At 40.2% G+C, this 144179-nt stretch overlaps 9 protein-coding genes and 1 long non-coding RNA gene across 18 annotated transcripts; 4 read left to right on the top strand and 6 right to left on the bottom strand.

Moving 5' to 3' along the window:
• Positions 1-36: 36 nt before the first annotated feature.
• On the bottom strand, positions 37-820 carry LOC116649846 (uncharacterized). Its single transcript, XR_004302748.2, has 3 exons — positions 553-820; positions 250-470; positions 37-168 (listed from the first exon to the last, which is right to left on the bottom strand). It is a non-coding gene; the product is annotated as an uncharacterized lncRNA (long non-coding RNA).
• A 6042-nt stretch (positions 821-6862) lies between these two features.
• On the bottom strand, positions 6863-16993 carry Dr (muscle segmentation homeobox protein Drop). The gene is made up of 2 exons (XM_002055800.4): positions 15596-16993; positions 6863-7339 (listed from the first exon to the last, which is right to left on the bottom strand). The coding sequence occupies exons 1-2, from the start codon at positions 16854-16856 to the stop codon at positions 7002-7004; spliced, it is 1599 nt and encodes a 532-aa protein (XP_002055836.2). The 5' UTR covers positions 16857-16993; the 3' UTR covers positions 6863-7001.
• A 62209-nt stretch (positions 16994-79202) lies between these two features.
• Positions 79203-84953, top strand: Trc8 (TRC8 ring finger protein). Of its 2 annotated transcripts, none has more exons than XM_015170451.3 (7): positions 79203-80369; positions 80445-81015; positions 82509-83049; positions 83117-83291; positions 83500-83696; positions 83771-83971; positions 84126-84953. In XM_015170451.3, exons 1-7 carry the CDS (start codon positions 79940-79942, stop codon positions 84456-84458), a joined length of 2448 nt encoding a protein of 815 aa, XP_015025937.1. In that variant the 5' UTR covers positions 79203-79939; the 3' UTR covers positions 84459-84953. The 2 variants fall into 2 exon arrangements, with proteins under 2 accessions (XP_015025937.1, XP_002055833.1); XM_002055797.4 differs by having other exon boundaries at positions 79204-80369; positions 83515-83696.
• A 231-nt stretch (positions 84954-85184) lies between these two features.
• FipoQ (F-box/LRR-repeat protein FipoQ) lies at positions 85185-91293 on the bottom strand. 4 transcript variants are annotated; one of them, XM_032433065.2, is made up of 7 exons: positions 91202-91293; positions 87990-88208; positions 86945-87269; positions 86265-86883; positions 86033-86200; positions 85766-85969; positions 85185-85704 (listed from the first exon to the last, which is right to left on the bottom strand). In XM_032433065.2, the coding sequence occupies exons 2-7, from the start codon at positions 88074-88076 to the stop codon at positions 85569-85571; spliced, it is 1539 nt and encodes a 512-aa protein (XP_032288956.1). In that variant the 5' UTR covers positions 88077-88208; positions 91202-91293; the 3' UTR covers positions 85185-85568. The 4 variants fall into 4 exon arrangements, with proteins under 4 accessions (XP_032288956.1, XP_015025973.1, XP_002055832.2 ...); XM_015170487.3 differs by lacking the exon at positions 91202-91293 and adding an exon at positions 89412-89730; XM_002055796.4 differs by lacking the exon at positions 91202-91293 and adding an exon at positions 89139-89157 and having other exon boundaries at positions 87990-88051.
• Positions 90128-91904, top strand: LOC6632720 (uncharacterized). 3 transcript variants are annotated; one of them, XM_015170452.3, is made up of 4 exons: positions 90128-90245; positions 90663-91020; positions 91240-91307; positions 91366-91904. In XM_015170452.3, the coding sequence occupies exons 2-4, from the start codon at positions 90695-90697 to the stop codon at positions 91725-91727; spliced, it is 756 nt and encodes a 251-aa protein (XP_015025938.1). In that variant the 5' UTR covers positions 90128-90245; positions 90663-90694; the 3' UTR covers positions 91728-91904. The 3 variants fall into 3 exon arrangements, with proteins under 3 accessions (XP_015025938.1, XP_002055831.1, XP_015025939.2); XM_002055795.3 differs by having other exon boundaries at positions 90155-90251; XM_015170453.3 differs by having other exon boundaries at positions 90162-90222.
• A 245-nt stretch (positions 91905-92149) lies between these two features.
• Spase12 (Signal peptidase complex subunit Spase12) lies at positions 92150-92765 on the top strand. The gene is made up of 3 exons (XM_002055794.4): positions 92150-92306; positions 92369-92515; positions 92576-92765. Exons 1-3 carry the CDS (start codon positions 92283-92285, stop codon positions 92696-92698), a joined length of 294 nt encoding a protein of 97 aa, XP_002055830.1. The 5' UTR covers positions 92150-92282; the 3' UTR covers positions 92699-92765.
• On the bottom strand, positions 92730-93969 carry LOC6632706 (tRNA-uridine aminocarboxypropyltransferase 1). The gene is made up of 2 exons (XM_002055793.4): positions 93855-93969; positions 92730-93754 (listed from the first exon to the last, which is right to left on the bottom strand). The coding sequence occupies exon 2, from the start codon at positions 93735-93737 to the stop codon at positions 92772-92774; it is 966 nt and encodes a 321-aa protein (XP_002055829.1). The 5' UTR covers positions 93738-93754; positions 93855-93969; the 3' UTR covers positions 92730-92771.
• A 166-nt stretch (positions 93970-94135) lies between these two features.
• LOC6632549 (F-box/WD repeat-containing protein 11) lies at positions 94136-95271 on the bottom strand. Its single transcript, XM_002055792.4, has 3 exons — positions 95123-95271; positions 94504-95052; positions 94136-94443 (listed from the first exon to the last, which is right to left on the bottom strand). The coding sequence occupies exons 1-3, from the start codon at positions 95234-95236 to the stop codon at positions 94216-94218; spliced, it is 891 nt and encodes a 296-aa protein (XP_002055828.1). The 5' UTR covers positions 95237-95271; the 3' UTR covers positions 94136-94215.
• A 138-nt stretch (positions 95272-95409) lies between these two features.
• Positions 95410-143369, bottom strand: LOC6632548 (octopamine receptor beta-3R). Of its 3 annotated transcripts, XM_070207680.1 has the most exons (10): positions 143247-143256; positions 137772-142653; positions 108670-109663; positions 106722-106922; positions 104904-105179; positions 104649-104826; positions 101732-103520; positions 99632-100087; positions 96956-97064; positions 95410-96864 (listed from the first exon to the last, which is right to left on the bottom strand). In XM_070207680.1, the coding sequence occupies exons 3-10, from the start codon at positions 109302-109304 to the stop codon at positions 96654-96656; spliced, it is 3855 nt and encodes a 1284-aa protein (XP_070063781.1). In that variant the 5' UTR covers positions 109305-109663; positions 137772-142653; positions 143247-143256; the 3' UTR covers positions 95410-96653. The 3 variants fall into 3 exon arrangements, with proteins under 3 accessions (XP_070063781.1, XP_002055827.3, XP_070063782.1); XM_002055791.4 differs by having other exon boundaries at positions 142272-143369; XM_070207681.1 differs by lacking the exons at positions 99632-100087; positions 143247-143256 and having other exon boundaries at positions 95411-96864; positions 137772-139981.
• Hug (protein hugin) lies at positions 114965-118026 on the top strand. The gene is made up of 3 exons (XM_002055790.4): positions 114965-115212; positions 116908-117166; positions 117564-118026. Exons 1-3 carry the CDS (start codon positions 115129-115131, stop codon positions 117761-117763), a joined length of 543 nt encoding a protein of 180 aa, XP_002055826.1. The 5' UTR covers positions 114965-115128; the 3' UTR covers positions 117764-118026.
• Positions 143370-144179: the final 810 nt, after the last annotated feature.

Here is a 144179-nt window from a genome sequence, read left to right as displayed (position 1 = left end):
ATGCCTGTCTGCCATAATGAGGTGAAAACATTATTTTTATTACCTAATTACCCCAATTTATTCGCGGTAATTGTGAATATTTCCCATACAAGTGCTCCGCCATGCCGTCTGCCAGAGTCTTGAGTGCCTTTGCCTGCCCCAGCAGACATCCAAAGATAAATACAATGTCTATAATGAGCGGGCCAAAGTACTCTTAAGTTTATCACTCCGCCGAAGCAGGTTAAAAAAACGGATTTCCAATTCGCTTACGTTTATGAATGAATTTTCCGTTGTATTTTAGTTTCCATTTAGTATTTTATGAGCAATTTTCGTGTGTCGAACTTGCTGTGGACGTTGCAGTTGCGTTGCTTTTAGCCTGTGTGTAGCATATTTATGTGCCTATGTCTATGTATTTTTTTGCCTGGGGACGCAGTTGAAATGATCAATGCATTACATAATCAGCTCATAATGAGCACATTTGCATGTGCGGACTAGGGACGGCAAGTTTTGTGGCGTTAATTAAAAATACTTTGGCTGACAAAGTGGTTTCCTCGTTACGAAGGCGTTACTTACCCGTTTGTTAGTTAGTTGCTTGAGAGTCGAGAAACTTAGATCCTTGTTGTTCATTAATAAGCTACTTAATATTTAATATTCATGTGACTGCGAGCAGAGAATCAAATATCGAATGCTTTGAAATGCATTTTATGTAGATTCTTGTATAATATACGCTGATTAAAAGTAGATCGACTTAGACACGACAAAAAACATTTTCGTACGTATAAAAACATTTGGGTGTCATATTTAAGACTTGAAAATTTTATAAATATCAGACAAAGCTATTGAAAGTATCATTGAAAAATAAAGTTCTCATAAAATCTCTGTCACTCACCTACTTCAATCTCCAATAGCAGACTCATTCAATATCCCGTCCGCTGAACGCGGCGCACTCATTGATAACTTTGGACACAAATATTATCATTGTAAATGCGCCGCCTCACGGTGGGGCGTTAGTGGCATGCTGTGCCGCCGTCTTAGTATAGGGAGACGCAGCGACCGGGTGGAACAGCTTCATGTTTGATTGGGTGCAGAGCGAGCGAGCGTCGACGAAGCTAAACAAATGCGCGCAATCAGCGCAGGCGGCGCTTGGTCCATTAGGCCAGATATAAAGCTTAATTGCCGGGCCCGACAACGCCCAGCGGGCGACCAATGTGACCAGGCTGTGATTATAATGTTTGTTGTTGTTGGAACGGTTTGGCTTCGCTTGCTCGACCCTTGCCAAATGATTTGATTACGTTTTGATTAACGCGTTGCACTTTCCGCTGCGGCGCGTTTTGCATGCAGCACCACCTGTGGCTACCTGCAGGCGCATCAGGGCTAATTAATAAAGAGACGAGGGCGCCACAGCATTGGCGTCAGCGTCGGCGTCGGCGTGGGCCGCACTGTAATTATATACGCGTAATTAATTGCAGAGACAATCGATTTGACATTTAAGATAAAATACATGGCTGCTGTAGAAATTTGCATTCATATGGCAATGCATTTATCAATGCGAACATATATTCACATGCATGTAATTAATGTGTTTACAATATAATAATGTATTTCATCTGCAGAGCTAATAAAATGTCATCAAAGCTTGTTTAAATTCCTTAATAATGTTGACTTTAGTGTTGAATAAAATTCTAGTTTGCCAAGAGCTGACTCCTTATGATGTTACGAATTTTAGTTTCAATAGTCTATTATAGTCGGAAATGCCCACTTTGTTAAAATTTAAAATTAATGACAGTCTTATTAAATGGAATTACTGTAAAAAATATGAACGCATTTTGCTTATCAGCGCCAAAATGGCAAATAATATTGAAATTTATTTATTGAGCTCATGCGACTACACAAACAAATACGTAAACATATACATACATATTTACGTACGTATATGTATGCATTCGTTGGCCTGCATCTGGTAACGAATGGCAAAATAAAATAAATCAAAATAACAAAATTTTGACAAGCTTCGAGTTGAACGATGCTTCGAACGGCGCGTTATTTCCATTTGTAATTAAATTAATTGGGGTTTAATTCAGTGCGATAAGAACAGAAGTAAAAACAACAACAACCACAACAACAATTAACGCTCACACATTGTCAACAAGAAATAAATAAATAAATAAATCTATAGCAGGTTGCTAGCCGAGTCTGTTCTTGAACCCGTCTGACACTCGACAAATAGCATAGAAATAAAAATTACAATTTGATAATCACTCAATTCCCTACTGCTACATCTGCTAATGACGATCTGAATGATGATCATTGTGGTGCTGATGCCTGTGCTTAACCTCCATATAAGTAAGTAGTAGTTGCGAATGATTGACGGCAATAGTCCGGGTAAACAAGAGTACGCATACGCCATGTGCGCTGGCCGAAGCGTTCCCTCCACAGGCCCTCGCCTGATTAATTAAATATTAATTGATCGCCGATAAGCACGCGCTGGCGCTTTTGCATTTCGCACTTGACTGACGGATTGTGATTGTGAAATTTGAGCGATTGATTAAAAGCATTTAAGCAGCAGCAACAGCGACAAACAAAATAAACATCTAGGAATTATATAGATTCTGTAGCAAGGTTCATGCAACTAAGCTAAAGGCAAGAGCATGACCCGATTATATCATTGTCTAATAACTAAGAATTATCTCGTATATAGTATATAATGTTTTTCTTTCATAAGGCAATGCATGCGCTTTACATAATTAAATCTCAATAATTGAATGAAAAATGTGAATCATTTATTAATTATTATGCATTCTCTTACCAATGCTTACTCTGTTTTATTTTTAATATTTCGAAACTGTCCTGAATTGACCTGTTTATTACCTGTTTATTAAGAATTACTCATAGATGTGCGGAAAGCATAAAAAGCCCTTTTGGAGATTTTACTTAGGAGATTTAATGCAGCTTATCTTGCACTGTTTGTTCTTTAAATACATACGTATGCAAAAGTAAATGACATATTGGCATTTAATTAGAGCTACAGTATCTCATATATGACGTTCCAAAACGACATATCTCCGCGCGGAGATATGACGTTCCAAAATGACAGAACTCCGCGCGGCCTTCCAAATCATCACGATTTTTTTCAAAATCGAGGTCGATGCGAAAATCGAAACTTTTTCGATGATTTTTTTTAATATCTCGGGTAAATAATGTCCGATTTTAAAATGTTATACCTTTTTGAATGCGTACGACAATTGGCATTCAAACAAATTAATCATCGATTGGTTCAAAAATGTTTTAGACAAAAAACGGATTCGTTCGTAAAGTCAACCTTTTTGATGTTTTTTCTTGGAATATTTCCGTTAAATAATGTCCGATTTTGGAATTTCATACAATTTTTGACTCGTAAGGATCAGTTCTATCGATTGGCATAAAAAAAAAGAAATCCAAAATTTGGACCCAAATCGACAAAATGGCAAGGGGTTACATCACGCTTGTTTTCAAAATAGAGGTCGGTGCGAAAATCGAATCTTTTCCGATGATTTTTTTCTAATATCTCGGCTATAATAGCTCCGCGCGGAGATATGACGTTCCAAAACGACATATCTCCGCGCGGAAATATGACGTTCCAAAACGACAGAACTCCGCGCGGAGATATGACGTTCCAAAACGACATATCTCCGCGCGGAGATATGACGTTCCAAAACGACAGAACTCCGCGCGGCCTTCCAAATCATCACGATTTCTTTCAAAATCGAGGTCGGTGCGAAAATCGAAACTTTTTCGAAGATTTTTTTTTTTAATATCTTGGGTAAATAATGTCCGATTTTAAAATGTTATACCTTTTTGAATGCGTACGGATCCCTACCATCAATTGGCATTCAAACAAATTTATCATCGATGGGTTCAAAAATCTTGTAGACAAAAAACGCATTCCTTCGTAAGGTCAACCTTTTTGATGTTTTTTCTTGGAATATTTCCGTCAAACAATGTCCGATTTTGGAATTTCATACCATTTTTGACTCGTAAGGATCAGTTCTATCGATTGGCATCAAAAAAAAAGAAATCCAAAATTTGGACCCAAATCGACAAAATGGCAAGGGGTTACATCACGCTTGTTTTCAAAATAGAGGTCGGTGCGATAATCGAATCTTTTCCGATGATTTTGTAATATCTCGGCTAATAGCTCTGCGCGGAGATATGACGTTCCAAAACGACATATCTCCGCGCGGAAATATGACGTTCCAAAACGACAGAACTCCGCGCGGAGATATGACGTTCCTAAACGACAGAACTCCGCGTGGCCTTCCAAATCATCACAATTTTTTTCAAAATCGAGGTCGGTGCGAAAATCGAAACTTTTTCGATGATTTTTTTTTAATATCTCGGGTAAATAATGTCCGATTTTAAAATGTTATACCTTTTTGAATGCGTACGGATCCCTACCATCAATTGGCATTCAAACAAATTAACCATCGATGGGTTGAAAAATGTTGTTGACAAAAAACCGATTCGTTCGTAAATTCAACCTTTTTGATGATTTTTTGAAATATTTCCGTCAAATAATGTCCGATTTTAGAATTTCACACCATTTTTGACTCGTAAGGATCAGTTCTATCGATTGGCATCAAAAAAAAGAAATCCAAAATTTGGACCCAAATCGACAAAATGGCAAGGGGTTACATCACGCTTGTTTTCAAAATAGAGGTCGGTGCGAAAATCGAATCTTTTCCGATGATTTTTTTAATATCTCGGCTAATAGCTCTGCGAGGAGATATGACGTTCCAAAACGACAGACCTCCGCGCGGAGATATGACGTTCCAAAACGACATATCCCCGCGCGGAGATATGACGTTCCAAAACGACATATCTCCGCGCGGAGATATGACGTTCCAAAATGACAGAACTCCGCGCGGCCTTCCAAATCATTACGATTTCTTTCAAAATCGAGGTCGGTGCGAAAATCGAAACTTTTTCGATGATTTTTTTTTAATAATATAATAATATAATAATATAATGTCCGATTTTAAAATGTTATACCTTTTTGAATGCGTACGGATCCCTACCATCAATTGGCATTCAAACAAATTTATCATCGATGGGTTCAAAAATCTTGTAGACAAAAAACGCATTCCTTCGTAAGGTCAACCTTTTTGATGTTTTTTCTTGGAATATTTCCGTCAAACAATGTCCGATTTTGGAATTTCATACCATTTTTGACTCGTAAGGATCAGTTCTATCGATTGGCATAAAAAAAGGAAATCCTTATCTCACATAAGCTGGTAGTTAATCAGTGTCAATCATTGTGGCCAATAATCCACAAAGCGAAAGCGATCAAGGCTGGCAAGATTGAGTTTAGCTAACTGACTTATCTTATGCCTTCAACTGAGCCTCAGAGTTACAACTTTGGCAAACTTCTATTTATTAAAACGTTATGCTATAATTATGCTTGGGTATTTATGCTGTTGTATCCAGTAGAAATTTATAATTTTATTTATAAAAAAGTTGGTAAAATCGTTTTATATATGGTTGACTCCTGAAGTATTTAGAAGGCGATGTAATTAAGTAAAAAGTAAATTTATTTATATACAAGACACGTCTGTAAAGTAATTTAGAGAGACCGAGTTAAAATATGAATTGTTGACAAATAAAATATATGGCAGGATATGACAGCGATTCGTCCAATATTAATATTTTTCAGTTTTTCTTAAAAAACGTATTTTCCATACTCAGTTGTAGGGTATTGCCACGGTTACCAATGGTTCTGACATATATATGATCCCATTTTAAGCTAGTTCAATAAAATTCATAATTTGTCCTTCATAAGTTGAATGTCGTGCATCTATATCTGCACCGAAACCAGTCAAATCGATTGCGTAAAGAAGCTTTAGAAAATAATGATCAGATATAGCTGATTCTAAGATGATTTGATTTTTGAGGTGAATTCATTGATTGCATTGTTAACTGAGATCACATAAGCTGCAGATAAGTAACATGATGAACTTGACCCAATCAACTTGTCTGATCGTGAAAATAAAAAAACTAGAATAACCTCTGAAAGGGCAGATTTCGGCATAAACAAACTATAGGAAAATTTAATTTGCCATGTTGCGTGCTGGGAAATCCAAAATTGAAAACAAATTCTCATTAAATTTTTCGTATAATTATATATTTTTCCACTGATTTTTGTTGATTTTTTTTTTGTTTTGCTTTCTTTTTTTGTGTTTTTTTTTCTTTGTGGGAATTTTGTTTTATGATTTAAGTGTTAACAACTACAGAGAATGTAACACTATATGGTAGTATTTTATATGAATGTATGAGCTATATATAGGGTTGCGTATTATATTATATTTAATGTATAATTAACGGCATAGTTATAGCTGTTTAGTTAAGTTCCTTATAAGTATTTTTTAAATACATGCGTTCGTTTAACTAGACTTATAATGCAAATTACAATACAATCAAATATAATTTACGGCTTAAGCTTCCGTCGTTTTGTTTGTATATTTATTGACTTGAGTTTTACAAATAAATTATTCAAATTTTTTTTTATTGTTTTTATTTTGTTTCTTTTTATATATATATATATATTGTTAAAAGTCTATGTTACAATTTAGATTTAACAAACAGCAAATACTTTTAAACGCAAATTGGCTCTTCATTATTATTGATTGGGTTACTTGCTAGATTTATGTACAATTAGGAAACATTCTCGCTTGCTTTTGTTTAGATATATACAGAGTTCGGTATCGGATCTATCGAGAACCGGCTATTTCTCTCTCTCTCTCTTTCTCCCTCTCAGCTTTCTTTCTCTATGCTTACAGTATTTACAGAGTGCATTTTACAAAAACATTTGGAAGTATCGTAAATAAAATGCGCTAACATCACAGCAAAATTTTGGGGGTTTTGAAGCGAGCACAACATTTGTGGGCGTGCTGGCGGCTGGGCGTGGCTCAGTTATTTGGTTGTCATTCTGGCTGCTCGTGCGGCTGGTGCATCAGCTATTTATTAGCGCACACCAACTTGGCCGCGACTTATCCCAGATGCATCAGGCTCGGGTGAAAGTAGCCGGCCATGGCCCATTGTGCCCCGGGGGCACCGCGGCCCAGCGCCGCCATTTTGATCTTCTCGATTTCCGCTTCCTGCAGACGCTTGGCCTTGGCGCGCCGATTTTGAAACCAAATCTTCACTTGCGTCTCGGTGAGCCGCAGCGACGATGAGAACTCGGCACGTTCCGCTATGCTCAGATACTGCTTCTCTCGGAACTTCTTCTCCAGCGAGAGCAGCTGCTGTGTGGTGAAGGGCGTACGCGGCTTACGGTTGGGTTTATGTTTGCGCAGATTGCATTTGATACGAGGCGGCTCATTGGCATCTAAAAGAAGAAGACAGAGGAGAGAGAGTGTTGATTAGTTGTCTGTAGGCATAAGTTAATTTAACTGATTGCTTAGTTAAGAGGGAAGTGTTGATTAGCCTGTTCCGCGATCTGTGGCCAATTAAAAGCAACGAAATCCGCAACATTTGCATACAATTGAAGCACTGAATGAGATGCTGTCAACAGGCGTCGTCTGTCGGCTGCTGCTGTCCTTGGCCTTGTCATGGCTAAAAGCGGCAGCAACAACAAACCGACAACGGCAACGTCTACAGCAAACGGTAATTACTCCTTTAAGTGGCCAATAAATTTGCTGTCTAAACTATTTGTCAGACAAAGCAGCAGCAGCAGCAGCAGCCGCAGCCGCAGCCGCTGAGTCGCAGCAGTCGCAGTTGCAGCAGCAGCGACGGGAAATGCAATGTCCCCAGTTCGATTCTCTGTTGGCTGCAAAACAATTTTAATTTGGGCATTTTGTTTTGGCAAACAAAGACCGCAGCAGCGACGACGAGGATGAGGACGCGGCTGGGCAGCAGGCAAAAAACCAACAGAAAAAAAATTCAAAAAAGCGTGCATGCCTTATAAAGAAACCGCATGGAGTTGACGCTGTGCGGGGCAGGGTTAGGGCAGCCGCTGATGCAGCTGCTCCACCATCGTGCGCCTGTGGCATTCACTTGGAGTGTTGTTAATGAAAGTAATGAGCCTGCCATTGGGGCTGCCAGCGCCAAGCCACAAAGATGCAAATGGCATTTTAAAGATGCATCCCCGGGTCAGCTTTAGCAGGGAGTATACTCTCAATAGTATCAAGTACTATATAGCCATATGTCGTATCTTTTGTGCCAGAGTCGTCCAGTTGCCAGTCGCCAGTCTCAAGTCTCAAGTCGCCAGTCTGCAGGCGCAAGCACGCGTAATTTATGGAGCATTTCGTATTGCGGGCCAGGAATCAAAATAAAGGACCATGCAAATGATATGCAACGCTTTAATTTTATGCATAATTACACAAATTGAAATTGTTGAGTGACAAACCGAAAATTGTTGTCATCTTCTTCTTCAACTCATTCTCGTTGCTTTGTAATTGCTTTTTATGCTTTGATGGCAGCCAGCGCAAATGAGGCATTAAACAACAACAAGAAATGAGTAGCCAGGCTAAGACCAGATGGGCTATGCGTACAGAAACTCAACAAATGATCATCATACGAGCTGCTGCAACTAGCATTTGCTCAGCCGACAACAAGTCTGCCACATACCACAACTTGATGCCTATGTTCACACACATTCATTCTGTGTCACGTTATGTTATCAATAAACAAATAAATGTCAAAGTTGCCTGTCCATAAAAAACTCAAATGTCTGGCACACTCGTTCGGTAGTAGTGCTTCGATCGGCTCTGGCTGCCATACGAAAACTAATAATGCCAGCAAAGTCTCGCAACAAACAGCATCTGCATCTGCATCTGCAACAGCATCTGAATCTGGATCTGTATCTGCATTGGGCTGATCAGCTCATTAAGTAATTAGTGTGACATGTCAAAGTTATGTTAATGTGCCAAGCTCGATCGTTCAGATTGCGGGCCTTATCTGCCTACTGCCTGATCCCTGCTGCTTCGGGCATAATAAGTATATGCATATTATTTCATTTATTTGTGTGTGCCTTGCGCTGAATGCAGTCTCGTAAAAGCGTTTTGTATGGCCTAACAAGGTGAAACGAAATGTGAAAAGCCCCGATAATATTGATAATCATTATAATAACGATCATGATGATGTTGCTGTTGCTGTTCCTGTTACTGTGGTTGCGCCTCAGCAGCAGCAAGAAATTTGTTACAGACTACAAGACGCGGCCGCATGCATCTATAAATATACATATAAATATATTGTATATTTTGAATGTATTTTGTTCGTTTTTTCTTTCGTGCATTTCTGTTTCTGTTTTGTACATAGTTAATTTTATTATTATTTTCTTTTGTTTTTTATTGTTGTCGCTCTTGTTGTGATGGCCATAAATTAGTTGCCAAATTAGCATATAAACGATGCGGTCAAGTTTTACAGCTTTGGCTGCCTTTGTCACATGCCTTTTGGCTCGTATCATAATTTTCTATAATATCTGGCTCTTGGCGTATACTTGGGCATAATTATTTAGACAGTCGGCAATGTTTCTATTTGACAGCAATGTGACCACAAAATGAATCGTAAATATGTAGAAGAGTATGCTCTGTACACATCGGGGCACACTTTTAATTATACTTTTCTAAAGCAGTTTTGCGCTTTGCATTTATTTCAAAATTAATTGCTCATTTGTCGCTAAATTGCTGGAATGGGGTTTCGGTTTCCAATGCAGGCCAAAGCAAAAACTGTAGCAAGTGGAATAGCTGCGACCTCCCATACACCCCGCACCGTACACGGATCAACTGAACCAATGGCTTGGCCCGCCGCCTGTTGCACAAATAACCTGCAACAGATCCAATTCAGACAGACTGAACTGATCGGAGACGGAGACGCAAGGGAACAGGCTGGAGACGAAGACAGCCACGCACGTCCAAACCAGAGTGCGAGACTTGTTTTCGCCTTTTTGTGTTTTTATAGGCATTGTTTTTGCCATTGTTGTTGCTGTTGCTGTTGCTGCTAGCTGGTTGCTGGCTGTTGCTGGGGCAATACGTCGCCAACGTCGCCATCGCCAATGCCAGAGCAAATACATGCCACAAACGCCAATTGTGACATTTAGCCTATGTTTGTAATGGATTTTCAATTAATTTGAGTTCTCCGGTGTATTGTAGACGACGACATATAAGACTCGATCAGCAACAACAACAACAACAACAACAACAACAACAGCAATAACAGCAGCAACACAAACAAGCAGCAATTGTGAAATTTACGCGTATCGATCGCATAGGCAATCGCCCATAGAGGCCTCTACGGCAGTTCGTATGCCCAGGCCTAGGCCTATGGGCCGGAGCGATACAACACGACACGACAACGCTGACAACGGTGGATTGATTTGCGCTGCAAATTGCTGGCAATTAATTCTTCATTAAAGCGTTTTCGCATAGCCAAATAGGCAGCAGGTACGACCAAGGGGGGCTCCGGTGGTTCAATGAGCGTTTTTGTAGTGAAAAGCATTTTGCAATCGATTGGAGCAAAAGCGAATCGAACGTTTGGCTAATGCAATTACACGCTTACGGTCAAACGAGCACTGCTTCGGGGACCCCATGCCAATCCTGGTGTTGCCGCTGCCGCTGTTGCTGCTGATTGGGGCAGCTGATTTCATAATGAAGGATTTTAATTAGCACCAAATATGTAGGTGAGTGAGGTGCGCAAAGTACCAAATTAGATTCAACTGAAAAATGCGTGTGGGGGAGAATTATGCACAGCAACAGGCGATGAGCATTTCAGATTAGTTCAACGAATGACTAAAACCATATATGAAATATGACCTGGATGGCAAATCGATAGATAGATTGAGGCAGCATGAATTTATAACCTGTAAAGTGGACAGTTAGATAAAGCCGTTTATTACTAAGAAGAATGTATAAGCCGGGCTAGAAACGGCCTTAAGTGAGTTTAATCAAAGTAATTCTGGATGAGTCGTGGGGTATAGTAAGAATGAGTTTATATTGCTGAAAAATCACAAACAGTGCATTATGCATTTAAACAAATTGAATATGGTGTAGCAGTTGAACAGACTCAGTGACAGCAACTGTGGGAAATGAATGAAAGCGAATAAGAAAATGTCATAACCCAGTCAAGTACAAATTAACCATGGAGGACATATAGCAGCAGTTAAGTTGTCGGTTGCATTAGCAAATGATAAAAATGAATGGAAATGGGCCAAGAAAAATATAACATTTTGAATGCAGAGGACCATGGAGGACAACCAGTTGGGGTATTATTAAGAGGCTGAGTATAGCTCGTTATTTTTAAGTTTTAATACCTTCTGATGCGTATTTGCAATATGTAAACCTGATTGCGTTCGAGGAGTTCATGAGAACCGGCCCATTAGAGCCTATTAATTAGCAAAGAGCGTGTTAAAACCGGCTGCCATAGATAAGTTAGCACCAGCAACTGGGCGCGATCAGTGGACAAATCTTGTCGCATTGCATGTTGTCCAGTTGCCCGGTTCGCCTGCTGGCAATTGGAATGTGTTGTTGCTGCTGGCTCAGTGGCAATGAAGTGCATATTTTAATCACCAATGGCTGCCTCTGTGCAAGATAAGCAACGATAACGAGGCCAGTAGCTGAAGGGTTAAGGGGGCCAGAGCAGCGGGCAAGCTGAAGCAGCCCACGTGGGTTGGGCCTGCATCTTCAGGCAGGCTGCTGCCCACCTGCTGGCAAGTTCAAGTACTTGAGCTCTCTTTTAATTACTCAGCTGTACACACACGCACACACTCACTCCCAAATACACGCGCGCACACTCTGAAAGGCGTGCACAAAGACATACAGTGACTCAAATTAGTTGAACTACCAATTGTCTACAAACATTTAGCAAATGTTTGCCGTTGTCTCAATGTACTTTCATACATATACCCAAATGTCTACGGTAGCAACACCTTGTGGCACATATGCAAGTCATTGGCAATAACACAGACCCCCCACCCATGTCACCCCCTCGCTGCTGCTCCCCTTTTGTGTGGTGCTGCTGTTGCTTTTGTCTGCCTGGTAATTTAATGCAAATAAATTTTATTTACCAAAACATACATCAAAATGTCTGCGCCAGCACACCTCACACAGCCGGCCCCCTCCACCCCATGCCCCTTGGATTGCATGCAACTACAAGTATCTGTATGTGTGAGTGTATTTAGTACAGCTTATGCACGTTAGATGGCGTGCAGAATGCAAATATTATTTTAGCTTTTGGCTTTTGGCGTCTTCGTTGGGGCCTTCTGCGAATGGTGTTAAAACGCATGCAAGTGGTAACCGACCTGCGTCCCGTGTACCTTCACCCCCCCTCCTGACTCTCTTACCCGCTCCTTTGGCACCATACCATCCGCACCACCTCCTCGTTGCACGCCCAGCAGCCGTTGGCCGCCGGCTGTCGCCGTCTGTCAACGTTTAAATTGCTGCTTGGCTGCAAATAAAAATTGCGTGCTTAGGTGGGCGTAGCTGACATGCCACACCTACCAAGTTTGCCAGTTGCTCTGCCTCTATCTCGCTCACACACACACACACACACAGTCTTTCACAGTATGTGCGTGTGTGTATTTGCTGCTTCTGTTGTTTGTATTTATGCAATGACTCCCAAGTTGTTGCTCGTTTGTTCAGCTTGAAAATTAATTTCTATAATGGCTGCCAAGAATTGCAGCTGCATTAGTTGCCCCCACCTGTCCACCCCTTTTGCGAGTTGGTTATACCATAAGGTACGTGACGTGCCTGCGCTTTGCAATTAGTTAAATTATAGAGCCCCGTCGCTGGAATTTTAACGCATGTGAATGTAAATCAATTGCAAGGCTCTCCAAAGCATAAGGCCATGACGAAAATCGACTAAGCTGAGCCGAGAAGAGATGCGGGCCACAGAAACTCCAATTCCACCTGTGTATTCACTGTGTTCCTGTGTGTTCCCTAATCGCAGCCCATTTAAGATGCCAGTCTGTGGTATTTCATTTAATTGAATGGGCCATGAAACAAACATGAAACTAGCGCCGCTGATAAAGCCCGGCTCAGAACAAATGCACGGCTACCGTTTGCCTGGCCGACACACAGATACAAATACAGATACACAGATACAGATGCATTGCCCAAAGGCACTAAGTACCTAACACTTGACATAATGCGGCCAGATAGCGGCACAGGTCACACGAATATAGGCAGAGCGAGAGAGCAAGGGAGAAAGAGAGAGGACGCACAAAGGCAGCAACCTGCTGCGCTAATGAGACCTGCTGAGGATGGGTCCAAGCCAGGAAAAAAAAACAGCTGCCGAAATGAAATGAAATAAAGTTGTATATGAAGTAGTATAAAGTTGCTATGTATGCGTGTGTCAACGTATATATATATATATATATATGTGTGTGTGTGTGTAGAGCTGCAGTTGACAGCAAATGACAAAATAAGCGGCAAATGTTTGAAATATTTTTTTGTTATTCGTATTGTTGTTGTTCTTATTGCTGTTGTCGCTTGTCAGTTTGAAAATAATTAGAATTGGCTCTTTAAAAGAGCTGATCAAGTGCGGATAGCCGGATGACTGAAGCATGATTGTAAATATATATTAAAATGAACTATTAAAGAATTTTAAATGCGACTATTAATAAGAAATAATAATTGTTTTTCCTTAAAATCTTTAAAAAACTTTCAACAAGCTCATTATTATTATTATTATAATTATTTATAATTATTATTAAATATTACTGTTGCTTTTTATAATATTAGAAGAGTAAGATTTTATAATATATATTTTTATATTCATTATTACAGAGCTTGCAGCCGCAATTCAAATTAACTCTTTAACACTTTAAATAAACTGTCTGTGACTGAAGAATTCACATTGCCAAGAGTTGCGCAATAAGAAAACATTTTTTTTTTAAATTCTTATAACTCTCAGTTTATGAACTCTTAGTTAATTGTTAATGTTTGCAAAACAGCTGTCGAGCTCGTAAAGTACTTTTAATTTTTTGGTTAATTTACTCAAATGATTTCTAATTTTTAGCTTCATAGCTTAAAATGATTATTTAACGGGCATTTTGAGACATTTCATACGTTAATTGTTATAGGAGTAATTTGTGTATTGGGTCTCATATGCGTATGAAGAAAAAACCAATATAAAAACTGTATGCGGCGCCTCTCATGGGCGTCTGCCCCTTGACAGCTTTATAAAACAATGCAGCAGCAGCAACAACAACAACAGCAACCACAACAACAGAATGAAGAAAAACAAGCCCGTGTTATTGTTATTGCGGGACGGAAATGCAAAGTTCGCGATAGGTTTTTTGCCCCAATGTGTAAAGTTCACATGTCTGTCAGCCGTCGGAGTTTTTGTCCTGGAACTGGTACAGTGCGGACTGCAGCAAGGTGTGACCAACGGCGTTGCAAGTGTTGCAAGTGCCTGGTCACTTTTTGTCCGATGCCGGAAAATGCAAGAAAAGTGTGAACTGTGCATGCAGATACAAATCGGCCAGAGCTGCCAGACTCGCTTCAATTAGTCTGGTCAGTCAGTTCAGTTCAGTTCAGATATATATATATATGCACGTGGTTTACTTGTGCTGGGGGGCTGACATAGACCGGAAAACACCAAAAAAAAAAAAAAAATTGAAAACAAAAAAAAAAAGAAAATGAAACGAAATGCAATGAATAAGCAGACGCGCCAATTGACTTAAATCAAAACCGACGCGACACCAACAGCAGCAACAACAAGAACAACAACAACAACAAATGATAATAATAATGTTGTGGATGATACGAGTAAATGGTCAGCGCAATCGAGAACATTTCATTGTTTTATTTAAAGCGACGGAATAATTGCCACGCACTTTGACTACACCACCAGACAGTGGTGTGGGGAGGGGCAGAAACAGAGAGGGACTGCAGCGCCCGCAGCTTCGATGGCCGTTGGCAGCCATTGTCGCATTGTCGTCGGTGCCAATTAGGGCGCGGGTCAGTTTAATTCAATTAAACTATGTACACACACACACACACACACGCACACAGGCATACGCAAAAACACAAAATGGAGCTAGGCCTTGAATGCGATCAATTAATAACTAATACTAAATTGGATAGTAAATTATTATAAAATTACAATATGCAAAATATATCTATATTATTTGGTTTAACTACAGCAAATTGCTGAATTTTCCTTTTAAATTAGGACATATAAATATCTTCACATCATTGTTAAGATTACAAAGCTACTTTGACTTTCTTTGAAGGTAAATCAATAATACGTCAAGCAAATAGCAGAAAGTCATAAGCAAATTCACCAAGGAGTCCAAAATAATAATTATTCATGGATTTCGGGAGCTTTGTGTATTATTTTGCATAAGTTCAATTGGCACATGCTAAGCAATGTCACGTGCCACGTTTCAAAATATTTTGTTTATCATTTCTAGGGAGTTTCTTAAAAATCTTTTAAGTAATTATACAAATGTTTTGCAATGTCAGTATTTTTTTTTAGTATGTGTGAGCTCAGCCTAATTGTGTCTTTTTTATAGATTACTTTTGAATACTCCATTATTATCTCTTATATCTCTATCAAATAAAGACGGAACATTTTCCGCTTACCCAAACTGAATGAAATATTTAAGAGTATTTTTTATAGTTCAGATTTAGTTGACACTCACCTCCACCAAATCCTTGTCCCGGGAACAAGCCCGGCGGTCCAAAGGGTGGCATTTGACGTGCGCCCGGCCATGGCACTCCGCCGCCCATGCCGCCCCAGGCAACCGCTGCGGCAGCCAGAGCGCTGAATGGCGTTGGTCGTATGGGCACATGTCCGCTGGCGGCCAAAGCCGCTGGCGAGAGAAGTGTGGTTGGCATTTGGCCGGAGCCGGGTCCAGAGCCTGGTGGACCGCCGTGGGAGCCTTCCAGCGATTTGCTGCTGCTGTCGAGGCCATCGGGCGTGGAGCGTGGCGAGTCGTCGGGATTCATGTCTTCGATGTCCACAATGGAGTCCTCCTCCTCATCGTGCTCCCCATCGTGTTCATGCAGCATATCGTCGTCGTATTCCAACTCGGAGTCCGTGTGGCTGCTGCCGCCCAGCGGCGAGTGTCTTTCGATTTTGGCAGGTATGGAGCTGGCGCCGGCCGCATGCGTCACTGGTGTTGAGCTGGGCGTGGAGCTGGCGGAGGCCGAAGCGGGTGGAGAGCTGGCGCGCGCATCTGCCTGAGCCTGACGCAGTTGCGCAATGGCCAGATGCTGCTGTTGATGTTGCTGCTGCTGTTGCTGGGCGTGCGCTGCTGCCGCCACATGGGCGGCATGCAGCAAGTGGGCGTGATGAGCAACGGTCGCGGGATGAAATGCATGCGTTGGCGGCACAGCTGGTGGCGCTGCTGGCGGAGGCGTGCCCGCGGCGCTGCTCTGCGAGATGGGCGATGTGGCTGCGGAGCTTGACAGATTCGTGGGTCCATCGCTGGTGTTGGGTGTACGCGGCCTTGTGTCCGCCAGCAGCGAAGCAACACTAAAGTTGCTCAGCCTGGAGCTGCTCTTGTGCAGATGATGAGGCGCCGGGTGCACTGCAGCCAACTGCAGTGCCTGCTGCTGTTGCTGCTGCTGTTGCTGTTGATGTTGCTGCTGTTGCTGTTGATGCTGCGCCAGCAGATGCTGCTGGTGTGCCAGCAGCAATGCCGACGGCGATGTTGGGCTACCCAGCGGATGCAGTGCACCAGTGCTGGCGGCGGCAACGGCAACGGCGGAGGTCAGCGTGCTGCTCAGGCTGCTGTTGCTGCTGCCGGAGCTGCTGAGCGATGTAGTTGGCGGCACCGTCGGGCTGGTCATCGTTTGGCGCAGGCCAGTCACTGTCATACTCCTGTTCCTATTCGGTTTCCTGGTCGTTGCTGCGCTCGTTGCGTTCACGTTAACGGTGTTGTTGGAAAGCTTTAACATAAAGCCAGCAGATTCGCAGTTGCTAATAGATTCACTGTGCTATCTCTTTTGGATTTGATTAAATGTTGATTATTGTTGCTGTTGGTTTTTATTGAAACATTGCACTGGCGAGAGAAGTGCGCGCGAGTTCAAATTGGCACTTGACGGGTCGCTCAGTAGAAAATATATGTGTCGTTAATTTGTTTTGATTATCTTTTAATTAATTCGCTCGTTCATCACATACACTCACTAATACACACGCACCCACACACATGCACACGCACGAACGCGGCCTGCTCATTTGCTGTAGTATGTGGCGTTTAATTTACGTTGCGACTCTGTTCGGCGGCTCTGAGACTCGAGAGAAACACGTCCTCCTGAGATCACGTCTGTTCTACAACTGAACGCAGACGGCGGCGCAGCTACAGCTCTGCTGCTGCTGGTGCTGCTGCTAGGCACACTCATACAAACGCTCGCACACACACGCATATGTGAAACCTGCACGTTGCTGGCAGTGGTGTTGGTGCTGGTGGTGGTGGTGGTGGTGGTGGTGGTGGCTGATAAACCGGCCTGGCGCAGCTCTGGCGCTCTCTCACTTGCACACACTGCTCAAGCGAATGCAGCGACACCATTTTTATTGGCCTAACTGTTTCGGTTATGCTCTCTCGCACAGCATTTTATTTTATTTTTCTTATTTACCTTTTGTTGTGTTTCTTGCGCCGCCTTCTTTTCTACTGCTGTTCAATTCCAGTGTGGTGAGTTTTGTGTTCGCCACGCAAGCGAGACGGCACCATTGTTAATAGGTGCTGTCTTTGGCTGTCCCGCTCGCACGCCTAATTATTATTGAATAATTCAATCTTCAAAGCGTTTTTGCTGCGCGTATTAGCATTTTATAACAAGCAGCCGCCGCCGCCGCCGCCACCGCCGCTGCCGCAACCACCGCAGCCGTCGCTTCGTCCGTTTCCACTTTGGACTTTTTGTTGCTCTCTCCCCCGTTAAGCGCCGTCTCGCTCTGACACGTCACAGCTTCCACATTCATGACTTCATTTGCCTGCTGCCTGCTGCCTGCTGCCTGCCGCTTTGCCGCTTCTTATTAAATTCTGCTGTCAACGTAATTGGCGGCCGCGTCGTCGCGCTGTCTGCTTATGTTTTGGAGTCTCGGTTTTTCCGTCTTTGGAGCTAAGGGAAAATTTAATTGGTGCTCCAAACGAGCGCACTCGGCGTATGGGCAATATTTTCATAAATGTCGCACCGCCGCCCGAACATCAGTTTACATACACTCCTACAAACATCATATAAATAATAAACAATGAGCCCATCATTATGATGAAAGGCGAAATCATTGACGACGGCATCTTATCACAAAGCTGCAATCTCTGCCAGGAAATTATGTTTTTTATGCCTCTTCTGCTCGAAAAGAATCTTATGTTGCCAGCCCAAAAAAAAAAAAATAATAAATAAAAAATAAACAAAATTTATGTCTATGGCGCACACCTCAAAGATAAACCATAAAATTCTTATCGTTACGCATAAATCGAGTAGCCAGCATGGCAAATCAATCACACGTAAATCTGAAATATGCAGCATCCCGAAAAAAAAAACAGCAATTCTTCTTCCCCCTGGCCCAGCACTCCAGTAAGCGACAACAAAAGGTTTCCCAGGATAAGCCAAACTTTGGGGTTTATTATATATACTTTATGGATGGCACAAAAGGCAGCTCTCTTCCTGTTCTGTTCGCTCACTTTACTTTTCTTGTTCCATCTCGCTTACGCACTTATTGGATTTGTGTCTTCCTCTTTCTCCCCTTCTCTCTCCCTCTCTCTCTCTCCCTCTCTCTCTCTCTCTCTCTCACTCCATAGCTATAATTTTACTTTACAAATTAAACTCATTTTAAGGATTATTATGTGAAAATTGTTGGCTCCAAAGTTTTGCCAGCCATTGTTGCGGCGCTTTCATGTTGGGGCCAAGTAGGATTGTCTCTGAGGCGCTGCTTGGGGTTAATGATGGGCGAACATTCCTGCAGGAGGTTTTTTGGGCTTGGAAGTATATATTTAATGAAGCTGCTTTTCGGGAATTATAAACTCAATTAGAGCAGCTTAATAAATCAATTAAGCCGACAACTATTTTATTTCGCAATATAGATGCATACATATATGTTTTATTGTCAATATCGAAGTTTTTCTATTTCAAGCTATTTAATATGTGGGTTGACCTCGTTTTTTCCACTATTTATAAATAAATATTATAAATTCATAGCATTCCTGTGCGATATATAACCAAAAGAAATTCACACGCTTCTCAATAGATAGCTTTGTATATATATTTTATTCAAGACTACAAACACAAAAATGCCTTTCATACATAACTCATATATAAAATAGAAGATAGCAAACAAATTTGAAAGAAAAATTCCAAAATTTGCCAACTAATTGAAATGTGAAATTTTATTATTAAATTTGTCATACCAGGCTAAAATAAAATAAAATATTTGCTAACGTTAGACACGTGCTACGCAAACTAATTAAGAAAGCAAATTAACATATATTTATATTTATATTATTTAAAACAACTAAGAAAAAAGTTATACTCTAAAACATTCCAATATATCTAATCATATTCTTGTACATATTTTGGAGCACCGTCATTCTCATTGAAACTCCTTCCGTTCCGAAACAAGTGACTGATTAAAACATTTTGATGCTGTCAGTAAAGCGCTTCATTAAAACCCAACAAGGCCGCTTTCTTTTCAATTAAAAATATTGAAATAACAAAAGGCGAGTGCGAGGCCTCATTAATATGGTTTTCTATACAATCAACTATATGTAGTTGGCCGTTGGCCGTTGGCACGAACAATTATAGCCAATTACAAATATTAATTTCTCAGACGAAACGCGTCAAGAGTTTTTATAATCTTCATCATTATTCATTGCGCTTTGAAATACGCAAATGAGACCCGCAGCCAAAACGAGGCGCAAATTAATTTTTCAATAAACATCATAATCATATACTACTTATGAGCCGAGCGCTCTATGGTATGGACCGGCTGCCTTTCTACACCCCCGCCAATGGGTACGCCTTTAACCGCATTCAACACCGTTCAAAGCTTTTTCTTTGCCGGCCAAAGATGAAACGACGCCGGCAGCGCAGAACGACTGCCAGCCAGCCAGACAACAACAACAACAACGTTCGACGGTCTGGGAAGTTGGTCAGTTGATAAATGACCGTCGCGTTGGCCGCGCGGAGCCGCCGCATGTAAATGTTTTGATAGTTTTTCATAATTTTTTCAATTTTTTTTCTTCGATTTTGTAGCTTGTTTGGTTGGCTGATATTTGTGCTTGATTTTGTTTGCCGCGCGCCCACTTAGCCAAAGGCTCATCGTTGCGGAGGGGCGGGCGGCCGTTTTCTCGTCAGGAGGTGGAGATCCAATTGCCATATGCTGTGCGTGTGTATGTGTGCGCGTGTATGGGTTTGTGTGGGTGTTGCACATTTATGTGGGCAGTTAGCTTTTCAAATAGCCGCGGCCGTCATCAATTAAACAAGATTTTTTTAATGGCGCAATTAATTCATAATTAAATTGCGTAATTGCCTGATTAACAGTTGATTTTGATTGGCAACACGCAATATTTTAGCATTTTAAATAAACAGAACTGCAGAATGCTTATTGGGTTTTTTAAACTCAGATAGAAACGCCGAAATAATTTAAAAACAAATATTCTATAGATTATTTATATATTATCATAAAAAGTGAATTACTATTTTCATAAGCTGATTAATACTGCATTTTATAAATTAATGAACTGCGCCTAGTCGTATTTTTACAATTTTACCAAAATTAGTATGTACGCGGCAAAAATTATTTTTTAATATTATTAAGAAAGTTGAATAAAGAAAACCAATTTTTTTGAGATAACGGAAACCGCATTGAATACAATCGATTGAATGGATGTGAATATGAAAGAAAATAAGCGAGCATAAGTGTGAGAAAGATGAAAATGTAAAAATAATCAAGGCTACACAAATTTCACTTGTTTTTATTGGGATGACAGAAAACTCGTAGTATGAAAATATCATAGAAACTTTTATAGTATTTACCCGCTAGTATACTACTTATAAACCGGCCTTGCCCGTGGCACGTATGCTTTAAAATAAATTTCCTCAAAAAGCTTTGAAAATGTTTTTGGACCCGATCGGACGGTAAAGTTGAAAGTAAATAAGTTGCACCGTCTTAACGTGCACCTACAGTGAAAATATCAGCTCCTAGCTCTTACGGCTTGGGCTGTGCGTAGATCAGCAATCAGTCAGTCAATAAGTCAGTCAGGACAAACAGTTTTATATATAGAGATACATTTAAAATGTAGCTTATGGTATATGATAAAGCGGTTAAATTATTTATTTATTTAACATGTAGATTTAAGTTGCGCCATGACAAAACATATCTGAGCTGCTCGTTATTTTCATATGCCTATTTGTAGTCGCTTATTTCACATTCACAAGCGTCACAGCTCAGAAATTTACAGCTTTTAGGTGTTCAATTCGTTTGGTTACATATCTCGGACCTTAACACATCATCGCAAATATTCAATAGTTTTTTATAAGAATTCGCATACATATGTTAGGCAAACACTTATTCATATTAAGGTCTTTAATAAGACAAGTTAATTAGCAGCTGACAAAGGCAAATCCCTCACGAGCTGAGGGCATTCAAATTGAATTACATACACACACTTGACACTCGCAGCGATAAATGCGCTTCGTTTTGGCTAACAGATCCAGCCAAGCGGTACATAATCAAAATTTCATTATCCCTGCGATGCGTTAAATCGCTTAAACATGCTAAAAACGTGGCCACCCCCTTTGTCCGCCCAAAAACGAAACCCTGGCTGATGATGCCCCATTTGACGTGTTGACAGTTCTGATTTTGGCGCGGGGTATGCAGCACGATGAAGCTGGTGCGAAATTTCAGTCAATAAACGTTATTGAGCCAAGGCATGTGAACAGCGAAGGGTCCATGAGGCGGTTATAAGTTTTGCTGTGGGGTGGTTTTCCACGCCAAGTAAATAAACCAACCCCCGCAGCACACACACACACACATACACACACATACACATACGAACACAAATAGAATGCGGTTGTCAGTCAGTCATTTAGTCTCAGCGGCTGTTGTGGCAATTGCGGCTGCTTCTCGTATACGAGTCGACGAGTCGTATATAGCCAGCTAAACGGTTGGGTGTTGATGGCTAAATGCTGCCAAAGACAGGGATAGCAGGAGCAAAGAGAGAGAGAGAGAGAGAGAGAGTGTGTGTGTGTGAGAGAAGGAGAGGAAGAGGGGCCAGGGTTACCACTCTGATGATGGCGAGCTCGTTTATTGAATTACATCCGCATGACTGCGCATTTAACGAGCTCTTGGGTGTCGTTTTGCTGATGGCGTAAATGTTTGCCAAACAACAAACAAATAAATAAACTTCTGATTTGGCGCTGATTGCTTTACGGGCTGTTTGGGTTGTGCCGGGTGGGGGTGGTGGCCAGTGCAAGGTCGCCCGCTAGCTTGGTTGGTTGGATGTTTGGCCAAAAACCCTGTCAATCATGGCTTGTATTGAAATTGACATTCGCCTGGCGTTTATCCTCAGGCCACTCCCCGCTCGCCCCATTTCTCAGTTTTCTCTGCCACTTTGCTCACATAATTGCCTACACGGCGCACTGCGCCCGACGCACGTCCAAGCTCGTTATGATTTCTTTTCACGCGGCCATTTTATTAATTTATTTTGTATTTATTCTATGCTCGTTTACTTGGCTCCATGCTAGACAAGTTCTTATCTTCCTTGCCAGCATTTAATGCGATAAGCGCAGGACGTCGACGAGGACGACGTTGGCAAACAACAGGCCATCCCATTCCTTTTCCTCCGATTCCATTCCGTTCTACTCCAAACAACCCTATAAAAATGTAAATCAAATAAATTTACCTAATATCAAATTTCCCCTGTGCTGCAGCTCTGTGGCCCACCCTAAGCCAGAGTCCAGCCCGTTTCACGTTCCGGCAGCCCCCTCGTGCGCCATCATCATCATCATCATTCACGCTCATCCTTTATCCGCTCGTTTAACAATCGTTTAATAATTTAGCCTGGTAAATAACACTAACACTCAGGCAGAAGCGCGCCAGGGGGAGCTCAGCTTTGTTGGTTTGCGGGCATTCGGGCTTTGACTGTGTTGCCACAACGATACAGTGGGACGAAGTAAAGGTTAATTTTTTAATAAGTTTAATTAAGTGTGGAACTGAATGGAAATGCTTTATTTTTAATACATAAATTATTCCAATAGAATATTTATACATATAAAATGCTGCAATTAATATCTACTTTGATTCTAGCAGAAGTTAAAATATCACAAAATAATACAAATATTTAATACAAGTATTTGCAACACCCCAAATTATGTATCCAGGATAAATTTGTACTTGTTCTCCTTGTTCCATCCGGATAAATAAAATTTTGAATTAATTATACAAATTTTCAATTGTTATATTTATGCTTGCATGTCTAACATTTAGGGAAATGCTTGGTAAAAATTAAATAAAAACATTGTATATATAAGCTGGTAAAATTATATTGGCATTTTCTATAAATTACAAGAGAATTGAATGTTTTTACTGGATCCACAAAACTTATTTTGTATTTAAATTATTGTCGCTTATTTGGCATGGTCAACAGGATATCTTTGCAATTATCACAGCTCATATGAAGATTTCGATTTCTGGCTCTTATGGTTATTCCACTGTGCCTGTACTTTAACGTTTAGCGTTTATCCTTCTCAGCATATTAGCTGATATCATGAGCCTAACCGCAACCCCCCCAGCAACACACCCCGTCCACAAGGATCGACTGGTGGCATCCAGCCATGTCGGAATACCAGCCTCCATTCTGGGCTACTTGGCTCTCGAGTCATTTAGCCATTTAACTTTGGCTTAATTCAATTTGCAATTTTTCAAAAGCCTCTGCCTCAACTCGGTTGCTGATGATGCTGGCATAGCGTGCTGGCTGGGGGCTGTTCAAGTTGTTGAAAGATCCCCGGCCACACCTCCAACCCCCCGCACACAGAATCGCTGGCGCTTCGGCCAGGGCAGAGCATACGCTTTTCAAGCATTTTTATGTGCCTTTTGGGGGTTGGTTGACTTTTGTAATTTCGGCCGGCTGCTTCCTGGCACAGGATGTGCGGTTCTGTCGCCTTTTATGTGCCTCTGGGCCAGTGCACATATTTACTTATGTATGTACACAACGTTTATAGGCCTTTGGTTTATTTTCCGCCGCTCGGCTAATGAATTTTGATTGCCATTGTCTCAGCTGGCACGAGGGGCGCGTGGGCTCAGGCCAGTTCTGTCATTGACTGGCCTTAGATGGCGGGCTTATTTGTGCTTTACCGTCGCCGCGGCTGCCTTTGTGTTGCTTAATTACAACTTAATTGCGTTTTATGCGTACAAATTTTCAGCTTCCTATACAAGGCGCGACGCGACGTCTGAAATCAAATTAGCTAAATGTATTTATCTTGTCAATTGGCAGACGCGATTGCAAATGCAAATGCAAACGCAGCAACAACTGCAACTGCACTGCAACAGAGATTGAGAATGCCAATCACTGAGAATCACAGCCTCAGCGGGCAGTTCATTAGGCGGCCTCAAGTTGAAGTTAAAGTTGAAGTTGAAAAGTTGCTAAAATGTTTACAAGTCACTTTGCGGATAGTCTGTGACCGCTTTCAGAAGCTGCGAGCGCAGAGACAATCCGCCTCACTGTTGTCTGGCAGGGAATCGGGCTTTCAGCCAGGCCCAGACTCTGGACCACATCAATTGTTTGCTTGGCTCCGATCTTAGTTGTGACTTCTGGACTAGGCTGCCACTGGCTATCTGGGCAGCTCGCAGCACATTTGTTTGTCAACTGCGTAGCCGTTCATGGTCGCTGGCTTTCGTTGGCTTTCTGCTTTGCACTGATTGCACTTTGCACAAGGATCTGGCAGTAGCTTCTCGCGCGACGCACATAAAGTGTCATTCCGTGGCTGCTAATTGACATCGCACACAGCCGCCAGACATTGCCAGCCCAGGAGCTGCAGCCGAGGCCCCAATGCTGACTTTACACTTGGTCAATTGTTCTCGTCCCTGTCACCTTGCTCCATTCATGCAATTTGAATGCGCGCGCGGCGTGTTTCTATACCCTTACTAGAGATCGAATTGGAAGGGATATGAGATGGCAAACGTATATGAAACTGGTAAAACTATTTAAAGGGAATTCTTTATAAATTTGGAAAAGTAATATTTTTTTTATATTATAGTTTCTATTGCTCTAAGAATCTATAATTAACAATATATATTTATCTAAATATATATATGAATATATAATTTAATATTCACAAACAATTAATTAGCAACTTTTTGAATATCTATTTTCTTCAATTCTTAACCATCTAATTTGGTTAGGCAAAGTGTATTTGTGTTTCGACTTGCTAATTTGGAAGCTTTACATTCTGATTGGGCTTATTTATAGAGCCCGGTAGCTGTGCCACACACTCAAAGTGTCGCAGTTAATTGGCAAATGTGAGTCAAAGTTTATAGAAATCTGCCACAAACAATTGGCGTGACGGCACTTTGAAGTCATAATAGATGTATCCGAGAGCTGCAGATGCTGCAGGCTAGCCGCTAGAATGCTCGGCTCGGGCTGACCAAACGATGGCAGCAGGCCAGATCGGAGCCACTGAAGTGCCGACTCGCCACAGTGCACAAGAGACAACACCTGACCCTACCACGATCGGATCGGACCACACTGTGGCCGGGCACTGTTGCTGTATTTGCATGGTAAATATTGACGCTTGGTAGTTGGAATGGCCCGACGAAATGACTGAGATGAAGAGGTTGACGGAGACGAAGTCGACGCAAATAAATCATAAATACTGAGCGCGTTGTCCATTGGCCGCATGTTTGGCAAAGTAATTGAGTAAGTGGCGGCGGCAACGGCGGCAGCGGCGGCGACTTGTCATACCCATTAGCATTTGTTTGTGAAGGTGCTGGGCGGCGGCGGTTGCCGCAGAAGCCGAAAGTCATACGGCGTAACACAAATGCCACATTAATTGTTTCAAGTTGACGATGCGACGGCAGCGGCGGTTGGTCCGCAAATATTTGCGCTCATTTTCAAGTGGCAAGATTATGACGCATTCACGCCAGCCAAGCGGCAGCCGCAGCAGTTAGCAGCCAGCAGCAACGGCAACATCAACAACGACACGAAGGGGATTCATGTGACTGATATTTGCAGAAAACTCAGCGAGAGATAGAGAGAGAGCGATAGAGCAAGAGAGTTGAGAGTTGCTCTGTGGCCACTTGTGTGTTCCAGTTACTGAGTCAAGTTGTGTTGAGTTTTTAGTTGCCAGCTTCAGCTGCAGTTATTAATTGGTATTTAAAGTAAAGAATAATGTTAGCTCAAACAAAAGGACACAACAAGCACTTGAGCCAAATGCCGATTGCCGAGTGCCGAGTGCCTCATCCATCCATCACCCACAGCGTCTCGAGTGCGCCGACTGTGCACGTATATGTAGGTAGACCAAATTGCTTTTCAGCTAAGAGGCAGCTGGATGCTCAACTAAACCAACAGTAACAGTAACAACAACAACAACAACAACAACAGAGGCAACAGCAACAACAAGTGCCGCACACTTTTTCGACAATTGTTAGAGGGCCCGAGAACCGCAGGACACTCTTTTCGACATTGGCAGTTTTATTATTTTCACACTCGAAAATAATTGCACGCTGTGAGCTTAGCCAGCTCCGAGCGCAGACGCTGAGGCACCACACCCATCCATTGCCAGGCACTAGGCACAGACCTCGACGTGGTAAGACTGTCTGACTGTCCAAAGTTTATGACGCCGACATGGCAGCTGTGGCCCATGAATGTTACCTAATACCAGAGAGCCTGGGCCAACTAGCCAGCTAGCCGAGCCGTTAAAACGCCTGCCAAAACATTCAATAAATATATTGGCTCATATAAATTATGGCGGCTAATGAACACGCGCGCCATTTGCCGCCAGCAATCCAACAGATACATGTCCAATAGGCACAATAAAGCGCGGTTGCATCTGCCGCTGCTGCTGCTGCTGCTGCTGCTGTCGCTCCACGCTTATCAACCGCCACCAATCTCTAAGATTTCTTTGGAAATTTACTATATCAATAGCACCCAGCACACAATGTCGACACTTTGGTAGCCCGAGCCCTGCCCTGCCCCGACAGACGTCGGGCAACGTATGGCGACTATTGTACTTATGTAGTGCCAGGTTTTCCCCTGCCCTTCACCGTTGCCTGATTGAAATTTGTGAGCTACTTGGCTTTATGGATTGCTAATTAACGGAGGACGAGAAAAAGAGAGACGAAAGTCAACAAAGTCTGGCTGAACTGGTATTTTGACAAATAAACTTCGATTCGGCATGGATATGATAGAATCGAAAGCGAATATTGTGGCTCAAAGATAAATTGAGTTATTGAGATATTTATAAAATAAATGTTTGTTTGAACCCAATGCAAGAATTTAATTATTTTTCTTAAGCTGTGAAGCAGTGGATACTGTATTCACTAACTTCTATAATTTTAAGTTACGATTTTGAACCCTTTCTTTTTATTAGAATTAAAAGTAGTTATATGGCTAAGATAAACATGATTCTACAAATACAGATAAAAATATGTTTAAGTAATTAAGTAAGTGAAATGTCGTGATCTAAGTACATATTGTTAGTATAGCATAATAAATCACAAAGACCTAGCAGTAGTAACAGGATTTAAGAAATAAAAAGTCAGGCTTAGTGTTTAGAAGCTAAGTAAAGAAATACCTTTATTGCATTTATATTCAAGGAATTGAAGTATTTACTATTATTATTGTTTTATTACCTTTGTAAGAATTATCTTATGTAGAAAACAAATAACTTAAGAACACGACAGACATGTGCCTAAAGGCCTTGGAAGGGGACATGTAAATAACTGGAGGACTAGTTTAGATTCAAATAGACAGATGAACGTGGCCGTATCTATTCTGCGAATGGTGGACAAATTTATAAAGCACCCTAGAAGGATATAAAATGTTTAATAAAAAATCTATGTTAGAACCTTAAAGAGCAACAACACAATTCAAAATATATTTTGTGTTATTTATTAAGTGTTTTGTTAATTGTCTCAAAATAGCCTGTACCAAATCGTAAGCACATTCGTTTCGTCTTTCAACAAGAAACGCCAAAAAAAAAAAAAAAAGAATGAACGATTCAAAAATATCTTTTAATTACATTTCTCTTACTCACTAGCGATCAATAATAGTCGACTCTGGCAGCTGTTTGAGCCCCCAACAATGGTTCTTAGCAGGTAAGGTACCAATCGAAAAGTGCAACCTCTATAGCTGATAAGCGCATAATGCCTCGTCTGCACTTTGACTTCCAAATTGGCTGATCCTTGCTAACAAAGAACCAAATCCTGCTAATCCGCTTGTAGTTCTTGCTGCCTTTTTGACACTCATCAAACGGCTCAGCAACTCGTGAAACTCAAGTGCTTTGTGTGTGCTAGTTGGTGTGTGCGAGTTTATCTTTTGCATATTGGTATTGTTTTCAGATTTTTCACACAGCAAATTCTGTCGAAAAAAATATGGAAGAAATAGCAAACAATTGGCTTGTCAGCAATGTGGATGTCAAGGGAGCAAGGTACAGTTCATATGCTCATGAAGTGGATGATGCATTCGAGTCGCATTGTCGTCGAGTTCATTATTAAATCATTTTGGCATGTATGAGACATTTGACACGTGATCTGGCCACACACATGGACACGCTTACAGCTGGACATGACTTGGCTAAAATGGGTTTTCATATGCAGATTTGGTTGCGCTGGGACAGCTGATGAAACTGCCACCATATATGGGCATGATAAATAGCTGTTTGTTGTTGCGTTTTGTTTTTCTTCGAGCAAATCAATTAAGGATACTGCTGCTCTATGTAATGCTCAGCTGTTGTCCCGCTTAATCTAAACATAATTGGCTTGTTGCGCTGCACAAAAGCCAAAAATAATGAGGGTGCAAAAACTGCCGCACAATATCAACGGTATTATAAATTGTACAATAGACCTCAAACGTGGGGGAGGCTAACGCAAAGATTCACAGATTCACAGATTTTCATAACTACTTGCAGGCAATCAAAACAAACGCAGACAGGCAAATACCATGATAAACATCTCCATAATGGGCTGATTTGAGCAGATCGCATGATACGATTTTTGATTGGGATGCGACTGCGATACGAGTGGCTCTGGCGAAAAGGAACATATGCTTTAATTGCAGCTTGTTTGGCATCTGACAGGCAGGCAATTAAATTGCGAGTCAAGGACTCACATTTGTATGCGTATCGTTATGCGGGCCGAGAAGCATGTTTAAAGGTGCCAACAAACATTTGACAAAGGCACCACAAAAGGGCCAGTTGGGATTGTATAAAATTCAGCAGAGTTCGCCAGTTGTTGGACAAACGCACACGCCCCGGCATCATGAGGAGGACGGCCTCACAGCACATCTTGTGGGAGTGACCAAAACAATTTTCAAATTAAAAACCACTAAAGATGCAGTTGACACGCTTCATATATCAACGTGGCCGAACTGTAGCGCACCTTTTTTGATTTCCGGGAAAATTGGCCAGGTTTACGGGCATGGGGCGTTAAAACAGTTTGGAAAACACTTTGGTACTTGGCACTTGGCACTTGGTTGGCCGCTTCGCCGGCACGCTGGCAATTAGATGCGCTTCACTTGAACCTCTTTAAAATACAATTGCAAGCAAAAACAACTCACACAGAAACAAAAGAGGTGTAAAATGTTGTATTTTGTAAGTGTGTGTGTGTTTTTGTATGTGTCCGTATTTCGCAAAAGCCGCTGCCAACAATGCCCAGCCACTGATTGAAACAATGGAGCGGGCCAGGGTCCCGGCCCAGGATGCAGGCACCGTTCAGACAATGGCCAAGACGCGGCTGCTACAGTTTTTGCAATTTGAAAGCGTGTAAAAGACGTTCACGTCAACGGCGACTGCGAGTACGACTGCGACTGCAAAGGCAACGGCGACCTGCGGTCCAAAAGGTGCACAGAAAACAATGCCATTGCATTGTGTTGCAAGCAGAGGCGCTACAACAACAATAACAGCAGCAACAACAACAACAACAACAGAAAACAACAACAATAATTTGAAACCAGAGACCAAGCCCTGGAAAAGAACTCTTAACTCCTTATCAAAACTGATTTGTTTTCAGAAGATTTTTGTGGCAAGTTCAATAAACCCCGAACCTCACATTCAATAAACTCTAAAAATTACGGAGCATCAACGATAGTTTACTTAGACCCGCGAGGCCCCTCACTTTATCAGCTCAAATTAAAACATTGCGCTTGTAATTGACCATGGCAGGATAACGTTGGCGACAGCGAGCGGCCTTATCAACAGCGGACCCGCTGTGTAATTGAGGCTGTCGTTGAGTGTGTGTGCGCCCCCACTCCCCTTGCCGCTCTAATCAGCCGGCATAACGCTTGACTAGCCCCAACGGCAAACGCTTATCGGCCCACACTCTCGCTCACACGCACACACACAGACGACCACGTAATTATGTGCAAGAGATAACCCCCTTACACCCGTTGCAAGAGTCGGGCAGCATCCAAGTATCCCTTTGGCATCCGAACTATCGCTATGCTGGGCAAGATTTATGGACTTGGGCTGACAATTAGCGCTGATAACTCTTGGTTGAGTCCCCGCTATTCCCCAATTGCCATTGGAAAATTGAAATTGCCTGTCTAATTTTGTGAAATATTGTGCCCAGGCTCAAAAGTCGCGCCGTTACCCAGCTTTGTAATTATCAATTAATATTGGAATTATTCATGCATTGTAAATGTATCTGTGTACTAAGCGAAAAATCGAACCGAACTATATAGAATCTGCGACGTTAGTCTAAAGTATTAATATACTTTAAATAAGTATTTTGAGAACTTTATACTTAAGTCAAGTAGAAACTCACATATCTATTCAAGGTCGCATCTATGTAAGTTGAGAACAGACCATTCTGTTCATTTTGAAATTCCTAGATAATAGACGCAATAAGATTCTGTATTTTGATTGTGATATACCAAATTTCTTAGGTAATATATTATGTGTCTAATCCAAGCATTAGAAATCCCAGAACGAAATATGCTTCAAATATTAGAAATATTAAAAAAACGAAACGGTTTAAATTCGAGTTCAGCACTTAAATCAACTAGAAACATCCATATCAAGCCAAGGTCGAATTTATGCAACCTAAGAGAGAACATAGAACGTGTTGCATTATTCATTAGGTACGTTTTTTGTCTTAATCCGTTTGCTGTTTTATATTTTGTAAGTCGAAGATGCTACATATTTAATTTACGTACTATGGTCAGAAACTATGGAAATGTTCTCTAAGTGTATATTGCTGCAATTGGACCACTGGTGGGCGTGGCAGCTTGGTTGCCCAAACATTAAACGGTAGTTAATGCGATTAGGGAGTAAGACTCGACAGTTGTAAATATTATGCCGCGATGCACACACTCTAGACAGGCAGACATGACCAGCAGCTACTTTCTCTATGAAGCGTGCCCAGAACTGGCGCCAGAGGTGGACACTTGTCGCACATTCCGAGACGCGTCGCTTTCTTTGTGTATCGCATTACCAATGCTCAGCAGTCGTGGGGAGTTGCTTCAGTAACAGCAACAGTTGCTCGTGGGTGTTATCCTTTTCCCTTACACGCCTCATTAATATGGCTCATATTTTTCACGCCACTGAAAGGGAGAGTCTCTAATGTGTTTGTATCAATTGTATTCCCAAGAAACTAGTGGTCGTTAATAAATGACTTGTTATAGTTTCGGGCTATTTTTTTTCCAAAGACCAAACTTAAATGAAAAAAAAATGGAACACAACCGAAACAATTTATTCGCATGTATTGATAAACTTTCGTTGAGTGCCTCAAACAGTCTATGATCCAATTCATGTGACTCGTATGCCGTAAAGCTCATGCTGTAAAACTTTTACGCAATCTCAGCAAAACAATCAAAAATCGGCGATCTCGTGTCGCATCTGACGCCATTTTGCTGTAGAACAGTGGCAATTTATTCAACCTACTAACACATAAGGCATTAAATGGTATGAAATGCAATTTTCATCAAATTCATTGTTATTGTTGTGCGTTTGAGTGTGCGAGCAAATGGCTGTCTGGCAAAATGGCATGCAAATGGCAATGGCAAAGGCAATTGCATTAATGGTGTCCTCTGTCTCATTATACAGGCATAATGCTGACAGAAAATAAGCAGGGGAACGGGCAGGGCAGACACGACTCGATTGGGCACATTCATGCTGGTCAATTGCCAAAAGCATTCCCATTATCAACGTGCATGCCGTCCAGTGAAGCGGGCTAAGCAGATTGGGGGATATTATTGCCACTATTACGTATATTGTTATCCTTTCAACGCAAAATGGCCGCCTGACATGCCCGTTGAGCCGCCAGAGCTTGACATTCAAATACCGTTTGCCATTGTTCCCAGCTAACTGTGCGTGCCGAGCCGCATCGAGCATCGCAGCGGGCAGCTGACGGGCAGCGATTAAAATCTCAGCCAGCTAACAAAAGTGCTTGAAAAAGCTATGCAAAACATTTGCCGTGGTGTGAAATTTTTGGCATACACATAAATAACATAGATTTCGTTTCTTTTAATTTGATAAGTGCCATCTAGTCGAGGGAAGTGCACTACAATTTTAATGAAATGGGCGCTGGGCAAGGTTTAAGTCAAAGTAAAATTCAAGTTTTTACCCCAATAGATACGTGCGGACAATAATCTATTTATCTATTTACTTCATAAGTTGTGGGGTCTTCAGACTTAACCGCCAATTGCAGCTGTTTCCGTTGGTTATGCGCGTCGAATTTAAAATTTATTGAATGATTATTAATTGTTTGAACAAAATTGTTAATTATAGATTATTCGGTGTCGGCAGCGGCGCTTATTGTAGACAAACCTGCTCCAATTACAGCGCGGAAATTCCCACAAGAGGGCGGAAATACGAGCGCATACTGAAACGAGCGCACAGACCTTGCCAGGATCATTGTCAGACTGATTGCCGCTCCAAGGATCGTTAGTGGCAGACAAGTTGGGCGCAACCGCAACAACACAATTCCCAAGAAAACAACATTCAAAGCCGCAGCGGCAACCACACGCGGCGTTTTCAGGCCGTTCTCGAACAGACGGGTGCGGGGGCGGGACATGGGCGTCAGCGGCATTACAGATGCTGCAAGAAGCTGTCACTTCCAACACATGTTTTGACCGCGACAATAAATCATCGCATGCCAGGCGTGTCAAAGACTACAATCACTTGAAGGCTTCTTCAGCATTTAGTTAACTTAGTTACAACTCTTTTTTGATTGTCTTCGCTTAATATTACAAATAAGCCAAGCTCGCCGGCGGAACAAGTAGCAAACTTTGATTGGAAACATTGAAGAAAAACTGATTTTCAAATAATGGCCATGCTCTGGCATGCGCACACTGGCCGAAAGTGAAGAACCAACTATCCTCTCACTATTTGTAGGGCCTTACTTTAAGATCTACAGTTACACCGAGGTGGTCATCGTCTCATGGAGATCAGGCTGGCGTCCCACAGGAAAGTATTCTCGACGCCTGCTCTTTACATTCAGCTTACTTTCTTGCAGCTAACGCTACTAATATTGACCTCTCGGAAATCTCTTATTACTCCACATCAAATCTGGTTACTGACAACGGACTCCAGGATTAACTAAAGTCCCTCTAAGCCTGCGCCAATCGAAAGGTAAACGCTAACAATTGCTTCTAGTACCACATTTGGAGATCAGAAGGTGCAGGTGGGGCAGAGGCTATTGCTCTAGTGCGGAGTTCCGGTAAAACTTATTTGAAGAAATATTGATAGAATGCACACTGCACATAACATACTACTACCGTCTAATCCACCATTAATATCGTCCAACCAGATCAATTCCAATTCGTAGGCAGCAGAAAAGATGCTTCTCTCTGTCCTCGTTACTTGATATATACTTTCCACCAAGTTTCAATTGTTTGATTTGTCTTAGTTTCGTTTTAAATATTCGCTTTACAGTATATTTTATAAAATATATGTAAACAAGTATGTATTTGATATTAAACTTATTACATATTTTGTTTTCATTCATTTTAAGCGAAACACAAAACAAACGAAACATGAATCATCTTTTTATGAACACATTTCGTTAAAAAGTCCCAATCACCTATCAAAAAAGTATGTGGATATTGGAGGACTACGCATTCCCTTCAAAGGTTGACACAAAATAAAAGTATTGTTAATTCGCTACCTTATATATTTATTGATACTTTTAGAACCCTCAAAATTTCACAACCCAGGAACTGACAGTGTATTCTCATACAATTGCTTTAGAATTTTAAAATAATTGTGGCTTTGACGATTATCTATTCGGCATTTGTCTGCTATATTTCAATTCAAGAGATTACAACCATCATAATTATATTGTCTTATTGTATTCCCACACAAGCCTCTGCAAATGCTTTTAAATTGCTTGATTATCATTTCATTTATTTTCAATAATTCTCACTTAGTTTTCGCCAAACCAGCAGCCTTTTCAATAGAGTCTGGGTTCAAATTATCTCAGCTAGACGATCTTTAAGATACAACAGGCAAACTGCTGGCCATTGGCAAAAGATGCAAAGTCAAGGACCCAACTAACTGCCCACAGCTGAAACGCTCAATAAATTTTAATGTTAATTTAAATGAAATTCATTACAGGCTCGGCGTAGACTATGCGAGAGTGACAGAGATAGATGGAGAGTTTCCATTATAAATCAAGTAAAAATTTGAAAATTCATCGCCACTTTAGTAACCCCTAATGACTTTTATGTAGGAATTGTTTGGGCAATCAAGTCAAACCAACGCGACCCAGGTCCTAACCAACCCCCAGTGCCAAATTAGCCAGGCAGAAGGACGCATGGGTTGGGCAAGGGACAAGGCAAAAGGTGCAAAATGCACAAATGAGTATAAATATTTTCACAATTAACGAGAAATTAAAGGCGACAAAGATGCATGGTGGTAAAAAGAAAAAAAAAACGCGGCTGCGGCAGTGATCCTACCATGCATTGATCCTGTTAGAGTCTGACAAACAAATAACAACCACTTCATGAGCCAGGGTCCAGGCACACTGGTACTCAAGCCAGACAATGGGCAGAACACGCATTTAATAGACTCGGCGCAGGCTGATCCTGATGCTCCTCACTGAGCTGATGATGATGATGTCCTTCTGGCATTCAATGCGTACAAAATATCTAATAAATTAACTTCACTTCACTGTTTGCTATTTGAGTGCGACTCTGTGTGTGTGTTGTGTTTTGTGTAAGTGGCCTGAAAGAAAAATCGTTTTCAAATGAATTTCAATGCAACGAAGCGTAAAACATTTTACGCCGCGCGTCGCTTTTGGGGTGCGGGAACTGGGAACGGGAGCTGCATAAAAGGACATGCGGCGGCTGCAGCTACCCGAGAGAGCAGAGATATGGATATGCTATTAAACATTTTATTAATGAATCCTTTCAATTGTTAGCGCGTGATTTCACTTTCAAATGCGCGCATATGAAACCCAGCAATGCCGCATTCGAGGACAATTAAATGACAGCAGGCTGAAGGACTCGCTGTCTCCTAAATAGGGAAGCCAATCGCTGTTTATGAAATGCTACTCAATGAGCCAGAAAGCATGTCCAACGTTTAGCTCGCCGTAAATATGATTGCTAATAAATTTCGTGTCGCATTGCAGTATCCGAAAAAAAGGTGGGGATGAATGGGATCACAGATGAAAGTTCTTTTGCCGCTAATGTTTGCTTCTTAGCGTCGGTGTCGTATAATTTCCTGGATTCCCTTTAACGCCTGTGTGTTAGTTTTTTAAAAAGAAACTCCCCTTTCTCTATTGATATTTATGTTAGCGGCACGGCTTCTTAAGACGGTGACTCCACGTGTTATGGGCCAACATGTGCTCTGGAAGGGTGTGTTGAGTGCGTGTTGGCAGCACATAAAAGTATGCTACAATAGAATATAATAGGTGAAAGTCAGATAAGTTAATACAATTGTAGAACTCTAGTAATTGATGAAATATATGCATTTATCACAGAAATGATTATTCAAAAGTTGACTCATTTTTCTGCCCAAAACACTTTTGTTTTATGTATATTAACCAAGAAAATCAGAAACTAAACGATATCGGAGTATTGTCAGATATCGGTGTTTCATAATGATAATATAATAATAATTAATATTTTGATTAAATAATGTGTAGCCTAAATCGCACAGTTGGAAGGCGCGATGTAAGCCTTCTATGTAAAATTAGTCTATTAATATTTATATATTTTTGCAAATCTCCATACATAAAACAGTTTCTGGAAATTTTGGTGGAAAATGTTTGTGTGAAACTATTTTTTACCATCTGATCGGCACCAAACTCATTTTCAAAGAACTTTGTTAAAATTCATTTGAGGTCTGTTTCGCACTTTTTGGAAAATCCATCCCTCCTTGGAAGAAATGGGGCTTCTCTCCCCAACAATTTTTTTTTATTCACCTTTATAACTACTAAAGCCCGTTTGTTTGTTTGGTGTTTGTTCCCTCGTCGGGAGCTCCTGACTAGAGCCTGTTACTTGTTTACTTCATCTAGTGTGAAAAAAAAAAACAATTTATGAAATTTGAAACGTATTTTCCATCTGTCCTTTGAAAAAGAAACCATTCTACCATTACGAATTGATATTATGATCCAAGCAAATTCTGATTTCAGAACTGTATATAAAATGTTAAGCGGTTATAGATATACTCCAGCCAGTGCCATTGAAAGAGTGTGTAGGATGGGTAGACAAGGACAGGAGCGTTGACATTATGAATTGGCTTTGAAGTGCCAATGAATAGCATAAAAAATCGTGGTGTAGTTTTCATTATGAGCGAACCATTGAACAAATTTACTCTATCTACATCTCTTTTATTTGCTCTGGTTCTCTCTCTCTCTCTCTCCCTCTCTCTCTCTCTCTCTGTTGCTTTGATATATTATTGTTTGTTTGTCACAGGCGACCGGTGGCGGCACATGCAGCGACATCGACTAATACGATTATAAATATACGATTATTAACACTCGATTGCCTTCTGACATAATTAAGACACAAGCGTCGATTGAAAGCGGCGATGAGGCTGTACAAATAATGGAGTGTCGAGGGTTACGAAAACTACTTATGTACAATACATTCATCTATATAACAATGGCTGCGGCGAAATGTCACACGGTAGAATTGGCTGACATTGGCTGATAAGTGACATGTGCTGGGGAAGCACTCGAGCCGCCATAATGGCTTGCTAATAGTCCCGTGTACACCATTTAAAATTAAATGTGAAACCACAAACAGGCCAAAGATAACAGCAAATGTGCCTTAGCTTAAGTATCCTGTGATTAATGATCAATGCGGCAAATATCCTGAATCATGTTAGCTCGACATCTAAGATCAAATAAATGCTAAGCATTAATTATAGACTGGAACGGAAACGGAACGTATGCTAAATTTTCGTTTGTAAAACCCCAATTCTTTATTTAGAGTAGCAGAAATATACGAACAGGTTCGAGTAATAAAATCGCAGATCTCGAAAAGCATTTAGCATGAAATCTCAGCACATATTTAAACAACAAATATAAAATAATTCCAGCTAAGTAACGATGTGTACTGCAGGCTTTTATGTAAATCTTTAAAATCAAGAAACAGTCAACTTTCTTTGCATATTTGTACAACTTCCCACACAGTCTTTCTGAACTAAATTTCAACCTTCTCTCCTTGTGATTAATAATAGTCATTGCAAATGCATTGAAAAAAGGATTTTAGAAAAACTTAATGTGATACGTGGAATTAGAATAATTCACTACTATGCTCAGGTAATAAATAGAAGTTAAAAAATAAAGTTGCCTAGGCAGAGTTCGAACTCGCGACTGACTGCATAACGTGCTGCCGCCGCTAGTCAAGAGCTACACAAGCCAAAAAAAAAAAAAACGAAGTATGAAACACCTTTCAAACGAATTTAAGAGACCGATAGTTTTTCAGGATTATCCAATACTTGCGGCTACCCGTATTGGAATGCACTTCCAATACAGAAGGTGAAAAGAAGGCTCTTTCTAGCTTTCATAGTTTGGTCTGTGTGCTGATAACCAATCCATCAGTCAGTCACCCAGTCAAGACAAAATGTTTTGTGTTGTTTCCTTGTTTTATTTTGGACCAGCAAAGATTGTATCCATTGTATTATATTTAACTCAATTTATTTACAAAATGCAAGATTAATAATGAAATCGCCTTTAATTGGCATAATTTTTGTACATAATAAAAATCGTGTCAGCCTTGCACCAGCACCTTTTGAGTTATTGCCTGTCGAAAGGGAAAGGATGGAAGCTCGTTTAGCGCAATTAGCCATAATCGAGTTTATATGTCAAATTAATAAATAATCAAGTTGAAGGTGGCCAGTAAACAAGTCGAGGTTAAGGTGCATAAATTGCGCAATTTGAGGCGTTGATTTGTTACCCGCGAACGGGTTTTCGGTTTCGGGTTCGGATTCGGGCCTTCAAGGGGACCTGCAACTGGATCTGGGCTTGGGTCTTGGGTCTCGGGATGTGTGCGGCCTGTCAGATGGCCGTAATTTCTGTTTAACTTTGGGCGCGCTGCTTCGATAAATTATCACAATTTGCGTTGCATTTAACGCCGCAGTCGAGGCCGCAGCCGCAGCCGCAGTCGCGCTCGCTAAATTAACAGAAGCCGAATGCAACTAATTTGCGACAAAACGCCCTCAGGTACTGGCCAGGCGAGCCAATAAATCACGTCAACCCAAAGTGGGAGCTCGAGAGCAGCCGCTTGCCATCATTTGGCGCTCGAATTTGTTGTCGTCGTCTGCATGCGCGGCAAATAAATTGCCAGAACTGGTCGGGACTCAGTCTGAGACATAGGCACGGGCTCAAGCTGAAATTGAAGCTCAGACCCAAGCTGGGGGCACGGGTGGCAATTGTGCAGGATCACCATGAAATGGGATTAAATCGCACAAAAATGTTCGTTAGCGTCAATGAAAAGACCAAAAGCGCTGCGAAGCATGCCAGCCCAATGCCAGGGCATGAATGGAACCAGACGCGGCTCCATCTCCATATCGAAGACTCCAACTGCAACTGCACTGCACTGCAGCTGCAGCAGCTGCTGCTGCTAATGCTGCAAACGAGCCATCCTCCTAGTCGGGGCCAACAACAAATTAACACCTTGGCTTTTGTGTTGCCACTTTGGGTACAAACAATAAATAAATATCACTCCACACGGCGCGGCCTGTCAAGGCGTCAGACTCGAAGACGAGGGCATATGTGGGGACTCGTAGTCTCCATGCTGCTTGCGCCGCATTCAGATTGGCAAATTTATCGTCTTTTAATTAAAGTGCAAGCGACCTGGCCCTCAGTCAACAGGCAAGAGCCAGCTAATTGCAGCTCAATGAGTCGCCGAGTCCGATCGCCATATGTATATGATATGCTTGACCATAGAGCTGGACGCGAGCATAGCAAAGTGGCCAACTGCATTTCCGCTGTGCTGCCGCTCGATTAGATCTTACAGTCGTCTGGCAAAATAATTGACTGGTTTATCTGACCTGTTTGGCAAAAGATGTGTACACATATCCAACCGATAAGCTCCTGCACTACAGATCTCCACTGATCTTGCCTGTTGCGGTGCCTTCTCATCAAAATTGAGTAATTTAACTACTCAATTCACGATAAATAACCTACTGCGAGCCTGGCCGGGCACAGCAAGTGCCCAACTGGCCCGACTGGTGACTGGGCGGCGCGGGTGTCGCTGCCTGCACGAGTATCGCCCGCCAGTCGCCCGCCGGACATCGTTAGCGGCATTTGAGGTGTTTTTGAAATTGCCGATCATTATGTGAAGACATGGGCTGTACACAGCGAGGGCTTTCAATAAAGTTATTGGCATTTCTAAGGACAATAAAATAATTATCTTTTACACATTTTGTGAGTCCACGCCAAGCCCCTTTATTGCTATTTTTAAACGTCCTGTTTAGAATACCTTGATCCAATTATTCTGAGACTCTCTGATCTAAGAAGGCAATCCTTCATCAATACGATCAAGACAACCCTCCTGCCAGTTTGCCTGTTTACCGCCGTATGATCAAATGATCGGACCAATGTTTTGTGATCTTTCAGCGATGGTTCAACTTAATCACAGCGCGCATTGTTCAGCTTCGACTTGGTCTTGGACTCCAACACACTGTGCAAGGGGAACTGAAGGCAGGGACGTTAACAACTGGAGAGATGTAACTACGAGATACTTATTGCACACTTTGTTTCTGATCAGGCTGGTGCAGGCCCAATGCAATTTAGTTCATTGTTATAAGTGAGTGAGGTTAAGTACGAGAGCAATCTACGAGTTTTAGTCGCCTGAGCCGACCGCCTGCTTCCGCTCACTCTCCACATTTCCCATCCTTAGCGTCAGTATCATCATCATTTGTAAAAAACTGATTGCATTCCGCGGCACATGTGTGTGTGTGTGTGCCAAGTGGCGAGTGTGCCGGAGCAAAGGTGTTATAAAATTTGTTTAACTTAATTTCAGCGAGCGCCGCCACGGCCATCGAGAGAGTTGACGCGGCTGGAAACGTGAGCGGCCCTCCTTTAATCAAGTTGCTGGGCCGGGTACGATCAATCAAGTCATCAATATGAATGTGTTGTGGCACAAAATATAGTTATTTTCAATATATTTTCAGCAATAATTCAATTTGCAATTATCCCATCCCAAGTGTTTTGACTTGAAGACTTCCAACCAATCCACCGATGGACAACAATGTGGGGATCGACTGCGGCTTGGACTTGGATCTTTGGATCGTTGACCGATTGGTCGCGTCATCAAGCAGAACAAATGAGCGGCCCCGGGACTCTTCACGAGTTGTCCGAGAGACCGTGGTTGGTGTAAATGAACCCAATTGATTAAAGCGTAAATTAACCTAGGGTTAACAATGTTTGGTTGCATTTGTTATTAATCATTGCAGGTATGAATGCCTAATCAGTTAATAAATTATGACTGCTTTACGGGCGGCAATTGTCAAAGTTGTGACTGCACTTTCCCATGATAGAAATTTCAATAAACGATGATTAGCCCGAAAGAAGAAAGTGCGATTGGACAAAGAGATTTCCAAAATGAGAGCCTGGCGTGATAAACAGAGCAATAAATAATTGTTAACCATCCTCCGAAGAACATGAAAAGAACTTTTTTCTTTCTATCAGTTGGATTGAATCTCCAATTGAAACTTACTTCTTCAAGATTCAATTGAATACTGAATTGAATGAAAAGCGTTCGCGATCTTCACAATTACCTAGATTGACGAGAATTAATTTTTCATCATTACTATTTCTGAGCGCTGATCGCCACGATCGCCACAATAAATCAATCAACAATGCTGCCAAGGCCAGAGATTTTGGTATCGCTGCATGGCAGACACTTCGTCTGGCATGCATCATGCCCGGGCCTATATGGGCAACATGCCAGACTATTTGGAGCCGCTGCTCTTCCTCTGGTTGATTTGTTTACAATTTGACTTATTACAATTCATGCTTAGTTGGCACTTTTTTACCATCGATCTTCATGGGGCTGGGCCCGTCAACAACCATAGCAACGGCAGCCCAACGGTAGAAGGGGCTTATGTCAATAGAACTTCTTCAGCAGCACATTCTGAAGTGGGAAAATTGACAGACTTAATGATCATGCCGTCAAAGAAAGAGTAGAACCGATATCGGTTGATCCCGAAATCTATTTTATTCCTTCATTTAAAAAAAAACTAGGCCCAAACGAATTGGTCAAGCCATTTATAAAATTAAACCTTGGCTAGGTTAAAAATTAAAATCATTTTTTTTATTTACTATTATGGCTACTATCAATATTACAGTTACATTTAATATTAAGTTTTAGCTTAAAAATTCTCTCCAATTTCCAAATGCAAAAATGCTGAAGTATTCCTATATATTTATTGTGATTTTTAGCCTATAAATTGTCAGCGTATTTTGTAAGAAATGATTTTAGGCTAAGTTCAGCTGAACAATATCAATGGCACGTGAATGCATGAAGCACCGATATTGCTTTATTCATTTTCTTTTTAATTTAAGCAAAATGTTTTACTTTTACATACACTAGATTTTGTAGAAAACAACATTTTGGAGAAACCAAGTAATCTTATGCAGGACAAGTTGTCTGGTTGCCTGAATGCCTTGTCCAGCTGGCTAACGAACTCATTTTAGGCAAGGCAAACGATTCGCAGACTTTAATCCGTGATCACAATATTTCAAGCTTTTTGTCGCTATGAAAATTAATTCAGTTGTCTAATTTTTGCAGCATTTACTAAATAAATTGCATGCTGCCCGCTGCATGAAAGAGCTCCAACTAGTCGAGACGTCCAAAGCTAGCGGGCACGGACACGGACACGGGCCTCGAAATCCCCACAACAAAAGCAAACCAGGGGGGAAGCGTGCATATAAAATATTTTGATATTTTAGCTGCATTCATGTTAAGTTAAGCCTGGTTTATGAGTGTTGAAAGTGTGGAGCGGCCTGGCGATCTGGCGGCCTGACAGGCAGCCAGGTAGTCTGGAGCTGGTGCTCCGTGATTGCAACTATTGTTGCGACCAAATGTGGCATGAAGTTTAAGGCTGCTATCAAATTTGGTAAAGACAATTTTAAATGCATGCGATATGGCTTATGAGGCGGGCAGGAAATTCTTCGTAAAACCCACTCGTTGCATTGTAATGCGCCTTTGTGTTAAACAAATCATAAATCAATAAAAAGAAAAACTAAGCTGCAGCATTCCACAAGCCAGTCCAGGCCAGGCCAGTCCAGGCCAAGACAGACCATGCCAGACCAGACTCTGGGACTGTGGCCTGCAAATGCCTGTCCACGATAATTGAGCATACACCTCGCTGAGCCTCGGCCCAAGACAAAACATCTTAACTTAGTGGTAAGTGCAGCCAACTAACTGCTACCACTAACAAAGACAACAAACAAAACAGTGCCAGGCCTCAAGCAGAACGCAGCATGTGCTATGGAAAATCGTGCCGACAGCTCACGACTTTCCGGAGCGGAATGAAGCGGAAGGGGAATGGCAAAGCCAAAGGCAACAGGAACGGAACGAAACGGTCCAAGTCCAGCTCGAGCTGTGCTCTAACCCAGAGGCAAGTGCCAGCGGCTGTAAAACACTCAGCGCTTGAATCGAGTGGGTGGCGTCCCAGGGGCAAGAGGAAAGCCTGCAGCACAGACAACGGGCACACTATGGAAAATTGTCGCGCTGCTTAATCGACGGCAGCAGGCAGCCGAAATGACTAAAGGAAAATTATTATCATAGTCGCTGCTGGTTTGCCCAGAAAAAGGTTGTGTCAACAAAAATGCTCAAGGTGTTAGAGAGTTCACGCTTTTGCCAACAGCAGCAACCACAACAACAACCGAAACAACTGCAGCAACAATGCTGGCAACAACTACTTACCAGACCTTCAACAAGCATATTAAGCCGCAAAATAAAGTTATCGCCGGGCCGCCAAACAAAAGCTTTGCGCTATGAAAAACTGATTCATGACTCTCTCTTTCTCTCTCTATCTATATACATCTCTCTCTCTCTCTCTCTCTCTATCTTTGTGTGTTTCTATCTCTATTTCTCTGTCAGGGCTGCAGCCTGCGCAGATCGTCGTGCAGTCCAAGCACGGTATAGTTGTTGTAAATTTGTTGCTGCCGCTGCAGCTGCTGGTTGTTGTTGTTCCTGGCCGGATTGGTGATTTACGGCATGCGTTAAGCATTGGGCTCGGCCCGAGCTACCATTGGAAATTTGCATGCCCAGCGCGATCCTGCCGATAATAAAAGTGCAGTGAGAGCAGCTAGCCAGCCAGCTAGCCAAAGAGGCAGCCATCCAGGCGAACTACTGTCGCCGTCGTCGTCGTCGTCGATCGCTGGAGTTGTTGTCGTTGTCGTTGTTGCTTACGATCTTATCGCTGGCAGAGTCAACGCTTTGGGTTTGGGCAAAGTGCCATTTAGACGCAGAGACCAATGAACAGCAACAACAACAACACACATAAACAACAACAACAATTGCAACAGCAGCTAAAACAGCAGCAGCAGCCACGTTTAGTTTGCACATTTTATGATTATGTTGTTTTGATTTTCATGATCGTTTAGGCCAGACTTAAGTTAGGGCCAAGTATTTAGTGATCGCAGCTAAAAGGCAAAGGTGAAGCATGCTCGCTGCCTGGCCTGGCCTTTGATCGTGTTACTGATCGTGGCATAATTATTCCGCAATACCTTGTTCTTGGCAACATAATTAACAAATGAGTTTGTTACCACTTCAATAACAGCATTGTCATGAGGAGCGCCGCTCTTTAATGCCTGTTGAGGCACTCCTCAAGAGCAACCAGTCACTATGTGAATCTCTATGATATGTTGGTCGTAAGGATTTATTATCTTATATTTATATACTTCTCAAAAGTGTTAGAGCTATCAAATCAGGCCTTAGTGTTCACTTTCCGCCCAAAAGGAAGCTTCGATAAGCATTCAACTTTTTTTCAGTCAGTCGAACAAGAAGAACAGATTTATATACACATAATGTGTCCTTACCCTAGATATTTTTAATCTTAAATACTTTTTAATTCATTGGTTCGTTTGAGCCTAAATGTTGATCCGCTTATGGGTTTCATAAGTATTTCCGAGTTATATAGGCATATGAACATATGTATTCTAAACTCATATAGTCACTAAATCAAAATTTTAAGCAGTAATTAAAATGTCACAAATGCGCCCTCAAAAAAGAAATTAAAAAGAGTTGTAAAATTGATTTATGCTCTGCTGTGCGTATTCAAAAGAAAATCAGTTAATAGTTTCGCTTGCTGTGCATTTAATAAGGATTTATTGTTTCTCGCTAGATGTGTAAGCCACATCCCGCCTGGCACAGACGCTGCATGGAGGCATCCAAACTTATTTCCAGCTGCCAAATGCCAATGGTTTAATGGGCTATTAAGTGGACACACAAACGTCTGCTCATAACTCTATGGAGAAGATGTTTTAATCAACATTCGACATTTAAGATTTTTGGACTCTCAACGCTTAGTTGGCGTTTTATGAGCGTAGCCAACAAGGCCAACACCAGGCCTCATTCCATTCCCATACCGTATCCCCATCCCAATCCCAGTTTCAGCTGCCGGCGGCATTCCAAAGACCCCACTCATCGTAACATTTATTTGTTATTTGTAAATCAAAAGCGCATTTAAATGCCAGCACATCGCTGGGTGAATAAATCACAGTTTTGTGACATGAAATTCGAGTAATTTAAGAGTGGACGGGGTAGCCACTGCCCCAAAAGCAGTCAAGAGTTTATGACACCCGCTTCTTTAATTTGTTAATTTGTTTTTGGGCAACACATGGCGCAATTTATGTTCTGATGAGCGCAAATAAATGACAAGCGGATAGCTTTATGCGTTTTGAATGAACCTTTATAAACTGGAATATACTTCGAACACATTCGTTGAGAACCGTATCTCTATCCACATTTCCAGGAAATGACAAAACAACGCTCTTGCTACAAGAGGGTTATTTATTATACCATTAGATAGAGCTGCCAATTTGCAGCCTAACTATTTTTAGCCAAGACAAATGGATTCTCTGTATATTATATGAACAGATTATTATTTTCAACGCCTAGTTGAATATTCACATTTTAAGAGAAGAAGGGGAGAAAACTCGCTGAATTTGTATCGAATGCTAACTTACTCAATGAAGCTTGTTACTACTTTTACCGATCTAGCCGGTAACAGATCAGGTTATTCCTATTTTCTTGAACAGAAAACTTTAAAAAAAAATCAATATTTATCTTGAAGCGCATAATCTGATGGACTGAAGAAGATTTAAAATCTCAACTTTTATAAGATTTTAAATTAGATCAATCAAAACATATTAATTATTAATGAAAACATCTGTTATTCTTGTTACTTACTTATATTAAGCATGCAAAATATATAATATTTTAAAAGCTAGTTACCAATTATTGACTCCCGGATATATAAGAGTAAGCAGACAGCGACTATTCATTGATAGCACTCGCTTTATTTACCTGCTGTTAATATTTTATTGTTGCATAAATAAATAAAAGGAAGTTGCAGCAATTCCTTTTTTTGCGGGTTGTCAAAGTGAAGCGTGGCTAGCAGTTGTCACAACGTTGGCAATTTATGCCCAGACTGACGATCCTGGCTCACGTCCCAGCTTCAGCTGGAGTGGCAACTCAACTCTCAACCCTCAGCCCCAAACAGGAAGGGAAGCAGGCAGTCGTCAGGAACACAAAAAATAAAAAAAAAAACAGACATTGCAACATCAGCACAGCAATCCTGTCGAAGCATTCATCAAAAAATGGAAACTAATTTCCTGTCAGTTGTTGTTTCTCCCGTTGATGTTATTGTTGTTTTCGCAGCATTCGCTCACAATGCCTTACGCCTTCTTCGTTTACTTTTTTTTATTTTTGCCATTTCTGTTTTATTGTTGCTCCATTTTTTACTTGACTTTTTATTAATTTTTTGCTGTCTGACGTTGGTCGCGATACAATGACGTTAAAATGGCGCTGCCTGCACATAAATTGACGCCGATTGCTGCGTGTGTTTATTGTTGTTTTTGTTTGAATACCTTCACCCAAATCGATGTTGCAGGCATATTAGCATTAACCATATTCCAGAAGAATAAATAATTTTCAAAATTTATTTAATTGTGTTATCGATAGATAAGTAAATGTAGTGAACAGTTTCAAGGGCGCATAGTAAGATATTACAAGAGATAATCGATAACTACTAAAACACATAACATAATTTGAAAAGATGAGCGCGCAGTTCGGTAAGAATAGTGTTTTAACTTTTAATTTCCTTTCATCTGAACAGTTTTCCTAGTGAGGACGGGTGCTTCCAAGTCGTTATTTCAGCAATCCTTTTACATTGTATTGCCCGACTGTTGCTGATGTGGTTGTTGTTCCTGCGCATATGCTGAAGTTATCTTTAGCTATTGTATATGGTGTCCCGCCTGCCATTTGGCTGGGCAATTTTAATTGAAAAATTTTGCATATTGATGGAATTTTAGCCAGCGCTTAAGATTTATGGAAGCGCTGCAAGAGTTTCTACTGTAACAACTCAATAATCTGTTGCCATTCTCCGTTCGCCGCACGCTTCTGGAGGCCAAGTAAATGATATGGTGTTAGGCAGAGCTTTAATGCAGCATCATAATTTTATTGGGCCAAATAACAGGGAGTAAGCACCGAGCGCCAGGGGCCGGCAAGCCATAGCTGCCAATTTGCTGCCGCATTAATTCGGCCTGAGGGCAGGACGCCAGCTGGTCTGAGCTGTGTTGGCCGGAGCTGTCTTAATTTGTGACAATAAGCTAAGCGATCAGGGTCCGACGATCGGCAACTTTGAAAGGATGTGCAATTGTTCGAAATTAACTTGAAAATATGAAATGCACAATACAATTTACAAAATATTTGCAATTGGTTGCGCCGCCATTAAATTGCCGTCACGAAGCCACAACAACAAAAGCAACTGAAGCTACAAAAAACTGCAAGCTAAAACGAAACGGAACGAAACAAAAGGCAGCAATAATAAGTAATCATAATAATTACCGCGAGAGGCGCAATAAAAACCAAGAGAAACGCTGCAAACGAGTTAATTAAGACGTTTTGCCCAACGACCGTTACAAGCGGCGTATACGCAATTAAAGACTCAAGCATTCAAAATATGAAGAAAGCTGCCTCCAAAGCGGCGACAACGATCTGCCGAGCCGCCTTTCAAAGCCTTCTCACAAAACGGAAGTGCACCTAATTACGCAATGCGTGCAAGGCGTCATGGCAAAAAAATATATAAAAATAAAAAACTGAAAGTTAAAATAAATAAACGATGAAAGATGCGGGAATTGCTGCAGAGTGAGTACCAACAAAAAGCAATTATTGCAAGTCGCTAATGTGTGAATCACAGTGATGCCGCACAACTATGTCCCAAACGGGATGGTCAATATACTTTTGGCTTTTAGTATTCGTCTTCTCCTAAGCATTGAAAAACAATGCATACCCATAAGTTGTTGTTATGTTATACATCCTGCTATCAGATTTCAAATTGGTCTATAAATCGAATTCATCTTTTTATACCCTCAACCCATTAAAAATGGGTATAAGGGTATATTGTATTTGTGAAAAATCCAAATATATGTAACAGGCAGAAGGAAGCATCTCCGACCCCATAAAGTATATATATTATTGATCAGCATCAATAGCCGAGTCGATCTAGCCATATCCGTTTGTGTGTCCGTCCATCCGTTCGTCCGTCCGTTCGTCCGTCCGTATGTATGAACGCAAGGATCTCAGAACATATAGGACCTATAGACTTGAAATTTTAGATGTAGGTGCTCCTAGTGCCTGCGCAGAACGAGTTTGTTTCCGATAATCGATAACTTACTCCGTTTTCAAGCAATCGATAAAAATCGATATCGATATCTTGTTTTTTGGACAATTTTGGTAAATAATAAGAGCTAGAGTTCCCAAACTTGACATATAGCTTCTAAAATAAAATATATATATGCATTTGATGTTGGAAGAAGAAGTTTCAGTGTATCCCCTAGTCGGGACCCCGTTTAGGTAAAACTATAGCTATATAAATAGAATAGAATAGAAATATATAACGCTGGCTGCTAACTCTTTCAGTTAGATGCAGGAGCAAGCATTATTTGGCTGAATGTGTAAATGTTTTCTTGTAACCAACAGTATATTTAATACAAGCGGGAATACCCCAAACGTAGCACGTATGACATAAATTCACTCAAGGATCTGAGAAAATGATTTTGAAATCAATCGGACGTTAAACAAGAAACTTTCATACAAACGTTTTCCAATTTATCACTGTTGCGTTTCGAAATATCAAAAATTTGCGAAACACTAATTCATTGATTCATTGCCAGCATTTACAATTTCGATAGCTAGCATATTATAAATAAAATAAATAATAATTATTGATCCATTTTATTTACTTTAGGCTAAGCTGTAAAGCAAAGAAACAAATTGCAACCAAGGTTAGGAATTTCTTTAAAACAAATAGCAGAAGCCAGCACATATCTCACTGCATGTAGAGCTACATTGAACTCTAACCTGACAGTGTCATGCCATTAGGCAAGCTATTCGTTGCTGTACGTGGGCAAGAGTCTGCGCTTTGGCACAAAATGGCAGGTAGCACTCGAAACTTAATTGCCTATTAGCAGGAGCTGCTGCGAGCACAGACACGACCTCACTAAAAAACAGCATGGTCGGTCCCTTCCAGAATAGGCAGTAAGAGCCATTGGCAATTAAGTGCAAGCCAATCAAGCGATTTGTACATGCTCAACACTCACATATACATCTTGCCCGAGCTGGCCCAAACATGCAGCTAGATCCACAGCCCAAAGTGGCAGACTACGTAAATATATATAAAACCCATTTGGAATGAATGCTGGCGGAGAAGGGTCTCGTGTCAGCCTGGCTGGCGGCTTGACCTAAGCCTAAGCAATGCGCACTAAAAACTCTTTTTGACGCCTAAAAAGCGCGCTATAAACTTTAATTAAGACATAAAATAGTTTTAACTATGTACTAAACACAGCCAATGAAAAAAGTGAAAGAAGGGCAATGGTCTGAGGCTGTGTACCGTAAATGAAGTAGCAGAGACTCGCGAATCGGACACGTCTATATGAAAAGTTAAATGCCCTACACAAGCAATAAGACTATATGGGTTTCCTATAGGTGGTGTAGGAGGTGAGCTAAAGCTTTGGTAAATTGTATGGTACAAACAATTTATTACCCATTATATACTTAGATGGATGCAGAAATATTTCTTTTTTACTACCAAACAATGAACATATCTAAGCACATAAAAGCACATTTCCTCAAAATATTGTTATTTTCAGTTGATTGCTAAAATTTTACAGTTTAAATAATATTCAAATACTATATATCCCTATTTTGAAATTCCAAGATAGCCAAGTCTGAAATTCGAGTAATAAATCGTTAGCAAAATATAATAAATTCTTTAAAATAATGCCAAGCCGTGGATTTTTTCGAAAAGCGCTTTTTTTTTGGGCCTTTATATAGATTCATTTAAAATCAAGAAATCTGTTTTTGAAACTGGAAACAGAGTCAAAAACGTTTTACGCTTACTACAAGTCCAGTAAATGGGCATTTATCGACTGCTGAGGCTCTGGAAAATGTTGCAGTCGTTACAGCCGCGCACTTAAATCACTAACCAATTAACTTGGAAAGTTCACAAATCTGAAAAACTGCAACCGCGCAGTGCACACTAAAAATCGACACATAAAATGAAGTCATTTGAGAATGCTGGGTTGTGCAGGTACAAGCAGATGAAGATACGGGATGATGCTCAGGCCAGCAAACTGACAAACAGCCAGACTGACTGACTCGCATGGTGGTGTTGTGGCAGGCAGGCAGGCAGGAGGACAACCGGTCGACAGGTTGACTATTGGCCAGTTCGCTCGCCTGGGGTTGTCAGTCAGCGGCAATTTAACGTGGCGCACATTATTCATTCCGTACGTTTTTTATTACTTCATGTTCGTGTTATTTGTAATTTTAACAAGATAATTTTCTTCAAGCATTTAATGACGATGACGATGGCGACGACGACGACGACGACTACGACGAAGTTGAACAAGTTGAGAAAACGGTTATGGAGCTCGTCAACAGATCCCATCCGCCACTTGCCACTCGCCATTCGGTACTCCATTTAGCTGCAGTAGTGCGCATGTAAGCTTGAAGGATAACCAGAACTGAGCAGAACATATTCAGCAATAACATTTAATTGCCATTGAGCGGAAAGGCAATTCATGTGATTTTTATGCTTGCAAACCAATTATGCCAATGTTTCGGACGTGGGTACATCGAAAGCAAAACAGAATGCAGAACACTAGCAAATCTTAATTGGCAACAACTAACTGACTGCCGGGCAAAAATATTAAATCAGCATTTTGCACAGCCAATTTGTAAGAAAAAACGCCAAGAGCCAACAACCAACAGCCAACAGCAAACTACCAACATTCAGCTGCATAATGAAGCCATCAAAATGAAACCAGCCCCGACTGCAGGGCACTGCACGTCCCATGCTCCACGCTCCAAGCTGGTTGACAGTCTGCCAACATCCTGTCGCGATCGCTGCGACTGCTGCACTGCAGCAATTTTTTGACTCATCCAATAAATATGAGCAGAGCCTAGCCCAGGTCTGCAGCACTCGGCCAATATATCAATTTTGCAGCCATTGTGGCAAGGGAACACCATTTTTAGTAGTCGATGCCGTGTTCGGCATTCAAATTCTTGGAACAATGAAATAATTCCATAAATTCGATCGCAAATAGTGTGACCACCATTTTAAAGCCATCACCACCATCTTTGGTAGTCTGCGAGGCGCTTGAAAGCTCCACCTACCAATGGGTAGGCGTTGCCCCAGCGCCAAGCAGCGCGATCATCTTGGCAAGAAACAAGTTTTCGTGGTTAAAAACACGCAGACACTGGCAACTTGCTGGCCAAACTGGTTTGCCATTTAAGGGGAAACTCAACACGGCCAAAACGACTGTAAACTTGGCCAGCGTATGGCGCTCACAGCTCGCTTGCTATCAAAATATTGGCTAAAATGCCTGTCGCGTCTTGAATTATGGTCAGTAACACTTGAGCTGAACGTCTGAATGGGTTTTACAAAACGACAACAACTACAATATTCCCAACTAACACGACCAAGTCGCCAGCCGTCGGCAGTTACATATGGTCATGACCATTTGATCCAATTTACGTCAGTTTAGTGTCATTCAAATCGAGTGTTTATTATATAGTATGCATGGCTATACCATTGGCCTGTCGGTCTTGTGTATGCTTCAACAGAGTGTTAAACTGAGACAAAGTCCGCCTTCAGCTGCTGCAAGACAGGAAGAAACTAATGAACTGCTCTTTAGACCATCATGCGTGAATGTTAATTTAAACGTAAATTTGATTATTTAATAACTCAAACTGATCGAATTGAGCAGTATAAGCCTAAGAATTTTCCTATTACGAGACTTGGCTTTTCATTTGAAATTGGTCTTAAAATGGGTAATTTTTTTATTCAAAATTCACTAGATTTTCTATGTTTGACTTTTTGTACAGTTTAGCATGTCTGACTAGTATATAGGTATGCATTTATACTAAATATACATATACAGCAAACACAGCATTTCACATAGATTTAGGACTAGCAATATTTATTATAAATTTTCTATCAAATTGGGCTGTAAAATGGTGCATAGCGGGCCGGACAGGCAGTTAAACGATCCCCAATTTTTTTTGTATTCTGAATGGGCCCTTAACTTTTAATTATTTTTATTTTTATTTTTATGTATTAAACACTTAGGTTAAAACTCGTTTTGTCGACCATTAATAAATAATAAATTAATCCATTTGTAGATAGTATTAAATTACATACACCATGCAATTTCTGATAGTTATTTCTTAATATCCATTTAATGGGTTATAGTGTGAACTCATCATCCATCCAATCCAATCTACATACGACTAAGAGCTAAGACCATGTGTGTCAAATATGATAGGTCTATGTCGTTTCTAGACTATGGACAATCATAATTGCCAACTTGCCTGGCAAGGCAAAACCACTTCATACAGTGTATTATAGAATTAAAGTCTCTTTCCTATTAAAATTGCACATTATTTAAGCATTTTTGATTTATAATAGTCATTCTATTATTCTATCATTGCCCTTACTTATAGTCATTTTAATGTATATTTAACAATTTCCGTAAGATATTAACAAAGGTTGTTTAAAGTTTGAAAATTAGTTATAATTATCAAGCCTTTAGCTGTACTGAAACACAAAGTCGCTTATCCCCCACCTCTTGCGGCACCCAAACAAACACAGTGGCAAGAAGTTCTGCTACCCGTTGGAGGGGCAATTAAAAGGCGCAACAGCGCGCAAAACGCACGAAACGGAATTAAAATGGCATCTTGTTATTAATTAGGGAGAACAGTAGCTGACAGATATAAAATGTTGGCTAATTTGAGATATATATTCCTTGAGCTCCGCTGTGCTGTCTGGGCTGCGTCCTCTGACGTCCGGCGATGTTGCGCGCTGTCTCCCTTTTATTTTCATTCCATTCAGGCCAGCGAAATTCGCGATAAAGCGAAATTCAATGTCTTTAGCTTATAATTGGCAAAAGTCAGTCGCATCGGCCGCGACCCAGCAACACCAACGGCAGACGATGAAAAGATACAAAGATACATTGCCACACTGCGACTGAGAACGAAGCCTCAGCGCCATTCCTTAAGAGCAGGCAAAGCCTTGCTGACAAAATGCTTCTTAATTTTCTATCATTAATATTTTCAGATTCCGTTCGTTTTCAGTTTGGTTGCCGATTTTTATCAGCGCGCCAACTTTTACCCCCTCATGAATACTTTGCCGTGCTCAGATTTTATAGTCAAAATAATTAATTAGCATAACTTCCGTCTGCCAAATGCGCATATCAGCTGCTTATTATTTGCGCTAATTGGCGATTAGGCATTCAGGCATTGTCCAATCACTTGCCACAGGAGGTGGCTACAATACCAGCACACCTCCTCCAATCAGCCTAGTGCGCTGATCCCATCGCAGACTTTCGCTATTGTTTACCAGCTGCCTGCCAAATGGCGTGCAGTTTTGTTTTATACCCTGTAAGCATTTGGCGCATCAAAAATGATACCCATTCTTAAAGAATCGCCAAAAATGTGAGGCCGGAAAAGTGAAAGATTCTTAAGCACCTTCGACAGGACAGTGGATCCATGTCTCGACTATGTCTATGTCTACGGATGTATCCACCTCAGATAAGACAAGAAGCTAGTAACCGAAGATTCGGTAGATGAACCTTTGTTTTGTAATTCAATTATATTTTTACCACCTATTTTATATACTCTATTGGTTTTATGATATATATATTTATAAGCAGATGCATGCATTACACTATGTACAGGGTATATCCAAGTCAAGCAAACTTAAAAATATATTTGTTTCTATTTGCATTGCTGTTTCTTATCGCTTGACTTAATATTATTTGGAATGCATGGAAATTCCAAAATTCTCCAAAACGCAGCAACAGCTACAACAACAACATCAGCAACAACACGGAATTGCCCCAGCTAATAGACCCACAGTTATCGGAACCGAGCGATCTCCAACGAACAGAACAACGCGTGCAAATTGATTTTCGCTCTTTGCATGCAAATTTCAATCAAAATTAATTAGTTAACATTTTTATTGTTGTACAAATGAGCAAAATTAATTTGCATGACTATTAAAAGGAATGACTTTCGTGCAATAAATAATACCAGCTAGCGCAGCAACAACAATACGCAACAACAAAAACAACAACAACAGCAATCCAAAACAGCGAGCGAGCAACAACTGCAAAAAAAAATCAACTTTTTAAGGCACAAATACACACGTTGACGCAGCCAAGTAAAAAAGTACTATTTCTCTGTTAATCCGATATGGAAATGCTCTTTAAATTTTTTAAATATTAAAGCTTAACTTTATTAAAAAACTCTAAAGAGAATTACATTTATATCAGCGATTGTTTTTTTATTCATATCCTTGAAACAGGTTATAACAAGTTGCATGGCTCAGTAAATATACACATATATATATTTATATATATAAATATATTGCTGATATTATCATTAAGGATTATATAGACATTTATTAAACTGTCAAATAGTTTCAACATTCAAGTGTAAAACAATGTATGTTTTTTACGTTATTTAAGTAATTGTTTAATTTTATTTAATTTATTCTAATGTTAATTAACCGAAATATATTGGTGATATTTCAAGTTGCAAAATATTGGGATAGGTGTTTGATAATAAAATAATCATTAATAAACAGTTTGAGTGATTTTCAATACCTTATACCTTATAGTAATGGTGGTGCCTTAAGCAACATTTAAAATGAAAAATCTTTATTATTAAAAATTCCAACTGCCTCAATTAATATGATCAAATTCACAATTAACATTCCATTTTAATAACATTCGAGTCCAATATTCAGTCCTTATGATAAAGTCGAACATCCTTTAATGTATGCATATAATGTTAGGGTATACCAAATAGCGCTCCATTGCCTGCTTAACACCTGATGCGACGGGCTCAACGTTGAGGCAAAATTTATGGGTGCGCTACCACAAAACTACAAAACTATCGGGTTACAAGAGGCAACAAGACAACCTACAACATGTTCTGCAGCGCTGTGGCTGGGGCTAAGGCTGTTTTTGGGATCTGCCGCCTCAAATAGCCGCCCATATGTTGATTATGTTGAACGTGGCACGTTTGTGGCTGCTACACTGCGATGCGACTCTGCCAAGTGGCAATAGCATTTTGTTAGAAAATTTATCGCGCTGTGTGTATATTTGTGTGAGATATTAAAGATGCGATCATTGGCGGCTGACCCAATTTGCTGCGCTGTTTATGTTTATGGTTGGTCTAAAAGAAAGAAAAACTATACGCATATGCCCAAGACGCTTTACAACTGGTATGCATCGTCTGTCTTATCAGTTTGATCTGGGCACCATGTGATAACAAATGCTTAACAAATGTCAACTTAATATCGAAACAAAGCAAAGACCTCGCATTAAATTATAAGCATTTTAAAGGTCAAACTGGCTTATGGAATCTTTTGTATCAACAATTTGAGATATGCACGACAAATGAGCACAGCAGAGCAATAAATGAGCCAAGATCAGTTCAGGTCCAAGAAAATATTAAAGACTACCGTACGCGCAATGCCCTTGATGGGCAGCAAATTGGTCGTTCACAACTGGGAATTCTTCGATATTAGAGGGGGCAGTTTTAGCGATAACAATTTCAATAGTTCTATATTATATTCTAAATAAAAGAAATCAAGCTGAAAAACATTAGAAGTTATAGTGTTAGGAAATACGACTCTGTGTATAACACGAGTTGAATCTCAAACACTTATCTTTGGAAAATAATTCCTTTAATATAAATATTGTCCTTATTTATAGATGGGTCATTTATAAAATAATATTTCTTGAACAATTGTTTCTAAAATTTTGCTTAAACGAAATTATTTCTAAAGAACGATCGAAGTCATAAAGTCAATTAGTGCAAAATGCAGTAGCATATGACCGTATTTTATGACATAGGTTTCTTAATAGAAAACTTAAAGTTTTGAAAACTTTGTTTTACTTTTGGTAATAATCCGAAATTTTCTTAAGTCTTAAGTGATTTCCAAAAGCTGTACACTTTTATTAAATAGCTGGCGGGTATAACCCAACCGGACGATAAACAAAAAACTTTCATTTAAACGTTCTTCGCTAAAACACGTATTCAATAAGTTCTTATGTAGAGCAAAACTTAAAACTTCCTCAAAAAATCGATGAGTCACACTTTCCACCGAGAGTGTTTTGATTTTGCGAAAAATGTAAAGCATCATCAACAAAAAATTGAATTCTGTTATATAAAGAAGAGTTAATGATTCAATTTGTTGAATGCATGGAACGTAACAAGCTCTCATTTTTGAATACCCACTGTACTTCAGTTGGACATATGCGTGCTGGCAGAAGATGTCTCGAGTCTTTTCAGTGACAAACGTTCTACATTAAATCATAAAAGCCGAACGATAATTTTATGCTGCCAAATTAAAAGAAACATGCAACCATCAGCAAATCGGTAGGAGCGCCTAAATAGTTGATAATTAAAACGAGATTCTGTGGAGGCATTTTCCGAGAATCAATTAACAAACGTTGCTCGCTGCACATTAACCAATTAACTGCTAATCTAATTTTATAGATAGATAGGATAGAACAGAGTGAGAGAGAAGCAGAGACAGAGAAAGAGTGAGTGGAGGCGCTCAGAGCATACTCTATAACGTAAATTTCCCTGATTGTGATTGTTGTTGTTGTTGTTGTTTTTGTAGTTATTTGATTTTTTCCAATACTCACTCACTATTATCAATGAAATGCAATCCGTTTCAGAGTGGAGCCCTTCAACTAATTAGCATTTTTCACTAAATTCCCAAAGCCCAATTAAAAAACACGAAAACACGACGTTAAGAACAGAGCGATAATTTACCTACATCAATGAGTTTCATTATGGAACAGCCACAACACACAACACACGATGACGATGGGTTCCTCTACCTCAGCTCTGTGAGAGTGAATGCGAGATTTTTATCTCAAAATGTGCCTATGACCAGCACTGAAGATCAGTTTGAAGCTGGAGTAGGAGTTGAAGCTGCAGCTCTGATTTCACAGCAGGCACATTGACAGACCACACGAGCGTCTTGGGCCAATGTCATTCATAATTAAAAACAAAAGTTATACCAATATGTCGAGCATAATTTTTATTTGAATGGTCTATACCAGAGCTAAACCAGTTCCTGCTCGCATTCAAGAGCCCTACGTAGGGCTCATCGTAACGCTGGGCACCATAAATTTCTCGCATAATCGAGGCAATGTTAAAAATCTTCTCACCTTTGGACGTCGCTTCCTGCGCCAGCACCAGCGCCAGTCGAGCAGCAGGCAAATTAACATTTGTGTTTGGCTTTTGCTCTTTAATCCGTTTGTTTGGATTAATTTTAAATTCAGTTTGCCTGCTGTTGTTGCGGCTGCCACTGCACCACTCTGCATTCTGGTATTAATTACTTTGGCTTCCGAAATCGAATTTACATATTAAAGTCGTTTTTAAGGCAGGCACCTAGGCAGCCAGTCAGCCAGCACGATCGTATCGTGCGCGAAGAAATGAAACGGCATCGGGATCGGCCAGGCTGGGTGCAGCTGTAGCTGGAGTCGATCCTCGATGACGGTGCAGCAGGTTAAATGGAAATCAGCGCCAGCCCCAGCCAATGTGGACATCTAAAATCAATGGGAGCGAGCGTCAACGACCATTTCACAAATCGATACAACGACAAACGGGCTGAGAGACAGCGACAGTCGCTGGGTTGCCAAGTGTCGACTCTGGCCGAGTCTTTAATTTGGTTTTTGTTTCTGTTTCTGTTGCTGTTTTCCTTTTCTTTTTTTTTCTTTTATTTTATTTTAATTTTTATTTTAATTGGAACAACATAATTCCTAGAAGTTCGCACGAACTAAACACAAACCCAGCGCCCAGCAAAGAGCTGCTAATGGAGTTCGTTTGTTTTCCTGGATAGCTTGGGTTGCTTGGGTTGCTTGGGTCGCTCACTCGCTTGGACTGCTTGGCTGGTGTCATGAGCTCGGGAACGCAATCGCCATGAGGCCATCGTAAATTACCCGATCGTGTATTGCGCTTAGCCATCCGGTTGTGGGCTCTGCCCCGCAAAAGAGGATTGAAAACAATTAAAAAATTGGCAAACACGAATCGATTGTGATTACACTAAATTGTTGTCAAATTAGCTGCAAAATGAGCGACTTGTGAGCTTCTACAGCTAAACAGATCTCAGCCAAACTGGAAAGTTGCCTGATTCGGCTTCAATGAGTGGGTGTGTGTGTGAGTGTCTCTTTGTATGTGAAGCTGATAAAGGCTGAGATCGCCGCGTGGGTGAGTAGGCCCTCGGCAGAGAAAGTTTAGCTGAATTGCATCGGATTAAAAGTGGTTTACTAGGGCATAGATTATTTAGTATGATCAGATGATCAAATGTAAATATAAAAATGTGAATTATTATCTCTGCATAGTAAAGATACGATGATTACTGCGATTGCGATTGTAATATTTGTTATATACATATTTTTACATATACGTATTTTTACAAATACATATTTTTAAACAAAATCGTCGTGATCTCGGCAATTGCTTGAAGAGTCTGATTTTTGAAAGGTCTAACTAGCTTTAAGGGAACTAACTAGTAGTCTATCATACAAATGCACTGACACTTTTCACACTTTTCTTGGGTGGAAAATATTATAATCATCTAACCAACTTTTTGTTTTAAATTCGAAGGATTTCAAGTGGACTTCAAAAGGGTACGCGTAGATTTAAATTTTCATGGTCGGAATACGGGGAATGTTTACAATTTGAAGCAAAGAACTTGGCCCGGGAAACACTAACTAGTAGAAATATAAAAACGAATACAAACTATCATCAATAGTCTTATTTAAAATTACAAGGTTTCTGAAGATTTTGATCGTCTAATCTTTTAATTATTAGAAGACAAGATAATCTAGACAAATCATGTGCGGAGGTCCGATCATTGAATTTTCTGACAATATAATTGCAGCGGTATTTGAATCCCCATGTGGTCATCACAGGAGATCAACACATCAGAAAATAAAATTAATAATAAGAGATTTCTAACATAATATGCATTTATCACAAAACAACTTTATAAGAAAATCACGCACACACACACACACAGGCACACACCCGAAGCGATTGATCGATCATGAGACAAGAGAAGAGTCGCCGAGTCCGTTGCGAGCAGTTGGAATAATTATGAAATGTCAAACTTGTGTTCGCGCTCGATTACGCCACTTGACATGGCCAATTAATCTCGGCTTAATTGGTTTGTGCCACAACACACAGACGGAGGCAGCAAACACTCTGCCTGAGAGGGGCAAGACGTTCGATATTGATGTGCGAGTGGCTCTGATTTTGTCTTGTAAGATATATATTTTTTGCCTCGGCGAAATTTGTCATATTTACCGACGCCGGCAAGGCCCAGCCCGGCTGGGCCAGGCCTGTGATCGATATACAGACCGATGCTGGGAGCTTGGTTCAAGTTCAAGCCAGAGTCGCGCCACTTTGACGTGGACGTGCGTGTGAGCAGCTTTTTGCGTCCAGCCTGGGACATTGAGTCTCGAAACTGGCGGCCAACGCCCGCCGCTTGTAGACATTTTATCAGATTCTTTAATTGCGTAAAACATTTTTGGATTCTTCACGTACGAAATTCCAAAACACCGTAGCTTGTTAAAATTCTTCTATCAATGAGCAGCCAAACGACAAAAGACAAAGACGACAAAATCAATGATTGCCCCCCTAGCCAGACAAAGCGAGACAACGCTCGATTATTGGAACACACGAGCGTTTATGAAGTGGAACGCACGAAACGCCAATTAAGAAATTGACAAATTAAAGCCGAATGCTTTTTATAATCAAAACAGACAAAGCAAATAAGCTGCTGAAACCAGTCGGACAGCCAGCCAGTCAGTAAGCCAGCCAGTGTAACAGACTCTTGGCCAAGTTGGAGGTTGTTTTAAAAATATTTATGAATTTTATATATTTAATGTTGTGTTTTTGCATGTGCAGGCAGCGACTGACAAGTGGCTGCCTGTTTAATTTGTTATTATTCGATTAATATAAATACGATATACAGATAAGGCATTTATTTGCATTTCTCTGAAAACAAAAAAAAACTTTCTTTTTCAGCTGTTGTTAACCATTTGGCAGCCAATCGGCGGCAAATTAACGCAACGGCTTGTTACAGCCGCGTTTTACAATCACAGCCAGTTTTTTGTCATTTATTTTTGTTGTTTTTTTTTTCGATTTGGCTTGCAAAGACAGCAATCAATCGATCAAGCGATCAAACGAGCGAAAGCTGCACCGGTCATGTCAAAGTCCTTATGCCCAGGCTGGCAGCAAGGCAGCGAGGCAGCGTGGCAGCGAGGCAGAGAATCAGGCAGGCAGCGGGAGATGGCCAATCGATGGCCAATGATGGCGGCTGCCTGCATTCCAAAATGACAAAACAGTTAAAAAATAATTAATTGCGTTGCCTTAAATGGCCTAAAGCGGCTTGGCTTTTTGCTGGCAACTGTTGCTGCTGCATCGCTTGTTTGCAACCTGCAACAGCGGCAACAACAAGTGCACACGCTGGCCATTGAATGTGTTTCTGTTTCCTTCTCATTGCCAATTTTGGCTTTTGTTTTTATTGCCCGCCTGGAGAGGCTATCGTAGCTACCGGGCAACAGTAGCAGAGGCCACTTTAGGGCTTATTAATGATGGATTCTCCTCAATTTTTGCTCAGCTTTTTCAGCTTTTTCTCCTCTGCGACTCTTTTATTGCGCAATGTGCAACTACAACAATAACAGCGAAGTCCAAGAGCTGGACACTGGCTTACAACAAAGTGCACGAATGTATGTCATCAGTAACAGTCCTGAATGACAAATGAACAAATGTTTGCAACAGGGGGTTTTTTATTAAGCTGCAACTGACGGGGCTGGTGAGAGCTTTATACTAAACGTTTTGGCAGCTTGGCGGCTAATTTGGGCCAAGTGGATGATGATCATGATAATGAGCTTTTGCATGGTCAGCGGGAAACTCAAAATCGAAATAAAAATTGATAACAGGCTGCATGTGAGATATCAATTATTGTGCAGCACCGTATCGAATGACAAATTAAATGGTCAAGTAAAAATATTGATAAACAATGAAAGATACTCGAACGTATATACTATACTATTAACATGTCGAATTTGGTGACTCTAGTTATTAATCTTAATTTGAGCAAGCAAATATAGGTCTTCGATATACATATTTATCGATTTGTTGGAAAAGGGACACTGGACCTAGGTCCTAGAAGGACCTACGGTCAAACTTCAAGAGCCATGTTTTAATAGGTTCTGAGTTCAAGACACACGAACGGCAAGAATGCCTCAACTCTTGATTCTGACCATGAAAACACATTATGAGGTGTTCATGTTATATACATTTGCATAAACCGTTTTGCTATAGGACCCATATGTTTGTATAGATTATTTGATGTGGCTTTTTGATCTTTTTGATCTTCCTATAGCACCATCTCTTATATATCGATGTTGATACGACATTTTTTTCATATGTAAGGAGCAGGTTAAATGAATCTTGAATAAATAGCTATGACAAAATATCCTGAAAAGTTAAATGAAGTGAAAACATAAAGGGCAAACGTATATATAATTTATGAGGACGGAACTGTCTCTACTTATTTTAAGGAAATACTTGTTGGAGGATTTCCATTTGTCATGTAAAATAACTTACATTTTCGGAATTATATTTTTGTTAATATTATTTTAATTAGAGAAAAAAACCGATACCAAAAAACTGATTGTTTGGCCAAAAAGAGAATATTTATATGTATCCTATTTACTCACTTTGACTTTTATTTAATGTAAATATTTTAGAAAATTTGTTCAGCTGAACACCAAATTTTTGTTGCCAAACAAATATTTCGAGCTGTTAAAAGCGATTAAGATACAATCTACGAAACTGATAATTCCCCAATAAAATATCAAACGCGTGGAGCAATCTTGTTTCCAAACACACCCAATAAAAATCTTATATTTATTTAGTACATAATATATATAAATCACGAATCATGTCATTTAGACAATCAAACTAATTTTCACCATTATTTAACAAATAAGCTATGATCGAATAACAGAAATATACACACACATACAGTCACGATTTCACGATTGGAAACTCGTATAGATATCTGTAACAGCCAGTCTCAATAATTTGATATCCAAAATTGGCAGCCACCAAAGATGGTTAGACAAATGCTAAGGTTGGGGCTCCCAAGTTATTTATGCTTTGGGAATGAGTCCCCCTCAACCGTATTACAGATCGTAGGCAACACCCAAATGAAGAGATTAGCGATCGCCAATGTAAAGAAAACGACAAATCGAGAATGCATTGGCGATAAATTTCAATCAAAAAGCGACACAAACACCGGCTCAACAATTGCCGTGGGCAACTCGCTAAGTTAAAAAAGAATCACATCCATATGAGTATATATTATTGGGAATTCCATATACACCAGCTCTAAATTAGATTTACGAGTGTGCATCAATGGATCACGGGGCGCAATTAAAATCAGCTTAATAATTTTCCCCGAGTCGGAGATGCGACACGAATTGTTGGTCTGTTAAATATAATAGCCGAGCATTTCCGAGCATGCGATAAATAAAGTGTGATAATAATTTTATGAAAGAGCCAGCGAGGCAACAAATCACTGCAATATAATACGCAGAGGTCCAATAAAAACGATTTGAAGAAGGCATTTACATTCATGAACATAAATCTTGCCAGCCACAATGCTGAGCATATGAAACTGAAAAAGAAATTCGACAGCCAACAATTTCATTATGAGCCATCAATGAATGACTGAATGGATGCTTGAATGAATGAGCCAAGTTAGACGCGGGCTTGGAGGACCTCACAATTGGCTTCATGCATTTCGGGTGGTGTTAAAAAACACACACACACACACGGAAAATTCGTTGACCATTCTGAAATGTAATTTATAGCCCGCAAAGACAAAACCCCAGCCCCAGCCCCTGCCACTGGACTATCAAAAACTATTAAAGAGTATCAATTAGAAAAGCCTCACAGGTACTCACTGGCACCTTGGTGGCCAGCCCTCGGCAACGGAGTGCAATTCCTGCGCATGCGCCGCTGGACACTTGAATGATATTCTTAATTGCAATGGAAGAGTGCAGATTTTGACCTCGAAATCTGGCAACAGTTTGTTGGCAGTCTGGCAGCGCCACGGCGCCGTAATTAAGCTGAAATCATAAAAAAAATTAAGTTTAATATAAGCGGAGGTCTGCTAATTAAGACATGCTTGCCTGACCCGCTGCGCTTCACTGAGCCACCAGGCCACAATGCGTTCTCTGCCCCCTGTCCTGTACGCTCCTGGCCGCACCTTTCGACAAGTCATTGAGCTGTTAAATTTATTTAATGCTCTACACAAGGCTCGGCCATGTTGGCACTTGCTTTATTATTCAGTTTTATTGCTGTGCGCGATTGCAGCAAGTTATTCTTGAATCAGCTTGGATGTTGCCCAAAGGATTCCCAGGATCCCTTGATCGGTTCGTGCGACCTGCTGCGCTTTTGTTGCGACCCCTTGAAATTGAAGTGTCGGCAGAAAGGACAACTGAATTCTAAAGATCCAGTTTGCTGAATGAACACAGCAGTTCATTCATTTTTGAGAGTTCCCTTCAGCTTGTCCATTGGTCTGCCGGTGGGTGTGTCCGCAAGGATTACACTAATGCGTCTGTTGTCCTGCGCAACATTTTAATGCACTCTCTGCTAGCTCGAGAGGATTTAATGATGTTCATTTCACATGTTCCCATCAAGTTCAAGTGCCCTATAGTCGGCACAAATTCGCAAAAAGGATTTTCTTTGGCTTTGTTCAACAACACGAGAATCCTTTCTTTCTTTGTCAGTTTTTTTTTTTTCAAGAACCTCTCATATTTTATGGCCACATATTTTTCATGTCACAAAGTCAGGCACTTGAGCCGCTTGAAGTGTTTGTTGTCCATTCGCATTGTCCGCAGAACTCAGGACACTTGAGCGCTGTTCTATGATTAGGTCTTTTCTCTCTTACGTATCCCTGGCTGGTCAAGTGCCTGCTGCGCAGGTGCGCGCACGAGCCGATCGCCCTGACTTTGCGGTTTTCCGACAGCACTTGGAACTGATCCGCTAAATGCAAATCGTTTCATGCGCTTAACTCCTTGACTCTCGACTCTTGGTTAAGTTACTCGTTGTGTTCATAAATCATAAAGTATTCTCTTTTATGAGTTATAATATCGCTATCTCTTCAATTACACTTTTCTCTATTTATTTTCTATGCATTTTAATATTTCCATTACCTAATACAAATTTTATTGATAGGAATTAAAAACTGCTAAGCCTCTGGTTGTTATTGTTACATTTGGCTCACAATATTTGAAACAACAAATTTGTAGACTTTTGATATTAGCATTACTTAATACAAATTTTATTAATAGGATTAAAAACATTGAGACATTTCTTTATTACACTTGTCTTGTGACCTTTGGAAATTATTATTTATGTTAATCATAAAGTTATCTTAGAAATAATCATACTAGATTGCATGTTAAACGTGGAAGTTTCCATTGAGGGTATCATGATTGATATTATCTCAAAAAAACAAGTTGTTTTTCAATTAAACGTTTACAAACCGAGAAAAAATTGGTATGAAATTGTATTGAATAAATATATGGGCTCGCATCGAAATTTATGAAAAGTTGAAAAGAGTAACTTAAGACTAGATTATATTGGATATCACACAATTTATTTATAGTAACTTATAGACTCATTGCTCATACATTGCACATATAAATTTGCTTATCTGCTTGTAGAGCTTTTGTGGTAGCTAGAAAGGTGGCTCTCAAAATAAGACAAGAGTTACTTCTGACTGTAAAGGTCTTAAAATAACCATACAAAATAGGCAGTATACTATATCTTACATCGGCTGCCTCCTTGATCATAAAGGCGTTGAAAGAACATCTGCGTGACGGAGAAAAACAAAAAAATATTAAACACAATGAAATATTTCTTTCGACAAGGTCGACGTTCGTGAGCTAAAGGGAACCTGCAAAGAAATTCTTGGTATAGGCCAATTTGTTGGATGCGCTGTTAATGGAAAACATCCTCATCATGTAATTGACGAACTTAATAATGCCAGTCCCTGCCAAGTAATTATGTCTTTGCAAAATAAATTAAAAAATTCAAATAAATAAAATTAAACGTAAAACATTTTTTAAATATATGTTAGCCTGTCAAAGTATATTATATTGACAATTCTTTGTATGATCATATTATTATATTCTTATTACTTCTTCTATTTGATCGGTTTATTTATGAAGCACCCTTTTCAACGCCCAAGCATTTCTCCAATAGATGATGCATCATGTGCATCACATGTCTTCAACTGGCGTCAAAATCAAGCGAAAATTAATACACTCACGCTATGCTGTCAGCGGAGCTGTCTCATAAATACGCATGAGAGATCCATTCATCCAACCAGTGCCAGCATTTCAAAGAAAATTATTTGCTAAGTGTGCGCAGCGCCAGCCCCCGACTATGACAACGGCGATTGCTTTGGCTATGCACATGGAGCTGATGCATCCATCCACTGAGCTTACGCAATCGACGCGTACTCATTACGAGGGTAAAGCAATGGAGTCGTGGCTGGCGCAGCTGGCAACTGGCAACTGGCAACTGGCAGCCAACAGGCTGCAGCAAATGGCAACTGCAACTTTTTGTGTGGCTTTTAATTAACGCTTTTGCACAATGCTTGTCTAATTACGCCTATGGTGCCATGACAACAACCACAAAAGCGATGGCAACTCGTACTAAATCATCAATATATTGTCAGTAGAGACGAGCCACAACAACCGCAGCAGCAGCAGCAGCAGCAGCAGCTGCCTGAGGCAAGGATCCTTCAGGATGAGCAGACAGACAACAATGACAACGACGACGTCGATGTCGACTACGATCATCGCATGGCAATTAGGCATAGGTAGCATTTGATGCATTATTAATTGAATTAAATTTACATTCAAATGTGCCATATACACGTACGCGTCCAGGTCTTAGCTAGTCGGATGGCCATTGATGAAGTTATACGCGCTGCTTTTCCTTGAGAAGCGAATACGCAACACAAATGCCAATTTAAAATGGCTGAAATAAATTGGTGGGCAACGCAAAATAGACTATCATCAATTGAAAATCAATATGTCACATAAATTGGAAGGGAAATCAACGCCAGCAAAACTAAACAAACATAGTCGGCAAAAAATATGAGTGCTTTAGTCAACAGTATCCGACTTCGAAATACCCTGTGCTCAGTTTCGAGCTGTTGTAGCATTCATTTTATTTTTCTATTTTTGAATAACAATCCATGATTAAATATTTAAATACATGAGAAATCCGGGAAGGCTATCAAAAAAGTAGAAATTTCTTGCTATGTGTATATATTACTATAGCAGCTAACTTACATCTATATACTCCGAGATATAATCAAAAACACGGAGGTCAGTAAAACAATATGTAAGCATGAAAAAATTAGCAGATTGTCTGTATTGATATTTTAAGAACTTCCCAGGCTTATCATTAGTAGACTTCGCTATCCACTCATGGATTGAGAAGGCGTTGTTTGCTTTGCCACGGCCTAATTTGTTGAGAATTGCAAGTTTTTTACTATAAAAAACATGGAAATCGTTAACTGAATTAAATGTCACACTTTCGATTAGTACAGGGTATAAAAATGAAAGCCAAAATGGTCATCGGCCGAAAAGGTAAGTCGCAATGCGATTACTTTGCTATAATTCGCTGTTATTGTTGCTGTCGCTTGGGTTTTATTGGCCACTTTTGGCCACATCAGCGACAACGATGAGACAAGCGCGTTTCCTGCCTACCAGTAGAAGACACGTTGTCCATAGGATTTCAGCGACAACTTGCCATTATTATGCGCATGCTGGCATTGCATTGTTGCTTTTGCTTTTGAGCGCTGTTGCTGGCTGTTGCTGTTGTTGCCGGATTTGTCAGCGATCCTCAAAGTGATAAAAATTGCTCGTAAATCCTTAACGAGTGGAACTAACACGCGCTCAGCACCGCTCGCTCGGTCGCCCCCACCGCTCCTGCTGCTGCATCCACACCACATTTGTCTTTTTAGCGAACTTCTAAAACAACACACAACAAGCCAAGTGGAACAATGGCCGATCCCGGCCAGTCCGCAATGGACGCGCTCATCTCTTGATCTGCATTGTTAGCAGCCTCGAAGGTGACTACTGTTTCGCAGCGCTGTTTGCATTCAGCATTCAGTAGAACTCGCACCAACGCTCCACTTTATGCATCTCAAACACAAAATTGACTCCATTAAATTCCAATTGTCCAATGCTCGTCTCCGCGGACGCCTCTTCTTCTCGCTGCTGCTACTACTGCTGCATTTTGCTGGTGTTGAGTGGCCAAGTTGAAGGTTATTATTGGATGTCGTTCACCGTTAAAATGCACGTTTCTTTAAGATCAAAACTTGTGATATGCTGATAAATTTCATAATTTGCATAGATTTCGTATGATAAGAATAAGTGGCAGCATGAGTTAGACATAGTTTAGCAGGAGGCTCAGAAATCACGGTATTTTTGACTTCATATTATTATTTTCTTTAGACTTTTGGTCGTGTCGGTCAATTTATTTATATCAATTTATGGATTTCTTTTATTTAGTTATAAAATAAATTCATTTCTTTATTGCCAATTTACTGTGTAGACGTCCCATAAAAATGAATATATGATATCAGCAATAGACTTTTGCAAAGACCTTATAGCTCTTACTGCATATTAAGAGCCAAATGAGATGACAGCCAATTAAACTTGCGAAAGACAACATAAAATCTGTTGTCTTTGGGATGCCGAAGACCAAACACCCTTGCAAACAAACATCAACAAAACGCACATCGCATCTCAACAACTGCAATTTGTTTACAAAGAGTTGTTTATTTCCAAATAAATCAAAATCATTTAGGAATAAACATTTATTTATTTATTAGTCGACAAAAACAAATGTCTTGCTAATTATTTTTGACATCAAACCATACAAATTAATCGCTAAAAGCCTAATTAGAATGCACAATTTTCTAATAGCATCACCGATACGATACGATTGAGGTGTTTTATTTGCAAGGTGAATCTATCTCGCCAACAATAAATTTTTGTAGGAAGACAACACCGATCACATAAGAAGGTAGAAAGAACATACGGAATTTAAATTGTGTAACGAACATTCTTATTGAATTTAAAAGAAATAATAATAAAATAAGAAATGTAAGATTTTATCAGCAGAATATCAATAATAATTGGTGGGTGAAAAAGGAAAACTCAGTTTGATTAATATTTATATATATATGATAACATTTTGCCATAATGTAGTGCGCCTAATGTATATAATAAAATGTCTATAAAAAAATGAAACCAAATTTTATTGATGATATAATACTTAACTCATATATAAACAATCATGAAATAAGTGGAAGCGTACAAGGCAAGTTTTAGTCAGAAAAGCTTGTTACACATTGAGATGCGAGTCAACGACCTCTGTGTAGATTACATGTGTGGAATTATAGTTTCTTTGAAGGGAAACATATTTGGTAACAAAATTAAAATACCCTTCAACTGGGTGTAATTATATACTCCTATGCATAGCTCCCAAAGAACTACATCTAACAGTAACTGAAACCGAGCTGATAATAAAATCAACAAATTTTTTGTATTTAACGATCGGCAAATTAACATCCACGCACACACACACGCACACACGCACACACACACACACCAGAAATCTACAAAACAAACGAGTTTTAGTGGCCACCACCGCCGCGATGTAGGCGACCACCCAGTAGGCCCCGAGGCGGTCGTGTGCTGGTCGGTTCGGCTTGACTACACGCTTTATGGGTAGGTGTTGACAGTTCGTTCGAATAATAACTACTTTTAAATAAAAGCCGGCATGCCGATAATTAATTAACAACGATTAACGACAGTGTTATCTAAGCGTATGACAAAACGCTTCGGAGCAGCAGGAGCAGCATCAACAGCTGGCGGCTCGCTTCATTTCATCTGAGCTCATGCGTAGCCCCGTCAAGAGCAGCACCAGCGTTGGGGGCGTGCCAATTACTGGCTGCTGTTTTTAGATAGCTGTTCCGCCTAATTTGCAAACAATTTGATAAACGTCTCCATGCCCAGCGGATGCTGCAGTTAAGCGGCGACCAATCAACGAGCAACAAAAATACTAAAAGCGGTTGCTTTGAAATACTTTAAATATATTGAAATACTAGTGGTTTTTGGTGGTTGTGACATTATTTCAAATACGAAAAATCCTTTTAATACGTTATGTCATCCGACTTACCCTCGCATTTGTTAGCCAGACAGCTTCTGGTTTGTTTTGTCTGTGTGTGTGTGTGTGTTGTTTTTTTACCACAGCCGCGACACTACAAACTTCACTTCATTCCGGGCGCATAATTAATGTGCGTTGCGACCCGCTTCGGGGCCCCCGAGCCTTAAGTAGGGTGCGCCCCCTCCTAATACACATAATTACGTTGTTTCATTAACAGCATTAGTAGCCATCATATTTCACTCTCGCCCCGAAGACGACAACGAAGACACAACGCCGCCGACAATGCAGCACTTGAGGTGCATCTTCGTGCTCTCTAGTTTCTTGATTTATTGGCATTAACAGATCGTTCAAATGCCTATTACTGGGTGGCAACTAGAGATGCGTTAACGATTTGATCTAGAAACGTCATGTAATTCTACTAATGGTTGATTATCATAAGCTCTTTAATACTTATTCCATGCAAGATATCCAAAATTGTGATTTAAAATCAGTTTAGACCAAATTTTGCAAAAATGTGTCTTGTTGCTTGTGGATATACGCTTTAAGCAGCATTTTAATTACAATTTAATCACTGAATTTGTGTATTAATATATATTTTTTTATAAAACAAAAACAAAATTTAAGAATTGTTTTTGGCGACATGTAAGTTCATTCGAGAGTTACTTACTTATCCCATCTTTTATACGCAAAATTGTGATACGAGGCAGACCTTGCTACACTAAAAGAATTTAAAATTGTAAAACTCATCGTTATATTTACGACGATTTACAATAGGGATATGCATATACATACATATGTAGTATGTATAGGGTATATAGCTGTGGCAGAGATACAATTTATTAATCGCATGCGATCTATGCTAGAATTGGGGTATCATCTAGTCCAAAGTCACGTCACGCGCTCATCTCTAACGCGATGTTATGGATTATTAATGTAATGGGTTGTGCACGGGCATATGACGGAGCATTGATCATGGCCTGTGAAGTGGCTGCGACACAAACTGACTAATGCAATCTCAAGTATGTGCGACGCGCCGGCTGGGGGCGCAAGAGCAATAGCGAGATCGAGAGCTTCAACATGTGGCATAAAGAGAAGCACCCTCCCTCGCAGAGATATGCGGCTTGTCGAATTTATGTGCAGCGGCATGTTGCCATCGGCTTGCCGCTTGGTGGCAAGTTCTCGCACGCATTTAAATACCTAATAAAAGTTACACTTGAAAATTAATGAGCAGCGTTTTAAGGCAACATTTATGGAACACGACAAAGTGACAACACTTGAATTAAGTTGTTCAGCTCGCTGTTTACCCCGCTGCTGCCCCCTCAGTAGGCTGCTGCTGCTTCTGCTGGTCGCCTTTGAGATGTCACATCATGGCATTGCCATTGCCATTCCCGCGCCCGCTGTTCCGACTACGGCATCAGGCTCCGTCTCGCTGAGATTTCGTTTTAGTTGGTGTAATAAATTTTGTGGTTTAATGGGGCGGGCGTTTGTCGACGTCAGCAGCAATGGCAAAGGCAACGGCAACGGCAGCGGCAGCGACGGCGGCATTACTCTGAAGTTTCACTTTGATATTCGAGCGTCTATTAATGAAAACGTTTCCAAGTGCTGTGCGCAGTTTTCCTGCCCAGCTATTGGGGCGCACTTTCTTGGCCTACTCGTATTTTATAGGCCACGGTTCCTTTTTTAATGCACTCGAACGACTCGCTTAGCCAAACACATAAACGACGCTATTAAAGTGACAAAAATTGACACTAATCATGCTCGGCTGCCAAGCAAAAGGGTGGCCTCCCATTCTTTGGGGGGGAATTGCCTGAGGCGGAGGGACAGAGGTTGTTGCGACGTTTTGTAATGCTGTCATGTATCAGTCTTGGTAATAATTTATGTTTCAACACCCATCAGATCTTCTGTACTTTGCAAGCTACCAGTGTTGCCATTAAAATGAATTTGCACACAAAAAGTGCACGCGCAACTTAGGTAAAATCAGCAAATTGTTTCATGAAAAAGGCAGTAGTATGAGAATTACTAGAATATGAAAATGAGAATCATCAGAAACTGCAAGACTGAAAGATTTAATGATCTCTTTTTGTTTACATTACGTTGTGATTTCAATATGAAGGAAGTTGAATGATTTATGCATGTCAAGAATTTATTTAAACAGAAAATGGACAACTGGACCACAGTAGACATGGTCAAAAGCGCTCGAGTTTTCACATATTGCATCTGGTAAACCAGCTTGCTGGGATAATAGAAAAATATGACATCAAAAATGATTGAAATGACAACTCATAAGCTTAGGGGAATAGAGCTAGAGCACAAAAAGGGATTAAGGATGGAAATAAAGAAGATCCCAAATATGATAAAATTGTAGCTTTATCTTAATAATTAATATATGTAGCCTAGGTGTAGCTATGCCTATAATTATGTCTATAATGTTCTTTGTAAAAAGTCATCTGATACGGGTTTCACTCTTGTTGCAAAATCTATCCGACTTCAGCGATTTTGGAAATCCCACCCAACTTCTAACTCATTTTCAAAGATCTTTGTACAAGTTTATATCAATTTTTTTTTTGTTGCAATATCCACCACTTTTGGATGAAAAATGCGGGTCAAAGATTAAATAAACGACATTTATTTCGGCTTGAATCTACAAGACTAACATAGGCGAATACCGTATTGAGAACTTTCAAGTAATTTTCCAATACCTAAATAAAATAATGTGGAGTTCAAGTTAATACGAATATGATTAAATTTTCCACGGTTGGGCAAAGGGTGAAAAACTTACATCTTAAATTTAAATTAGAAAATAGTAATGCCCGCTAGCATTGTAAAAAATGCATAAAATGCTAATGCCAAATTATCATACTATTTAAATCATATCAGATTTGAATACTTTAAGTAATCTCAGTGTGTTATATACCAAATTCAACAAATACTCGGCAGCATATTGAAAATTTCATATGTTCCATAAGCTAAGCTAAGCTGAATGCTATCAATTCCAAAGCAAGACACCAAGCGGACGCAGCATCGGCACAGTCCAACACCATCGCTAAACGCAGCAAAGTAAATTGTTCGATTAATTGGATTTTAACAGCGACAAGTAGTCGCCAGGCCAGGACAACAGCCGATGAGCAGGACAAAAAAGAAAATCACAGCATTCCCCAGCAGCAGGCACAATGAACATGAACTCTTGTTTGCAGTGGCAGCAAAACGAAATAGAGATGAATTTACAGCTACAAATCGCTTGATCAGTCGAACGTTTTAGCCACGTCTAATTGTCAGTCAGTCGAGCTGGCAACATCAACTACTCTTCCTGCGGCGAGAGAGAGAGAGAGGGAGAGCGAGACACCAAAGCAGCGACTCCGTCGAAATCCAGCAGCAAAAAGAGGCCCCAAACTTGAATTTTTATTGTTGTCACAGCAATTTCAATTGGTTCGATGAGCATTCCAGCATTGCACGCGGCCAACTAGCGGAGAGAACCATGGCAAAAAAAATAATGTAAACAAAAAAACAGGCTTAGACGAGCAAAGACAACGTTGGAGCACAGCTCCATCACTGATATTATGTCGAGAGGCAGACGATTAATGATTGCCAAGGTGAAGATCTCATCGACAGGCAGTTGCCTATAGGTATGTGCACATACATATATATATGTACATACATATGTACATACTTCAGACTTTTTGTCCCACTGCTCAATGTCAGTCATGTAGTCAGTTCGTCAGTTTGTCAGTGTTGCCAGTCTAAGGCAGCAATAGCTATGGCTACAGGCTCTTCTCTCCCCGACACTTGGTATTTATGCCAATTAGTATGAAATTTCTTACGTGCCTGCAGACAGCGCAGTGCTCGAACTCCAACTCCAACTCCAAGTCCCGACCACATCACAGCTTCTCCAGCTTGTTCTTCTTCTTCATGTTCAGCTGGTAGTGCTTCCGCTAAAACTGGTCCAGTTCCATTTCACGATTTCACCCTAATACGATAACTTCTGCTGCTCACTGACATTGTCTTTGCCAATGTGGCCTTAGCGCCATTTTTGTCGCGCTTTGTCGCTTGGCGCTTCTCTCTTGACCTAATCAGCTTGGTCAAATCGCTTAAGTCCAAAATATTTAGTTTTTAATTTGCAGCGCTGCCTGTGGTGTAAACACACTTAAGCAAAACATTGTGTGCGCTCGAGTTTCAAATGAAATTAAATATATATATATTTTTTTAAATTTTGATATTCATATGTTGTTCAGTATTATATTACTTCAATCTTGTAGCTTATGAATATAGTTTGCCCAAATATTAATATTATAAAAAAAAAGTAGTTTATTTTTTTTTCTTTATTTTTTAGAATAATTGTTCATTTAAGTAAATATGTAATGTAAAACTTTTTTTTTATTTATTTAAATATTTATTATAGTTTCTATAAACAATTGTAAGCATGTGTATTCCATACGTACAGTATACATAATTTTTATACTAATAACGATTATAATTATAATTTTTACTATTATTTATTAAAGCAGATAAGTCAATCGACTAATCTGCGAATCGAACACGAACCGTTCTTTAGTTATCCCCCTTCTGCCCAAATTTGTAGTGTGCTTAATAACCATTAAGGAACTTATATATAAGCGTATATTATTGTATTTAATTTTATTTAGAGCATAGAGCATCATATTCTCTTTCTCCAGCTGTCTGCTTGTTGACCGTACGGACAAATTTTCAACAATTTTCCGCCTAGCAAGTGCTAGTCTCCCACTCTGCTGCCTCGTTAGGCGGCAGCGTCGGCTACGGCGGCTTCAATAATTGAGCAATTATTCATTCAAATGGATTGCCAATTTCGCTGGCCAGCCTACCAATGCAGGACGGGCCGGCCCCAATGCCAGAGCCAATTTAGCAACATCGCATCGCATCGAACTGCAATTGCGATTGCAATTATAAAACAATCACTTGTCCGGCTAGGCGGCTCCCGGTCGCCACCTTAACGGCTGCCCATTATTTTGGGGCGGCGTCCACGCAAATTGTGCTTACTTAATAAGTCGTACAACCTGCTAATGTGAGCAATTTACCAAAGGAACGCGCTGCGCCGGGCACATGCACATGCACTGGGTCCGGTCTCGCCTGGCCCGGCCTGGCCTGCCCTGGTCTAAACTGCGGGCCGTCCTCGCGCATGCGCAACGCGATTGCAATCAGCAGCCGGACCAGAAGCCAGTAGCCAGGGACAGGGACAGGGACAGGGACCCAGACGTGGCCAAGACCAATCGCTGACTGGGTGTGTGAGTGCGCACAATGAAAAGGTGCGAGCTTAAAGAATTTATGGGCCAGCTTGAGACGTCGATAAGCCGGCAGAGTATTCGCAGCAGCCAGAGCAGCGACAGCAGCCGCAGCAGCACGAAAAACAAAGTCGAATGGACAGCGCACCTAATTATTATAAATAAACCAATCGAACAATAAAGATCTGCTGGCCAACTTTCCACGAACTGTGCCCAGTTGCCCATAAGAACTTAATCGCAAATGAGATTCAGAGCTGGTCATGGAGCTGCAGCCGAGGCCGGAGCTCAGACCGAGACTGGCAACGCCATCGATAACACAATCGATGATGAGGCCGCTGCAATTGCCCCAAAAAGAGTCTGCCTAACAAGCGCTTGCCACGGTGACGAGGCAGCGGTCCACTGGATTAATCGCTGACATGGGCCATGGACTCCAGCTCCGAACAGAGTCCGCGATAAAGCGCTGACGTAGTTAAACATATTGTAATTGCTGGGCTGCGATCTGCTGCTGCTGCTGCTGCTGCGGCTGCTGCTGCTGTCGTTTGCCAAAACGGGTTTCGCGGAGTTTCGTGGAGCTCGAGCTGAAACAGGGGCCTGTAGCACAGCCTGGTCATTGTTTGCCCTGCCCGCTGTATCGCTGGCTTAGCATCAGATTACCACTCTATGTGCAGACAAAGGCGCAGCAGCACGGCAATCAATAAGTGGAAGGCGTCGCGACGTTGTCGTCGTCCTCGTTCTTTCGGCCTTTGATTTTTGTGGATCAGCCTCTGCAGCTACTGCAGCCTCTGCAGCACAGTAGCCGTTCGATAATTTGCTACGGCATTCCAAGTGTATGTCTCCTTATCCCGCATGTCAATCAAGCTCCTAATTATTCTTTGAATGCAAAAGATAATTGGCGTTTCGGGTGCCACGGCCGACGATATCAATTTCAATATACAACAATAACATACGAGAGCGCACGATCCCAAGGACATGTGACAGTTTTGTGGCAATTATGACAAACAATAAGACCCTGTGGAGCTGTAGCAGCCACATCGCTGCCGGATGCTTAATCAACACAACTAAAATCCAATTAAGTCCAGACACTAAAAGCTAACAAGAATGATATACCAACACGATTTTATACCTTATATAATTATGAATATTAAAACTTAGCGACCAAACCATTTCGTCCAAAACTGATTACAAAATAAACCGCCAATAATAGAAAAATAAGAAAATGAAAACAATTGTGAGCGCTCTATACAGGAGAGCAAGAGAAATTCATTCCCTGACGGCATTTCCCTATCGACTTGATTATTGACGCTGAGCCGGAATACCTACTCCTTGGGTCGGAGAAGCTTCCGCCTGCCTGTGACACAAATTAGCTTTGGATCATAATGTAAAGGAAGGCTAAAATGTTCTAATTGGAAATATATCATTTCCAAGATTTAGTGCTTAGAATAAGTAGTTTAGTAAATATTCACATAAGTTTAATTAAATTTGTTTCGAAAAAATGTAACAAAAATTATTGCTTTATTAAGGATTAATAATTAATAAAAATATAGTTGTAATTTTCCAAATAACCATTATTATATATATATTTTATGGGTGAATAGAGCATGTTGTCAAAACATGTGTTCTCTTAAATAAGGCTTATATTTTTTTAATCCATTTGAATGTTGTTACAAAGAAAACTAGTTATATATATTCTTGTGATTTATTTTTTAAGTAAATCAAATAATGTGTTCTTTTTCTTGCTAGTTTTAGATCTTGATAATTGAAAAATAATTTACATTGAACTTGCCTAATTTCCATGATTATTTCACTTCTAAATTAACTTATTTTTAAGACATGCCCTATAATCTGACGGCTCTCCCCATATACTCATTCATTCACTCTGTTGACTCAAGCTACTTAAGCTTGTCAATTTAAAGCCTTTCAAGCGTACTCGTGCGCACATTAATATTCAAGCACAAACATAATCATAAAGCTAATATACCAACAGCCAAAGCAGAGCATCCACTGGAAAGCTGGAGCAGCAGCCACGGAAGCAGCAGTGTGAGCGGCAGCTAATTCATTTGGCGTCCCAGCAGGTTGCCAGTCGTCGGGCTATCTATGAGTGGTAATCATGCTGGGAACGCGTTGCACTGGTTCACATTCACATGCGCATATGGTTCGAGGTGTGTATGTGTGTGTGTGTGCGTGCGTGTTTGTGTATGTCCTAGTCCTGGCAATTCGGCGAAGTGCAGTCGGCGATCACAGCACATAGCTTAAAGTGTAATGAAATCACACATAGACAGGCCCAGAGCGATATAGATAGAATAGTGATAGTTGTTGGATGGGGAGGAGAGAGCCGGAAAGACAGGAGGAGGGGCACGATCGACACTTTGTACGTTACTTTTGCAGTTGTGTAAAACGATTGGCGCGTTAATCAACGTACAAATTTCCTACTTATATGGCTTGCGAATTAAATCGTTCCCTCGAGATCAGTGGCTGGCTCTCGCTGGCTGGCTGGCTGGCTGGCTGGCCAAGTTGCCAGCTATTGACAGCTGGCGATTAGAACTAGAGCGATAAATTATACAATTGCCATGCGTGAGACCTGAGCGTTGGCCAGTTTCAGACAAAGACCGAGGAACAGGTCCCCAGCTCATCGCCTCTGACAATTACACTGATTATATTAAATATATGAGGCCCATATATGGGACACAGCCATGCTGCCATGGGAGTGTTAACTGTTTGCCTGCATTGCCATAAGGAAAATCAAATTTGCTGTAATGCAATTTGCTGCCCCGCAAACTATGCTGCAAAACACAAACGAAAACTATGCAAATTACCCTCGGTTACCTGGGCACCCGGTCGAAAATAACAAAAAAATATATATACACACCCGGCATTTTTGTTTGTTACTGTTGAGAAACGAAAAATCAATTAAGTTAGAGCTGAACCTTTTGAGCTAAGCACTAAACAATTGCGCATAATTACTAGCGGGGTCCAACTGCATTGCCTCAATTTGTGCATTTGCATACAAGTGGGCAACAATAACAAAAACAACAACATGAACAGCAATTCAAATTTTAAATGGAAAAAGTTACTGACCCCACCAGCGAGCAAATACACCCAGTGCACACTCGCTTTCAGACGGTTTTCTTTGAATAAATTCTAACTATTTAGACCTGAGCTAGGTAAATTCCACATAATACAGGATTGAGGAATGACGGGTGCCCAGTCACATAAGGCGTCAGCTTGTCCCGGGGTATTATTTTTTATGTGAATTAATCTCGTTCTCATTCTATGAATAAACGGGTATATAAATAATTAGTAGTAAATAATAATAGCTAGCATAAAGTAATCTGATTTTAGATAGGGAAGGCAAGACAGGGGGTTTTGAGAAATTCCAGACTCAAACGTGAAAAAACCGTGAAAAGTTTTGTACCAACGTTTTTTGCTTATCAAACTTGAAACACATTTTTCAAAATCTTTGTGAAAATACCTCTGCTGTGTGTTTCACAGTTTTCGTAAAGTGTATTGCTCTTGGATGGAAAATGCGGGTTAAAGATTGTATCATCGAAAGTAAATTTTTAGTTATATGAAATATAACTTCAGTCGAAATGCTTGAGATAGTACGGGTAAATTTAAATTTTCCATTGTAGGGAAATTGGTTGAAAATTGATATTTAAGATAAGAGAGAAAGTGATCATTAGTTGAAATCATGAGAATTGCATGGAAAGGCGATATTTAAAATGGACATCGAATGAGAGACCACAATTAAAAGCGCATGAGATAAGTTCTGCAGTTACCTCTTTAAATTATTGTTTTTCTATCGATGTTTCATAATTCAAATATTATAAAATGATTTTCCACTCACTGGGAGCAAAAAAAATTCATGACAAATATAAGTATGAAGCTATGAAGCTGTTCGATTTATATATAAGGTTTAACTTTTTTATATTTAGCTTGTTTATAAGTACAGACTATAATTTTTAATTATAAACGAAGGCATCCATTTATTCTTTCATGGAATATTGTAAAGCCTTTTAAAGAACTTTAAAGTTTCATGCTGTAAGCTTAAAATAAACTTCGCTTAAAATCCACAATAAATAATACACATTCTTTTGTTTACATATGGCCAGTTTATACGTTTGCATTTCTATCGATGCATGCGCATAGAATTGTTGAGAAAGAATGCTTTGCATAAGTTATAATAAAAGGCCAGTTTATGGCGAGTCCTTAAGAATGTAAAGGGCACATACGGGCTAAAGTTGTGGAGCACCTAAAGTGCTCAAAAAGTTGTCTATATGGTTTTGCAGTAGGCGACGCATAAGTAATAATTTATTTTTTCAAAAAGGTTTTGTATAAATTTTAAGTACTAACAAAAAATACCGCATGAAAGAGCTGTGAAAGTGTTGCTGCTATTGCTTGTGTTTCTTACTGCCTTGCATGATAATTTTTGAAAAAATTACTGCGTGCGCGCCAAATTATACAATCAGCTGATTACCAGTCTGGCAACTCCATATTACTTGTCAGCAGTGATGCAAATTGCTGAATAGCTATCGATATTACTATCGATGCGAGTACTGGTATCGAAAGAAACGCTCACGAGCCCCACGAAAGAAGCAAAGCAGAGAAAAAACAAAAATCCCAATTCAATTGTGAAAAAATTTTACGCTCACGCTTAACTCGATGCTTTTGAGATAGAAAACAATAGTAAGCAGTGCGCCAGATCGAAGTGAGACTTAAAGAACCTAGTTTAGTGCAATCGATCTAAATCCTCGACGTTTACCTTTACCACTGTTGCCGCACCCCTCCCTCCAATCAAATATAATTTTGACGCACACCACAACGTACAATAACACTTGCACACGATTCTTTTCGCTTTTGCGAAATCTAAGACGAAGGCCAACGCCAGCCGATTAACCAAGCAGTCGAGCAAGCAACCAAAACACAACCCACAAAACACGACAACAACGACAACCATTAAAATAATAACAACAACAAAAATAACAAATGCGTGCGACGCTCAAAAGTTGATGTAGATTAAGTGAATCGCAAGCAACAGCAAACGCATTTTGCAAAGTCACGCCGCGTCAGCTATAGTTACAGCTTTGCCATGTCCATCCGGACGCAGGTGCTCGGCCTGGTGGACGTCATGATGCGTGTGCCGCCCATCATGGTCATCGATGAGATACTCAAAATTGGCATGGGCGTCCCCAGCCAGCTCAGTTCGGGTAAAGGTTACACCATGGAGACAACAACCTCAACAACAAAAGCTGCGCCGCAAGAAGCCAGCAACAGCACAGACACCTTAGCCAACATCAAAGCATTCTTTGGTATGGGCAGCGAAGATTCAGCCACCAGCTCTATCGGCAACCGCAGTCAAGATATACTGGAACACACCATAGAAAATGCATCCAAATCAGCGCAAGCCGGCGGAATGCTCAGCAGCAATTTCAACAGCCTAATGGACGAGCTGGCCAACGATAGCATGCTAGGCAATATACTTAATATAACGACGGTGAAGTTCGTCGTCTGTTTACTAGGTGAGTGAGCTAACTGGGGGCCATTTACCGCTACTGTGACTTGATTGTACTTTAAACCTTGTCCGGAATTTGCAGGTTTCTTATGCGCCGCTTGCATTTTCATGTTATGGACGCGGCATTTAGTGATGGTGTACATGTTTCTTACCTCGCTGGGACTCACATTTCTCTCCTACTGGTCCAATGTGAGCGCACTAGAGCTAATGGAGCAAAGTCCGAGCATACTGGAAGATTTATTGTCCTTGAATACGACCAGACTGCTGGATTCGGGCGGAATCGTCATGGCGCTAGCGCCACATATCATCGCCCAATGGTTCATGGGCATGCTCTTTGCCTATATACATTTAGGCCCTCGTTATGCGCTGCTCCAACGGTCCATGCCTATCATTTTTACTAGTCCAATTCTGCTTGCCATGTTGCCTCTTTCATCGAGCATAGTGGACAAACTGCCCGTGATCGCGGGTCTCACGCCCATCATACTGACTAAAATCACGCTTATGCTGAGTGCCATGGACGCTAGCAGAACGGTTTACAATGGTTACCAATATGCCGTGAATTTCGTATCCAACTTTGGACTTTCGGCTCTCATTGAGAACGAGTGGCAGCGTCTAAATGTGCCCAACGTCTTGCGTCTGTTTTGGATCATTAGGTATGTAGCTTAAAATTACACATCACACAAGCAATTTATAATTTTACTTGACCCATTAAAAATGGGTAAGAGGGGTATTATGTATTTGTCCAAATGTATGGAACAGGCAGAAGGAAGCATATCCAATCCTATAAATTATATAAATTCTTGATCACCATCAATAGCCGACTCGATCTAGCCATGTCCGTCCGTATGTGTGAACGCTGCCCAATACTATAAGCCATTTTTAATGCAATTAACTCTGAGAATATACAAATATTCCACAAGACCATAAGATCTACTATTGAATATTTCATGAAGATCGGTTAAGAAGCACAGTAGTTATTGAAGAAAGCGTGTTTTGGCCACGAGTTTTGGGTAACAAGCGCAAATTGCAAGAATTTCTGTGTAGATGTACACACACATTGTTTTCTGTGCTGCTATTTTAATCCGTTTTTTTCTCATTACGACTCAGTTATTGGTTGAGTAGTTGGGTAGATGCGGCGGCAAGTAATGCGGTTTGGTGAAAGTTCGAACCTGTCTGAGGGAACTATTTTTTTTAATTTGATTTTTATTACTACTTAAGCAAAGGAGCGGGTGGCGCGAGCTCCATTTGGTGTTGGGTTTTCTCTAGTCAGGAGCTCCCGACTATAACCTCTTACTTGTTTATTGTATATAAGGCAAATATACAGGCAAATTTACTGTCAAATCGTTATATTTGCTTCATTATATTTATATCAAAATATTACCGAATTTTTCGGGATGACTAAAAAATATTATTTAACACACTGGCTACGGTATAGTAGTTGTTATCTCACATCGTCACATCGTTTAATTAATATCTAAAACTGTTTTCCTGACTGAACTGACTGATTAACTGACGCACAGTCCAAACCGAAAGAGCTTGAAAGTGGAAATCATCATTGAAGCTACCTAAAAAAAAAATGTCATACATTTTTTCATAATCATCCGAACAGCCTCAAACTCATTTTGTAATATCTTTATCAAAATTATTATCAAAGTTGCATGTTACAGCTTTCTTTACTAACTAGGCATGGCATGCAATAATCTATGTCTTCAATAGGCGGGAGATAGTTAAAAAGTTGTCTAAAATTTGAAGCAAACGCTTGCCGCGATTTGGTCATGATATAAAATACAGTTAAAATATGTTAATTGATGAAAATGTTTTCAAAAGCATTAAACTGCATTTGAGTATATGTATATACTGAGCGTTTCTATGAATGCTATACATAAGATATAGTTGTGTTATGTTCGTGAGATTTTGCTCAGGATGTACCGAGAACGCGTTTGCGCAAAAACAAGACAGCGCGGATAAGCGGCTGATCGTGTAAACATGTACCTTATGAAGAGTCAGTCACATTTTGTTTCTTAGGTTATCAACAATCATAATAAAACAAACATTTCAGCCAAGTTCTCAAAATAATAACTCAATTGTTACCATTTTTTATGCTTTTTAATATCAGTGATTATTCTCATTAAAATCGTATCTACAGAATTATGCAGGGCGGCTATGCCTTGCTGACTGTCGAATCGGATGTGCCTTTGCAGCTGTTTCCGGCCATCGAGAAGCTGCTCGTTGATGGTTGTGAAACTTTGACCGCTGTGCTGGGCATGACTGGTGTCATCTCGATGATATGCCACTATATAGGACGCGGCTTTCAGTGGTATCTGCTGACCTATGACAATGACGAAGAGAAGTCGCTGGGCACAGTTTCGGCGGTGCTGTTTTACATATTAGCACTACAAACTGGCCTCACATCATTGGCGCCCGATAGGCGTTTTGTGCGCTTATGTCGCAATCTATGCCTTCTGGTCACAGCGCTACTGCACTTCCTTCACAACATTGTTTCACCCATATTGATGTCGTTGAGCGCGGCGCGGAATCCTTCACGTAAGCGTCACGTGCGCGCTTTATCTGTTTGCGCCTTTCTCATATTAATGCCAGTCGGGCTGCTTTACTACTTGTGGGCGCAGCATTCGCCCTCTACTTGGCTGCTGGCGGTGACTGCCTTCTCCGTGGAGGTCATTATCAAGGTTGGTCATTATCAATGTGTTACATTCAACCGACATATTCCTAAGACTAATATGCTCTGTATGACAGGTGCTCGTTTCGCTGGCCACATATACGCTCTTTTTACTAGACGCCCGTCGCCAGTTCTTTTGGGAAAAACTAGATGACTATCTATACTATGTGCGTGCCTTCGGCAATGCCGTAGAGTTCTGTTTTGGCATCTTGCTATTTGTTAATGGTGCCTGGATCTTGGTCTTTGAATCGGGTAAGTGTTCTTTAGTGTTGGCCTCGTCGTCAAATTACATCAACACATCAGTGACATAAAGCATTCAAATTAATATTTGCGTAAATCTCGAATCATTATATAAGTTCATCTTGTGAGTTGTGCGTGCTCCTGTCCAGCTTTTTTGTTCCGTGTGCATGTAATTTTATTATTTGGTTGATTTTGTGTATCGATGACTATAACTTGATAGCCCAAAATGCTACAGGCGGCGCCATTAGGGCGATCATGATGTGCATTCATGCCTACTTCAATATCTGGTGCGAGGCACGCGCTGGCTGGTCGGTGTTCATGAAGAGGCGCTCTGCGGTCCACAAGATATCAGCATTGCCGGAAGCGACTCCTGCTCAGCTGCAGGCCTTTGATGATGTATGCGCCATCTGTTATCAGGTGAGTTCATCAGTTTTGATAATCTTTTTCTTTTAATATATAATAAGCTTTCGTACACATTTAATTATTTTCAGGAAATGTACTCGGCTAAGATAACGCGATGCCGTCACTTTTTCCATGGAGTTTGCCTGCGCAAGTGGCTCTATGTACAGGATCGCTGTCCGCTGTGTCACGAAATAATGATGTACACTGACAAAGCTGAGGAGAACGCACAAGATGCCGATCCAGCAGCTCCAGCTCAAGCTGAACAGCCTATTCGTATATATCCAAGAGAAGTAAGTAGAAATTTCTTAGTGGCGCGAGCTGCATTTGGTGTTTGAATAAGAGGGTTTGGGGTATCTCCTTGACGGAAGCTCCCGACTGGAGCCTCTATATTTTTGAATTTTGTATAATTGTTTACAAGCTTATAATATTTTGGCTTGTTCACAGGACGCAAACAATGCTGGAGTGCCGCGCCGCTCACCCGAACGCGGTGCAGAAGCAGCTCCAGAAGAGGGCGTAGCACCGGTCAATGCTGCCGCTGCCTTGGCCAATATTGATAATGCTATAGCCAATTTGGCGAGCGAGGCGGCCGCAATTGCAGCAGAGACCCGAGCCGCTGTAGCCAGCAGTGCAAGCAGTAGCAGCAGCAACAGTAATGCGAGCTATATCACAGCGTCGGCTCAACCGCCTCCATCGACGGCAAATTCGGCGGCCGCTGTTGCTACCGCTGCGGCCAGCAATACGACGCACATATTTCGGTTGTCACAGGAACAGCAATGAATTGTACCGCTATATTTAATCTTAATCAAACCAGATGTAAACTGTTCTATGTGTTAGTGTACTTATGTAAAAATGCGAAACTCCTAAGCAAAATTATTATCTGCCTATTCGAACGTTTCGGGAGACCCATTCCTATAAACGCCAATACCTGATTCATTCATGTGCACGCACTCCCCAACTCACATTCATACGTATTCATATACACGCAGACATCCAAAAGCACGTTCAGTTGTTTGGCTTCGATTCCACACTAAATTAAATTATATCATGCATATAAGTACATACCTAACTATATATGTGAGGGCGCTGAACGAAACGTGAATTCAATCAGAGATCTTTGTACATTAAGCTTACGGTAAAAAGTTGACCCAAAAATGTTGAAAAAGGTTAGTTTTAAGTTTACAGTGAAATGGTGTTACAAAACAACAACAAAAAAAACCATTAGCAGAAAAATAAATGCGGTGAAGTCTGAAAATGATTTAATCAAGTACCAAGTAAAAAAACAAACAAAACTAGTTAACAAATCGCAAGATAATTTTGTAATTTACAAGAAATTAAAATTAGCAAATCTTACACTCTTACTTATTAATATATATAATTTAATTAAATGAAGAAAAAAATGAGAAGAAAATACAGTACAATATGGAAGCAATAAGCGATTGCGTCGGATTTTGACTAGACAACAATATTTGTAAAAGTTTTGGCCTGGCCTACGAATCTAGCCACTGGATTCATAGTTTATTTAAACATCTTACATTTTGTTTACTTTTATTTTATTTTTTTTTTTTGAGAAAGCAACGCAATTCAAAAAGTGGCTTATTGGATGAAAACTTCTAAGGCAGCTTATGTATAAAAGTCAGCGATTTGTATCAAATTTGTATATAGAACAGATGCATATGTAACATGTCAAGTATTTTGTATTGCAGCATGCTATCTAAAATACAGATTGCCTTAAACCAAACAAATTTTGTCTTAACTGTGCGTTCTAAACATATGCGCACCTATTGTTTTTTGGGATATTTGCTCGCTCTCTGTTCCAGTTCCGTATGGAATATAAGGATACAACAACAGTTTAACGTAAAACATTTATTTCGATGCGCCACTCGCTATTTAGTTGAAAACCAAGTCGTTATAATTGCGCAACAAGTGATATGGCGAGACACGACAGCAAGTGGTGGTGCGCACCACCGTGATACGGTCGGCGCGTTCAAAGTTGGCCTTCACTGTTTCATAATAACGACCATCGCTGTAAAGGCATTCGGAAGCAAGATTCTTGAAAACATATAAGGCAGAAATTTAAAGCTAACCTTAAAACCATGCAGCGCAGCTTTAGGCACTTAACGCGCAATATATCAATAGCCTTTTGGCTTTTGTCGGAGAAACGCAAGTTGTCCGGGTCCCAACGCAGCTCCAGACGCTCCAAATTTCCACAGTTGGATGCAATGGTGTCCATCAGCTGATCCACGTGTATATTGACGCCCAGTTTCTCAGCCGTGCCCATAACTATTATTCTGTACGGCAGTCAATTAGTCATCTACTGATCATATGCACCGCCTCTGCTTCGCTCTACTTACTTGCAGTTACCCAACATGGGCAGTATGCTCATCCAGAGCTGATCTGTAATGTGCGGCATGCCAGATAGGCAGCACGCGCTCAGCTGATGGCCATGGCGCTGCAGAAACTTTAGCATGCCTTCGTCTGTTATGTTATCCGAGGAGTCCAAGTCCAAGGAGTTGAGGGATCTGCACGAGTAGATGAGAGTCATAAGGATAAGCAATTATAGGTATTGTTGTATTATATGTGAACCTGGTGTTGCCTTGTTCCATCCACTGCTTCAACACGGTATCATTGAATCCATTGATTTGGCCGGCAGATAGGAACTTAAGATTGGGTATACGCGTTAACATGTCTACCAGGCACTCGCTAGTCAAATCGGTAGCCGTAATGTCCAGCTCTTGTAGCGCGCACTTATCCCATTCCACCTGCATGACAAACTCTGATTTTAAGCTCGTGCCATTCATGAGCAGGCAGGTCAATCGCTTCGAGCGCTGCACCAACGTCTTCAACGTGGATCCTGTGACCTTATTGCAAAAGTTAACAGCCAGGCACTCAAGCTGTATGCAATTGGAGCTGAAGGCATCAATGTGCGAGTCGTCTATAAAATTAATGCCATACAAATTGATGACGCGCAAATTGGGCGTGGCCGATTTGAGTCTGTGCACATTAATGACTTCGTAAATTTCCTCCTCCTCCTCCTCGCACTTTTCATAGGTGCCAACCAAGTGTAGCACCTCCAGACCATTGATAAAATTGTAAATCTTACGCATGAAGCCCTCCATGAAGATCACCTCGGACAAGCAAATGCACATGTAGCGCAGTTTAGTGGGAAACGCCTGCATCTCGCTGAAGTCATGCAATTGCATAGCTGGAGGGACAAAGAAGAGAATATATAAGCTACCATTCGAGTGGCGAGTCTAATCATTTACCTGTGGAGAAGTCCAGCAGCATGTGCGTTAGATTTGGACACTTAGCCGACAGCTCGTGCAGCACCGTGTGCGTGATAAGCTCAATCGGCAGCTCGATGTAGCGCAGCGTCGGTCCAAATCTTACCGAAATTAGAGAGAGCAGCATCTCCAGAGAGCCGACGTGCAGCCCTGAAACCTCCGGTCGCAGCGATACATTCTTCCACAAGCGCGTATCGTAGGCGATCTTACGCCAGCGACGACAGATGCGGGCCAGCCGACAAATCTCCCGATGCGACAGATATGAAAATATGTGCAACAGCACCTTGTCGGGCAGTTTTTCAATCGTCTGCAAGAGAGATGATCATATATATATATATATGTATGTATTTATTAAGCTGATACTGATCAATACACATCAGTCAGCCCGTGGGCTCCTGAATGAAGTAAATACCGTGTCGGCGAAGGGACTACGCATGGTGCCATCGGATAGATACACCTGCGAGGCCTCTACGGCCAGCTGACCCCAAATATCGGTAGAAATATCCATTGTTCTGTATAGTATCGAAAGTATACTATATGCTTTGCTTATATAAAAGAAATATCAGTGCGAGAGATACGCGCGTTGCCGAGCACCTTCAACGTCTGTCTAAATTAGCTGTGGCTACTTGGCGCTACTGTGAGGAATCTCCAAAAAGCCCACTAACATTTGACACACTCGCAGGCAGGCTGGCAGCAAGCTAAAGAGAAAAGCCACCGAGGAGATCCTATTTATAGATGAGCGCTAGTAATGTTTAGAGCAGCCAAAACAACAAAATGCCAAGAATTTCTAGAGCATGTCGTTGCTTTTTGGTGGTCAGAAGAGCGAAAAACTCTGGGCCTGCCGAACAGCTGTTGGGTTGGCCAGTATATATGCCTGGGTCTATACACTCACAACATGTGTACAACCTGAATATATCGTATATTGTATACTAGCTATATGCATCGCATTCTACGCAATCATTTTCATTTTTGTTTTGCTTACTGCATGTTATTTGGGAGGGAGAAAGGTTTACTCGGCGGTACTCACCAGACGCGTCTTGACCACCGCATTGAGATCATCTCGTCCAATGGCCTGGGATGAGGTTTGCGCTGCCAAAACGTTCCAATTATCCATAATGCTTTTTCAATATTTAAATTACTTGGGTGCTATCTGGTTGTTGCGGGACTTGCGCTCTAAGATCTATTGTCTGTACAGAATGTAGTATGTATAGTGAAGCGCCGGTTTGTGTCGGTGTATTTACTGTTTCTATAAGTAGCCAAGGAATTCATTCATCAATTGTATTTATTATGCAAATATTTCATAAGGACTCGATTATTTTCAAAGCTAAGGTATGAGCAATGCTACATGTCTTACTTTCAATTTATGAAATTTGACTTATTTATGGGTCCATCGGGCTCTGCCCGAAACATTTCTCAAATGCCTTTGCAATAGTATTTTGCAATGGAATACTAGAGAAAAAAGATTCATGCAACTCAGTTCTTAAGTAGACTCTTCCAAAAACACGACTTATTGTGCCCAATCGATCAGTCTGTCAGCCAGAAAGTCTTATATTTATAGATTAATTGGATGAATATATTCAGCTAAATAATTCTAGTTTTTATTTTGTAATAATAACTAGATACAAAGAAAAAGAAATCAATTCTATCCTTAGACAAAAATTCTGTTTTCACAATTCTTTAAACTATATGCTATTTCAATATGGGGAAATCGAATTTATATAAATAAAATATTTAATTTGACTTTAGTATAATTTCCTAAGCTTTAATTTAATCTGTAAATTATTAAAAATATGTTATTGTTGAGTATATTCCCCGGTTCTTATACGTATGACTAATTTTACAAGAAGGAAATTTGTTTTTACTAAAAAATATTTATATTTCCTATTGAATGTGGTTTAAAATAACCCTTCATTATCTTCAACTTGGAACGCTCAAACATAGCTTTGAATATAAAAGGGCTATTAACAGGGAAAATTGTAATCATTTACAAGAAGTTATCATTCATAAACACATACAAATGATACCAGTTTCCGGTAGACACACAGAGTCTTTTTATCTTGCAATATAATATAATATTATTTACATAAGATGTTTTTGACTTATTTAAAAAGGGCCCAACTAATGCTAAGATTTTGCTATGACTATCTAAGGGGTTCCAAATTGCAAACATATTTACCCATTTCGTATTAAATATGTTAGTGGTCGTTTTAGTAGAATCTAAAAATGAAACTTTAAGACATATGTAAATTAAACTGAAAGTTTAGATCAAATTCAAGTTTATTGCACTCGCCACATGCCACAGCAATGACATCATTGTCAATGCATTGTTGTGTACAATAAGAATGATGTTCTGTCTTATGTATTACGAAAGTTATGCACAAATTTTGTATAATTTGATCATGTTCTGGGAAAACCAGACAAGATACATACATAGATATGTATGTTATACCTTTTGGGCTATTTATAGGCAATTGTTGGTCTGCAATGAAAATTTCTAGAGGCTGCAATTTTGCAATTTCATGCAATTTCGTAACGCCCACAATTATAAGCACTTTTTATTGGTTAAGTGGCACTTTTGTTTTCACTTTGCCTTCAGCATAATAAACTATTTATTAGTTAGTCAATACTTTGACAAATACTTTTTGTATTTGGTTTTATTTGTCCGTTTGGCGTTTGCACTCAAAATTATACGCGTAGTTGAGAGTTCCACAGTGCTCATGCAACTGAGATCAGGCGTCCGCGAAAAATGGTTTTAGCCAAATTGTACATGGCCCGGTAATGGCGGCCAGCCAGTACGTAGCAGGATGAAGCAGCATGGGACGGGTCGCTTTTGTTGCGCGCGTCATTTGTTGTACCCGGCAGATGCTTGGCAGGCATGCTAAGTGATGGCGCCTGGCCAAAAAGCAGGCGTCTTAGTTGTTTTCATACACCTTTCATTCATATTGTGCACATATGTACACACTTATTATTACACGGTCTTGTTGGAAGTCGCGTCGATTCAAATAGTAACGAACAGAGCTGCCAAGTTGTTTTTTTACACACATGCTCACTGGTTAAGCGTGCGTCAGCTGCCACACACATACACAGCCGTTGCCGCTATCTGGCGCTCTTCCTGTTCTTAGCTCTCGCTCGCTCTCCTCTTTTTTCCAGAGCCAGAGCGCTCGCTCCGATCAGAGTCAAGACAAGACGATTCAGTCGTTTTTCTGCTGCGCGCGCAGACGGTCACTCGCACGCAGAACGTACAGTGTCATTGGACGTAGGTGTGTCAGCTTAGTGCGCTTGTGTAAGTGTATGTGTCAGCGGACAGACTTCTCCCAAAGGCTAGTTGCCGTTTTGCTGATGTTTTTTAGTTGTGCATTTTGCTTAAATATTTTTTCATAAATGAAAATAAACAATTTATTATTTATAAGATCTTATGCGACTGCAACGGCTCACAAAATGTTTGTTTATTTTGGGTACAGTGCAGCAAATGCAGTCGTGCGTGTGTGCGTGTGTGTGACGCCCCAAGAGCGCGTGAGAGGGAGTGTGAGAGCGTACAAGAAAACCTGCGCAGGTGTCCGCCGAAAAATGACGCCGACGTCGTTGCGGGCAGCGCAGTTCGCCCAAAGACAAACAAGTGCATAAACAATTTCAAAAAAATTACCTAAAGTGTGCCTCAATTGAAACAGCTATTAATTAATTAACATACAATTTTATGCAGCCCACCCAAAAAGTCGCCCATCCATCAGAAAGATGTCATATAGCGCGGAGCGTGCGCTTTCCTTTTTCTATCCCTTCATCATTGTGTCTTCGCTGATCTGCTGCATCACCTCGGCAGTAGCCTGGACACATTGGCGCTATGTGCTTAACGCCTGCCCGGACACCAACTGCGGCTGTGTGTTGCACGGCCGCACCACCTACAACAGCTTCGAGGGCGGCAACATAGCTTATTGCCACTATGCCACCTATGGACTTATTCTACCGCTGATCTTTGCCGTGGTGCTGGGCGTCTATCATGGCTACCGCATGTGCATTGGCAAGGGTAAACGGAAGGCTGGCACCACAACCATTAGACAGCGGTAAGTGCTGCCCAATTCTAATTCAGACGGGGGTCATGTGGGTTAATCGGCGGCAGCAGCAACTTGCGACACTCGCAAGACTGGCCTAATTAAGCCTTATGCTAATGGAAGACCCAAATGAGAGATGACTGAACCAACTGCGAGACTACACCAATTCAATTGAAAACTTGCAATTACTCACCCGCTGTGTTGTTTCCGTTCTCTCAATCTATCTTGCAGCTCTGGTGACATGGTCGTGGTGACCACCGAGTCCGAACTGACACCCGACAGCCTCTCGCCCTACTACTGTAAGTAGAAGCTCCAGGTTACCAACGATCGCCGTAATTATATTATTGTCTTTGCCAGGGTTACCTGCCACGGTTATATCGGTCATTATGGCCGTTTACCAGCTGATCTATGCTGCCATTTTTACCGATGGCTTTGAGGTCACCTGCAAACAGTATCGCGAGTCCTTGCTCAAGGAAATCCAAGGCGTTGGCAATATTGTGCCCGTAATCAAGGCACGTTTGTCCTGCGCAGCTGTTTTTGACTTTATGGACTATCTGGTGGAGAGCATTTCATATGAGCGTCGTCGTTATGGACGCATCAATACCGCTGCTTGCTTGTACTTTACCCTCGTCCTCGCCTGGTTTGCGCTCTTTGCCTGGATTGCCATATGCGTTATCAATATTGTTAACTTACGCCGCACCCGTGCCGCTCGAGTCTAAAATGCGAACAAAATGAAAACGAAACAAATGTATTCCACTGCACATTCACCTTATCATTAATCATAGACAGCACAATACACGCCACTTATTTTTAAGTTCTTAAATAATAACGTCCACGGCATATTTTGCGCCTTTTACAAGTTGTACAAATAAATGTATGAACAATTTACATTTAAATATTTTTCGATTGTATTCAATATATCGCGCCATGATGGTCGATAAATTTGCTAAAGTAACCGTGTACTCAACAAACAAAGAAATCTTCAGATTCTAATGCGTGGAATTATTTTTACCGATTATTTTTACCAAAGACTGTTAATTGAATTGCACCGCCGAGCCGAACTTTTTTTTGGTCACATATAAATAACGTATTCTTCCACTTATAATTATTTCATTAAAACACCTAAACAGTTTCTCTTATCGATAGTCGGTAGCACTGCCTCCATCTGCAAAACATCGATAACATTTACATTAAAGTTGTCTTCGATTTTACTGCTGACGTGCCGCAACCGAATTTGTTTACGCATTAGAAGTGCAAAATTCAGAAATCTCAACATGTTTGATATACAGACACACATGGTAAACGGCACAGTTTCTAAACTGCTACGAAAACAGTAACTGAACTTTTAGATCTTTCTCAGGACTTTGTTGGCCAGGCAAAAGCTGAACGCTGGTCCCGTTTAATCATAACATTATTTGGAGTTATTGGTCTTATATATGGCGCGTTTATGCAGCAGTTTTCTCAAACTGTTTACGTGCTGGGTGCTGGGTTCCTGTTATCTTCACTGGTAAGTGGATCCTCAAATCACAGCTAAAGCGTAATTCGAGCTCTCTTATGCCTCACCTAGATTACCATCCCACCGTGGCCGTTCTATCGCAACAATCCTCTAAAATGGCAGAAACCGGTGAATACCGAGCAGAAACAGCAGCCTGGCGATTCCAGCGATGAGGGCAAGAAGAAAAAGAAATAGTTGAAGATATTAAAATGAAACTAACTTCAAGTAATTATTACTCTTTTTAATAAATAATAACACCTCATTTTGCTTAAATTGGACGACGGTACGATATCAGATCGTTGTGGTCGTAGTACTTGTGTATGAGATCATACATATTTGCAAAGAAGAACAGTAGATTGTCGTACTGTCCATTATATGGTGATTCGCGTTGCACGCAGCCCGTAGGCGCCGCCAGCGTGAGAGGCGCTGCTAGCTGATGAAAGCCTTCTGTAATCTCCAGATTGTCCAGGCCTCGGTATGCTGCATTAAGGCCCCATGCGTTCACGTGCATCTCTAATAGAAACTGATGTATCGCCTCGATGGTGGCTAGATACCAACGGGGACTGCCTCGCTGATGTCGCCAGAACTGTGACAAGCGATTCTGGAGAACCACAGTACGTAGGCCGCGAACGCGCTCGTCTGCGTAGATGCTACGACTCTGATTCCAGGTGCTGTCAATGAATACAGCCCGTCGTACTGGCAGGTTTCCGTATGTGTAGCATTTGGAGCTTTGTTCCGATTCTGATTCTCCAACAACCTCATCCATACGTCGCCGCAACATTGTGCCCATGTGATGGCCCTTGGGCAGGCCATAATTGTCATCAATTTTCAAATGGACATTTCGTTGAAATAGCTGCGGCACAGTGAGACTCGTAGCACTTGGGAAGATGAGCACCACACCATCCTCCTGCCTGTAGTCGGGTATATCTGGATATGTGTGGATTTGCACATTATCCGGCGCGAGCACTGCCGCATGCACCGCCGTGCTTTTGCCATCAATCTCCTTCTTGTGCTTGATTATGTCTATTTGGAGGGGCAGCTCTACTCGTGGCAATAACCTGCCCAGTTCACCCACTGGTATGTGGCAATTGTAGCAGAAAAATTTCCGAGACCGATTGCAGTGCCGGCAACTGTGACGGCCCTCAATTGTGTCCAGCACTGAGTGATCCGCTATGCGCATGTTGACAAACGGATACTTGCGCGGGTGCCCCTTTGCCGCGACGGGATGTGTCATCGTCGGGGTCAAGCCGGCTTATTAAAATAAGTTTAAAAGAGTGAAAAAGTTAATTTTTTACAAGCTCACACAAATGCATTGGCGTTGCCGTATATTTTAGTGGATGCTGATGCTTACATATGAGTTTATCTTTTTGGTTAAGTCTGGCAACACCTACAGTGTTGCAAAATGATAAAAAATGCGCTCCCTTCGAACAAAAAGGGCAATAACGTGTTTTTAAAAATTTAATTTCTCTAAAAAGCCAAAAAGCTGTCGGAATTCTAATCACAATTCTATTTCCCACCAATGCTGAACGTTATTGAATAAAATAAATGATGACGATATTCGATAAAAGGAATTAATTCTCATGGAAAATAAAAAAATATAAAAATGGCTGTAAGCCCCAAAAGAATTTCAAATATGATTATCATAATTTTTACTCTTTGTGCATAACTCATTTGTTTTAATATGAACTTTTTTTTTTTTAAATAAAAGTAAACTAAACAAATTTAGCGCAACGTATAAAGCCATCACTGCTTGCAATATACACATAATTATCGGCGCCACAACAAATGTAATTCACACAACTGCCCACATCCACTTCGCCCAGTGCACGTGGCTGATTTGCCGCCAAATCTGTCCAGCCTTTCACTTTGTTGTCGTAGCCACCGGAATACAAGTACTCATCAGTGCCGCATATACTATTCACAATCATTTCATGACAGTTCTGCGATCAAGATGACAATAGTGACTTACAAAATGGTTAAGTAAAATGCTATCCACTCACCGGCAACCGCCAAATGTGGGAGAACTTGTGTTGTGGCAGATTATTTATCAGCTGCAGGCCCATGCCCGTGCGATCGGGAAATGCCAGATAGCTCCTTTTGCCGTCGATCAATGGACCGAGCAGTGTTAAAGGTGATTTACCTGGAATAACAGTCTTGTTGCTATATTTGCCGGACTTGCCTTCCACAATTATTGAAATGACCACGTCCAAGTCGCGCACTGTGTAGATGAGCTGCTGTTCCCCGGCAAGTGATTTGACCTCCTCCACTAAATTGTACTTGAAGAGCATGCGATCGTTACTCCACGTGGTAACCACGCCTTTATCATCGCCCGTATAGAGCACAGCGCCATTACAGTACATGGCCTGAATGGCGTCGTCACAGCGGAACAACTCCTGCACGGAAGCATCCTCATACGGCGGCAGCATGTACTTAACCTGGCCATCGCAGCTGCTCGAATACAGCTTTCCATTCTCATTCACGGCCATGCAATAAATGTACGCATCATGGGCGGTCACCGTGCGCAGCAGTTGCAGCGATTCCGACCAAATCTGTAAGGGAAGCCCGATCTCAGGTAAGCGGATAAATGACTAAACTTAACTGTTGCCCCATAATACCCACACGTATTTTACCATCGGCACCTCCAGAGAACAGCTGGTTGTTGAAATACACCACACAAGTGGCGTCCCCCTCGTGTGGCTCCGTCGACGTGTGTTCGATGCGCGCGTTAAGCATCTGGTGAGCGATTCAAGACAAAACTGGCCCATAGCAGAGTTCGCCACGAATAACCGCAACCAAGTACATAGCATATACCTATGTATATATACTCTCGCGGACAGATATTTATAAATGTGAAATCTACAGTGCCCGCCAGAAGTAAACGCACAATTACACACGCTCAAAGTAGATGTATATTTAAAACACGTTAGTTGCACACTTTAACTCTTAATTATTTAGTTTTCAGCAAGTAAATACATAGAAATAAAATATGTATATATATTTTATATATATATCGAGATTACATTTCAATCGCTTTTATCTAAAACATAAACTTGCAATGTGTACAGAAATCGTTACCAAATTGAACTAAAAATGAAATCAATGCCCTTTAATAGGTATCACAAAAGTAGCTTTAACTTAAAAAAGGAAACCAAGTAATTTATTCAACTTTTTCTAGCAAATTAAGAAATTTGCTATGTCTGATAACTTTTGCATTTTAAAGTTGCTTCATTGCGGCTTTCATTTCTTTTTTGTTATTCTTGTTAGATTGTCATTAAGCTGGATTATTCTTTATGACGCGAACAATTCAATTTATATTGCATACCTTAACACTACTGTTTGTTTCAAGAAGAACAATATTTATTAATCTTACGCGCTTAACACAAAATTAGGATTCAGTTTTATACCATTTTCAAGAGTTTTTGAAATGGAAACAGGAGATTGATTGGCCTTAACTGATTTTTACTAATTGTACTACCCTATTTTTGTGGGTCAATTTGCATTTATCAGGCATAATCCGTTCATTTTGACCGTTTGAAATTTATGTAGAGTTTCTAACACTTAGTTGAAAATGTAACAATTTGTATAATATAATAATGGAATAGTATATTTCATTCTTATTTAAAGCATTATCAATTGAGTCGTATTTTAAATTTGACTTAAGATAGTTCAGTACTTAAACATTGGAATACAGCGATCGGACATTTGAAAAGAACGTGAGCTTCGAATATTTCCCGAAGTAATATTTTTAGGTAGTTATATATTTTTCTAGTAGTTATATATTTTCTTAATTCTTTTTTATTTTCTAGTGGCTTGTTCAATTGCTTCGATTTTGAGAGTTATTCTTTATACTAGGGACACAGAGGTTTTACGTATATGCTTAATAGACACACATTTGACATGATATAGCCAGAGAATCCATTAAGTTCAGAGTCCCTAGCTAAGCGTTATGCTTACTTATAGATACATACATACAATTGCATAAATACTTATACATAAAAAACACACAATTGAGTATTGCTTAGCTCCAAGGCTTTAACAGAGTTTTTTTTTTCATGATTAACGTTTTATTTGGTATTAGCTGAATAGCTAAGAGTATTGAATATCACTTACAGTGGCATCGTTTGATAGCATTTAGAGATGTTTGTAGACTCTAGACATAGTAAGCATTATAGGGATTGCGCTTCTCTAGGCAGGGTAGCACACACTCCAGCGTATTGCGAAAGGCATCGCGAAAGTCTCGATTGAAATAGGCGTAGATGAGCGGATTAAGTGTTGAGTTGAAATAGCCAATCCAGAAGAGCACCACGACGACCACATCCGGGCAGGGGCAGGAGGCGCCACAGAGCGACGTGATGACATACCTGTAGATAACCAAATATATATATATATATATATATATATATATACATAAATAAACTGAGCTTTGAGCCTTACGCCTAGAGCACTGCTTACCAAAGGAAAAAGGGCAGCCAGCAGAGCAAAAACACACCCATAATGATGCCCAAAGTGCGAGCGGCCTTGTGCTCGGCCTTCCAACCTTTCGCGGGTCGCACTGAGCCGCCTGTCGGGCAGATAAAGAGTTTGATGATGAGATTTCGATGAGAGTTACAAACTGATAAGCTAAATTTCATCTTTGGCACAGCTTAAGGCCAGCTGCTGCATTTGGCAATGCTGTTGAATGCGAGGTCATAAGCTGAGTGTCTGCGAGTGTGTGTGCGTGTGTGTGTGTGTGTGTGTGTTTGTGTGCGTGTGAATACAAGCAATGCCTCACATGTTATGCGTGTAGCGCCATGTGTGACGGTTCTTGTTTAACTTTGACATTAATATTGCCGCTGTAGTTATTCCTGTTGTTGTTGTTGTTATTGTCATTGTTGTTGTTGTTGTACCATCGATGACAAACACCCTCCTTAGTGTATAGTACCCACTTCTCACTCCCACAACCAACTTTGGGCGGCGCCATTTAACCAGTTTTGAATAATCGAGCTGGTGTGTGTGCGTGTCGGTGTGTGTGGGTGTGGGAAAAGTAATAAAAACGAAACAAACAATTGAAAATATTTACACAGGACACTTGCTATCATAAAGATATACAGTGCCTCCACAGATACACCCACACATACACCGACTCATTTTCGCACACGTACAAAACATAAACATAAACATCATTGAAAAAGTATTTACACAAAAAGAAAAACAAATCAGACGACAGACTGACAAACAGACAAACGGTAAGCAACAGGAAGTGGCAAACAAGTTTGTCCTCGACCTCCTCGGCGCCGCCGTCGCCAACGTTCCGAGTGGCAGCGGTTGCCCGACAAACTGAGCAAGGAATCATAATGCAAAAAAAGAAAACACAGTAAACACAGTAGGTTGGGCGTTGGACAAGCAAAGATATTGCACGTGCATAGCGGAGGCAATTATGTACAGCATGAAGGAGCACCGAAGGAGACTTCACAACTGCCGGTGAAAAAAAATGAGTTTAGCCTGAAGGTGCCGGCCCTATGGCCACAGCCAGGTACGCGAGGGATTTAGCAAATAGTGTCAATGTCTTTTTTTGAGAATGGTCATGTCCAGTTGGGCATTGTTGGGATTAATACATGGTCATTGTGATTCGAGTTCGAATGTTGATACTTAGTGCAGGTAATTATCATTATAAATTGTAAGTGATCCAATAAATAGCTATTGCTTGTAAAACTACTTGCTGCATTGGTCGCTCAACTCTCTGAGTTCCATTTCGGCCAGATGCTACTAAAATAATACATTTCAACTACTATGTGCGTTTAAGTTATCCTTAAATGTCACTATATAAATATATATATATCCTCGACATAAAATTGTTTTCTTCTGAGACATGAGTCCCTTTTGTTTTGCTGAAATAAGAGTAAGACTCTCAATTGCTCAGTTTGGTAAAATTAAATATATTAGATGATAGTCGGAATCGGCCGATTTCAACATATTAATTGTCTGCAACAGAAAGGCTTAGAATAAACTTAGACGACAACAGCATAACAACTCAGAGAAAAGTATGCATAAGAGTTGACTAAAGGATAACCAGGTATGGCTTTATCGACTCAGCACTTAAAATCAAGAAGCTGTATGGCAAGTTTTCTCAAAACACAGGTCGATTATCAGTAACAAAACTCGAACTGCGTGGGAGTTATGTAGGGAGGCCTTACGTTCAGAATTTCAAGTGTCTAGCTCCTATAGGTTCTGATATCCTTGCGCTCATACATACGAGCAGACGGACAGGCGCATCGACTCGGCTATTAATGTTGATTACGAATTTATATACTATATTGGGTCGGATGTGCTTTCTCCAGACTATCACATGTAAGGTCACATTTGTGTAAATAATGTTTTGCCTCTTTTAAATGGGTCCAGGGTATAAAAATAACGTAAAAAATTCTCTGCGACAGAGCTTCGAAAGATCTGAATAGGGTCTCAACTCCATAAACATATATACCTATTGAGCAATATTCGAATCTATATATTCAGATTTGCAGACCTTACTAACTTGTTGCAGCACTTGTAAGAATGTTCTTTCATTTTAAATTTTTATCTTCCATTGGATGTTGTCTTAGTCTGCTGCTCACTTGGTAAACTGCCGTTTCCAGTTTTGATACTTTTCCAATTCTCAATTTTTGATATCATCAGACCTATTTTAATTTATGCCAAACCAGAATTGTCAAGAAAATGTCTATATGTCTTTCTCGATTATTATCTAAGTCCCTTTTTTTTTATTTATGATATCTGAACTTTCTTGGTAACATTGCTTTTTCTAAAAATTCAATACTATTTGAATGAAATTTACCTATTATAAATAATTTTAGGATAGGAATAAATAATGTGTATTTACAGATATGCTTGAGTTTTTTTGGCTGATGCAGGTGCGACTCGACTGTAGGGAAAAGCGCAGGAATGACACAGAAATACAGGGGCAAAGGATATGCAAGGATAGATAAGAATCAACAGCAATGCGATAAAAAGACAGGGATAAAGAAAGACAGAGCGCGATAGAGAAAAATAGAGAGTGAGAGAGAGAGAGATAGAGAGAAAGATATTGGAGTGGGAAAGTGGTTCATGGGAAGTCGAATGAGCAGTATGTGTTGCGGAGATGACAAAACAACTCACCGGTGGCACCACAGTGACTACATCCGGTTTTATAGCGTTGCTTCCGGTTGTTGCTCTGCTGCCAACATTCTGCGAGCGCCGCCAATTGTTTGTGCCAGAAGCGTGAGCGCGTGCGCGGAGCTTGTTCCTGCCCTGAAATCGGAGCCGGTGCTGTAGCCGGAGCCGGAGCCATAGCTGGGGTCTGAGCGTTACTACTACGATTACTACTTGCTCGGACTGAGGTGTTGGTGTCGGTGGTTGTAGTGGTGGTGGTGGTGGTGGTGGTGTTGGTGGTATTGGCGGTTGTGGTGGCGCTGATGTCGGCGCCACAGAGCGGACACTTTTGCGCCAGGCTGGCGGCCGGGGCAAAGGTAACGCCGTGCGGCCTTTGCTCAATAATATCGGCCTCGTCTTCATCCACAAAAATGCAGATGCCACCGCGTCGAATCAGTGAGGATTTATTGGAAAATTCGTGCTCTTTTTGAAGTTTTCGTTTTTATTTTGTTTGAGGACGTTCACAATTGGAGTTGAGTTGGAAGAGTTTTTGATATTGGATTGAAGACAATTTGATGATTTCATTAACATATACACACACATATGCACATACAGAAAAAAAGAGAGAGAGAGATAGAGAGAGAGAGAGAAAGAGATAGACCGGAAGACAGATAGATAGATTAGGATGGTAAAAGACATATACATTTGTATGAAATCAAAGGTTCGTCACAATTATATTACGGTTGTTTAGGCCACATCACAATAAGCATGCGCGCCATGCAATAGTTAGAAGGCGAAAAATAGTGAAATTTTAAAGACATAATACTTATATACTGAAAAAGAATAGCTGACGAAATCACTGGAAAACAAAGTACTATATAAAGTTAATAGGTTGAAGTACACTCAACTCTTTCAATAATAATTATTTTAAAGAAATCATTCCACACATTTTCTCGATTGTCGTAGTTTTAGTAGTCGGTCAACTAGGCGTATGCTTTATGCGTCCGACTTGCAGTGCAAAAATTGCAATAGGTTAAGTGCTAAGAGCAATATTTAAACCTTAAATTTTTCTGCACAGCAATTATCTAAAAGCGACTTACTAACACATAAACTAAGTATTTATATGTAGGGAGTGGGCAAAGTTTCAGGAAGGTCAGCTTGTGGCTTGGTCTATAGGCACTTTCAGAATATTCATGATTAATTCACATGTTGCGATCAGCTGTTACTAATTCCCATGCACAGATTAAGTGAATGGAGTCACAACAAAAAGTATTGAATAAATAGTGCAAGTCCTTGATGCTAGAGGTATAAAATATTTTTCTATTTGCAAATTCGTGATAACTCTTGCTTAGAATTACTAAATATCTAAAATACTATTAATTTAAAGCATACTAATTTAATGTAATGAAATTTAAGAATTTGAATAATTAGTTATATTACTTAGTACAGAGTCAAGTTGGATTCGCTTCGATCGATTAATATAATGGTCGATTTACTCATACAATGCATTTAAAATTTTAAATTTAGCAAAATTAGTTCAGCATGAATAATTTACCATTCCGAAAATTAGGTGTTGGTTTTCGGGATACGTTGCAATTGTTTATAAGTAGTTAAATGTGAAATTGATTGAATAAAATAAATATTAATGAGTACAAAATAAATAATATTACAATTGAGAACCCATTAATATTTCATGGAATTTACATATTTGTAACAAATATTTGTATTTAAATTTGTTTTCTGAATATATGAACGATTTAAGTCCTGCAGCTTAAATGCAGTAAATATGCCACTTAGAGTCTGTTTTATATATAGTTTAGCGAATTTAAAAATACAAACAAAAAAAAAAACAAAAAACCTTGCATTTAACAGGTACAAAGAATGTACAAAACAAATGCTTGGTATTTTTTTGACTATATTGTATTATTAAATTTCAATTTAGTTTGCACTGCGATTGCATAAAATTTACATTCAGATATTGATTCTGTTCAAAGTCACGAGTCATACTTTAATGCTGCCCCAATTAAATATGTACTCAAGCATAAACGTAACCATGAGCCTGACCATGACCTTTGCTGATTGCTGACCATTTTGAAATTTCGCCTATGACTGTTTCTCTGCACTTACTTGCCGAGCTGGTGGAGACGCGACCCATAGGAATGTAGCTGCGACTGTCGCTTTGCTCCTGGGAGAAGTTGATAACGTTTACATCATAGGTGACCACCGACGCTTGTCGTTTCCGCATGGTCTGAATACCCTCGTAGCCAGTGAGAAAGCGCTGTCGGCCGCCGGAAGCGCTCACATCCGTGTCGGTGGCGCTATCTTTGCGCTTCAGCAGGGGTGAGGTGATATCCTTGTGCTCGGCCAGTCCGTGGCCTTCGTTGCCGTCTACTGGCGAGAGTGTGGAGTCAAGTATGATTTCGGGCTTGGGTGATATGTTGGGTGGATGCTGCTGGTGCTGTGCAGTTGTCCCTGGCTGCGGCACAGGCAGTGTGGTGACCACGTCTAGTGATACGGTGGATGTGTCACTTGGCGTGTAGCCAGCCGCGTGCGGCGGCGGCGACAAGAAGTACACGTTGATGGACGCCGATTGCGATGAGTTAGCAGCCGCAACGGCTGCGTTCACAGCTGCTGGCGTATTCGGTGGGGACATCATATAGTTGGGGCACACCTGATCGCTCAGCGTGCTCATGCGCTGCGGCGCCGCCTGACGCCTGGACTTGGACTGCTCGCCCATCGGAAAGCTCAGCGAGCGAAAGATCTCGGCCAGCTCAGAGCTGTTCGTAATAAGCATGCCACTTTGCTCGGGCAGCTCCGGCGGTGACAGCGATGGCGGCGGTGTTGCCGGCTGCTTAGGTGACTCGGCAAAGCAATCGGCCAGCTGGGCCAGCTCATCATCCGTGACGCTCATGCCGACAACCGCATCGCTGCCAAAGTCGATTAGCTGTAGCCCATTGCCATCCGCTGCACTCGCCGGGTTCTGCTCGCTGAGCACGTTTATATCCAGCAGTATGTCCGGTTTGTTGGGCGTCGAGTCGGTGTCGCTGTGCTGTCGCGCCCGCTGCTCAAGTTTGCGTTCCTTGGCGCCGCCGCTGCCACTGCTGCCGGCGCCTCCATTGTAGCTATGTGATAGCTTGCGATTACGCGAGCGTCTAAAGAAACTTGAACCCTCGGAATTGGCCTGCTGTCGTTTCCGTTCGAGGGCAAAGCACTCGGCGCTAGATCGCTTCGTTTTGGCCAGCAGCGACATAAAATTGAAACCCTTCTCCTTGCCGGGCAACTGATCGGGCACCTTCGATATGCTTATGGTGCGCATAAATTCCGAGTCGCTGGCGGCAAATGCTTTGTGCCCGCTGGCCACAGCTCCTGCCTTCAGTCGAATAAAATCGGACTCGCTCAGTGCGGCATATTTGCCGCCCGCAGCGCTCGTTTGCTTCTTGAAGTACAAATAATTATCCTCGATGAGTCGCTTCAACTCTTTGTTGTCCTCGGCCAGTGGCAAGTGAGTGTCATAATGGTCATTCGTCTCGCTATCATCGCTGTGCAGACCAAAAACACGATAGGCCGTTGACTCCGGCTCTGGCTCGCTGTTGCCGCTGCCACTTGTTAGGCTCTGTTGCTGCTGAAATGTTGCTGTTGCTGAATGAGGTGTCTTCTTTGCTAGGGTTTCGACCCAAATCTGCGGATTGAATACAGGCACCGGCGCCTGCAGCTGGTTGAGAGCGGGCTGCTGCTGCTGCAGCGCCATCATCGATGGGGCGCTGTCCGTGTGCGTAACCTTCTCATAACGCTCCTGCTCAAGGTCACGCAGGTCGATGCTGCTGCGGCTAAGGCGACGCGGTGGCGGCGATGGCACGCGCAGTTCATCGCACTCGTCCTTATCGTCGTCCTCATCAGTGGCCGTTTGTAGCATGTCCTGTGAAGCCGATTAAAGTTCATTCAAGCAAAATCATAAAAGTTCTCCTGTGAAGGTTAGTTTATACTTATATTTTATCATATGGTTTAATAGGTTCCATAATAGTTTAGAAAAATGAATCTGAGGCTCAGAACTTAAGCACTGTGATTAAAAAATGAAAATACTCCTGAAATTTGATAGCTCAGTCTGGTTAAGGCTGGCTAAGGCTATTAAGTTTACAACAGTGTTATCCACAATGACCTCAACATTCCATCCGTCACGGAAGAAGTGAAACGACTAAGCCCGAAACACGCAGACCTACTGGACAACCCTTGCAACACACCTCCTAATCAACAGCCTGCACCTCCGACCCCTTTAATGACACCATCCACTCGACCTGACTTTTAGACCGCCAAAAGACTGGTGAGACTGTGTATGGTATTCATTGCCACACACACACAAATCAAATGTAAATATCCACACCACAAAATTTAAAATTTATAGAAGCCGAAGATTATATACCCTATTCTATGCCGTGTATGACAAAATTAAAATACCCTCTACAAGTGTATGAAATTGACGGTCACCAAAATATCATTAAGCATGGAAATGTGTAGAGAGATATTGTGTGATATATAGGTCATAAGGTCAAATTTCTGACATTTTCCTGTTTATTAAAATTAAATTAATTAAACTCTTTTCGTTGCACATACTTTTTAAACATTATGAATTATATTTATCAAAAGCAATCGAACACAATAAAATATTTCGTAAAAACTCGATCTTAATAACTATTTAATTTATATTGCGGAAAGACATACGTATATCAATAATATATTAAAACAGTTTAAAATAATAAATAGCAAATAATTTGGATATCCGTAGTTAAGGAATATATATGAAAATATATAATACATTTCGCAGGAACCCCAATCGGTTTCAATATCAATTAAATTTTGCATTTGTAGTTGCGTACGTAGTTCTATATAACTTTATAATTATTGTGAATACAAAAGTTACAAGTAATTAGGTTGTTCCTGAAATCCCATAAAAGCTTTTGAATCTCCAAACTCTTCATATAATATAACTTAATTCTCAGATCTCTAATTTGAAATTGTACTGTGAGATGCATTTATTATTAATACATACCTCCAAATTGCTAAGAGCACTATTCGTCTCCTCTCGCGCGGATTTTGCATTGAGATCGCAGTCGCTGGGATGTAAGTAGCTGAGATTGGTGGGCTGCTGAGTGTGGCCCATGTGAACGCTGTTCAGCAGTATGTTGGAGCTGGTGCGGCTTAATGCCTTGCGCTGACGCACAGCCTCCCTGGAAGCAAGAAACCGCAAGATGCAAATTAATAAGCAATTTCAGGTGCATGCATTCAGGTACTGCATGTCACTCACTTAAATATGCGCCAATACATAACCAGCATGACAACGCCTGGTATCCAGAAGCTCACTGAACTGGAGATGAGTGCGTAGGCCTTGTTAACCACAAATGAACATTGATCCGGATGCAGGGAAATCTCGCGCAAATGCTCGGCCGTTGTGTACCAGCCCAGGAAAATAGGTGTAAACGAAATAAGGGCGGGTAATATCCACACGTTGGCGAGCATAAAGCATACAGTGCGATGAGTCATATTCAATGGATACTCTAGTGGACGCACTATTGCATAGTATCTGTTGTGGCAGCCCAAAATTAATTTACGAAAATGAATTAATAAATGGATCGATATGGCTCGAATCTGGTTACGTTTAAAACAATCTGACTGACTTAAGTCTCTCAAATGGGTGGAGAGTTAGACCTATTGCAAAGGCAGGTACTTTGAATCATGTGCGCCGGGCCCTCGTTAAGTATTAATAGCTGGCAAAGTAAGCTAAACCGGCTAACCTTCTATATACCAAGATCGGAACTTCAAACCAGATAAATGTAGTAAAACACAAATATGTATTTTGATCCAGGTTAGGTTATTTGAAATATGTAAATTAACATGGCTAAGAGTTTCTGCTTAAATCTGGCTTCTATAGCTGCAAGCTTAGTACTAAGCTCTTCAAGCCCATTGTTCACTACACATGATACTAACAGGGCCAAAGGAATTTATGAATTTTCTGTTTGGATACTGTTACATGTTAACAGTTAGAAGTTAGATATATGCATTATCATAATGAAAAAACAATGTCATCAGTAGTCCATATTGTTGAAAAGTTAATTAAATTAAATCGCTTGTATGCATTTTATTATTAACATTGAATTAAAAAATTAGCGTCTATTACCCGCCTTGCCCGTGCCAAGTTTTGTGCGAAAAGCACTGTTTAACCACTGTTGTGGGTGGAATCGCTGAAACTCGTATTTATTAAGTTCGTTTGTAGAGCTTTGAAAATAAGTTTGAAGAAAATTTTACAAAACTGAAAACTTTGCCTAAAAAATCTGTGAATTGCATTGCTACCGGCGAAGATGTACCCCTTTCAGTAATTTGAATTTTTCAAAGAGCGTCTGCTGTATTATTAAAATTGCAGCATTAAACTTTATGTAGCACGTTTCAAACATAAGCCGATCAAGTGAGAAATCACTTTAGTTACTTGAACACGGTGCCCATTCATAATTTATGTATCGTTTGTTTATTGAAGTTTCATGGGAATTTCAATGAGAAACATTAATTAATTTGGTTCAATTCCTTTCACGTTCTCTTTGTTTTCTTGTTGTTTTTCTGTTTTGTGTTTCGTGTGTTTGCGTGTTTTGCCGGAGCCTTTGTAAAGGTGTGTGAAATATAAATTAATTAAAACAGACAAACAAAGGCTCCAGTGGCCACTGGGCATTTGCCATTGTTGTTTTTTGCCCAGTTTTGCGTCGCAGCTGTTGGGGCTTCCGCTTAGGCCACAGCTCCAATTAACAGTTGCAGGCTGTAGTGCGGGGCAAGGAGGCGTACGTGGGTACCCACAAGCCAAGCGGCCCATTGGCCGTGTGCAAATCATTTGGGCCGCATTCATCATACGCCCCGGCTTAATGTTTGCTTTTGATGTGCGCGCCTTTCACAGTAATTAATCGTTTCTCATTCGCAACGTGCAGTGCTTTGTATTGAGAGCGAGATTGCGGCTACAGGAGGCAAGATTAATGGAGGTTCTATTTAAAGCGCCACCAGCTACATGCATCGGCGTTTTAGATACGTGTTTTACGCTGCCGCTGGGCAGCGGGGCTAAGAGTGGTATGGGGTATGTACTCACCTATCCACTGATATGCAGCAGAGATGCAGTATGCTCGCCGTGGAAAAATATACATCCAGACTGTTGTACACATTGCACATGAATGGCCCGAACATCCACTTGCCGCCAGACAGCTCCACGGATGCGTTGAATGTCATTGCGCAGAGGGCGACCAACATGTCGGCCATCGCCAATGACACAACAAAGTAATTTGTTATAACGCTGCGAATGAGACAAAAAGAATTGCTACATTAAATGAGCATCGTGGTACCAACCGCCAACCACCAACAGCCAACGGACAAGCCACAAGCCGCCATCAGCGGCCCACACAGAGGAGCCCATGTCAAGCAGATGACATTGCATCTGCTTGCAATGTAACAGGCACCTCGCTCTGGCATTTGGCCTCATTGCTTTGCATTACATTCCATTTTCCTGCTGCAGAGCCAGCAGCTAGGTCACCTTTATGCTGAAATTGTTCCTTGAGTGTCATAAGCCGCTGACTAAGAAGCTGTCGCCTCAGCTGTTTCAAATAAGTAAATACCGCACAGATGCGGTAACTCATACTGTCTAATCTAAAAGCGATCGTTAGACATCTTAGTTTTACTTAAAATCAATTTGTATTCCTATTTTAAAATAATTATTGTACTGATCATATCGATTAATTGCTTAAGCAAAAGAACTAACTTTTTTCTCACCTCCAAATGTAATTTTGTTAACATTGTGAGTTCATTTAGAATATCCGAATATCACTAGTTTTTGTTGTAATATGTCACATTCACATTCTCCTTAAACGCAAAGAACAGCATTGGACATAAAGTTTTGACATAAAAATCCATTTATTACACAAAATTTATGTATCCCCACTAAACTTTAAAGAAGAATTTAAAGATTATAATCAGTACATATAAATATAATGCAAAGTATCTATTGGTAACAAATTACTTTTTATTCTTCGTGTGAAACGGCAGGATATTTGTTATTTTACTTCTTTCAATGTATCAAGAATAAGTATGTATTGACTTTCATTCGCCCATTTAAATTAATACTGTTTGGAGACTGCTTGTTAGTTAAAATGGCACGTATTAATAAAGTTCAGCCATTAAGCAAAATTCATGACATTTTGCCTTGCGCACACACAACCATTAATACATTTTTTTCGCCCTTAATAGTATGCTAAAATTTTGTGCTTTTATCTTGCTATCTCTCTCTCCCTCTCTCTTTTTCTCTCTCTCTCTCTCTCTTGGGGTGCCAGCTTTCTTGCCATCACCGTGTGTCATATTTAAGTTCACTTTGGTTTTTTATTCCTCTTTTCGCTTCTTTAAATTGCATTTACGGGTATGTATATAATTTATAAAAGGCTCCTCTGTTGCAGTTGCCTTTTTAACCCTGAACCCATTGAAAACTGTTAATAAGAGTTGAAAGGGTTTATGTAACTGGAAGAGGGATGTTTCTTCTGAAAGGCATCAACAGCTGAGTCAATATATGTATATCCGTATGCTTGAACGCCTCGATAAGATCAAGATACTTTTATTTAGAAGTAGTATGTTATGTAGTGTGTATGGGAGTAGTATGTTTTAGGATCGCTCGATATGAAGGTCCGGAGCATCATAGCAGTGGACATGACATGACAGCGGCATTGTGCAGCTTCTTGTGTTTTTTAAGTTGGTAAAATGCACGCGTTGCGAAATGCAAATATTTAAGTATTTCTCTAAAATATCTTCTTCACTCCTCCAATATTTGCCCATTCGTTTTTTCTTTCTTTGCGAAAAATCGTAGAGTTAGAAATCGAAGTCGCTTTCTTATTCTCACTATCAATTTGCCGTTTCCTTTCACTTACCTTCAGGCACATTTTCATATCGATCTTTAATTTTTCAATATTACCTCCCTATGCGATTCGCATACAAGTCAATTGCTAAAAATGCTATTCAACTGTTGAGTTAAGCAATCATGCAGAATGCACTTCACTTACCGCAGTTTACGGTTGCGCTGCACTGAAATGATGACCAATGCATTGCCCAGCACTGCGGCCAGGATAATTGACGAAAAGATGAAGCCCTTGAGCAGCAGCAGCGACATGTCCAGCCAACTGTCTTCGAATTGTTCGCTGGTTTCAACCACGCTGCTGATATTGGCATTTGCGTTACCCGTTATGTTGCTGGCGATGGTCGAGAGCAGTTCCAGGGCAGTTGTTGGAGACGATGGCAGCGAGGGAGTGGCGGCGATGGCGGGCGATGATGTTGATGATGCCGTTAATGACAGCGAAGTCAACGAGGCTTCCACAAATTGCGATGGTGTTCGCAAAGTCGTTGTTGATGTTGTCATTGCAGTTGTGGATGCTGTTGTTGTTGCTCTCAGCGCTTTTGTTGCTGAAGTAAGCAGCAACCTGCTGCCGCTGCCACTGCTGCTGCTGCTGCCATTAGTAATTGCTGTTGTTGTTGTTCTTGCCGTTGCGTTTAAGGCTGCACCACCAGCTACAAGTATTGCCATCGATTTGGTAGGCCTTCGCGTTGTTGTTGCCGTTGCTGTTGTCGTTGCTGTTGAAGTGGACAACGCCGCTGCTCTGATGGCAGCGCTTGGACTTTGATGGACTTTAAGCGTTGACATTATTTCGATTTACTGTTGCGCTGATTAAAACGTCGCTTCAAGTTGTTGTGCTTGCTCGGACGATAATCACTTTTCGTTCGCTCACATAATTGCAATTTGCAATGCAAACAAGCGACGGGTCAGAGTTCATCTTTATCCACAGCCTCATCAACTGGCAATGCTCATCGGCAGCGTCAACAGCAACGTCGTTGTCGAGTGTTTGCCTAGCGCTCTGCCACGACGCGATGCCATCGCCTGCTGGCTGCTTGTTGCACGTTCCTCGCTTCTCGCTGTCGTCTGTTTGAGTTGCTTGAAGTTTAAAAAAGTTTGCTGCGCTTTGCTTCAAGCGCTCAAACGCTCAACATTCGACGACCAACCGTCTGTAAATGAATAAATAAATAATTTATGAAATAGGCGTACCAGTCAAGCCACAGAAAATGGCTTGAAATAAAGTCAAAATAAATGTTAAATTGGACCACATTTAAAAGGCATAACGTTTCCTGGTTGGTTGGTGATCCATGCAGTGCTCTGCATATCGGTGCGACAGCAATTTGTGCGAGTTCTGAAGCTGCCTGTTGCCGCTTCGTTACTAGCGCTGCCTCTTGCACTGCCCTGCTTTCACTTGCCTTCTGCCCATCAAAATTACAGAAATATATTGCGCATACGCTATGTGAGCACTTGGCATCCATTTTATTTAAAAACAGAGGAACACATCTGCATATCCTTGACGACAGTCATCAGTGCTGCTGAGATGCTACGATAAGGGACTGCCTTCTAACTTACATTTTTTGCAATGAACTCCCATGGGTAATATATACATTTAAGTTTGCAGCTTTGCTAAATCTTATATTTTAAAGGATGCACTTCTGTTTAATGCATGTTAATGCATGCTTCAATATTTTTTGACCAGTTGCCTCGTGGTGTTAACAAAGATGGCAAGTATTTGAACTTGCTGCGAGTTACATAATATCTGAATATCATGTACTTAATGCGTTTATTTGTGAATATGTGCATTCCTTAATATTGAATATACATTAAACCTTTAGCACCTAATGTTATCAAGTTTGCTCAGAAAATTGACACCATTACGTATGTACATTCTTCGAGTCGGTGTAGCCATATCTGTATCTGTCTGTCCGTCCGGGCGCGTCCGTCTACCATTTAAGCCTGTTCACCAATTTTAAAGCAATCGTCAGAAAACCTCGCATTGGATTCGCGCCATTGGGCTTAATAAGGTATCAATAGTCTGAATAACCTCTTTGATTTTTTACATATCTTAATCAAACTTTGCTGCCACGAACTGTACTGCGCCTCCTACGTACGAGGTAAATCCTATTATGATCTGTTAGCCTAACATATAGTATTAAAGGCAGTACAATTTTTTGTTACACTTTCGATCACATAAATATTCTTGATTAGCATCAAGAACTCAACTTATCAAGTTTCTAAAATATTGTTAGAAACAGATTTGCTTAATACGTTTTTAAAAATAGCCACACTTTAACTAAGAAGACTTTTAATTATAAAATGCCCATGTCTGACATTTAACATTAGTAGATAAACTAGAATTCTGAAAGTTTGGGTACCTTCAGGTCTAAAATTAGTTGTAAATTTATTTACTAGCCAAAACTGTCTAAGAACATTAAAATATTATATTAGCCAGCAGCATTCCGTGCTAAACGTAAAACTTCATTTTTTGCTCTATAGTTGTTTTAAAAATTCGCTTAGTTGAATAACTTATCTACCGGAAAGGACATTTATATATTAATGTGGCTTTTAAGAAAGTGCCATTGGCAACTTTATTTTGTGTTCTCTCTTTTTAGTTTCCTTAGTCGGTGTATTGAAATATTAAAGTTCAAATGCCCTTGGCAGCCACATAAATTGATAGCTATAAGTTTGTGTCAGTTTGTTAAAAGGAAAATAAGTTTTTGCTGCCCTTCAGTGTTTTGATTTCAATATTTTTTAAGGATTTATTAGAGTGGTGGTATCCACACACAACCGCAAATGTGGAAACCGATAAAGATTGAGCCCTTGCATGCTCACAGTGCTATTATCCTTGTTAGCTGCGTCGTCCTTCGTCTGCCAGTTGACGTTGACTTGTTTGCTTAGCTTTGCCTCTCAGCCACGCACTGCCAGGATTGGCAACTAAATATTTTAATGCTCGGATTTCGCGAGGATAACACAGCACATCATTCAACGAAGGGCCAGTCGCACTCCAGCTAAAGCACAAGCCATTTATAAAGCGGTTTTAAAGCAGTTTAAGTGGGCTGCAACTTATGAATTGCTTAGTGGCTGTTTGACAGACAGCTCCTTTTAATATCCTGTATAAGTTGCCATTTTGCCTACTCTTTTGGACCATTGTGGCATAATTAATGCCTTCAAGTGCCTCGTGTTGTAAGTGCGTTCTGCTGCCGGAAATTCAATAATGCCGCTGCTCTTCCGTCAGCAAAGTTACGCTTAAATGCTAAAGTCAACAGGCTTTAGGTTGTTGAGTACTTTAGGTCGCGTGGGTCAACCAAGAGTGCGCATGGGTCAGCTAAGGCCAGTGCGGGGGCTATGGCCCCCGGTCCAGGCGCCGGATGCAAAGTGCAAACTTCAAAGTGCCGCGCACAGGACACTACTTATTCAATTAAATCCGTACCCAGCAGCCAATGAGCCAACCGAGTCAACAAGGAAGCGTGTATTTTATGTGGGCATCAAGGCCAACCAACCCGTCCCCATCACCGCATGTAAGAGGCTTAACTGCTGCTGGTAAGCAACACACATTTGATAAAGTCCTCGAAAGCAACTCATCGTATACATACTAATTGTAAACATTGTCTATGTAGTGAAGGGAAAAGAGACCACCATCAACCATTTCTGCCAATTCAATATGAACTATGAACTCAATTGATGCTTGTGTGTGTGTGTGTTAAATTCATGGCAACTATAAAGGCAAATTTCAAATGTCCCTGCAAAAGAGATTTTCAATTGTTTTTGCAGTCAGTGTTCACCAAACGGTGATGTTTGAAATGCATCAAGGATAGGAAAATGGGGTCAAACTTAGTGAACAGAGCATCAGCTCAAGTTAATTATTTACTGCCAGTAATTTTGCAGCTTTCCATAGCCTTCATTCAGCATCTTAGACGTTTCATTTAATTGTTATTAAATTTACAGCGTTGCATCAATAAATAAAAGTGTCCATTGTATGCCATAGAAGAGCTTTTGTATTGATTTACTAACTAAATATAGGTCACAATGGAGGGTGAACTGGGTTGGGTCATGTTTGTCTAAATGCAGAGAAAAAAAACAAAGAAGGCATTTTACTTGTCTCATCTGTGAAACAGATGTGATACCATTGCCGAAATTTTGCATGTGCGCAATAGAGTTGAAAACGTAGTACAATAAAAACAAGGAGTATTTCAACTATGAGATATCTATCCCCTCCGCGCCAGGAGATATCCTTAACAAATCGCAAGCCTTTACCATCAGAAATAGGTTTTTTCTAATTTTTTTTCTATAAAGTGAAATATTTGTAATCTGTAAGTACCATACCATGTCTTGCTCCTATAAAGTTCGAGGTTTCCTTAATAATCGGTTTATTATAAACCTCCATTATCATCGACATTATGAAAGTGGGCAATAATATCAAAATCATCAACGTATTTTGCGTATCGCAAAGCAAAATATATTTGGGATGGATTTAATAAGCACTTGAGTTCATTTAATTCTAAATAATTTAATTAAAGTAAATGAACAGAAGCTTATAATTATTTTGCAATTATCCAAGAAACAACAGCGAATTCTCACATTTTACATTGAATCTCAGGCTCAAACTCGATTCTACTATCTTAGGTTCTGATTGTAAGTAGTATTACCAAGTAAGTATAATGACAACATTTATTTATTTTGACGGATAACGAGCTTAAATAAGACAGACTAACAGGCGTAGAGACTAGATCGACTCCGTTCATCATTCTGATTAAGAATATATACTCTTAATGGTTCAGAGATGCCTCTCTCGGCCTGTTACATACAGTTGCACAAAAACATTTTGCCCATTTCAATGGGTCCGGCGTACATATATAAACCGAACAAGGCCGAACTGAATCCAGTTTGTACAGATGGATTGCCAATGTTTAATTGAGAGGATTCTCATCGTATATGTTGCCAACTGCTATGGCCCACAAGAAGCCAGATTTCAGCTAATGCCCACTCAATGCTGTTGTATCTACGTGTTAAGATTTCTGTGTACAGCAATTGATTTGCCAATTGATATAAATAATTTGCATCCCATTGAGACGGGCAGTTGACAGTTGACACTCAGATCACAACAACGTTTGTTCTGGTTGGGACTTAAACTGCCAGTCGGCCAGGTGCGCAGCTGTTTACCCAACAAATTAAAGTTAATGCGGCTCAGAAATAAGCCCCCTGGCATCGAGCACTCCAATCCTTTCCAGCCAACTGGCAACGGCAAACAAGCTCCAATCCCCCGCTTAGACACGTTGTGACGACAACTGTCACCATTAAAAAGGATTGATCGATTGGCATTGGCATTGGAGGCTGTTGGTTTTTTACGCACTTTGATTTGCATAGAACAGCAAATAAGGATGCCGTCGATTTGGCCACCTGCTGGGCAGTGCACAGTGCTTCGAAAAGTGTAAACAAGTTTACCGAGCTATTAATATATCAGTTAAATTTATTTTATTCCGATTTGTAAACCTGTATTTTATTTTTTTAAAAAAATAAAATTACATAATTAATTATAGGCAGAAAATGGGTTGTATTGTATTTTGCATTTCTAACTTTCAGGCTCTGGTATAACATAAGGGTCAAGTCTGTGGTATGTGGGCACATTTGGATGAAATATATCTTTTAGTTTAATATTACGGTAGATTTTTATAATAACATTTTCAAGCAAAAGATAGTCCTCGTTGTTGTGGTTTTCAGCTCATTCCGACACTCTGTGTGTTTGTGATTTCATTTTCGCACATAGTTTTTATAGTGCCAAATTGTTCTGATATATAAAATACTCTTTAACACGTCACGTAGGTATTCGGAGGTCTGGGGCGTCTCCTTTTGGCATTTTAATTAAATATAAATTTAATGAACCTTAGCAAAACTTCTAAATATTTCCAACTAAAAAATATTGCAATTCATGAGTCTCTGTCTATCATATATCTAGCATATATTCTTACCTACGGCCATCTGATCAGGTCTATACTTTGGACTTCATTTAAATTTCGTTAAAGCATTCAGGGAAACGCCTTTCAGCTCAAATGTGTAGTGTTGAAATTAAGGACACAATGCCACCTTTAGCATCATAATAAGAAGATACCGAGCCTGAGTCTGTCTAATAGCTGGCAGCATTCTAGCCTGATATACACTGATGTTGTTATTCAACTATTTGCCGCATCCTATACGTGTAAGACAGTCGAATTGTCTGCTGAATTATTTAGGTTTCGGCCACTGTGTGGCTGCTACTGTGCAATTGTACGGGACAAATTGTTAGCACTTCCGTTTTGACTTTGGGATTCCGCTTGTTTACGGCCAACCAGCGGGCAGTGGCTTACGCCTTTGAGCTGGCATTAGGGGTACATAACAAATCATTTAGTGGCTGTCACTCAATGGCATTATTATGCTTACAAAAGGCTTGAGGCGTTTGGCTATAAAAATTCCTGCGCTTCATGGTGGTAGCATCAGTTGTCCTGCGGCCGTAACGCGTTGCGTATTAGACCCAAGCTTAACTCAAGGAACAAGTGTCCAGTGCCGTGTCGTGTGTCCTTTGCGGCGCCCCTAAAAAACGCAACGCTTTACGCCTGAGTTGGCCCAGCTCGCGTTGTCAGCAGCCAGTTGCCTGTCAGTTATGTATAGACTAAGTAATTGCACATTGCTGCTAATCGCAGCATCCTGCTACCTGGTATATTCCAGCCATGCCAAAGCTTTGCAGGTGAGTAAGCAGCCAGGTTGTAAAAAGGTTAGATAACAGAGCTTTTCAAGTACCACTTAATTAGTTTTATTTGCTACAGTAAGGATCCAAGCACCCTAACAAAGCTGCCAAACTAAGTATAAGACATACAATTGCCATAGCAAGGCACACTGTGCTCAAAAACTTTTGCGAAATCTCTTGCAGCGGTCGATTTCGTTTGCGGCTGCTTTTAGTTTTTGGGTATTGGCGCCTGCATCTCGAAGCAATTTCCGACCTGTCTTTGCCACTTTTCGGCTTGCTAATTATTCGCCAATGCAACCTCAATTCGGTTTAGCTAAGTTATTTCCATTAACTGACAGTACGCCTATCTTTTAATTTCCTTTAAAATTATTTTAACTAGTTGTAAAGTGCAGTTCCATCTCTTATAATTTATTAGTTTAACAAGCACTAACCAAACTGGAAAGTACATATATTGTATTCCATGAAACAATTGAAAATGGTTAAAAACGGTTAATGATTTACATCGAATCTATGCAACAGACAGAAAAAAGCACATCCGAACCCATAAGACGATCTTGTCATGTCCGTTTGCATAAGTGAGTCAATCTCGGATATTAAAAATGTTGGTGACTAGAAATATTTTTCTTCCTACGGAGATTCTCTCATAATTGAAAAAGGCAGAGCCTCACGCGTTTATATCGCACACGGTGCCATATCAAAGTCCTAAAAAAAATGCTAAAGGGTCGGACTGTACACATTGTAGCTAGTAAAGAACACAATTCGCATAATATTGAAGAAAGCTTGAATGATTATAACGGATTCTCGGAGCTTCTACTCTTCCTTTTCGAGCACTCCCGGCTTAATATTTGTGTTTTTTTTTTTGTTTTCGGAAAAAGTTAATTACTTTTCTTCTATAAATACTAAGTTAATGAGTTATTTCACTATCCGCAGCACTACGTGACAAATTTTGTTTTTACTCATTCGTGAGTTGTCAAGATTATGTTGGTGTTGTGAGCTCTTTTCTTCTTTCCAAGCAAGAGAAAGATTTAAAGATTTTCCAAAATGGGAATGTCCCGTTTTTGTATATACAATGGTGTATAAAATGAATAATCCGTCTGTGTGGGTATTCTACGTGTATTAGAAACTTTCCTTATCAGAGTCTTTTCAGCTTAATTTAAATCTTTCCAGTAGCTCATGCGTGATGCGTGTTTTTTGCTTTATTTGACTTTGCCTTTTCATGCTTGCCAAAATATTAAGTTGTTGAGTTAATTGAATTTTACTTTAGTTTATCTTACTCTACCATTAGCATGCGTATACAGCGGTATTATTGGGCTTGAGTTTGTAGCCAAGATACAATTTAGAAGCCGATTTAAGGTGTTGGCATTTCAATTCACATTGAGTTGTCTAATCAAGCGGCACACGCTGCCTGTCATGCTGTAAATTGAAACAATAAAGTGCTTGACTCACACATAACACCCACTCACACGCATACACACATACATGCACACCCACTGAGAGCTCGGAATGAGTACGTTGTGTGCGTGCAGCTCACGTATGCGCATAAATAGGCAGCATAAAAATAACGTAACACGTGTCGACAGTTTGAAGCCTTGCTGCCGCAGGCGAAAAGGGCTCGAATCAAATATTTCAAATATTTTTGTTGTTTTCTTTGGTGTTATGTTTCTCATGCCGCTTTGTGGCACTTCATTTGCGCAGGGCACAAACAAACTGGATTTACCAAATCGCATCAGCGACATCAGCGTCGGCTCTGCCAGTGCCGCATCTGCGGCGGAAGCACGCCACAAGCGCGCAATGGGTGAATACAAAGAGCTAAACGACATCATTGACGAGCTGGAGGAGAACAATTTGGGGCAAAAGCCGAGCGGGGCAGCGCCGCCAGCCCAGACGCAGGAATTTGACCTGGATAACATGCCGCCGTTGGCCTACTACCTGCTGCTGCAAAAGCTTCGTCAGCGTGAGTATTGAGCGCACCCTGCGTATGAGTAATGTGTCCTTATGACAACCAGCTATGAAAGCATTTTAAATATGCTCTGCTAGGGATTACTCAAAAATTGATTCTTACACGAGAACTTTTCTTTGGCTTGCAAGTTTATTGAGTGCATGTGCAACATTCGACTTTTCTACGAATCCCCAGGCATTCTGACTTGGAGCTCTTGAAATATTTTGTACATTTTTGGTATCGATTTTTATTTCCATTTTTAATAAAAACGTTTTCTTTATACGTATTCTAACTTAAAAGCAATGTTATTAGAACTGAACTAATTGTTGTTTTAGTTGATTTCGTAGAAGAATGTCCACTATTTTTTTTTTGTAATTTGTATTCTTCATCTTGTTGCTTTTTGCTCCTGCAGTGCAAAGCAGTAGCGAACCAACGTATCGCGTGCGGACGCCACGCCTTGGACGCAGCATTGACTTTCAGCAACTGTTGGAGAGCCGGGCGGGCAGCGAGGAGTCAACTGGCGGGCGTTTTGTGTCGCGCATGATGAAGAAATCGGTGCCGTTCAAGCCACGCCTGGGCAAACGTGCTCAAGTGTGCGGCGGCGGGGATTAAGCCTTGGCAGTAGCAGTAACAGTATCATCAGCGCGACTAGGACGAACGGCAAGGACAAAAGCTTGAGTAAGGTTGAGGCCAGTCATTGGCGCATTGCCAGCTCCCCTTAAACTACTCATATAACGCCCCAAAAATCGACGAAAACAAATAATCTACTTATCTTATAACATTATATTTGTATAACTAGGCCCAAGTTTTGAGAAGAATTCATATATGCGACCAGCCATATGTTTAAATAAATTGCAAACCCTTGAAAACTTTAATTATTGCTCATGTTGTGGGCGCTTGTGAAATAATATCGAATATTGCAAATTTTTGAATAAATGGAAAAGGCCAATACACATTCAGATGCCACTAATGAACCGCCAACCGAGGCAGTCGTAGATTTTCCGTAAGTGTGTTTTATTTTTGGCCAGGCAAAAGTTAAATTAATGAAAATTTCATTAATCGATATCTAACGACATTATGCCGTATAAATGAAATGTATGGCAACAGCTGCTGCGGTGACATTTGCATTCCTGGCATCTGGCATGGGGCACGGTACAGTCGGCATGTGTTCGGTGTGGTAGCTCAGGATATGACGTTTCCCCATTTTCTGCAATTTCGTTAACCATAAGTTGGTGGCTTCATTCAGATTGACAAGCAATTAATATTGAATTGCTATTGCAGATTTCGTATGTATGCGCACACTTTATAAATACATAGCTGTCAACTGTGATTCTCATTATCATAATCTCCATTGACATTTAACAATGCTAATTGGCAACTACATAGCAACGTTAGGTATGTCTTTCGGTTTCTTTACTTTACTTGGAAAAATATATAATATTAAATATACAATATTGAATATACAGAATATACCTAACATGTACATATATACATTCTTTTGATTGATTAATTTTTACGAAATAACTCTACTTGGAAAGCTATATACTATTGAATATAGAATATGTAACATATAGACTATCTAACCTTGTCTATCTGCTCGTCAGTCTGTCCGTCTGTATGACCTCGGAAACTATAGAAGCTTTGAAATTTACATTTTCGCTATGTTTCATATCTGCCCCCATTTTTATAAATTATACCCAATTCGTTGTGTAGGTTCTTTTATACACAAATTAAATATCTTTCTCTTGTTTATCTTAACCTAATTTCAATGATTAAAGTGTATACCAATTAGTATTTTCGTTATTTTTTTAAATTATGTACATTTGGAAAATAATATACTTTTATTTATTTTTTGGCAGGAAATAGGTGAGTAACAGATAACTAAAATTGTAGGTTCTCCGTCTCAGTGTGCAGTTTTATCAGTTTCTTAGTTCTTACGGTCTGGGCGGAGCATGGACCACCAGTAAGTCAGTCGATCAGTATATTAATCAAAAGTTTTGTATATTGAGATATATTTTAGTCTATGTCTGTGAATGCGTGTCATTGTATATGCGTTCATTTTACGTCGAGGTATAAATAATTAAGATCCGCTTCACCTACAACTTATAGACCAAAATATGAATATAATTGACTAATTGGATCCGTTTCCATATAGACTTGTGTTACTGTTGGGTATAAAGCATTACGTCTCAAATACAATATTACTATATATAGATAAAGCTGCTATATATAAACTCAATCACAATAACGACTGCTCCTGCTAAAAGACAAAACCTTTTGTCGCTACCTCAGGCCCAATTACAGAGTATTTCCTAGTTCAGTACTTGAAAGCCTGTTTACAATTAAATTAAATTTGTATTTAATTTAATGACCATATTAACTTCCAAACAAACTTTCATTAATAAAACATGGATTAACTTTCCATTTAATATTTATTTTGCAATCTTAATTTCAGACATTCGACGTAGTGTTTTATTAACCAGTCAAAATATTATTTTCAGTAAAGCTGTAAAAGTTATTGTAAAAAAACCGCACTGGCTCTTAGCTCTCCATATTTAACATAATTGCAAAATGATTATGTTAATCTCACGCAGTATCTGTTTGCTTTTTGATAAATATATTGATTTTATTGTGCAAGATAAACATTACATAGGTAGTATGTACATAGTTCTCTGCGCTTTATATAGTACACGTCGAATGCAGAGTTTTAAAATATATGGTAATGACGTTCAAGAAAATTTCAACTTCAGTACGAGTACACTCGAGTTAGCATAAATGCACATCGATATAGAGTCTTGACTCGGCAGCACAGTGTGCATCTGAGCTGTGCTCAATGTTTGGGTGTGGTGTATGTGGGTTAAACTAATGGAACTGCTGTTCAGTTGCTTCGCTTGAAAATTTAAATTTGCCAAATGTAAGACTCGTGTGCTGCTGGAGAGCCCATTTGGCTGCTGAGGCAGTTGCTTATGCAGCAAGAGCTTCAAGCACGTCATTAGAGACTCTGCACGCGCCAATTAGTTGGATGCCAAGGGGTCAGAGCTTCGAATTACAATTAGTCAAAGCCGTAGTCGTTGTTAGTTGATTATAGGGTGCCAGTTGGCCAAAATGCGGGCGTTAAAGGTTAGCGGGTCATATTTATTCACTCTGTCTCCGGCTTAAGCCCGACAAATGTATGACAAATGCCGTAGACATCACGTAACCGTCGAGCCTCAATAAACGAGCAGCTCATGTAGCACCTAATAGTTTTTATATATCTAGTCGAATCGTTTCTAAAATGGCGCTAATGGGCACGCAAGTCACACAGATATACAAACACACATACACTTACATGCACAAAACGAGATATTGAAACATTACAACTGGAAAATGGTTATAAATTTTCGACTGCCTCCTGGGCAAAAGATGGCCGCGACGGAGGCACGCACACGGCTTGCGCCGGAGATGGCAGGAACTTAGCATGATGGCCGTAAATTTACAGCTGGGTCGTTGCGTAAGGTTAAGCGGGCTCAACATCAGCTGGTACTGTGCCTGTTTCCTGTCTGCTACGTGGCACACACATATCCACGCCGACATACATGAGTAACATGATAAGTTTTGGCGTGTGTGTGCGAACCAAAATCACTTTGCCTGATTAAATGACGCAAACCAGCAACAGCAGCAGCAGTAACAGCAGAAAAGACAGCAGCTGGAGCAGCAAAAGTAGCAGCAGGAGCAGATATTCAGTTAGTATGCACCTTGGCCAAAATGAATGCCAGCCATTACGGTGAATTGTTAAAAATGCCTGGCTAATATAACCCTAATATAAGAGAGCCTGCTCAGAATGTGCATTCGACCCTTATTTATTGTATTTAAGGAACTGATTTAAATTGATGGCCACATTTGCCAAGTCTGCTTGCCACTCACGGCTTGCCACTCACTTAATCAAATTTTAGCCATGCAAAAAGCCTTTGTGTATGTTACATTCGTAACGGAGGTTATTTATTTCATTTCCGAGCCGACAAGCCGCGCATTTATGGTTTGATGACTATACCCAATGCTGCTTCTACCTACACAATACCCCCACAATTAGAAATATATGTAGAATTTTTAGATCAGCTTTTAATTAATGACAATGCAGGTGCCCTCTGCATGATGCGTACGGTGGCCAGTTTAAACAGCTATCGACGCTATGTCAGTCAATTAACGCCAAGAGATTTTACTTTTCCTAAGAACTGATTCGTATAGATATGGCTGACATTTCAAACGCAAAGTGCCCTTAGGTCATTAGCACGACAATAAATCATTTAATAAAACTTATTTGTGACTTCTTTTTGTTGATATAGAATAATTTTGGAAGGGCTGATAACTTGCGAAGCAAACACGAGCGCTGAACTCTGAAGTGTTATTAGCTTCAAATAGTTAAGAAGTTTCTTTTTAAAGGAAGAAAAGGAACAGGAAAAGAAATACATAAATAAGTATATATTTTCATATTTTAAGGAAACAATAACGTGCCGAATTTATGTGAAAATTATTATTTTTTAGGGCTGCGGCCTTACTTTTAAAGAAGAATGCTAGTATTATTTAATCACAGATGCTTGCTTATTTTCCTATTTTTTTTTTTTTTTGTACATCTATAACAAAGAATATACACTTTAATCGCAACGCAGGCTTTCGTTTATAAATAAACTTTAGAAAGTCGTTTCGTTTCCTTTTAGCACACAGGTTCCTTTTAGTTAGGTCTTCTTATATGCTATAAGTTTTCATTGACAATGCTTGTAAGCCCGATATATTTAGCAAACCAAAATCTAGAAATGCTGGCTTCAAAGTGCTTTCCGCACAGTTGCAGTATATAAGCAAGTAAGCATTTTAGGGATCGGGAATGCCCGACTCTCGGATATTCTGTACTCTAGCATCAAGCTGCCTTTCCCAACCTTACGTTTCGGCTGTGTGTCTTCTTCCATTTATGTTACGCCATTAAATTGAATTATATGTCACCCAAATGTGTGTATAAAAGCGTGTATAAAAACGTACCAAAAAGGGATATAATGTTAATTTGTTGATATTGAACGAGAAGATAAATATAAATATATAGTTTATTAAACATTTGAGAACTGGCTTCAAACTTTGTACATTTAATAAAAATGAGAGTTTTAGAAAAAAATAGTTGTGCTTGAACGTGCTGCGTTGCTCATATCATTGCTGACATGTATACCCTTTTTGCCCTCCCTCACAAGTTCAGGGTATAAAAACAACAATAACAGTTGCAATAGCTAACGAAAGGTAGAAGCCTTTGGCACTTAGCCATATAAAACTTTAACGAACTTTTTTGGGCTCTATTCACAAGTTGTTCGTGCTTTCGCTGTTGGTTTGCATTGTGGGCTGGTTCATTTTAAAATTGCAAATTCAGCAGCCGCAGTACGCCCACACACACCCACACACACACACACACACATATGTATTGAAATGCGGCCACTGCTGTGAGGAGCTCTTCCGGCGGTTGCCGGGTCAGCCTCACAGAGGCAAGCTAAACCAATTGAAATTCGAATTTTTAAAATTGCGGACAATAACATGGCTTTGACATTGGTAGCTGCAATTCCCAATGCCAGCAGCAGTTGTCGACATTGCCAGCATTGCGTCAGCGCGGCAGCTAAGCATGTACCACTTTTTGGCACGACGAATGACTCTGCATATTTTAGTTGGGGATGCAGGAAGCTGCGAAATCAGTGTCTGCACATTACTGTGCGTGACAGCCACTTTTGACTTTGCCATCCATCATCAATTTTGCCAACACAATTTGACCTGATGTGGCAATTGCTATGGCTTGGACTTTGTTTCATTTGTGTCAATTAGTCCAAACATTTGGCGGCAAATGTGGCAAAGCCGGTAAATAGGCAAATAACATGCCGCATCACATGCCAAAGAACACCTAAATAATGCCGCATCCTGCAATCAGATAAGCGCTGTGCGGCTACAGACAGCGATAAACAGAGTCAGAGTCAGAGCCAGATACAGAGATACAGAGTCAATGTCAATGGATTTCAATAGGTTGGCGCCGTTGCATTTCAGCCAGTCAGCCAACTGGCTGCTGGCCTTGCATTTTCAAGGAAATCGTTTTCAATTACGACAGTGGTCTGGCAACTATTCCAGCCCTGCCCTTGCCCTGTCTCAGCAGTGTGAGTGACAGTCAGGCTGGCAGTCAGGCTTTCTGCCAAGGAAACCGATGATTGGGCTTATAAATAAATATTTGTTCGATTTTATTGGCTAACTGCTGCTTCTGCAGAATGTGTGTAATAAAGCACGATGTGTGTAATAAGGCACACACAAATCAAATTCGTACTCATGCCCAGCCCCGCAAATGTAATGCCCAAAAGATCATTGATTGTATCAGTATCGTGTGTTGTTCCCCGAAGCCATGGTTCCCAAAAGCAGGAGTATTGCATGCTAATCACGTTAAGGGGGGCTGGTAATGAAAAAATTAAATAAACTGGCACGCGAACATACAAATGATGTAAGCGATACAATAACGAAGAGAGATGTAAGTATAGGTATTTTTTTTTGCGCATCTGTATTTATATTACAATTTACTTCGAAAAAAAATTTAATTAAAGCAATAGGTAATAATGATGTTTGATAATGGTGATCTGTCTACTTGTAGTCGCCCAGTATAAGCTCACGAACTCTTAAAAATTGCCTGATGAAGAAAAGTGAAGTAAATGAGGAAAATATTGCTTAGAAAACATAACAACTTGCTTAATTTATTTGAAGCGCTGCCTTCGAGCCAGCCCTTTGAGTATGGTATCTGTTTGGAAATACCCAGAGATTTTAGTTTGTTTCCCGAACAACAAAGGTCGCCAAAAGTGGTTTTGGCATTCAAGCTTGATACTTTACCTTCGTAAAGGTGAGAAATATGTTTAAAATTTGTTCCACTTAAGGCCAGCGACATATTATTGATACTTAAGTTTAAGGAAACTTAGAAAGCTCAGATCTAGTAGATAGCACGAAACTGCATTTACCATTCAAATAGTGTATATTCATTTGGGATTTTATAAAATTAAATATAAAAATATTTTTGGTGTTTCTTACTAAAGGTTGGCATTTAATTTTGTATGTAGTTATAAGAGTTTACAACAGATTTTCATTTTAAAGGGAGTTGCTGCTGCCTCTCTAAAAAGAAAAGCCATGCAACCCCAAGTAATAAATAAATAAAAAGCTGTGAAATATGTTCATTTTAATTGTTTGATTTAAGCTCTTTTATTGAAAATCCTTTTTATGGCTTAGTTTATATGTGTAACCATAACTTACGCAAATCCAAGCCGATTTGAATGTTGGGCACGTTTACGCTAACTTTAATAGGCATTCAAAAATTTGTCAATTAAATTGTTCATTATTTAAATTTGAAGGACCCGCCAGGTTTCTGCAGAGTTTTATTTTTTATCCGGCTTACGAGCTTTACTTAATTATCACTTGCTCCGTGATACTAGCATAAAGTAAATACCTTTGCATCAGCTTAATCACTAGGGCAACGTCAGGCAACTTGGTACCGCTCGGTAAGTGCAAATTACATCCCCATGTTAAGTTCGTTAGTGAAACGAACTGTTTGCCACTGCCTGGAACCAGTATTCACTACGAAAAGGCATAAATATGGCTGATGGCGTTCTAAAGAAGTCCAGCACAGGGTAATAACACCGAGAATTGCTCAACTGTGTATACACTGTGTTTCAATTTATTCGATTGTGAAAATTCGGTAAAATGAGTGTCTTAAAAGTTAATATAAAATTTAAGACATATTTGACAAAAGTCTTAGTTATTTAACTCGTGTCAGTGTCTTTATTGCAGTTACTGTAGTTCGCTAGAATTTTCCCTTTGCACCATCTTTTATTAAGCTAATATACATAAAACAAAATTTAAATTAATACCGACGAAAATCTATCCATTATTTTCTGTTGTGATGAGGCTCGATGATTTTAGTGCCCTTATCTATATTCTGGTATAGTTTCAGCCCATTAACTGAGTTACACAATTTTTGGTAAAATGTATATGCCCGGTAGAGGTAGAGTGCATGATAAAAAACTCAAAAGTAATTGTGCATGGAGCTCTTCAATATTGCATTCAACGTATTTAAGTCGAAATGATTCTTAATTATATTTTATTTATTTTATACTATATTGTCAATTATATATTTGGCATAAATAATATCGCAAGTTTGTGCTCGCTATTGCAATTATTTTACGTTGGGCGCTGCTCGATATTCAGGTTACGTGCCTGTCGTATGTACCGCGCGGCCTGTCAAATGTCAAATTTAATCACAGCTAATAATGAACATTTCGTGAATGGAAACTTTCAACGAAAAATCTTTAAGCCCGAAAGCTACAGCGGTTCGAGGACTGCGTGACAATGGCACATTGTTGCCGAGGGTTCTGCCTATAGAATATTTCAGATGGAGCTAATGGCGCACACACACACGCACGCCTACACGTATGTGTAAAGTATGCACATACATACAGTTACTAGAATACACACGTACTCGCATGTGTGCTGTTTGGGCCGTAACATTGAACTTCGCCATTCGCTGTCCATCAACAATGAGCTCGCACTGGAATTATTTATAGGTAAGTGGCCCTGCCATTTGGTTGACTCTTCTGATGGACATTTATTAGTACGTCCTACACCGCTGCCCTGGCAGCCGTTCAATAAATTTGCTGCTATTTTAAGCGTCAAGTGCATTTTGATGGGACAACGCGATGTATGCGTAATATGATTGCGTGCTACGTTTACAGATAATTCTATGAAATCATAAGCAAGTCCACAACGCCTGTCACAGTAGGTACTGATTTGCATGGAGATGAAGGGTTAGAGAGCTGTCAATAAAGTTTACATGTTTTTGGTTTTTTGTTAATTGTTGTTTTGGTTGGCTCTGATGAATGGCAATTAGGGCGCAATTATGAAGCTGGTTTTATGTGAATTAACGTGGCACTCGTTGGTTGCTTTGGGAACATTTTGCGAGTTTTAATTGCTCCTGTGTGTTTCAATGGCAGTCAGCCGGGAGTGTGCGTGTGTTCGGGTGGCAGATTGGCCACTTTTGCAGCATATTGGGACGAACAGTGAAAAATAACTTGAGTAAAGAGCGAGCTGCTAAATGAAACAAACTGTCAATTTTAAGGGCACGGCTAATTGCACCGTAAAAAGTATTTTTCTCTTTGCTAATGAACCAATTTGCGAAAACACTTGAGCTCAATTGTCAAGCCATTGAAGTTAAATGAACTGTTTTGTGAGCTATTTGCACAAATTAGGCGCATGTCAAAAGCGAAAACCAAACATAATTCTGGCAAATAAAAACGCAAAGCAACAAACGGAAGGCGAAAAATATATAAATATGTAAATAAAGAAGAGAAGGCCTTTTTTTTAAATTATCGTCAAATTTTTCTTGTTAAATCCTGCATTTGAACTTTATAATGGCCATGTTGGTGAACTGCTTGCGGCGTGTTGCTAGTTTTGATGGCAGTTTTATTGATTTGTTGCTGCCAACTTTTGCTTTACGCGGCTTCAATTTATGGTGCTTTCAGCACAACAACAATACAACATGACCCTGAGAGCAGCGCCAAAAATTTGCATGTGCTGACCAAATTTATTTTGTGTTCTGTTCTTTACAAACAAACACACATACTGTTTAATTTTGGAGGGCACCGTAAAATTGGCGACCAACAAATTTAAACTGTGCACGCCCGTTTACTTCCCAGGCACTTTGTTATTTATTTATTTTTTTGCTGACTTTTGCATTTAATGTTCATTTGTTCTCATATTTGAATGTTCTGGCATTAGCATAAAACGTTCTATACAAATTCTGCAACCGGCGCAAAAAAGTATGCTATAAAAACTGAGCGGCGTTTAGTAGTGTCTAAACCGCACGCGCTAATTAAAAGAAATAACAAAGCGAAAAGCACGCCGAATACAAGCAAAGCAGCGACAATAAATGTCAGCTGCAGTAGTTTGATGTGCAGCTCTTAAAAATATAAGTACAAAAAATATTAGAATCGCGCATACGCCACGTGCCGTGAAAACATGTGCGACACGCGTAAATTTCTTTTAATTAATTTGCGTTGCCTTTAACCTTGAAAAGAAACCTTGATTACGTGCAGTTCACAATGACTGAGCGCCAGTCTAAAATGAAAGCAATTAGATTTGTTTCGCCAAAAATTGTGGCCAAAACGTAAACAAAGGGATGCCAAGAAACAAGAACTCGTAATTAAAAGTGAAGGATAAGGACCACAGAACTGCATTCAAGGGTGATAGCTTTAAATTATAATAATTATTATTAAACAGTTTGTAGTCATTAATTATAACGTCGCTCATAAAATCCTCCCAGCTATATCAAGTCAGGCAATAGAATGCAAATATATATACTTAATGGAATCCAAAACGTATAGCATGGTCTACACATTCTCCAACAAAGTTATAATTACATTTACAACGGCATATAATTTGCGATTGGAAACTATTGATAAGATCAACCTGACAGCTTGATAGTCAGCGATTGCTTGGCAGCACTACTCCAAGGGCTCATTAGATGGATCCCAAATATAATCATGATAAGTTTAAAAAATGTATGTTGAATGTTTCTTTCAGATTCTTAAAGTCCTTCAAATGTTCAGCACTTAAGCCATTTGTTGGGTCAAGTATAAATGTGCTGGTTGAGTGTCTACTCCCACATACATGCGCGCGCGCATACACACTCGCATACGTTTGCCCCCACTTAATGTGGAAGCAGCCAAGCGTTAAGAGAAACGTCAAGACCTTAGGGCTACTCCAAGTGAGCCAAGCCCCTTGGGTACTCTACTTATTTACACAAGCGAAGTGTACATATTGTCAGATTTGAACAATTATTTGTAGAATTATGAGATATACAAATGTAGATGCATGAATTTCTAACCCACAAAAGGCCAGGCGAAGTCACGTGTTGGTCTGTCAGTTGTGTCCTTGTGTCCGAATCACAGCTAATGACGGGTCGTTAGCCGCCAAGTTGAACCAACTGGGACACAACGTTAGTCACGTATTCTAATTTAATTTCTGCTTTACTTCACCTTTAGAACTGGTGCCCAATTTAATGCCGCGTCGATTTATTTGCCTGTTGGAGCTGAAATCCTGAAACATGACGAAGAAATCATCAAAAACGTGGGCAAGTGTACTTTTGCCGCTATCTGGCAGTTGCCTCAAGCCATTTGGCATTTGGCAACGCATTTTGCCGTTGATTAAGGCCTATGCATTATTTATGTAGGTCAGCGAAACGACCTTTAATTGGCTCGCAAGTGCGCTGTAATGCCCTTTCCTTTCCACCTTTTTTCAGCAGCTTGCCTGCCTGGTAGTCCTTTCAGCGACTATATTTAACAGCAACACAAAAGTTTGCTCGGCCTGCAGGCACCGAGGGGTTGAGTGCAACGCTAATGCTTAAAAATTACTACGAAATGGGCCAACGAGAATTGCAGGGGCTTTAAGAATATAGTTCTGTTGTATTTGACAAGCCGTTTCGACTCTTGGGGATTAAAACTCTTGTAATATATATTTTCTCAAAGTATTTATAATTCATACTTTAAGGTGGATTTATAGCTTTAGTTTCCGTTGAAATTGAAAATACGACTTAGTAAATGGTAATGCCACAAATTTAAAGGCACAAAGTAATGTCTGGCACGTTGCCAAGGTAGCCGGCTGGCAGCTCAGCCAATGGTGACATTCGTGGAATTGAAAAGTTTTTACTAAAAACAGGCCAACAATGAATTTTCACACAAGCCAACACACTAGCCGGAGCAATCAGAAAGAAAAAGACAATAAATGTGTGTATCCGGGGGGCAGAGCATGACTGCATGCATTGCTCTGGAACTGTATTGCACTTCAACGTTTTATTCAATGAATCATGGACAACAGACGATTTATATTTATGAGCACACAAACACACACACACACAGACAGACACACACACAGATGATTAAGCAAATACATGCAGTTGGAAAATGCGTGTGCTAACAACGATTGGTGTCCTTGATACGATTCAAGTACGACCGTCAAGTGCGCCAAGTGTCTCATTGTGCATTTGTGTGTCCATGTGGCCGCTTTGAAGGTCATCGTCAATATACGACCAAGTTCGGCCGGGCAATGTCATTAGGTACTGCTATTGGGCATTGATTTGGATGTTTTGGTTGTCTGGGGCAGTTAGTTCTGGTAGCCAAAGTCCCGTTTCCTTGTTGGCTGAAAACAAAAGAGCCCGTGCAGATAATTGTGAAAGAACTACTAAAAATCAATTGAGTGACTTTGCCTGTCTGAATATCAGACTATTTTTACTCCGTCTAATACCACTGAAACTTACTCCTCGGTTTGTAAATGGTTTTTGCTTTGTATTGACTCTTTGTCAATATGGCCAAACAAGACTTTCGAGTGCGCGCGTAAAAAATGAATGAAATGTGAAAATTCCGCGGTACATATTGTTGGCATTTCTTCCCAGAGTCCTGTTGTAGTTGTCAGCCTTGCCGTCGCCGATGGTTTTTTTGTGTTTGCCTGTTGGCTTTAGTTAACCAGCAGAGCACACAACACGTCAACACGACCGGCTCAGGTGTGCGCATTGTTTGCCGCAGTGGGTGGCAGCCACAGCAACAGCGGAATCAGGGGCGAAGCAGCAGCGGCCACAGACGCCGCAGGCGCATCATTTGCGCTCTTTACTGTTTGATTAACGTTTTAACGATTTGTGCAAACAATTGCGGCAGTAACAGCAAGCAATAACAACAAATGGCTGTAAACGAAAGTGTGTACAGGCATCCAACTGTTAGCTTACGAACACTCAGAATCCACAGCAGCAAAGGGAGTCGCCTCCTTGTTATTATGCTACATGTTGTTTCTCAATTAACGTAAGTGATGCTGACGACATGTACAACAATATTTTTGCCGACAAAATTATAAGCAAATATTGACTTACAAATTAGATACTGTACTCATGGCCACACACATAGTATATTTAATTAATTACACAAATATCACATTTTTTAATAATTTACTCGAAAATTCAAATGATTATTTAATACCTTTCCTAATGATGCGCTAGGAGCTAATGTCAATGAGAATTCAAAATGTGGGCGATCCTCAAAAAATTTTAATAATATTCATGCCATGCTCTTTGCTTTCAATTGGGGAAAAAATATTCCTATACCCTTAACACACATCAAATCAATTCTCTCAAAGCTCATTGAAAATTACTTTGAAACCGATCGGGGTGTAAACAAAACACTTTCATACAATCGTTATTTTACCCCTGTCGCAGGTGAAATTTCCCAAATCGCTGAAACACATATTCATTAAGTGCTTATGTTGTGCTTTGAAAATAAGTTTGAAGCAAATTGGACAACATTAAAAAAAAAAAAAAAAATGGACCCAATTTTCACTGAGGAAGCTTGGTTTCTGCGAAAAGTAAGAAGCATGTCTCAAATGATTTTTGTTCACACAAAATTAAACAAAGATCTTTGAAAATGAGTTAGAGGCTGAACAGATGATAAATAAAAAAGTTTCATACAAACATTTTTTGCGAAATTCCCGAAACCCCGTCTTAATGTGCACCTTCATCACATAGGGTAACTACAGTTGAAATTTAGGCTTTCTTGCTCTTATGTATGGGTATATGTAACAGCCCACAGTGCGTTGATCACGAATCCGTCAGCAATTAAGTCAGTCAGGACAAGTACTTGTCTATATGGAGATGTACTGGAAAAACAAACTTTAGCGAAGTCAACTAAATTTATAATTGCTTAATTGCAAGGCAAAGTTTAAGACATGCAATTTTCTGTTAAGAAAATAATTAAAAATAAATATATAAAAGCACATTGTCGCTTCCTTTAATTCGCTGCCCACTTTTAGTAAGCCTTAAAGAACAAATAAAGTCCCACAGGAACCTTTTTCCTTATAAGTCAATATCATTATGACTACTGATCATTATCTGTTTGATAGGTTCTACTCAATGTAATGATTATGAATAGGATGCGGTTCGGGGTATTTATAATATATTAATATGATTATTACAGAGAAGATAGAAGGGTTGTTAGTTTCTTAACACATAGTGTTCATATTGGATCAATTTAATGTTCTTGGGCAATCGCAATTACCTTGGAGTAAACTTAATAATAAAAAGTTGTCGTTGTTAAGTTTGCTGAAGCAGAAATAAGCAGTAATGGCAAGTTTCATTACGACTGAGAGGCAAGCTTACATAGAAACAGGGTTAAATACTCGTCTCGTAGTCCTAAGCAACCGGAAGTCGGAAATGACTTTTAATTTGTTGCACACTCAGAGTAAAATTATATAAATGTAAGTAGTAGCTAATTACAAGTAAGAGTACTCTAGTTGGGTGTGCACGACTAAACAAAACTCTGAACCCAGTGCCTAGCTCATCCATTCATTCATTCTATGCAAATACTTACATAAACATATGCCATCAAATATATACGGGGAATGCATTTTTGTTGTTTAAATAACTAACTATTTGATTAATCCAGAAACATAACTCTATATAACCTGTTTTTGGGCATGCTTAAACAAATTAGTGCATGTAAAATTCTTAAGGAGTTAGCAGAAAATCATTCTAAAAGATTAAACGTATTTGGGCCTTTTATATAATTAAATTTCGTAAGTGTCCTTCTTTTGCTTGCAGTGCATATGTATTCACAAAATAAATACGTTTCGAAACCAATACTCTCGAATCAAAGTGTTCAGCTTGGCATTTAGCCAAATGAGATTCATTAAATTTTAATGAACGTGAATAGCAAAGTTAATTGTGTTATGTGTGAGTCTGCGTTTCCCTCTGTGAGTGTGCAGCATTAATGTTTAATAGAAGCTTTTGAAATGTACAAACAATTCAATCTAACTGTCTAAGCTGATCAAGCTGATGAGTGTAGGGTATGCAAGTGGTGCTCTATGCTATATGCTAACCTAATTATGCCCTCATGGCCTATTAAGAAATGCCTTCTTCTGATATAGCTCACTTGACAGTACACAACATGACAGTAGCTACCTCTCTATATATGCTCTGTATATGAGTATGGGATATGCTTGATATATAGTGTGTGTGTAAGTCGGGGCTGCACTTTGCCTTATTAACTGCGTGCACTTTGCTATTCCACAGCTGCCATTGTTGACTTGTTTGCAAATTGGTTTTCGCAGCGAAATGCTCGAGCTTCTGTTTCCCAGTCAATCCTCTTCAGTTGCTGCTGTCAAAGCTGTCATTCTGGTATATTTTGTTGTTGTTTTTTTTGTTTGGTTTTGCTGTTGACTGGGACGGCGACTCGCTCATTTTCAATTACTCCGTCGCAAAAATTAAGCAGAGGCAGTGAAAGGCGTCACTCCAGTGCGCACTGTGTCCCCATTCCATTATGTTAGCAATACAAGTATCAGTACGAGTACCCGTAGATTGCATAAACCATACTTATTTTTCATCTTCTTTGTAACAAAAAAATTTGATTATGGTTTTTGCTGAAGGCGGCTAATTTGATTTGGCCAGGCCACGACCTAATGCTGAGTGATGTGGCAGTAACTCGCCAAGTGTGTCCCGCCTACGTCTAATTTCATTAAAAAGCAAAAAGTATTTAACACATTTTTGTAACGTACCAAACTTAATGGAATAAAAATTAATCACAAAATGGAAGCCCAACTCATTTTTAAATAACGGGCAACTTTTTTGAACCTTTACTTTTCATTAAAAGCTACTTCTGCCAACGAAGTAAAGTTCATATATTTGAATAAAAAAACAACACAGATGTATAAGTCTGAGCTGCTTAATTAAGAGCCGCTTTCATCGCGTCGCCTCGCATCTCGTTGTGTAAAAAAGGTTTTTCTAATGAGCCTTCACTTGAATCTGTATCGGATTTGCTTTATACATTTTTTCGTCACTGCCGTTGAATCTAATCAAGGTTCAATAAACGGCGTTTCAGGGCCTTATGCAAAAAGGCTGAATATGCTAATCAACAGCTTAAAATTTAATTTGGGCCTTAGCTGTGTAAATAAACCGAATCAGACCGAGGCCAAGTCGAGGCAAGTTGAGGCAAGTTGAGACAAGTTTGGGCGGGTCCAAGGATCACGGAGTCTTGTGTACTTAGGAGGACGCCGGCTTGGTCATTTATAACTTGGACAGTGTCTCAAAATTCAATTCTGAGCATTTGGTTAACTTTGTTAAAAAGTCAAAATTAAAATCAGGCAGAAAGTCAGGAATGCCAACCACAATAAGGCCTTTTACCGACTCAACTAAGTTTCGGTTGTGTAAACGGCGCGTGTTCAGAACTAAATACAAAGAAAGCGCGTAAATATACGAAACTTTTCTGTTGTTGCTGTTGAGGCAGACAAATTGCAAGCCTCAAAGTAATGCTGATGAGCTCACAAACTTCGTTGTAAAGAATGATTTAATTTCGCCAGGCGACCGCCACTCCGACTTCGACATTCGTTATGTGACCGTGCGGAGGCAGGCAATAGAGTAGACTACTCTCAAAAGCGTATACAAAATCGATAATAGCATAAATAATGCATGTATGCTGCCGGTACAAATACTCACACACCATCAAAAATAGAAAAAACACAGCCGAAGAGACAATGGCTTAGCCTAACTAGGCCCAGGGGCCAGTGAAAGGACAAAGGAAAACATTGAGGCATATCTACCGCGCCTACATATGCCTGACAGCAACAAAAAAAAGCGAAAGTTGATGGTATATGTGTGAAGAGAGAGAAACATGCGCAGGGGCATGCCGAGCGTACTTCTAACCAGCATACAAAAGAATAGCTCAATGGCTTCCAAAGTTTGCAAGTAAAGCAACGCCGGACCGGGATGCGACGAGTGCAAAGCAAACAATATATAAGTACTAGGAAGGATACTCATGTCGAAAAGTTAACGAGGGCTGTCTCAACAGTAATAACTATGTGAAGCACCTTGGCAAAGGACAAAGTTTGGCAAAAAACCAACAATTTATTAAACTTTTCAAAAATATTTTATTATTTTCCCATTTGCATATAAATTGAATAAATCAACAATCGAATCTAAATAACGAGATTTCAATAAGCTTCAATAGCTTCAGATTTGAAATTCGGAATATGTATTCTTCTATGGCATAGGTAAAACAAGCTGTTGAGAATAGATCGGCTCATTTTTAAATATCAATAAAAATCCTCCTTCCACCAAGAGTGCTATGATTTTGAAAAAAAATGTGAAATACGTCTCAAATGAATTTCTATGTAGATTCTTGGAAATGAATTTGGGGGCGAAACGTCACCCACAAATCTTTGTCCCCATTTCCACCAAGGAGGGATGGATTTTCCGAAAAGTGCAAAACACTTCTCAAATGAATTTGAACAAATTTATTGGGGCCAATCGGATGGTAAACAAAAGAGTTTCATACAGACATTTTCTCTAATTATGGGTGGAAATTCCAAAATCGCTAAAACACGTATTTATTAAGTAGAGCTCTGAAAATAAGCTTTGAAGCAAATCAAACAAATAATACAAATCATGTGCAAATCGGAGATTTAACCGAGGAAACTTTTGTTTTGCGAAAAATGTGAATCACGTTTCATATGATTTTTCATATAGATCTTTGGATATGAATTTAACAGCGAAACGTCACCCACCAAATCGTTCACCCCCATTTTCACCAGAGAGAGCTGGATTTTCCAAAAAGTGCGAAACAATTCTCAAATGAATTTGAAAAATTTCTTTGAAAATGAGTTTAAAGCCGATCGGACGGTAATACAAACGTATTTCGCAATTTTTCTATACATGCGGGTGAAATTTTCAGTAAAGGTAAATGAAGTTAAATTTAAGATTCCTAGCTCTTTCGGTTTGGGCTGCGAGTTGATCACCAATCAGTCAGTCAGGACAAACAGCTTATAGAGATATATAATGTATACATAGAGGGTATATATAGGCTAATAAAATGTGAAGAACAAAAGGCGTTTTCGGTTTCACTTGAGTGCCCAACGAAAATGCAAAACAGAATTAAACGCTTTTCCGGTTTTGTTGTTGTTGTGAAATGCACTCAAGAGCATAAGATATTTGAAAACTAATTTGGTTATCATGTAGCTCCTGCGGTTTTGTTTCTAATACCTTTATTTCAACTGTTTTGTGGTGCTATGTGTGACAGAATTTGGCATCAATTTCTGTGTCTGGCAATATTTCATATGTGGTATCCATAGTTTGCACTCCAGAGGCAAATGCAATTGTATAGCTGAAAACTGTTTTGGGTGCTGTGAGTGAAGCATGAATTGTTTATAATATCTTTAAGGACTTATGTATATTGTTTGGAGCAGTGTCAAGCATGAGTAAACTAAATATATTTTATTAAAAAAAAGTATATTGGCATTATGGTATGAACAGATAAAGGAATAAAACATTAGGATGACAATACCTGTATAATGAACGAATTCTTACTTTTATTTATCAATGAATTTAAGAGTTGCTTAAAAGTTAGATCCATTCTAATCATGATTAATTACTTTAACAGCTTGAAGTTCAACATGATTTTTTTTCCATGACAATCAATAAATGTTTGTGTGATTGAAAGAAAAACACGACAAATAATATATTTCTTTGTTCTATGCATAAATATTACTTTCATTTATTTTATATGTAGTTTGTGCATATATGTTCGACTTTATGCCTCTTTATATACATTTTCCTAAGAGTATTATAGAACTCTTTATTCAGACTTATTTCAATAGATCGAAGAATGACAACTTCATTAATTTAATTTTCAATCCTAGGCTACGAATTTGGCGTTGGCATTTTCAGCATCGCATCATTATGCCAGCAATGAATCTGATAAGCTTACAGCTAAATCCAAAACGGAGACGCCAATCACAACAACATTAACACAACCACCCACCCACCATATGGATAGGCACACACAGCGACAGCTATAAGAATGGCAAACAAAAATTCCTGCAGGCATTTATTCTATTTATCATTTATCCAGCCATTTATCGAGGGACATTTCAGACGCTACAGGGGAGCGTTTGCATAAAATATCGCTAGAATGAATGATGCCATGTACTTCTAAAGCATTTATGCAAAATGTTGGCAAGCTTTAAACCAGGCATTAGCGAACTGAAATAGCTAGAATCGTATAATTTATAAACTATATTTATTATATAATTATTTTAGGTTAATAGTGCTTGCACAAGTTACAATAAAACAGTCACAAGTTTGGCGCAAATACAACATTGACAGTCCCAACTGGCTAAATCCTGACTGTATCCCACAGATAGAAACTTTTCCAAGCGTAGCTCAAAAAGTTTCAATTTGTACATGTCAGATTGTGTGTGCGTGCTTGTCTATTTTGTTGGGCATGCAGTTTTGCAATTTATGCAAAAAAGTTTGCAATGCTAGAGCAGACTTTCAATTGGTGCATGTATTTTTTGGGCTTATGGTAAATTTGATTCTAAAAGCCAGACAAATAACACCCAGCTTATTGAAAGGTAGGCGAAAATCACCTCAAAGTCCTATGCCAACAAAATCGATTGCCCAACGCTTAATGCAAAAGGCTCTATTGCAAAAAAAATTATAAAAAATAAAAACTGGAAAAAAGCCAGACTAAAAGCAAATGTCAGGAGGCTGAGGCAGCCTGTGGGTGTGTTTGAGTCAGGTGTCAAGGTGTAGCGGAGAGTGCTCTGTGGAGAGACGTGTGGGACATGCTATACAGGCCGAGCAAGAGAGCCTAGAGCAGTGCCAGAGGGTGGGTCCAGTGAACTTGCACTGTGGTATTTAAAATAAAATTCATAAAATAAAATTTTATAACTGATCAAAATCTGTGCATAATTTTAGATAGTTTTTAAAAATTTGTGAATTCGAGCTGGATTAATTTTTATTTTATTTTGCTTATTTTCTCCTAATATATCCTATCATTTTTCCGAGTGCAGTATTTCTAGCGCCATCCATACTTCACAATCGGCTTGTGTTAAATATTGTGCGATATCTGAATATCACAGCTAATCTCACTCCTTTCTCTAACTACTCATACACATAGTTGGAAGATTCGCCCTATATGTCCATTTCCATCAACCAAAGACCAAATAAAAAATAACTGACGCAACTTTTAAGTAAAAATGTCTAGACCCAAATTACAAACAGCTGACGTCCAACAACAATATCTTTATATAGATATGCTTTACGTTTGTTCGTTTTTGGCTTTCCTGTCGTTTCGGGCTTAGCTAGGCGCCCATATACTTAGATACTGGTGTTTGTACTACTGTATTTTGCAATCAATATTAAATCCCTCAATTTTTCTAAGAGAAATAAACCAATAAATAAATAAAATATAAAACAAATAATGGTCTTTCGGTACCTATCTTTTTTCCTTTACTTTTTAAGTATTGGTGGACTTGAAAAATTGCACTTTATGCTGCCAAAGTTCAAGGAAAGATGTCGTTTCCTCTCAGGCATAAATACATGGGTGGCATATTAATAATATGAAGCCACTAACATTTTCAAGTTTCTCAAATGGGAGCCCCAAAAGGCCCGAGACCAGGTTCACCATCAATTGGCCGGGCATCAGTTGCAATTTACGTAACCAGTTAACTGAATGCTCTCTTTGGTTGGGCATGGAAGCAGGAAGGCGAAAAGTTTTTATTGTTTGCTTACTTGCTGAACGCGTGTTGGGTGTCCGCAGCCGGAGCTGGTGGTGCTGATGTGTTGGCGGTGTTGGCGGTGGATCTGGATGAGCCTGAAGGTCCTGACGCCATCATTGTCGTTGTTGATTTGCGTTTGGTTATGTGAGGAGGGGCGGCGTGGGCAGGTCTGTTGCTTGTGGCGTTTGCAACACGAGAATGAAACTTTTTCTTTGACTGTTGCTTTTATCGCTGTTGGTTGTTCTTGTTGTTGTTGTTGTTATTATTGTTGCTATCAGGGAAAACTTCTTGCATGTGCCTCGCAATTTTGTTTTTAACGGTTTGTGTTGTCCTTTTGCCTTGCTGCTGTTATTTCTGTTATTTAATTTGTCATTAGATTGAAGTTTGCGCTATTTTTATTGCTATACACAAATAAAAAACGCGAAATCGATTTGTAAGCACGAAATTTCTTTTTGATTTCCACGACTGGCCGCAACTTGCTGCACGTTTCAGCAAGCAAAGAAACGTAAACACGTACAAGACGCTAACACACACACGCACAGGCACACACAGTCAGGCTCAGAAGCACGGATACCAATAAGAACACGGACACACGGACAAGTTAGACTGTTGTATCGAGTTTTGTGTACTGGGTTTTGCGAGCTGCGGCCAAAGCCAAAATCGAAGCACGCACGCTTGATATGCGGCCGATGTCCTGGCCCAGTCCTGTCGCCTGACGCTAGAGTGGCACTTGAGTTAGACGCCAACACTAGCGACATCGACATCGACAACGGCAGCGACAACGATGCCGGCAACTGTCACTGCCACTTGAGTTCCCTTTTTGCAACAGCATGTGTGACAAGTGGTCACAGGTTTCAATTGTTGTCGCTGCTGCTGCTGCGACGGCTGCTGATGCTGCTGCTGCTGCTGATGATGTTCGACAATCGAATCTAAATAACGAGATTTCAATAAGCTTCAATAGCTTCAGATTTGAAATTCGGAATATGTATTCTTCTATGGCATAGGTAAAACAAGCTGTTGAGAATAGATCGGCTCATTTTTAAATATCAATAAAAATCCTCCTTCCACCAAGAGTGCTATGATTTTGAAAAAAAATGTGAAATACGTCTCAAATGAATTTCTATGTAGATTCTTGGAAATGAATTTGGGGGCGAAACGTCACCCACAAATCTTTGTCCCCATTTCCACCAAGGAGGGATGGATTTTCCGAAAAGTGCAAAACACTTCTCAAATGAATTTGAACAAATTTATTGGGGCCAATCGGATGGTAAACAAAAGAGTTTCATACAGACATTTTCTCTAATTATGGGTGGAAATTCCAAAATCGCTAAAACACGTATTTATTAAGTAGAGCTCTGAAAATAAGCTTTGAAGCAAATCAAACAAATAATACAAATCATGTGCAAATCGGAGATTTAACCGAGGAAACTTTTGTTTTGCGAAAAATGTGAATCACGTTTCATATGATTTTTCATATAGATCTTTGGATATGAATTTAACAGCGAAACGTCACCCACCAAATCGTTCACCCCCATTTTCACCAGAGAGAGCTGGATTTTCCAAAAAGTGCGAAACAATTCTCAAATGAATTTGAAAAATTTCTTTGAAAATGAGTTTAAAGCCGATCGGACGGTAATACAAACGTATTTCGCAATTTTTCTATACATGCGGGTGAAATTTTCAGTAAAGGTAAATGAAGTTAAATTTAAGATTCCTAGCTCTTTCGGTTTGGGCTGCGAGTTGATCACCAATCAGTCAGTCAGGACAAACAGCTTATAGAGATATATAATGTATACATAGAGGGTATATATAGGCTAATAAAATGTGAAGAACAAAAGGCGTTTTCGGTTTCACTTGAGTGCCCAACGAAAATGCAAAACAGAATTAAACGCTTTTCCGGTTTTGTTGTTGTTGTGAAATGCACTCAAGAGCATAAGATATTTGAAAACTAATTTGGTTATCATGTAGCTCCTGCGGTTTTGTTTCTAATACCTTTATTTCAACTGTTTTGTGGTGCTATGTGTGACAGAATTTGGCATCAATTTCTGTGTCTGGCAATATTTCATATGTGGTATCCATAGTTTGCACTCCAGAGGCAAATGCAATTGTATAGCTGAAAACTGTTTTGGGTGCTGTGAGTGAAGCATGAATTGTTTATAATATCTTTAAGGACTTATGTATATTGTTTGGAGCAGTGTCAAGCATGAGTAAACTAAATATATTTTATTAAAAAAAAGTATATTGGCATTATGGTATGAACAGATAAAGGAATAAAACATTAGGATGACAATACCTGTATAATGAACGAATTCTTACTTTTATTTATCAATGAATTTAAGAGTTGCTTAAAAGTTAGATCCATTCTAATCATGATTAATTACTTTAACAGCTTGAAGTTCAACATGATTTTTTTTCCATGACAATCAATAAATGTTTGTGTGATTGAAAGAAAAACACGACAAATAATATATTTCTTTGTTCTATGCATAAATATTACTTTCATTTATTTTATATGTAGTTTGTGCATATATGTTCGACTTTATGCCTCTTTATATACATTTTCCTAAGAGTATTATAGAACTCTTTATTCAGACTTATTTCAATAGATCGAAGAATGACAACTTCATTAATTTAATTTTCAATCCTAGGCTACGAATTTGGCGTTGGCATTTTCATTATGCCAGCAATGAATCTGATAAGCTTACAGCTAAATCCAAAACGGAGACGCCAATCACAACAACATTAACACAACCACCCACCCACCATATGGATAGGCACACACAGCGACAGCTATAAGAATGGCAAACAAAAATTCCTGCAGGCATTTATTCTATTTATCATTTATCCAGCCATTTATCGAGGGACATTTCAGACGCTACAGGGGAGCGTTTGCATAAAATATCGCTAGAATGAATGATGCCATGTACTTCTAAAGCATTTATGCAAAATGTTGGCAAGCTTTAAACCAGGCATTAGCGAACTGAAATAGCTAGAATCGTATAATTTATAAACTATATTTATTATATAATTATTTTAGGTTAATAGTGCTTGCACAAGTTACAATAAAACAGTCACAAGTTTGGCGCAAATACAACATTGACAGTCCCAACTGGCTAAATCCTGACTGTATCCCACAGATAGAAACTTTTCCAAGCGTAGCTCAAAAAGTTTCAATTTGTACATGTCAGATTGTGTGTGCGTGCTTGTCTATTTTGTTGGGCATGCAGTTTTGCAATTTATGCAAAAAAGTTTGCAATGCTAGAGCAGACTTTCAATTGGTGCATGTATTTTTTGGGCTTATGGTAAATTTGATTCTAAAAGCCAGACAAATAACACCCAGCTTATTGAAAGGTAGGCGAAAATCACCTCAAAGTCCTATGCCAACAAAATCGATTGCCCAACGCTTAATGCAAAAGGCTCTATTGCAAAAAAAATTATAAAAAATAAAAACTGGAAAAAAGCCAGACTAAAAGCAAATGTCAGGAGGCTGAGGCAGCCTGTGGGTGTGTTTGAGTCAGGTGTCAAGGTGTAGCGGAGAGTGCTCTGTGGAGAGACGTGTGGGACATGCTATACAGGCCGAGCAAGAGAGCCTAGAGCAGTGCCAGAGGGTGGGTCCAGTGAACTTGCACTGTGGTATTTAAAATAAAATTCATAAAATAAAATTTTATAACTGATCAAAATCTGTGCATAATTTTAGATAGTTTTTAAAAATTTGTGAATTCGAGCTGGATTAATTTTTATTTTATTTTGCTTATTTTCTCCTAATATATCCTATCATTTTTCCGAGTGCAGTATTTCTAGCGCCATCCATACTTCACAATCGGCTTGTGTTAAATATTGTGCGATATCTGAATATCACAGCTAATCTCACTCCTTTCTCTAACTACTCATACACATAGTTGGAAGATTCGCCCTATATGTCCATTTCCATCAACCAAAGACCAAATAAAAAATAACTGACGCAACTTTTAAGTAAAAATGTCTAGACCCAAATTACAAACAGCTGACGTCCAACAACAATATCTTTATATAGATATGCTTTACGTTTGTTCGTTTTTGGCTTTCCTGTCGTTTCGGGCTTAGCTAGGCGCCCATATACTTAGATACTGGTGTTTGTACTACTGTATTTTGCAATCAATATTAAATCCGTCAATTTTTCTAAGAGAAATAAACCAATAAATAAATAAAATATAAAACAAATAATGGTCTTTCGGTACCTATCTTTTTTCCTTTACTTTTTAAGTATTGGTGGACTTGAAAAATTGCACTTTATGCTGCCAAAGTTCAAGGAAAGCTGTCGTTTCCTCTCAGGCATAAATACATGGGTGGCATATTAATAATATGAAGCCACTAACATTTTCAAGTTTCTCAAATGGGAGCCCCAAAAGGCCCGAGACCAGGTTCACCATCAATTGGCCGGGCATCAGTTGCAATTTACGTAACCAGTTAACTGAATGCTCTCTTTGGTTGGGCATGGAAGCAGGAAGGAGAAAAGTTTTTATTGTTTGCTTACTTGCTGTACGCGTGTTGGGTGTCCGCAGCCGGAGCTAGTGGTGCTGATGTGTTGGCGGTGTTGGCGGTGGATCTGGATGAGCCTAAAGGTCCTGACGCCATCATTGTCGTTGTTGATTTGCGTTTGGTTATGTGAGGAGGGGCGGCGTGGGCAGGTCTGTTGCTTGTGGCGTTTGCAACACGAGAATGAAACTTTTTCTTTGACTGTTGCTTTTATCGCTGTTGGTTGTTGTTGTTGTTGTTATTATTGTTGCTATCAGGGAAAACTTCTTGCATGTGCCTCGCAATTTTGTTTTTAACGGTTTGTGTTGTCCTTTTGCCTTGCTGCTGTTATTTCTGTTATTTAATTTGTCATTAGATTGAAGTTTGCGCTATTTTTATTGCTATACACAAATAAAAAACGCGAAATCGATTTGTAAGCACGAAATTTCTTTTTGATTTCCACGACTGGCCGCAACTTGCTGCACGTTTCAGCAAGCAAAGAAACGTAAACACGTACAAGACGCTAACACACACACGCACAGGCACACACAGTCAGGCTCAGAAGCACGGATACCAATAAGAACACGGACACACGGACACGTTAGACTGTTGTATCGAGTTTTGTGTACTGGGTTTTGCGAGCTGCGGCCAAAGCCAAAATCGAAGCACGCACGCTTGATATGCGGCCGATGTCCTGGCCCAGTCCTGTCGCCTGACGCTAGAGTGGCACTTGAGTTAGACGCCAACACTAGCGACATCGACATCGACAACGGCAGCGACAACGATGCCGGCAACTGTCACTGCCACTTGAGTTCCCTTTTTGCAACAGCATGTGTGACAAGTGGTCACAGGTTTCAATTGTTGTCGCTGCTGCTGCTGCGACGGCTGCTGATGCTGCTGCTGCTGCTGATGATGTTATTGTTTTTAGTGAATCAACTGCCAGTCGCACGGATGGTGATGTTTTTGCTGGTGCTGTTCTATGCGTTGTGCTTACACGAAAACTGGACAGCAACTGAATGCTGGGCGGCGTGCCAAGTCCTTGCCGGCCAAACACAACACAAGCTGCGGCGAATTGGCGAAGAGAGCGCGTCGGCGCATTAAGGCTTGGCGCGTAAGATACATTTTGAAAAAAACACAGAGTCGCATGTGAGCGTAGTATATGGTATAATGAAATTGTGCTCAAAGTAAATATTTATATAGTTTAAGACTTTAGAAAATAAAAATGCCTCAACTTAACACTAGATTGAAGCACAACAAGCTATATTAACAAGCATTATAGGCGATTACCGGGTATGTTAAGTACTAAAATCCCATTTTTATTGACAATAATCACAATTGAAGTACGTCCACTATTACGCCCACTCGCAACGCTGTAGACAGGGCACGCTCAGCTATACCGCCAAAAGCATCCCTTGAGTGTTGAAGCCGCCAAAGCCCAAACGAATCTGCCGCATAATCAAGATGCCAAGTTTCTGCCCAAGGCAACCAGCAGCAGACCCAACGCTACCTTCACATTTACATTTACATTTCCATACACAGATCCAGTTGCTGCCACTGTCAACTTCACCCCCTCTGCATGCAGGGCGTCAATATTTGCATTTGTAATAACAATATTTTGATGGCATACCCGAAATGCGTGCGTAAATCTAAAAAAGATTTGTTATTGCTGCTCGAGCTTGCGTTGTATCCGTGTTCGTGTTAGTGTCGCGCGACTCAGACGCAAACAACAAATGGGCGGCATGTGAAGGGGCGAGACAACATTAGCAACAACAATGACTACTAATACTACTACATATCAGCTCGTGATGGCAACATGCCAGTGGCACATCGTGTGCCTGGCCAGCTCGATGCCGCTCAGTGAAAGTTATTAAAATTTCATAAAAAATATAACAACAGCAAATTTGATTCTTCTATTGCCGCATGAGCT

The sequence above is a fragment of the Drosophila virilis genome, chromosome 2 (genome assembly GCF_030788295.1).
Source record: "Drosophila virilis strain 15010-1051.87 chromosome 2, Dvir_AGI_RSII-ME, whole genome shotgun sequence".
NCBI lineage: Eukaryota > Metazoa > Arthropoda > Insecta > Diptera > Drosophilidae > Drosophila > Drosophila virilis.
This window is presented reverse-complemented; position numbering and strand designations above follow the sequence as displayed.

Excerpts from the sequence above, each read along its gene's own strand:
- Dr (XM_002055800.4), bottom strand. The coding sequence starts at position 16,856 with ATGTTAAAGCTTTCCAACAACACCGTTAACGTGAACGCAACGAGCGCA. Across the intron at positions 7,340-15,595 it reads GGGACAAGGATTTGGTGGAG|ATGCCAATGAGCCGCCTCGT; the intron begins GTGAGTGTCAAC and ends TTCTTCTTTTAG.
- Trc8 (XM_015170451.3), top strand. The coding sequence starts at position 79,940 with ATGTCCATCCGGACGCAGGTGCTCGGCCTGGTGGACGTCATGATGCGT. Across the intron at positions 83,050-83,116 it reads CCGTGGAGGTCATTATCAAG|GTGCTCGTTTCGCTGGCCAC; the intron begins GTTGGTCATTAT and ends TCTGTATGACAG. Across the intron at positions 83,697-83,770 it reads TATGCGCCATCTGTTATCAG|GAAATGTACTCGGCTAAGAT; the intron begins GTGAGTTCATCA and ends AATTATTTTCAG.
- FipoQ (XM_015170486.3), bottom strand. The coding sequence starts at position 87,470 with ATGGATATTTCTACCGATATTTGGGGTCAGCTGGCCGTAGAGGCCTCG. Across the intron at positions 87,270-87,374 it reads GTAGTCCCTTCGCCGACACG|ACGATTGAAAAACTGCCCGA; the intron begins GTATTTACTTCA and ends TCTCTCTTGCAG. Across the intron at positions 86,201-86,264 it reads ATGGAACAAGGCAACACCAG|ATCCCTCAACTCCTTGGACT; the intron begins GTTCACATATAA and ends CTACTCGTGCAG.
- LOC6632720 (XM_015170452.3), top strand. The coding sequence starts at position 90,695 with ATGTCATATAGCGCGGAGCGTGCGCTTTCCTTTTTCTATCCCTTCATC. Across the intron at positions 91,021-91,239 it reads ACCACAACCATTAGACAGCG|CTCTGGTGACATGGTCGTGG; the intron begins GTAAGTGCTGCC and ends TCTATCTTGCAG. Across the intron at positions 91,308-91,365 it reads CAGCCTCTCGCCCTACTACT|GGTTACCTGCCACGGTTATA; the intron begins GTAAGTAGAAGC and ends TGTCTTTGCCAG.
- Spase12 (XM_002055794.4), top strand. The coding sequence starts at position 92,283 with ATGTTTGATATACAGACACACATG. Across the intron at positions 92,307-92,368 it reads TTGATATACAGACACACATG|GACTTTGTTGGCCAGGCAAA; the intron begins GTAAACGGCACA and ends GATCTTTCTCAG. Across the intron at positions 92,516-92,575 it reads GGTTCCTGTTATCTTCACTG|ATTACCATCCCACCGTGGCC; the intron begins GTAAGTGGATCC and ends TGCCTCACCTAG.
- LOC6632706 (XM_002055793.4), bottom strand. The coding sequence starts at position 93,737 with ATGACACATCCCGTCGCGGCAAAGGGGCACCCGCGCAAGTATCCGTTT.
- LOC6632549 (XM_002055792.4), bottom strand. The coding sequence starts at position 95,236 with ATGCTTAACGCGCGCATCGAACACACGTCGACGGAGCCACACGAGGGG. Across the intron at positions 95,053-95,122 it reads GTGCCGATGGTAAAATACGT|ATTTGGTCGGAATCGCTGCA; the intron begins GTGGGTATTATG and ends CTTCCCTTACAG. Across the intron at positions 94,444-94,503 it reads CCCACATTTGGCGGTTGCCG|AACTGTCATGAAATGATTGT; the intron begins GTGAGTGGATAG and ends TCTTGATCGCAG.
- LOC6632548 (XM_002055791.4), bottom strand. The coding sequence starts at position 109,304 with ATGTCAACGCTTAAAGTCCATCAAAGTCCAAGCGCTGCCATCAGAGCA. Across the intron at positions 106,923-108,669 it reads CAGCGCAACCGTAAACTGCG|CGTTATAACAAATTACTTTG; the intron begins GTAAGTGAAGTG and ends TCTCATTCGCAG. Across the intron at positions 96,865-96,955 it reads TGGCTGCCCTTTTTCCTTTG|GTATGTCATCACGTCGCTCT; the intron begins GTAAGCAGTGCT and ends GGTTATCTACAG.
- Hug (XM_002055790.4), top strand. The coding sequence starts at position 115,129 with ATGTATAGACTAAGTAATTGCACATTGCTGCTAATCGCAGCATCCTGC. Across the intron at positions 115,213-116,907 it reads GCCATGCCAAAGCTTTGCAG|GGCACAAACAAACTGGATTT; the intron begins GTGAGTAAGCAG and ends TCATTTGCGCAG. Across the intron at positions 117,167-117,563 it reads GCTGCAAAAGCTTCGTCAGC|TGCAAAGCAGTAGCGAACCA; the intron begins GTGAGTATTGAG and ends TTGCTCCTGCAG.